A 144179-nucleotide genomic window follows, 5' to 3' on the forward strand; every position below is an offset into this window, starting at 1 on the left:
AGGCCTGACTGTCTTTTGGTGGCCCATCTCCAGGATTGCTTTTCCCCAAAACTTGCTCTCCCTGCCCTGTCTTGGCCTGGCCTGTATTCCTACTGGAAGTGGGCCTACCCACATTATCTCTTGGTGGATTCCTACCTATCAGATAAGTCCTCTCTCAGGAATCTTTTCCTCTGAACAGCCACAGCAGTTGGTTTCATGTTTGCTGAAAAGTTTGTTTGACAAACACATTTATGGAACTCTTATTTATTTAACCTTCATTATGGCTTATATCATGTGTCCATTCTACAGATGGAGAAACTGAGGTGTGGAGAGTTAGGTAATGGCCTTGATCACAGAGCTGTTAAGTAGCAGATTTGGGAATCCAGTTCAGGTGGTCTGGCAGGATGTGTGTTATTGGTCACATGTGTTCTAAGCCATGTTGCTTTTCAATTTCAAAATTTTAAAAATGAGGTTTTTTTAAACAGTCTTGTTCCTATTAATGTACTATTATAGTTCTCTACCAAGTCTTCCATCAAAAAAATCAAGAGACCATTTGTCTGGATTATTGAATCTTTCAGCCTTTACTTCCATGTTTGAAATCTTTCAAAGATTGAAACCAGTGGTTGTCTGACAGGATTCTAGATGAGATTAGCTATGTGACAGTGGATACTCTCTCTCTGTCTTTGTATGTACATATCAGATATTCCTCCACATATTTACATATTTCATTTAGGGACTGAGATAAAATATTTTCGTCCTGCTCTAGGTTCAGTTCAGTCGCTCAATCATGTCCAACTCTTTGCGATCGCATGGACTGCAGCACACCAGGCCTCCCTGTCCTTCACCAACTCCCAGAGTTTACTCAAACTCATGTACATTTAGTTGGTGATGCCATCCAACCATCTCATCCTCTTATCACCCCCTTCTCCTCCCACCTTCAATCTTTCCCAGCATCAGGGTCTTTTCAAATGAGTCAGTTCTTCGCATCAGGTGGCCAAAGTATTGGAGTTTCAGCTTCAGCATCAGCCCTTCCAGTGAATATTTAGGACTGATTTCCTTTAGGATGGACTGGTTGGATCTCCGTGAAGTTCAAGGGACCCTCAAGAGTCTTCTCACACCACAGTTCAAAAGCATCAATACTTCAGTGCTCAGCTTTCTTTATAGTCCAACTCTCATATCCATGCATGACTACTGGAAAAACCATAGCTTTGACTAGAAGGATGTTTATTGGCAAAGTAATGTCTCTGCTCTAGGTTTCATAACTTTTCTTCCAAGGAGCAAGCATCTTTTTATTTCATGGCTGCAGTCATCATCTGCAATGATTTTAGAGCCCCTCAAAATAAAGTCTGTCACTGTTATCATTGTTTCCCCATCTATTTGCCATGAAGTGATGAGACCAGATGCCATGATCTTAGTTTTCTGAATGTTGAGTTTAAGCCAACTTTTTCACTCTCCTCTTTCACTTTCATCAAGAGGATCTTTAGTTCTTCTTCACTTTCTGTCATAAGGGTGGTGTCATCTGCATATCTGAGGTTATTGATATTTCTCCCGGCAATCTTGACTCCAGCTTGTGCTTCTTCCAGCCCAGCGTTTCTCATGATGTACTCTGCATGTAAGTTAAATAAGCAGGGTGACAATATATAGCCTTGATGTACTCCTTTCTCTATTTGGAACCAGTCTGTTGTTCCATCTCCAGTTCTAACTGTTGCTTCCTGACCTGCATACAGATTTCTCAGAAGGCAGGTCAGGTGGTCTGGTATTCTCATCTCTCAGAATTTTCCACAGTTTGCTGTGACCCACAAAGTCAAAGGCTTTGGCATAGTCAATAAAGCAGAAGCAGATATTTTTCTGGAATCTTTTGCTTTTTCAATGATCCAACGAATGCTGGCAATTTATTCTCTGGTTCCTCTACCTTTTCTAAATCCAGCTTGAACATCTGGAAATTCACAGTTCACATACTGTTGAAGCCTGGCTTGGAGAATTTTGAGCATTACTTTTCTAGCATGTGAGATGAGTACAATTGTGTGGTAGTTTGAACATTCTTTGGCATTGCCTTTCTTTGGGATTGGAATGAAAACTGACCTTTTCCAGTCCTGTGGCCACTGCTGAGTTTTCCAAATTTGCTGACATATTGGGTGCAGCACTTTCACAGCATCAATTTAGGATTTGAAATAGCTCAACTGGAATTCTATCACCTCCACTAGCTTTGTTCATAGTGATGCTTCCTAAGGCCCACTTGACTTCACGTTCCAGGATGTCACCCTGCTCTATCTTCCTTTATGTCATTTTTACATATTCATATATGAAGAATCTTCATATGAAGATTCTCAACAAGATGGAATATCTTGCACTACGCAGGCCAAGAACAGTCCTCTGCCTCTAGGCATTCAGTAGTTTCTAGGTGGAAAACAAGCCTGTTTTACTCCCTGCTTTATTTCCAGTGCCTAGCATATCATCTGGAATATGGCTAGGAAACAAATGCTCAAAGAACCATTCTATTTTCTCATGTTGTTCTAAGTACTCTTAGTAATAAGTTATTTATATGTTAATTTATTCCTTCATGTTTGTTATGATCACTCTTGGTGTGGTTTCTAAAGTTGTAATTCAGAGTTCCACATCTAGTCACTTTCAAAGAACCAAAAAAATGAATCTTTATGTCCTACTTGAGGGTGGTTGGGTGTCATAGCAGATAGAACTCAGGGTGACTACAGAATACCTATAATACAGCCTCTGACCCTACTTCTTTTCACTCATTCAGGCCTTCATTTTTTAAAGCTGGGGTCCCTAGTCCAGGGAATATATCTTTCTTAAGGAAATCCACAGAAAGATTTTGGGGTCCCCACGAGATTGCTAAAATTGTATACATAATTGCATACAATTTTTTCAGGCAGAGGATCTATAGATTCTTTAAAAATAGTTATTATAGTCTTATTATATATATATAAGTCTTATTATATTATTCTTGTTTGCCTTTTAAGAGTAATATGTTTACATTGTAAAACATTCAAAGAGTACAGAGGAATATCAAGTAAAGAAGTCAACCAGCACAGAAGCATATCAAGTAAAAAGTTAGAATTCATTTTTCTCCACTTTTCACTCTATACTCTGTCTCATAAGCAGATCATATCATCATTCTATTTGATAACTGACTTTAATAACATAAAGTCATATTACCTTACCAGTATATAAAGACCTACCTTTCAAGAATATTTATTTTGAAATAATTATAGATTCATAGCAAGTTAAAAAATGCATTAGAAGAATCCTGTGTTTAAGGACCAGTGGTATCATATTTCATAACTGCAGTCAAGCCTCTTGATGAAGGTGAAAGAGGAGAGTGAAAGAGTTGGCTTAAAACTCAACATTTAAAAAACTAAGATCATGGCATCCAGTCCCATCACTTCATGGCAAATAGATGGGGAAAAAATGGAAACAGTGGCAGATTTTATTTTATTGGGCTTGAAAATCACTGCAGACGGTGACTGCAGCCATGAAATTAAAAGATGCTTGCTCCTTGGAAGAAAAGTTATGACAAACCTAGACAGCGTATTAAAAAGCAGAGACAGCACTTTGCCAACAAAGGTCTGCATAGTCAAAGCTATGGTTTTTCCAGTGGTCATGTCTGGATGTGAGAGCTGGACCATAAAGGAGGCTGAGCACTGAAGAATTGATGCTTCTGAACTTGGATAAGACTGTTGAGATTCCCCTGGACTGCAAGGATATCCAACCAGTCCATCCTAAAGGAAATCAGTCCTGAATATTCATTGGAAGGACTGATGCTGAAGCTTCAATATTTGGCCTCTTGATGCAAATGGCTGATTCATTGGAAAAGACCTTGATTCTGGGAAAGACGGAGGGCAAGAGGAGAAGGGGGCAACCGAGGATGAGGTAGTTGGATGGCATTACCTACTCAAGGGACATGAGTTTGTGCAAACTCCGGGAGATAGTGAAGGACAGGGAAGACTGGTGCTGCAGTCCATGGTGCTGCAAATAGTCAGACACAACGGTATCAGACCCAGCAAGCTGATGTTGATAACTGACCAGAGAGCTCAGTGCCACCTCATCAATTTCACATGTATCTGTGTGTTATGTGTGTGTGTAGTTCCATGCAGCTGTAACATGCGCAGATTCACCTGACTACTACCGTAAAATGCGGAACTGTCCATAATCACAAGGACCCCTCCTGTCACCCCTTTTGAAGCCACATCCACCTCTCTCCCTGTTATTTCCAGTCCCTGGCTACCACTAACCTGTTTCTCAGCTTTGTAATTTTGTCATTTCAAGAATAATATATAAATGGAATTAGACTACCTGTAGTCTTTCGAGGTCTCTCTTTTTTCCCCCCACTCAGCATAAAACCCTGGAGATTAATCCAAGATTTTGAATGTATCAATAATTCACTTCCTTTTGTTGCTAAGCAGTATGTGGAACTGTATTGTATCACAATTTTTTTTAAGCCATTTGCCTATTGAAAAACATCTAAAGTGTTTTCACTTTTTGGCTCTTATGGATATAGCTGCTATGAACACTGGTGTACAGATTTTAGCATGGGCAAAAGTTTTCACTTCTTTGGGATAAGTGTCCAACAGTACAATTGTTGGCTCATGTGTCAAGTGTGTGTAGTTTTATAAGATACTGCAAAACTCTTTTGAGGTCCACAGCTTTCCTACAGAGTATCAAAGAGAGCTATGACTCTAAGAAGATTGAACTAAATTGACATGACCCAGGTTTGGCCTGTGACCCAGTTACAAATTGCTCCAAATTGTCAAGTAGGGAAACTTCTCTTTTCTCATTCTTTCTTCTACTACTAATGGGCATTTCACACTTAAACTTCAGCAATGGTTCTTTGATGACGTTTCCTCATCATTCACAGTCCTGATCCTAGGACTACCCTAACTCCTTTCATCTACGGTCTTTTAAACATTTGTAAGAGAAATCAGCAATAACTCTTGTTCTCAAGGATTTTGGTTCCTCACACCATCCTTATTTATTTACATTGTTGACTTTCCATCTACTGATTGCTAGTGTCTGTTCTGTTAATTCTGTGTTTTATAGAAAGTTAAGGTCTTCCTGCTTGCTTTTACACTATATTCCCCATGTTCTCAAAGGATAGCTCACTGAAACCCTATGTTAGCCATCATCCTTTTTGCTGCAGGGAAAACTTGAAAAACAGTTCTTCTTAGGCTGGTGATGAGAGATGAGTTTTCTGGAACAGAGAGGATGATGACACACATTGATGAAAGTTAGGATGATGCAGGTTTATAATTTCTTTTAAGCTAAATCTTCACTGGCACTTCATTTACAGGCACTTGGCTTGAAGTAAAAAACAAGCACACTAAACAGTCAGTTATAAACATAAAAAAATTCCAGAGATAATGAAGCAGATACTTTGCGTCTAAAAGGGCAGCCAGTATTTAATGTTCCCAGTTACTTTCTTTTTTCCTGATTATTAGCCTCTTTGATCCAACATTTTTTCAGCTTCTAAGTCTACACTGTTTCATCTGACTCCAGGATCCAAGTATTCAATGATAACTTGTCAGCAGAGCCAGAAAACTTGTATTCTAGAAAGCACTTTCAATCTTTCCCAGCATCAGGGTCTTTTCCAGTGAGACAGTTCTTCACATCAGGGGGCCAAAGTATTGGAGTTTCAGCTTCAGTATCAGTCCTTCCAATGGATATTCAGGACTGATATCCCATGATATCCCATGGGATAGTGCAAAGCTAAGGTATACATGTCTTATATGTCAGGAAACTGCTTGATCCTGTGTCAAGATTGTTTTAAACTTTATATTGGTGCCAAAAATAATTTTTGAAATTTTATTTTATTTATTTATTTTTGGACTTGAATTGTTTGGGTATATTCCCATTGAATTTTTATTTTATTTATTTATTTTGGGCTGTGTCACACAGCATGCAGGATCTTAGTTCTTCCACCAAGGATCAAACCTGTACCAAAAACCATTTTTGATGGTGACTGTAACTAAATCTAAAACACTGTAACATTATAATTAAAATGCTCAAGGATGTTCAGTGAAAAAAAAGCAGGTTATAAATGCTTCATAATATAAATACAATTGGAGAGAGAATTATACATGTTTGTGAGTGTGTATATATATATGTATATGTGTATATATATGTATATGTGTATATATATGTGTGTGTGTGTGTGTGTATCTATATCTATATCTATATCTATATACATATACATATATATCTGGAGAAGGGAATGGCAACCCACTCCAGAATTCTTGCCTGTAGAATTCCAAGGACAGACCGTGGGGTTACAAAGTGTCAGACACAACTGAGTGACTAACACACACACACACACACACACACACACACACACATTATTTGTATGTTTTAGGTTATCATCACTATCAAATACATATATCTCCACATAAAACAGACCAAAATAATTTATACCAAGTGTTTTTATTTCTGTGTGGTGAGAGGAGAGATCTTCATTTTGCTTTTCTATATTTTTCAAAATTGACTTTACACACACATAATATTTTTGTGGTCATTTAAAATATTCTAAAAACCAATCATGGGCTTGATTTTTTCCTTTCCCTTCTACCCAAAAATATACTATTTGGCCTATTATTTCAGTCATCTTAATAATGGAGGCATGGAGTCATGAATCTTCTACAGTATCTTCCCTTTGTCTGGTCTTCTGGACAAATTGCTTTAAAGGACAGGCTTCCATTCTGACCTGCTTTTCTCTGATACCTGACGGTTCGTCTCAGATGTGTCTCTCCTGGGTCTGCCGATGCCTTATCAGTGCGGCGTTCGGAAGAATTGAATGCAGCTTGGGTTGATTTAACAGAGCTTCTGTCACCCTGGATCTCTATTATGCGTAAGATGATAAGAAGTCTCCTGTCTTGTGACCTGGAATGGCCCAGCCAGAATGAATAATTCACCATAGCGTCTTCTCCACCCAACGATTTATGCTTTACCTTTTTTTTTTAAATGAAAGTTTTCTAACATGAAAAAAATCGGTAAACAAGTTTTCATATTTTTTTTCTTTTACCCCTTTAGTAGATGCTTGAGCTATAGAAATGTGCATTTGAAAGCAGTCTCTTCCTATCCACGTGGCTTCCTCTGTGCAGTTCATTTAGTTATGTCTCTGTCTTTCCTTTTGATGCAACAATAGCTGATAGGAGGATGAAATGTAACGTTACTTGTCTGGAATGTGAGTGAAGTAATGCCTGAAGAATGCAGTGATCAGGGTGAGGGGATGTTTTTATGTGAAAAACGTGTTCTTTTTTAAAATCAGTATTGATAGAAAAATTGCCGACCAGTACACAGAGCTTTTAGTTAAAAACAGAAAAGTCCGAACTTAAAGTTTTCCACGGGAACACGGTAATACTTCATTAAACTCTAACAATTTAATCCAGGGGTCAGTGATGGTGGGAGGGCCTCAGTGTGAAGCACAGAAAAAAAATCTCTCTGAGGTTCGGTGCAATTTTCTTTTTAATGCAGCACTCAGGATGTTTCCAATCATCCGGGCTCCACAGTCAGTAGTTTTTCCTCGGTGTTTTCAGAGCTTGTAGAAGGAATGATGAAACAGCTGTTGTCAGGCTGGTGAGGATACACGTGGTGTATCCTCGAAGATACACAGCAGGAGAGTAAGGAGGACTTGAGACAAGGTCAGCCTGTCCAGGCTAGACTTACCCAAGGCTGTAATTGCTCAAACACACGTGTTGTTCCCAGAGAGGATTCTCTCTGACTTTGGCTTTTTCTGCCTGAGCCTTTCAAGAAGTGGACTTAATGATGTTCGTGGGTAATTCTGATGGGTATATGGTTAAATAGGGATGGCGGCAGGTGGCAGATTTGAGAGTCATAAAATGTTTCATGAACGTTTCCTTTGTTTTCTAAATTTGAGACACTTATGGAATAAGAATAACCCTGAGAGTTCTGTCTTTTACTTTTCTTGAACAATTCAAAGCTCGTTGCTAATCCACCCACCACTTAACAACTTGGAGGCAAACAGAAAATACATGAGGATGAATCAAATGCCTTATTCATTACAGAGTTTTCGTGAGCAAAGGACAGGGAGAGTTCACTCAAATGACCTCTCAGGATAGCGTCCAAAACTGCTGCTAACAATGAATGCATCCATAGAAGCCTGCTTCCACTTTTGGTTCCTGGACACAAAAGTGCCAGGCTTGATCCTTTCCAGTGGCAGACACTTACTTGTTCACTTTGGTAAGCAAGCAAATCACAAACTAGTGTCATAAAAGCTCTCAAGAAAAAAAATCTCAGAGAATGACAAAGCTTCACTTTTGTAAAGTGCTAGCACTTTTGTCTGTCTTTTAATTGCAAAAGTAAAATATGCTCATTAAAAAAAGAAAAAAATTGAAAAAATAAATGAGAAAGTATCTTTGAATTATAATATCATCATCCAAAGGTAACTTTTTGTCAGTGTTTTGATCTGTATTTTTCATAATTTCTTATGCATGTATAACCCCATCACCACCACACTTGCATTTTAGCTTTTTACATAATAATGGGACCATCACACTTATATCATTTAATAATCTACTACTTTCACTTGATAGAAAGCATCGCTACAAACAAAGCTAGTGGAGGTGATGGAATTCCCGTTGAGCTATTTCAAATCCTGAAAGATGATGCTGTGAAAGTGCTGCACTCAATATGCCAGCAAATTTGGAAAACTCAGCTGTGGCCACAAGACTGGAAAAGGTCAGTTTTCATTCCAATCCCAAAGAAGGGCAATGCCAAAGAATGCTCAAACTACCACACAATTGCACTCATCTCACACGCTAGTAAAGTAATGCTCAAAATTCTCCAGGTCAGGCTTCAGCAATACGTGAACCGTGAACTTCCAGATGTTCAAGCTGGTTTTAGAAAAGGCAGAGGAACCAGAGATCAAATTGCCAATATCTGCTGGATCATTGGAAAAGCAAGAGAGTTCAAGAAAAACATCTATTTCTGCTTTATTGACTGTGCCAAAGCCTTCGACTGTGTAAATCACAATAAACTGTGGAAAATTCTGAAAGAGATGGGAATACCAGACCACCTGACCTGCCTCTTGAGAATCTGTTTGCAGGTCAGGAAGCAACAGTTAGAACTGGACATGGAACAACAGATGATTCCAAATAGGAAAAGGAGTACGTCAAGGCTGTATATTGTCACCCTGCTTATTTAACTTATATGCAGAGTACATCATGAGAAACGCTGGGCTGGAAGGAGCACAAGCTGGAATCAAGATTGCTGGGAGAAATATCAATAACCTCAGATATGCAGATGACACCACCCTTATGGCAGAAAGTGAAGAGGAACTAAAAAGCCTCTTGATGAAAGTGAAAGAGGAGAGTGAAAAAGTTGGCTTAAAGCTTAACATTCAGAAAACTAAGATCACGGCATCTGGTCCCATCACCTCATGGGAAATAGATGGGGAGATAGAGGAAACAGTGTCAGACTTTATTTTTTTGGTCTCCAAAATCACTGCAGGTGGTGACTGCAGCTATGAGATTAAAAGACGCTTACTCCTTGGAAGGAAAGTTATGACCCACCTAGATAGCATATTAAAAAGGAGAGACATTACTTTGCCAACAAAGGTCCATCTGGTCAAGGCTATGGGTTTTCCAGTGGTCATGTGTGGATGTGAGAGTTGGGCTGTGAAGAAAACTGAGCACCGAAGAATTGATGCTTTTGAACTGTGGTGTTGGAGAAGACTCTTGAGAGTCCCTTGGACTGCAAGGAGATCCAGCCAGTCCATCCTGAAGGAGATCAGTCCTGGGTGTTCATTGGAAGGACTGATGCTGAAGCTGAAACTCCAATACTTTGGCCACCTCATGTGAAGGGTTGACTCATTGGAAAAGACCCTGATGCTGGGAGGGATTGGGGACAGGAGGAGAAGGGGGCGACAGAGGATGAGATGGCTGGATGGCATCACCGACTTGATGGGCATGAGTCTGAGTAAACTCTAGGAGTTGGTGATGGACAGGGAGGCCTGGCGTGCTGCGATTCATGGGGTTGCAAAGAGTCGGACATGACTGAGCGACTGAACTGGACTGAACTGAACTTTCACTTGATACTACCAAGGTCATTATTTTGTGTCTATGTCACAATTTTAAATAACCACATTGTAATCAACTGTATGGATTTAACATTAGTAATTAAGCTGATTCCCTACAGATAGACATTGAGCTTGTTTCCACTATTCTGTTATACACTCTATGCTGAATATCTTTGCAATCCTTTTTCCCCCCACATTTGACAAATTATGTTAGGAAATAGAATTTCTGGGAAAAATTGCCGATAGCTATAGGGCTTCCCAGGTGGTGCTAGTGGTAAAGAATCCACTTACCAATGCAGGATACGTAACAGACCCAGGTTTGGTCCCTGGGTTGGGAATATCCCCGGAGGAGAAAATGGCAACCCACTTCAGTATTCTTGCCTGGAGAATTCCACGGAGAGAGGAGCTTGGTGGGTTACAGTCTGTGGAGTAGCAAAGAGTTGGACACGACTGAGCATCTGAACACAGAGCCAAATTGTCACCTAAAGATGTTAAATCAACTTATGTTCCTGCCAATAGTGTATGGGCATGCCTATAGTCTCTCAAACTCTTGCCAACATTACATTTTGCATTTTTTAAAAAAATATATGTTATTCTGTTAAATTAAACATATTATCAGTTCATTGTCCTGCTTTACATTTATTTTATTACTAAATATGAAAGATAAGGTTTTATACACCAGAATGTCATTTGCATTCTTTTTTTATAATCTGCCCCTTCATAGATTTTGCTCATTTTTTCCTATTGAGTTGTTTATATTTTCCTTATTGATTTTTAAAATTCCTTATATTATAAACATGTTAATTATTTCATCATAAATTTCTCCCCTAACCTCGAATTTGTCAACTGAATTTTTAGGAACTTTGTTATGGTTCTTTGTGTCAAATGTAAACTTAAAAAATGATTATTATCAAATCTATCCATTCCTTTCCTTCATGATTTCTATCTTTGGTGTAATTCCTAGCCCAAGAATTTATTAATCTCATTTATATTTTCTTCTAGTACTTTTATTGGACTTCCCTGGTGTCTGAGTATCTGCCTGTAATGCAGGAGACCTGGGTTTGATCCCTGGATCAGGAAGATCCCCTGGAGAAGGAAATGACTGCCCACTCCAGTATTTGTGCCTGGAGAATCTTGTGGACAGAGGAGACTGACGGGCTACAGCCATGGAGTTGCAAAGAGTTGGACATGACTTAGTGACTAAACCACCATCACTGCTTTTATTATTTAATTGTTCCTATTTGCATCTTTAATCAAACTGGAATGTTTTATACATTTCAGTATACAGTATGAGTTAGACGCTTAACTTTTTTCCCTAAATGGTTAGCCAGAGTCTCCATCATTACTAAATATTCTGTTATTTATTATTGTTTTGAGGTGCTTTATCAGATTATAAATTCTGATACATGCTGGGTCTATTTCTGAATTTACTCTTCTGTTAATCCATCTATTCATATAGCTGCATTCAGTTCAATTCAGTCGCTCAGGTGTGTCCGACTCTTTGAGACCCCATGAACTGCAGCATGCCAGGCCTCCCTGTCCATCACCAACTCCCAGAGATTACTCAAACTCATGTCCATTTAGTTGGTGATGCCATCCAACCATCTCATCCTCTGTCGTCCCCTTCTCTTGCTGCCCTCAATCTTTCCCGGCATTAGGGTCTTTTCAAATGTGTCAGTTCTTCGCATCAGGTGGCCAAAGTATTGGAGTTTCAGCTTCAGCATCAGTCCTTCCAATGAACACCCAGGACTGATTTCATTTAGGATGGACTGGTTGGATTTCCTTGCAGTCCAAGGGACTCTCAAGAGTCTTCTCCAACACCACAGTTCAAAAGCATCAATTCTTTCCTACTCAGCTTTCTTTATAGTCCAACTCTCACATCCATATATGACTGCTAGAAAAAACATAGCTGTGACTAGAAGGATGTTTGTTGGCAAAGTAATGTCTCTTTTTTTTATTTTTATTTTATTTTTATTTATTTATTTTTTTTTTGACTTTAAAATTTGGCCTTTTTTTTTTTTTTTTGGAGGCTAATTACTTTACAACATTGCAGTGGTTTTTGTCATACATTGAAATGAATCAGCCATGGATTTACATGTATTCCCCATCCCGGTCCCCCCTCCCACCTCCCTCTCCACCCGATCCCTCTGGGTCTTCCCAGTGCACCAGGCCCAAGCACTTGTCTCATGCATCCAACCTGGGCTGGTGATCTGTTTCACCCTAGATAATATACATGTTTTGATGCTGTTCTCTTGAAACATCCCACCCTCGCCTTCTCCCACAGAGTCCACAAGTCTGTTCTATACATCTGAGTCTCTTTTTCTGTTTTGCATATAGGGTTATGATTATCATCTTTCTAAATTCCATATATATGTGTTAGTATACTGTAATGGTCTTTATCTTTCTGGCTTACTTTGCTCTGTATAATGGGCTCCAGTTTCATCCATCTCATTAGAACTGATTCAAATGAATTCTTTTTAATGGCTGAGTAATATTCCATGGTGTATATGTACCACAGCTTCCTCATCCATTCGTCTGCTGATGGGCATCTAGGTTGCTTCCATGTCCTGGCTATTATAAACAGTGCTGCGATGAACATTGGGGTGCACGTGTCTCTTTCAGATCTGGTTTCCTCGGTGTGTATGCCCAGAAGTGGGATTGCTGGGTCATATGGCAGTTCTATTTCCAGCTTTTTAAGAAATCTCCACACTGTATTCCATAGTGGCTGTACTAATTTGCTTTCCCACCAACAGTGTAAGAGGGTTCCCTTTTCTCCACACCCTCTCCAGCATTTATTGCTTGTAGACTTTTGGATAGCAGCCATCCTGACTGATGTGTAATGGTACCTCATTGTGGTTTTGATTTGCATTTCTCTGATTATGAGTGATGTTGAGCATCTTTTCATGTGTTTGTTAGCCATCTGTATGTCTTCCTTGGAGAAATGTCTGTTTAGTTCTTTGGCCCATTTTTTGATTGGGTCATTTATTTTTCTGGAGTTGAGCTGGAGGAGTTGCTTGTATATTTTTGAGATTAATCCTTAGTCTGTTGCTTCATTTGCTATTATTTTCTCCCAATCTGAGGGCTGTCTTTTCACCTTGCTTATAGTTTCCTTTGTTGTGCAAAAGCTTTTAAGTTTCATTAGGTCCCATTTGTTTATTTTTGCTTTTGTTTCTAAAATTCTGGGATGTGGGTCATAGAGGATCCGATTGCAGAAAAAGAAGTAAAAGGAATCCAGATAGGAAAAGAAGAAGTGAAACTCTCTCTGTTTGCAGATGACATGATCCTCTACATAGAAAACCCTAAAGACTCTACCAGAAAATTACTAGAGCTAATCAACGAATACAGTAAAGTTGCAGGATATAAAATTAACACACAGAAATCTATTGCATTTCTATACACTAACAATGAGAAAACAGAAAGAGAAATTAAGGAAATGATACCATTCACCATTGCAACAAAAAGAATAAAATACTTAGGAGTATATCTACCTAAAGAAACAAAAGACCTATACATAGAAAACTATAAAACACTGATGAAAGAAATCAAAGAGGACACAAACAGATGGAGAAATATACCGTGTTCATGGATTGGAAAAATCAATATTGTCAAAATGGCTATACTACCTAAAGCAATCTATAGATTCAATGCAATCCCTATCAAACTACCAACAGTATTTTTCACAGAGCTAGAACAAATAATTTCACAATTTGTATGGAAATACAAAAAACCTCGAATAGCCAAAGTAACCTTGAGAAAGAAGAATGGAACTGGAGGAATCAACCTGCCTGACTTCAGACTATACTACAAAGCCACAGTCATCAAGACAGTATGGTACTGGCACAAAGACAGAAATATAGATCAATGGAACAGAATAGAAAGCCCAGAGATAAATCCACGAACCTATGGTCACCTTATCTTCGACAAAGGAGGCAAGGATATACAATGGATAAAAGACAACCTCTTTAACAAGTGGTGCTGGGAAAACTGGTCAACCACCTGTAAAAGAATGAAACTAGAACACTTTCTAACACCATACACAAAAGTAAACTCAAAATGGATTAAAGATCTAAATGTAAGCCCAGAAACTATCAAACTCCTAGAGGAGAACATAGGCAAAACACTCTCCGACTGTCTCTGTTTTTTAAAACCGCTGTCTAGGTTGGTCATAGCTTTTCTTCCATGCAGCAAGCATCTCTTAAATATCATGGCTGCAGTCACCATCTGCAGTGATTTTGGAGCCCCCCAAAATAAAGCCTCTCACTGTTTCCACTGTTTCCCCACCTATTTGCCATGAAGTGATGGGACCAGATGTTATGATCTTAGTTTTCTGAATGTGAAATTTTAAGCTAGCATTTTCACTTTCACTTTCAATAAGAGGCTCTTTAGTTCTTTTTCACTTTCTGCCATAAGGGTGGTGTCATCTGCCCAGGTTTCCCAAATCATATGGGTGGTGTGCACTGCAAGTACCCAGATGCAGTTGTTACCCAGATGCCCTCTCCTTCATGGAGTCTGAGTTCCCTAAATTGTTTATGAATATGGATTTTCTGACTTTAAGGCCTGTCTTGAACACCTTATGCTGTGTGCTTAGTCACTCATGCATGCCTGTCAAGTCGCTTCAGTCATGTCTGACTCTTTGAGACCCCATCGACTATAGCCCATGAGGTTCCTCTGTCCGTGGGATTCTCCAGGCAAGAATACTGGAGTGGGTTGCCACGCCCTTCTCCAGGGCATCTTCCTGACCCAGGGATTAACCCATGTCTCTTGTAGCTCCTGCGTTGCAGGCAGATTCTTTACTGCTGGGCCACCAGGGGAAATCCTGGGCTCACTCAGTCTTGTCTGACTCTTTGCTGTCCTATGGGTTGTAACCCATGAGATTTTTCAGGCAAGAATACTGGAGTGGGTTGCCATTTTCTCCTCCAGGGGATCTTCCCCTTCCAGGGATTGAACCTGTGCATCCTGCATCAGCAGACATATTCTTTACCACTGAGTCACCTGAAAAGCCTTATGTGACAATAAAACAACTTGATGTGACTTATGTTAATTTCTTAGACTTCTTTTCTATCCCTTAACCACCTATTTCCTACACCAGCCTCTTATAGCTAGACTAATTAATCTGCACCCTAAAACAGAGCTCTTTCAGTAAGAATAGGTTTTCTTAATCCAATGTTTATCTCTTGTTCACTATTGGATAAACACTATGAATTCACATTCTTTGACTTTCTTTTTCTTTTTTAAGTTAATTTTATTGGAATATAGCTGATTTACAATGTTGTGTAAGTTTTTCTTCTGCACAGCAAAATAAATCAGGTATATATATACACATACATGTATATATGTGAGTGTGCATGCTAAGTCACTTCAGTCATGTCCAACTCTGCGATTCTATGGACTGTAGTCCACCAAGCTCCTCTGTTCATGGGATTCTCCAGGAAGGAATACTGGAGTGGGTTGCCATTTCCTCCTTTAGGGGATCTTCCTGATCCAGGGATTGAACTGGCATCCGTTACATCTCCTGCATTGGCAGGCAGGTTCTTTACCACTAGTGCCAGCTGGGAAGAATATATATATATATATATATATATATCTCCACTTTTTTAAGGTCTTTTTCATATAGGTCATTACAGAGCTTTGAGTAGAGTGCCCTGTGCTATAAGGCTATAAGGTAGGTTATTATTAGTTATCTAATAGTTACCTATTTTATGTATAGTAGTGTAGATGTATCAATCCCAATCTCCCAGTTTATCCCTCCTCCCTACTTAGCCCCTTAATAACTGTAAGTTTGTTTTCTGTGACTCTATTTCTGTTTTGTAAATAAGTTCATTTGTACTATACGTTTTAGATTTTACACTTAAGCTATACTGTATGAAATTCGCCTTTCTCTGACTTACTTCACTCAGTATGGCACTCTTTAGGCCCACCCATGTCCCTGCCAATGGCCTTATTTCATGCTTTTTTCTGGCTGAGTACTATTCCGTTGTATATCTGTACTGCATCTTCTTTACCCATTCCTCCATTGATGGACATTTAGGTTGCTTCCATGTCCTGGCTATTATAAATAAATACACTGCAATACACACTGGGGTGCATATATCTTTTCAAGTCATGTTTATTTGTGGCCTTCATTTTCCTTAACGACACACCTTCTGTTGATACTCCTCTTCTTTGTAGATGAGGTAAATAAGGTTGGTTTATATTCTGACTCCAAGTCCCTACATTCTATCCCTTAGCCGTTGGGCTTGGTGAATTCCTAAATCCATGCAGCAGCACATTTACAACATGGACTCTTAGGACCACTAATTATGTTGACCATTAATTATCTCTTATATATTGATTTTTACCATTCTCGGTTACAGTGCGTGGTTATTTTCCGACTGCCTCTGAATTTAAAGGGTGTGGATTCTTGAGAACAGCCTCCAGATGAGCAGTGAGTTCTTTGACGTTTCTTTTATGTTACTAAAAAGAAACCTGTGCCCTCATCTTCGTTCCTTTTTCCTTAGGTGAGACAAGATGAGGGAGTTTCAGTTTTCACGCCTCGTGTTATCTCTCTATACCACAATAGCTGGATTGTTCTAAACTGCTGTGGAAAGAGACAGCCACTACTAAACCATTACCTATATATATTTTTATCACCCACTCTTCATTATAATGCCTTTGTGGTCTGTCAGCGTTATCAGAGGCAACCAGTATTTATTAGGTATCCGCTGGATGTGTGATGCTGTGGTGGCTGCTGCCAAGGGCACTTATTTAGAGTGAAACATTGCATCGGAGGAGGGTGACAATTTTTCTCTATAGGCCACCACTCTACCTTTCACTGTGGCTTAGGCCGCCAGGTTGGTCAAATTACTCATTATATCCCATGGGCCCTGTTAGGATTTCCTAGAAACGTGAGTGTTTGTCATACGTTTTAAATGGGCTCACTGCAATATGATCTTTGGGTGAATTTGCAAATATAAAGAGCCTCTCCCATCATATTTACACTTTAACACATAGTAAAAAGCAAAAAAAAAAAAATAATACTAGTGTTATGCATCTGTGATTTGGAAAACAGCAAAATTTTCTGAGAGGAGAAATTGTGTGTGTGTGTGTGTGTGTGTGTATGTGCGTCTGTGAGTATAGATCTCAAGTGGCATGAAAAGTTTCTGCTTTCATTTTAATATATATGCTATGGACCTGGGTTAACCTGAGACTTGTAAATATTTCTAGGCCTATTTGCCTAAATAAACAGAGCTCACCTTAGTACATATCATGTCCTGGAGAGGCCTTCATGCTCTCTTCTGGGAACCATTTCTGATCCTTGCCTTCTGATCAGTATAGATTTTGAACTCCTAATATTCTTAGTCTTTGCATCCATCAACCATAGTAGGTCTCAGACAGTGGACATAGCTGTAATAGTCACCTTGCTGCTCTGGAGGGTCTCAGGTCACTTTCCATTTCGGCACATATGGTAGGCCCTTTAACCCTACACTGTCTTGGTCTCTGGGGTATCTATCATTATTACATCATGGACTCCTGCTAGATAGAAGTGACAAATCTACCAAGATCTTTTAGAACTTTTGGATGTCTTTTTTACTTTGAGAATTATGATGGCTTGGGTTACAGCTCATTTCTTGTTCTCTGCCCAGATTTTCATTTCAGAGCTAGAACTGTGCAGGTGTTGTGATCACTGGGCACACAGGTAGAGGGTTGTGTGGCATTTTCTTGTGCCTTGAGAAGGAGTTGTATTAAACATAGAAGCAGACTAACTCAGTGCACAACGCATTTCAGTGTGATGGTATCCATATCACAGACATGATAGTCATTATTTTTATCAATACAAATATTGATAAGAAACTGCAATGCATGCAATGCCATCATTTTACACAGAATCCAGATGTTTATTATTCATTTTCATGGTGTTATATGCTTTCCATGTGTATCTTTTTACTCAACATAGGCAAAAATAGACACCACTGCCTCTTTGGGGAAGCATCTTGGGGAACTGGAGAACCAGACAGCCCAGGGGTTTGATTTCACCTCAACTCCTCTAATCGACTCAGCAGTGAATGTGAACAACTTGCTCTCGTCTCTGAACTGAGGGTTGTATCACTTGGGTTCCAGTCACGAGACGGCAACTGTATCAGTTATATAAACAGAGAGAGTTTAATATAAGAGTTGTTAATCTGGGATTGGAGCAATGACAAGGTTAAAAATGAATATTTAGAAATCCTGGAGGTGATGATGCAGGAAACAGCTACCACCCCTGGGCTGGGGAAACCAAAGGAACAAGCTGGACTTCTTAAAACTCAGAAGACGGGAGGAGGGGCCCTGCGGAGCTTGGGTGTGGGTCTCCGGGGAGGCTGTGCTGGCCGGCTGGGCCGGGATCACTGGAGGGCAGCACCATGGGTTCTGTAAGTGTTAGAAAACTACATGGTTGACTCACCATTGCTACTGGAATGCAAACTTCCACCGCAAGCTGGAATGAGCTGCTGCCGCCAGGGCTAAGAAGTGTTGCTGAGCTGATGCTGACAAGCATAGGAAAGAAAACCAGAAGCTTCACATCTCCCCTTCCTCCTGCAGCCTTGCAGTCGCTTCTGGTGCCCACTAATGGGCAGGGCCTAATAGGGAGCAGCTGGTAAAGCAGAAAAGAGGTCTGCGGAAATGAGTCTCAGCCCCAGCATGAAGAGTGGAACAGAGATGGGTGATTTGAAACTGAGAAGCAATTATTTAATGACCAGTAGAAGGATGACATTATACCCCATTGCTTATTTATTTTAACATTATTATTACTATTGAAATTTATGTAAAGAATCTAGTATGATGACTGGCTCATAGTAAGAGCTCATCAGCTCTCTGCATTTTGCTAGATATACCAAGCCTTCTGCCAGCTTAGTTATTGAAGGTGACAATTACACTCGGATAGTCCATTTTGATTTTTCCCTTTTGGCCCCAGTCCCTCTCTGGTAGCATTCACATGTACAGATTAGTAGTGTTGCCTCTGGAATCTCTTGGGTTTTAGCTGTGAACTATGAACATGTTAATTACATTCTCTGAGCCTCAATTTTCATTACGTGAGATAACACATGTATAGTGCTGGACTCAAAGCCTGTCAAATACATGTCTACATACTAGTTCCATTGTTATCCTCACCATCACTATCATTATTTAATGAGTGAGGAGAAATTGTTGCAAAACAATATCAACCTAAAATGCAAAATTTAAGGCGCCAACTTTCACCGAAATCACAAACAAATACCTTGGTCCTCTGAAACTTAATCATTACTGTGCACAGTAAACATGATTCAATTTGCTTGTTAGCCATCTCTTTCATTTTTGGTTCCTCAAAAGATTTGCATTTTTCTGATCTTTTATCTGATATTCTGAAAGAAGCTGATGTTTCCAATTCTGTTTTGTATTAGAGGTTGTGGAGACGTGAAGTCCCCGTGACTTTCCATGAGTCATGCGTGTGTTTGTAAAACGGCCTGGGAGGGATGTGAAAATCCAACATGCCACTATCAGGGACTCTTGAATTCTGAAGCCTTCCTGGCTCCCACTAGCTCAGGGATATGGAGATTGTCACTAGAAATTCAGAGTGAGTATCGTGCATGGTAATACGGTACATCACGACTAGGTCCTGAGGCAAGCCGAGGACATCGTGGAGTTGATGCATTATGCATGAGAGGGTGTAAGAAATAAAGGATCAATCATCTTCTCCCTCAGATAACATTGATCATTTGCTACACATTATTTGGCTGGGTTCTGTGCAGATTTATTTTCTCCAATGAGAATGAGAAGCAGATTGCCTGTTTCCTTAATGAGCAATGACATCAATCCAGCCAAATCTATCCAAGGCATTGGATGACTTCCCCCCTCTCCCTCTCCCTGCCCCCCTCTGTCACAGTCAGAAGAAATAGGGACAGCTTCTCAAGAAGGTGCCAGCCCCTGGGAGAGTGGTGACAGAGTGGGAAATTGGGTCTAATTCAGGGTGATGAAAAATCTTTCTCTCTCTTTACATTTTTTTTTTGCTTTTTAATTTAAAGCAGTGTGTTTCCACTCTCCATTCTTCCAGATGGCATTCTGAGGGGCTGATCTGCAGAAAAGGCCAAGTGAAAAGTCATCCAATAACCAGGAAGGAAGAAGACAGCATGTAGCATGCACGAGGAGGGTGTGTTTCTGGGACGCTAGGCGGGCTGGAAGGGCACAATCACAGGGAGAAACAGCAAGCAGCATCAGAGAATACCATCGCAGGGCTCCCCAGTCAGCATCAGTGACTTTAATAACACTGGAGTCACGGGTGGTGTTCCACGAGAGAACAGAGCTGGAGCTCGTCTTCTGTTGATACAGCATTCCTCTCGTGGTAGTGAGGCGTCAGTGGGAGGAAGTTGGAGGTAACGTGTGGTCCAGGGCTTGGGAAGTAAGATGTCTTGCTGGGGCATGCTCCCTGCTTCAATCGGACACTTGTCCGCTGAGGCAGGCAGGGGCGGTGGGACTCGGATGAGATGAGGACAGGCACCTGGGGGATTGGTGGAGCAGGTGCCAATAGCAGGTCCGGGCTGGCATGAAATCCTGGCAGACAGGGTCCCCCTGCAGGCTCAGCTCACAGGGAAGCCTCCTGCCTCAGGGACAGCAGAGAGTGCAGGTGCCCCTCAAGTGGGATCCCAAGAAATGCACAGTGTCCAGACAGGTGTATGCAGCCGGGGGTGGGGCCGCATCCTGGGGGTCCTGCCAACAGAGGGCCAAGGCTCAAGCCCTGGAGGGCAGAGTGGCCGGGACCAGGCAGGATGCCCTCGGAGGCAGGGCCAAGGGGGTGGAATCAAGGCCTCCCATGTGAGAAACTTCCCATCACACGGCCGTGTGCCCACTCCCAGTGTCTCAAAGGCATAGAGAAGGAAGCCTTTGAAAAACTGTTGGAAGCTAATCATGCGCCATCCTAGCACACAGAGTCAGTAATGTAAACTGGGAACTGCGAGCCCTGGTCCTGCTTTTCCTGCAGAAATGTAAATATGGGAGCGTTTCCACCAACAGGAAAATGAAGAACAAAGCAGGCCCCGTGAGGGTTCTTTCATGGAGCGAGTGGCTCTGCTAACCAGGCTTGCTTCCCACTCTGAAGACCGCTGAGGCAGGCTCCCAGACCCAGGCCTCGGGAGCAGGGCTGGGGAGACCCAGGTACAGAAGCAGACTTCAGTAATGGGGGACGGAGAGGCTGGGAGGGTGTTGGAGGCGCCTTTGTAATAACAGCTCCCTCTGTGGTTGTGCTAAATCTATAGTTTCCCATATAATTAGGGGTTATTAGCAGCTTCTTTCCTGTTCTTTTTCTTTCTTCCCTCCCTTCCACCTTCCTTTCCTCTCTCCCTCCCTCCCTTCTTTTTCTTTTTTTGACAAATGAGGGAACTGTAGCAGAGAAATAAACTAACATTCTCGAGCCAGTGGCAGGCAGAGAGCTGATCTATGATCTGCTGCTTTGTGTCCAGAGCCTGCTCTCCTGACCACTGTGCCACATGACAGCCCAGTGACCTCATCTGGGCGTCACGTCAGGGTCAGCCCTGCTCAGAGGTCAGGTCATCACTTCGCTCATCCTAGACGGTCCTTTACCGGTTCCTCTTAGATCAGCTTGTTTGGGGAGTTCAACCTCAAGGCGGCCTTGATGGTGTTAACGCGTAGTCAGCTCCTAAACTTCCTTTTATCTTGTACCCAAATGAGATCATTATATTGCAGATCTTATTCAAAGCCGACTCTTTGTAGTCAGCCCATGGTTCTAGCCTGTCGAGAGATCTCTTTAAATCCTTCTGATAATAGCAGATTCTTCTCTTTTCTCTCTTTTCCCATCCAGTGCAACGTGAAACAAAAGCCAGAACTCTCCGAAAATCCCTCCTGTTTTCAAAAGCTTTGACACATTCAGCAAAGATCTGTTCCTTGGTGTCTGTGTGTGCTGTGTTTATTTTTCGCTTTGCTGATTCCTGGAGCATAACTGGGCCCAAGTGTGCCTTTAGAGGCAAACTCTTTGGGGCAAGGGCTCTGCTCTCTGCTTTGGCACACGCTGCCTGTTATGGAGCTCAGTGCACACCTGGGACCCCAGATAAATAATAACCCGGGAGTACTTCTTAGAGAGCTGCATGGGCCCCTGCCTGTTAGATTTCTTTAAGGAATATCTGGGTGACTGACTTCCCCTTGACGGTGGAGGTGCCGTCTCTCTGCACCTGTTCCACCTGCTGCCGACCTAGGATCTGCTTCCTTGTTGTTTGCTGTTTCTGCTCTGACCTTAGGAGTCGTTGCCGAGCAGTCGCCTTTGTGCTCGCAAAGGATGCTCACCTTTATGGATGTTCCAGATTCTGACCCCAGCCAGGCATCTTTCTTCCTCTCTTCCCTCCCCACCGCAAAACCCTCCTCTCCCCACCCTGTTGATGCCCAAGTGTGAATCCCCGGGGGAGAGAAGCCAGAACAGGAGGAGGCAAAAAGGGGACAGTTATTTGCTTTTTGGCAGGAAAAACAACTAACCAAAGCCTCTCTTTCACAGATTTTTGCGAAAGGGTCTTTGGTTTTCTCATGAGGGGGTGAAGTGGGCAGGTCTTGCAGCTTTCTTTTGGTAGCTTTGGAAAGAATAGCTTAAATATAGCTAACATGCATGTTATCATCTTCAAAATCTATAAGGAAAGACATCCTGGTTGGCTCCAATGGATCTGGAAGCAAAGTTGCCTGCTTTGGCTGCAGCCAGATTCGATTACTGTAATTCTCTCAAGTGGCTATTTTGCCAACAAGTAAAGTGGATCTTATGGAGGGGCTAGGACTCAGTTGAGAGGGAGAGGCCTTACACCCATAAATCATCTATATTTGTTCTCAGATTTAGAATAGCAAATCCACTTTTAATTCCTTCCACTTGAGTTGCTGTCGTGTGAGGAGGGTTGTTCTTTAGCAGACTGACACTTCAAACTCTTGAATCACCTGGCTCAATCCTGTGCCTTCTGGCCTTTCTTGGCAAACCAAACACCATCATTAAACAGTGCTTATATTCTCCATTAAATAATCCTTTTAAACATTCCTTTTTATCATGCTCATGTCTCGTTCACTCACTTCCGAAGCAGTCAGGCCAACATTTTTGTCTAGGCAATTACTACATTATCCTGTGCTGTGTGATATATATATATGTAATTGGTGTTGACTCCATGGTCAAACATTTTTATTTCAGAGAGTAACTTTATTTCCAAACTGATTTAATTCCTGCCTCTGAGTCTTGAGCTCGTTTTCAAATAAAACCTTGCCAATGCAGGAATTTCTTGATCAAGATCTACAAAACAGTCATGCTCCAGTTCATGGTTTAATTAGTGTTCAGTTGTATCAAGATTGTTTTCTCTGTGCAAAGTTTCTTCCTCTCCATTTCTCCTTATATAAGTTCCAAACACTCTGAGGGAAGGATAAGTCACTCTTGTGATGTTGAAGTCTGGGAAGTCATCATGCATTTTCTGTTCTGCTATTGTTCCAGGCTGGATGAAGCACAAGCTGGAATCAAGATCACCAGGAGAAACATCAATAACATCTTGTATGCAGATGACATTACTCTTATGGCAGAAAGTGAAGAAGAACTAAAGAGCCTCTTGATGAAGGTGAAAGAGGAGAGTGAAAAAGCTGGCTTAAAACGCAACATTCAAAAAACAAAAATCATGGCATCCAGTCCCACCACTTCATGGCAAATAGATAGGGAAACAATGGAAGCAGAATAGATAGGGAAACAATGGAAGCAGTGACAGACTTTATTTTCTTGGACTCAAAAATCATTGAAGATGGTGATTGTAGCCATGATATTAAAAGACTCTTGCTCCTTGGAAGAAAAGCAATGACAAACCTAGACAGCATATTAAAAAGCAGAGATATTACTCTGCTGACAAAGGTCTGTCTATTCAAAACTGTGGTTTTTCCAGTAGTCATGTATGGATGTGAGAGCTGGACCATATAGAAGGCTGAGCACCAAAGAACAGATGTTTTTGAACTGTGGTGTTGGAGAAGACTCTTGAGAGTCCCTTGGACTGCAAAGAGATCCAACCAGTCAACCACAATGGAAATCAACCCTGAATATTCCTTGGAAGGGCTGATGCTGAAGCTGATGCTCCAATACTTTGGCCACCTGATGCCAAGAGCTGACTCATTGGAAAACACCCTGATGCTGGGAAAGATTGAAGGCAGGAGAAGGGGACGACAGAGGATGAGATGGTTGGATGGCATCACCGACTCAATGGACATGAGTTTGAGTAAACTCTGGGCACTGGTGATGGACAGGGAAGCCTGGCGGGCTGCAGTTCATGGGGTCACAAAGAGTTGGACACGACTGAGTGTCTGAACGATAACAACAACAGTGTTCCTTTAGTCTGTTTTCCCACGCTGGCTGACACCTGGAGGAATCACACAAGAGCAACCGCTCCTCCTCCCCCCACAGGTGGCTGCATCCTCCTCTCCCCCCTGTTGAAGTGCCCGCCCAGCTGGGCTCTTAGAGTCGCTCACTGCTGAGGCTGGTGGGGCCCTGTCTCCTGCGTGTCTGTGTGCACAGGCCAACACATGCTTGTGTCCTTCAAGTCTCACACAAAGGCTGTCCCTCTCCAGCTGGACCTGGAAAATGTGTCAGCAGTTTCGTTTTTTCCCCAGACACTCTGAACATCACAGGAGAATGCCCTGGTACCGCTCAAGCCCCTAGTTTGGTCAGAGGTGGAATAGAGTAACAAATTCCCCACTGCTCATCCTTTCCACCTTTAGTCTTGGTTGGATTCCCCCATCTCTCCCCTTTGTTCACATGCTCAAGCCCTTTAGGAATGGCAGAGTGGAATAGGTGGTGGTGTTGGAGGTGGGGAGGGCAGGTGAAGACCGGCTCCTCTGCTTTGCAATGTGCACCCATATGGCCTCTCTTCACCAGAGGTCTTTTATCTCAAAGACAGGACTCGGGAATTTCTTTTTACTGCCTCCCACATGTATCAACTATATGTATTTTCAGATTTAGAATAAAACAATCAACTTTTCACGCCCTCCTCTGGATTGATGTTGGGTTGATGATGGGAACAATGACTTCCCTATGGCAAGCAGTGACACAGTGTCTCCTGGTCTGTATGCCGATTGGCTGGCGCAGGAATCCTACATTCTGTTTGATGCCACAAATACTTCATATTTTTCCCTGCTATATATATGTGTGTGTGTGTGTGTGTGAGTGTGTGTGTTTGCGTGTGTGTTTTGGCAAATTAGTTGTCAAAATACACATGAAACACACACACATACACATCCAAATTTTATTTATATAAATATAAGTTATTCACACAAATAAAATTCTCGAGTAAAAAAAATTTATGATATTAAAATGAAAAATATAGATATGTTTAGGACTATTAACTATGAGAACCATATATAAGAACGAACTAACATAACATCTTTGTTCCTGGAAGAAAATATTCATGGCTCAATCAAAGTAGAAATGAAACGATTAAAGGCAGAGAAATATGTGACTATATTTCTTTGTTTCAGAGGACGTGGAAGCGAGGTGATAACCCTTCTCTAATATGAGGCCAGATGGGGCTGGAGCTAGGGAGGGCATGCACAGGCATGCTGGGGTGGAGGCGTGGTCCTCAGGATCGGGTGGAGACAAGGCGGAAGCACCATTACTGGATGTGGCTTGTCTATATTGCAGATTTCCCACGGCAAGCATGGAACTCCAAGACTATTTTCTGGGCCTCTTGTCCATACTCTTATCGGACGGTGAAGGAATTACGCTTAATTCCTTCTCCAGTGGCGCTGCAGCCAGCCCCTCGCCATCTGTTCAGGTGGCAGACAAAGTGATCTTTTCAGAAAGCAAAACTGACCCAGTCATCCTTCCACTGGAAACTCTGCTATTTCTTCCCTCTGGTCTTAAAATTAGAAATATATTTCTTTTTTCTTTCCACGGCCAGCAAAGCCTCCTGTGATCTGGGCTTCACTGGCTCACTCGCACCCCCTCACCTTCGCGCCGTCTTCTCCCAGCCCGGCTGTTTCTTGCTCTGCTATTGGTGGGGTGAGACTCTCCCAGAGCCCTTTGCGCCTTGCGCTTACTATGCCGGAAGCACTGCTGTTTTTCAGACTTGCCGTGGTTTCAGTCTTACACCCGCTTGTGTGATTACCGTCTGATGTCTGCATTTCTCACTGTGCTGTGAAATGCGAGTGCCAGTTCTGCTGATGATTGTAACACCAGGGCCGGACTGGGGCTTAGTGAAGGAATGCATGAGTGAATGAATGCATCCCAGAAAAGGCGTCTTTTAACTTGGATCCGGATGGATGAGCAGAATTTCATCATGGGATTAGAGAGAAGGCTGTCCCAGAAAGAATGATCTGGAACAAGGGCCAGGGGAAACTGGTGCATCATTTAGGCTTGGATGAGCAACTGGGGAGGTGGAGAGGCTGCAGGCGTGACTGGACACCTGACCTGGGTCACGTGACCTGGGAAAGGCCTGCTGTGTCTTATTGGAGACACTGGGGCTTTAACCCAAGCCATGGAATCACTGAAGTTGTTGGAGAAAGGGACTGACAAGACGAAAGAGAAACTCAACGCATGTGACAATGTGGGAAAATGAATGGGCAGCTGGAAGCCCGCTCAGGAGGCTGTTGCTTAAGATGCTGGGACTTGGTCTCAGGAGGCTGTTGTGAGTGTGTAGAGAAGGCAACTACGGAGGTGCCAGGCTGGTAAAGACCTGGGCACCCAGGTGGGGAAGCCGGAGGAGAGGCAGGCAGGCGGCACGGACCCCAGGACCCCAGGGCGGCAGCGACCCTCCAGGACAACTTGGGCATGAGGTCTTGGATAACACACAGCCTTCCCTCTTGTCCTTAACACCAGAATGGGGACAAAGAGTCCGCTCTGAAATGGGCGGGAAAGGAGGGGTGGAGAGGGGCGTGTCAAGAAGGTTTGTGGAAAGGGACAGTTTAGCGTGGGGGGGTTCCTCTGACTCTTTGCTGAGGGCAAAAGACACTTGACTTGGTGTCCTCCGTGATGTCCTGAGATGTCTAGTAGTTTGATAATTTGAAATGGAGTCCTTTTACTCTGATGCATTTTTGGAGGGGCTCTTCTGGTGGTTTAATTGCTTATTTGGATGTCTAAGTTATGATTAAAATCCAGAGGAGAGAAATTGGAGAAGTATATGACGGCATGGTATCAAGTCAGCAGTTAATTTAATCCAGAGTGTTTGAACCAAGGGAGAGACTCAGTCAGGACTGGAACCAGCCTGTGGGGTATGCAGGCCCGAAACACATTGTAAGAAATGTGTGATGTCACCCCCAAGAGACAGGCCATAGATGATAACTGGGTCAGATAATGTCTCTGAAATTCACATAGATCTCAGCTATGATACTACCTCATTCATTTCCTAGGTCATTCCTTGTTACTTCTGATTCTAAACGTGTATTTTTACTGTAAACAGGGAAGAGTTAAACTTTACTCAAGGAATACAGTGGGAAACTCCAGTCAGCGAACCCATATTAAGAAAAAATAAAAACTTTTCTTAAGCCTTGACTATACAGCAAAAGATAAGATGATAAATTTATACTTGTTTAAGTTAAAATGGGCTTCCCTTGTGGCTCAGATGGTAGAGAATCTGCAATGCAGGAGACCCAGGTTCGATCCCTGGGTCAAAAGATCCCCTGGAGAAGGGAATGGCTACCCACTCCAGTATTCTTGCCTGGAGAATCCCATTGACAGATGAATCTGGCAGGCTACAGTCCATGGGATTGCAAAGAGTTGGACATGACTGAGAAACTAATGCTTTAAGTATGATTCAAGTTATGTATGTTTTATTTTGTTATGAGTCTTTGCTTTAATGGAGTAATGGATCAAGTAACTAAAGATGGGTCCTGAGGTCACATCATATGAAAATCTACATTTAACTGTTAAAATCAAGTGGTGTAGAAGAGAAGAGGGAACTGACTGACTGGGGTAATAGCAGATTCTTCTCTCCCAAATCATGTTTGTTTTAGAGCTTTGCACTCATTGAGTGGAATGGTTTGAATTATGGTGACATAATTTATTTTTTCTCTTGTGCTCAGGCTTATTCTCTCTCTTTTGCTGAGATCATAGAGTTAAATTCACATTAAGTGCACATTTACACTTTATTGTTATTTCCTTTTTACAGATGAAGAAATGACGCTTAGAGCAGTTGAGAAACTTGTCAGCTTCTAGAAGCTTTTACAACCAAGGAGAGCACTTTGAAAACAAGCCCTGAGGAATGTTTAGGCTTGCGTCTGGATATGAGAGAGCTGTCTCTCTCAGTATTTCTTTTCCATTATCACCCAACTATTTGCTCAAAGTCAAAACATAGTTGTCATTCTTGATTCTGTCCCCCCGGAAGCCAGCCTCACCCTCCAAGTGATAACTATTTAAAAGGTATCCATTTCCTTAACTTAGGCCACTATCATCTCTCACATGGAGAGTAGGAATATAGGTAATAGCAAGTAGATGTGTGTGTATGTGTACAAAACACTATATAGCGAGCTTTATCCCGAGCACCCTCTTGCATTAACTTACGTTTGCTGCTGCCGCTTAGGTGCTCAGGCATGTCTGACTCTGCGGCCCCATGGACTGTAGCCCGCCTAGTCCTCTGTCCACGGGATTCTCCAGGCAAGAATACTGGAGTGGGTTGCCATTTCCTTCTCCAGGGGATCTTCCTGACCCAGGGATTGAACCTTTGTCTTTTGCGTTTCCTGCATTGGCAAGTAAATTCTTTATCACTGGCACCACTTGGGAAGCCCAACTTATATTTATTAATAATCCTCACAATTTGTCTTTGAGGTGAGTGCTACTGTTCTTCGGAACTGAGATGCACACACAGAGATTAGAGGCAAAGATGACAAACAGCATCCCACTCGATTTTCCTGCCTTACTTTTCTTTCTCCAGTTCACTTTCCACAACATAACTAAATAGTTCTAAAATAAAAATCTTACTGTGTTTCTCAAGGAATCAAAATCTTTTCCTCTATTCTTGGCTTCTTGCTTTCATTTTGAGCCCATATTCTGAACCCCTCTCCCATAGGGCCTTACCTATGTAGGAATAGTGAGTGATGGAAAATTAATGGTGGAGGGTTTGTACCATGGTTGGCTTGGGGGAGAGCTGTCTTTGGACCAGCACCTTCTTGGTGCCTTCAAAGGACTGTATGTTCCAAAGGTGGCCACAACATTACCTCTCCCTCATGTGGTCTTCTTGCAGTGTGACACTGAGGTAGGACCTACATTGCCGTCTCTTGAATCTGGGTGCGCTCATGGCTTTGGTTGTTGTGACATTATGGGACTTCCAATGCCAAGTCATAAAAGGTGAAGCTCCTTGTGCGTAGATCACTGAAATCATCGCTCTGAACACTAAGCTTCTGGGTAAACACTCAAAATGACTTGAGGCCGTTTTGCCGTGAGGAAGGGCAAAGGAACTCCTGGGGAGAGACCACAGGGAGAAGCCTGGATACGACTGAGGATGGAGGTGCCTGGCTGGCCACCAGCCATCACGTGGCTGTAGCCCCCCGAGTGCTTTGGAGCCTGCATCAGCCAGAGAAGGCCTTCCTGAATGATGACCAGAGATAGTAAAATGATTTTTGCTGTTTTAGCCACTAAGCTTTGGGACAACTTTTCATGCTGCAGTTGGTAACTGGAACCATGTCCTTGAATTCACACTACTTGAGAGAGTGTGGCTGTGTGCATGAGGAGGGCCATCTCAGTGTTTTGATCCCTAGTTTGTGTGGGAAAGGGAATCCTGTACACTCCCAGTTTTTGCTGTTCAGTCGCTTAGTCACGTCAACTCTTTGCAACCCCGTGGCCTGCAGCGTGCCAGGCTTCCCTGCCTTTCACCATCTCCTAGAGTTTGCTCAAATTCATGTCCATTGAGTCAGTGATGCCACCAAACTATCTCATCCTCTGTCATCCCCTTCTCCTCCTGCCATCAATTTTCCCCAGCATCAGTATCTTTTCCAATTAGTTGGCTCTTTGCATCAGGTGGCCAAAGCACTGGAGCTTCGGCTTCACTCCCAGACTGCCATGTTCGAGGCTGAGTTGAGGCAGCTCCATCTTTGGCTGCAAAGAATATAATCAATCTGATTATGGTGTTGACCATCTGATGATGTCCATGTATAGTCTTCTCTTTTGTTGTTGGAAGACGGTGTTTGCTATGACCAGTGCATTCTCTTAGCAGAACTCTATTAGCCTTTGCCCTGCTTCATTCCGTACTCCAAGGCCAAATTTGCCTGTTACTCCAGGTGTTTCTTGACTTCCTACTTTTGCTTTCCAGTCCCCTATAATGAAAAGGACATCTTTTTTGGGTGTTAGTTCTAGAAGGTCTTGCAGGTCTTCAGGGAACTGTTCAACTTCAGCTTCTTCAGCATTGCTGGTCGGGGCATACACTTGGATTACCGTGATATTGAATGGTTTGCCTTGGAAATGAACAGAGATCATTCTGTCGTTTTTGAGATTGCCTCCAAGTACTGCATTTCGGACTCTTTTGTTGACTATGATGGCTACTCCATTTCTTCTAAGGATTTTCTACCCACAGTAGTAGATGTAATGGTCATTTGAGTTAAATTCACCCATTCCAGTCCATCTTAGTTCATTGATTCCTAGAATGTCAATGTTCACTCTTGTCATCTCCTGTTTGACCACTTCCAATTTGCCTTGATTCATGGACCTAACATTCCAGGTTCCTATGCAATATTGCTCTTTACAACACTGAACCTTGCTTCTATTACCAGTCTCATCCACAACTGGGTGTTGTTTTTGCTTTGGCTCCATCCCTTCATTCTTTCTGGAGTTATTTCTCCACTGATCTCCATTAGCATATTGGGCACCTACTGACCTGGGGAATTCATCTTTCAGTGTCCTATTTTTTTGCCTTTTCATACTGTTCATGGGGTTCTCAAGGTAAGAATACTGAAGTGGTTTGCCATTCCCTTCTCCAGTGGACCACATACTTTGGCTATCTGATGCAAAGAGCTGACTCATTGGAAAAGACCCTGATGCTGGGAGAGATTGAGGGCAAGAGGAGAAGGGCATATCAGAGGATGAGATGGTTGGATGGTATCACTGACTCAATGCACGTGGGTTTGGGTGGACTCCAGGAGTTGGTGATGGACAGGGAGGCCTGGAGTGCTGCGCCTCATGGGGTCACAAAGAAATGGACATGACTGAGTGACTGAACTGACCCGAGGCAACTCCAGAAAGTGAGTGGCTGAGACAAGTTTGGGCACTTGAGTTGTGTTTCTTTCTGAACTTTCAGCATCTTGGAGTGTCACAGGTGATGAGTCTGTTGATTACCTGGTGGCTGTCTCCTGCTTCCATTAGGTGGCTTCGCAGGGAGCTCACTCACCAGAAGGAGATGAGATCACCAGAGATATATTTGCCCTGACTCCCAGCTCTTGGTGGCTCAGGTAGTAAAGACTCTGCCAGCAATGCAGGAAATCCAGGTTCGATCCCTGGGTTGGGAAGATCCCTTGGTGAAGGAAATGGCAATCCACTCTAGTATTCTTGCCTGAAAAAATCCCATGAACAGAGGAGCCTGGTGGGCTACAGTCCATGGGGTCACAAAAAGTCAGACAGGACTGAGCAACTAACACTAGCCTAGAAGTTCCCTTGTTAGGTGGTCGGTGGTGTTCTCTGCTCTCCTCCCAGCTTCCAGGTAAATATTTCCAGCAGCACTGGAGTCCATACTTCTCTTTGGAGCATTTTCCCTAGTGCATCCACTGTTTGGGGCTGACTACACTCTCTGGGACTTCGAGGAATTATCAGCACTCCATCGCTGCTCTGCTTGTATAATTTTCTCAGCGAATCTCATTTTAGGCTTTGTTCTGTGTGTCGCTACTGGTGACTTATATGACCTGTGCACAGTACACAAAGAGTAAGATCAGTGGCCAGCCTGTTCTATGGATTCAACCAGCCCAAGCTGGATCAAGAGACAGAAAAGGAGGTCCCTTTCCTGATTAGCTAGGAGACTATTTCAGCAAAAGCATCTCACTGGATGCCTGTATCCATGCCTGATATTTCAACATTAGAGATTTATCCAAACAATCAAGATTTTTTTGAGCACCCTCTATATGCTGTGCTATTTATGGGAGATATAATGTTGACTAAACATGGTCTCTGTTTTCAGGATCCTAGAGTTTAGAGCAGGAGACAGACAAGGGGGCTGGTAACTGCAGTTCAGGATGATCAAAACCTGGGCAGGACTATGCCCAGAGCATCTTGAGAGGAAACAGATCTTGGGGGAGGCAGGGGGAGTGAGGGATGGACACGGTGTGAGTTATGTCAGGGCTGAAGATGGAGTTGGCTGATGAAGAGGAGGAAAGATGAGAGAAAAACTTGCCCTCTTTCAGCAACTGAGAAGCTATTTTTTGCTTCTGGAGATTGGGGAGCCGAAAGAATGGGGAGGAGAGCTTCAGGAGGGGCAGGAGAGGCTAGGAGAAGCTGGGAGGGACAAACAAGGTGTTAAAGCTATGCAGGGGAATTGAAGTCTATTTTAAGGGCAGTAAGGGGCTGCTCACTGCTCTCTGGTAGAGAAGTGGGTGTGTGCTCAGTCGCTTTGGCTGTGTCTCTTGACTCTTTGAAACCCTGTGGACTATATAGCCTGCCAGGCTCCCCTGTCCATTGGATTCTCCAGGCAAGAATATTGGAATGGATTGCCATGCCACCTTCCAGGGGATCCTCCTGACCCAGGGTTCAAACCCACGTCTGCTGCATCTCCTGCATTGCACGCAAATTCTTTACTGCTGGGGAAGCCCAGTTAGAGGAGAGACAGGGTATTTGTCTTTTAGGAATATCACCTTGGCTGTAGAGTGGAGGGGATTGGAAGGGGCCGTGGTGGTCATCCAGGTGAGAGATGCTCGTGGCCTCAATGGGGATAGTACCACTGAGGATGGAAAGAAGTGAACACATTTTAAGATGCTTTTCAATGTGATCTCAGAATTTTTGTCCATCCTTATCCTCTGTAATTCCCAGTCCTCTCCCTAAACACTATGTGGCATCCTACTTGTCTTTAAGCATATCAGTTCTAGCCTGTCTCATGTTGTGTGTGCTGATATCCATCTGCATATGTACACACAAACCCATCACTGAAGGTCAAAGATTATGTAAGATGTTAACATCCAGGAAAGTTGGATCAAGGGTGTGTGGGAACTCTCTGCACTCCTTGTAATTTTTTTGAAAATCTAAAATTGCACCATAATAAAGAGTTTTTAAAAAATATGTGTCAGCTCTTCAGCAGGGTTAGGCACCTAGACTTTTTTCCCTACCACAATTTTCCCTGTCTGTCACATACTTTGTCTTTTGACTTCTTCTCTATTAGGTAAACTCACACTCATCTTTCAAGATCTACCTCCTTTGTATCTCCCCTGACTTCTCTGGGAATGTGATTATTTCCTCCTTGATTCTGCCATAGATCTGTATCCCTTCCTCCATTATACATTCTGTATGTTTCTGTTTGCATCTTCTCATCCACTTTTTTTTTTTTTTATTCTCGTCATGCTGCTAGTTGCCTGAACAGCCAGCCTGGATGGATGCCATCTCTTGCTCTCTGGCTTCTGATCAGGTTTGACCATTGTCAGGAAGGAGAAGAGAGGGAAAAGGAGAAATACATTTGGGCTCTCTATTACCCCAGTTTTCTTTCTGTGGATTTGCCCTGGGCTGTTGCTTCTGACAACAAATGTTGACTTCTGATAAATGGTTAATGACCAGCATGGAGCCTGAGGAAGACTTGATTTGTAGAGTTTGCCCACTTCTGTGGTGTAAATAGTCCTACCATGGCTGATTTCAGGCAAACAATGTACATCATGCAGTGTGGAGTTGGGAAGAAATGCACACATTCATTGTACATGGAATGAAATGTACACCCCGCTTTGCATTGTTTCCTTCCAGGAAGCTGTGTACTCCTCCTCCAGCCTGTTGCGGGTTGCACCACACAGCTTTTAGCCCTGGGACACTGTACTATCTCCTGTGGTTTTCTCACCATAGCCGTACCTTTGCAAATAGTTCCTTTATTAGACGCTCCTCAAATTATCCAATTGGAGGCACCATCTGTTTTCTGATGAGAGTCTAACTGGTTCACCAAGTTGTACTGTGTGGAAATGAGTCATTTAGAAATCTTTTCTCCTCCTGTACTGTAAATATCTAGAGTACAAGGACAATGATTTATTAATTTTTGCATCTCTAATGTCAAGTCAGTGGAGAGCGTGGACAGGAAAAGAAGAAGGAACTAAGTTTTGTTGAGCATCTACTAGGCACCAGATACTCTATCAAATACTTTGGAAATATTCTCTTTTTAATCTTTTTTTTTTAAATTTTTAAAGTTTTAATTGGAGGCTAATTACTTTACAATATTGTGGTGGTTTTTGCCATACATTGACATAAATCAGCCATGGGTGTACACGTGTTCCCCATCCTGAACACCCCTCCCACCTCCCTCCCCATCCCATCCCTCTGGGTCATCCCAGTGCACCAGCCCTGAGTGCCCTGCCTCATTCATCGAACCTGGACTGGCAATCTATGTCACATATGATAATATACATGTTTCTATGCTGTTCTCTCAAATCATCCCACCCTCGCTTTCTCCCAAGTTAATTCTAGGCCCCGTTGTTCTAGGCATTTATAGACAAGGAAATTGAGGCTCAGAGTGGTTAAGTAACTGTTCAAGGGTACGCTGTTAGGAAGCAGTTGAATGGATTTGAAACTGAATGTCTGGCTCTAAAGTCTATTCTTTTTGCACTATTGCCTCAATTTATTTTTATGAAATAAATGGAAAAGATAAAGTGAATGCCCTCAGCAATGCCTAGTAAGAGGCATCTTCAAGTGGGAGAGAGATGGAAATTGGCTTCCTTCTGTTCCTGGGATAAAGTTTCTAGCAATGTAATTGTTTATAAAATGCAAACTATCCCATGCGTAAGCATTCCCTTTGAACAGGGTATTTTAGATAACATCAAGCAATTCATATATCAGTTGTAAATTGGGCAGATTTTCATTAGTAGCTTAACCATTTGATATCTTAAAATAGTACTTGGCTACTTATCATCTCCTTAAGGTTTAAAATTAGCTTAACACTCTGAGAAGAGGAAAACCATGTCTGTTTGGTTTTTCCTTAAATGATGTGGGGAAATGGTAAATACGATCAATTCAGGAGAAATTTTATAAAAGGAAATCATGTTAAATCATTATAGCATCTCAAATTTTGGGCTCTAATCTTTCCATCTAGAAGATATTGGTGATTTTAGTCAAGCCTTGGAAAGATCTGTGGGAGGTCTGCTTTAAAGATACATCTGTAATATATTTCTGCTCTCTTAGGAGGTTTGATACAACTAGTATTTTGTTTTAATAATGAAAACCATTTGCTGGAAAAATTGTTGCTTGTTTGGGGAATTTCAGCCTAAGATACCATGAAAAGGAACCCAGTAGGTATAATGGACCCATTAGACACCTGAGTGAGAAAATCACATATCTCATTCTGGCTTGATCACTTGCCTAGTTTTATAACTATAGCTATGTCACTTAAAAGTTCTGTGCCTCAGTCTCCTTATACATGAAACAAGTAGTTAAATTCAATGTAGACTAATATTTTCCTAGCTCAAACAAGGTTATAAAATGCTTAAGAATTTTTTCTTTTTAGTAAAGCTGTAATAATTTTTCTACATTTATTAGCCACCATCTTTACTCCAATTTTATTTTTTTGTTATAGTAATAATTTAGTTATTCAATCATTTCCCTACTCTTCTATCTACCACCTATCTATATATCTATAACCACCAAAGAGAAAGGGTATTCAGTGTCCAATATGAAGGTACAAAAAACAATCCCTACATTATAATTTTATGTAGCCTCTTATTCCCTAACATGTATTTTGTACCTGTGTGTGTTTGCACATCTATACACACATACACACACAAAGTTATGTTCTTGTAAACGTTTATCAAGCAGTTCTCCTGGGGGAAAAATAAGCTCTGATTTACAGGATTTGCCAGTTTCTGTGGTGTAACTTCACTTTAATAGCCAGTTTCAAGTTACCCGTAGTAAGTTGCTGAGTGTGGAGGTAAGAAAAGGCACAAAATTGGCTGTTGCAGGTTAGCACAAGCTGGCTCGAGCTCATCTCTGAGTACAGGCAGTCTGGAGTGCTAACTGTTCTCTACCTATTATGTACTTAGAGAACTGAATACTAAGCCTAAAACTAACCTACACGAAGCACGTGTTTTCTCTTTGTTTTCTGTTCATTATGCTCTTAACCTTAAATTATTCTTAATAGTTCTCTCCCTCACCCTCTTACCAAACATAGTATATGCACACACCCAAATTCTGTTAAGTTTTTTGAAGATGTCTATGCACTATAATGGACTTCCCAGGTGGTTCAGAAGGTAAAGCATCTGCCTACAATGTGGGAGACCCGGGTTCAATCCCTGTGCCAGGAAGATCCTCTGGAGAAGGAAATGGCAACCCACTCTAGTACTCTTGTCTGGAAAATCCCATGGACGGAGGAACCTGGTAGGCTACAGTCGATCGGGTCGCAAAGAGTCAGACACGACTGAGCGACTAAACTTTCTTTTTCATGCAATATAATAATGTATAAGTAGACAATACTAAAATATTTTATGCATTTTTCTTCCCAAGTCATCTATCCTTTCAAATTTAAAGTTAAAAGAGCTTCCTTAAAAAAATATGCATTTTAAAGGGTTCTAAGCTTTTAAGTCCTTCTTCAAGAGTGTGTCTGTATTTGTGCCCAAGATTTTCAATGATTAGTTATTTCTCAAAGGAGTTAGGGCTGGAAACACTCCCAACTATTAAATCATCAAGTCTGGGAATGATATAAATTTGATATACTCAGAAATCCAAAAAGCTCCACACAGTAATTTGGTATTTAGTGAATCACAGAAAGTCTACAATGCGTTTACTGTTAACTGAATGATGAGCATCAAACATAGAGTGTAATTAACACAGACAGAAGCTTACTGCCAACAACAGTTTGAAACAATTTTAGTTCTCTCTTTCCTGCCAACTTTGATATGTAAAGAACCCTTCATAGCATGATTGAGAAAATTTGTTTTTGCATGGGACATTCAGTTTGTACCCCCCAGGGCCTCCAGAATAGTGGCTTTTGCAGGGTGGGAACTTAATGAGTATTTGTTGGATTGAACAAGATCTATATTTTTTAAATTGGTCCTCAGATACCACAATTCTTGTTAGTAAATCCTCATTGAATTTCATGAGCCAGTGGTAACATATTCTCAGTGCTCTTATGTAGTGAGCCTTTGCTAAGCTGGTGAACATTTTCCAAAGTAGAAAAGTCAGTGATGGATACAGATCTTATTTAGTCCAAGGAAACCTTTTATAAAAATTGTTACTGGGAATAAGAAGTGTGTGCTGATCCCAGAACTGATCTGTGTTGATCAACTGTGCAAGAAGGAATATCAGCTCCAAGTTATCCATTAACAATTTATCTGTTAAAACAGGAACTGTGTTTGCCTTGATACCTTGCTGAGTCTTGGGCAATCAACTTGAATGTTGAACTGTGGCTAATTGAGACTGGGCTTGGAAAAAAGTATATGGCTGAGTGAGCTACAGTTATAGGTGTGTGTGTGTGTATGTGTGCTTGAGAGAGAGAGAGAGGTCAAACATTAAAAAATGTGAAGGGTTTACCCACATTGAAAGATAATTGTCAGAACGTAACCATTATCTGTGAAAAGTGAAAGTGATGTCACTTAGTCGTGTCCGACTCTCTGCGACCCCTTGGACTATAGCCTACCCGGCTCCTCTGTCCATGGGATTTTTCAGGCAAGAGTACTAGAGTGGGTTGCCATTTCCCCCTCCAGGAGCTCTTTGCAACCCAGGGATCGAACCGGGTCTCCCGCATTGCGAGCAGATGCTTTACCATCTGAGCCACCAGGGAAGCCCAGTCTGTAGTGTTTGATTATCTTCAGGCTAACGGTTCAAACTCAGGAAACTGCCTCACCTCTTGCCACTTCCTCTCTTTGCCCCACAGATCAGTCTTGCTGACGTACCTGCAGATCCCCAAGGCAATCAGGCTCCTCACACCTCTGTGCCACACAGACGCCCTATTAGCTTGCCTCTCCCCATCCTGACACTTCCCTCCACCTTTGACTCAGATTGTTTACTCCTCCAACTCCTTCTGAACCCTGTTCTGGCATCTTTTCCTCAGGATGTCACTTTAGTCTCCACTGAGTGCCCGTCTTTCTTGGCTGATTGTGTGCAGTCAAACATTTATCAGGGTCTACCACACTGCCTGTCTGTCTCTCCTGCAGACTGTGTGTTCTTGAGGAAGAGGCTGATTCTTCTTTTCAGGACCTAACACAGCTTCGGCAAACAGTAGGTGCTCAATAATGTTGGGGCTTCCCTCATAGCCTGTTGGTGAAAAATCCACCTGCAATGCAGGAGAGAGACCCCAGTTCAATTCCTGAGTCAGGAAAATCCACTGGAGAAGGGATAGTCTACCCACCCCCGTATTCTTGGGCGTCCCTGTGGCTCAGCTGGTACAGAATCCACCTGGGATGTAGAAAACCTGGGTTTGATCTCGGGGTTGGGAAGATCTCCTGAAAGGAAAGGCTACCCACTCCAGTATTCTGGCCTGGAGAATGCCCTGGACTGTATGATCCATGGGGTCGCAGAGAGTTGGACCTGACTAAGAGACTTTCACTTTCGTTAATGTTGAGTATTCCAGTATACAAACATCTGAAATGAATAAACAAATGATTTATCAGTTGAGCATTCATCTGTTCAGTCTTGGACTGCGTTTGGTAATCAGGGTTTTTGACACAAAATGACAGAACTGACACACGTGACAAGTCAAAGTCACTCAAGGAAAACCAGAGTTCACCAGTCCAAATAACCGAGACTCCCAAAAGTGGTGCTGTTGGCTTCAGGTCCCAGACGGCACCATTAGAAATGTCTCTCTTTCCATATCTATTTCTTTCTTTTTTTTTCTGGGGTGTTTATCCAGGAAGCTCTCTCCGTTGGAAAACATGGTCCTCATAGTTCTGGGCTCACATAGCTTAATACAGTTCGCAGTTTCAGAAGTACACTGAATATTTCCACTGACCCACCAAAACTGATTATGCTTGGCTCTTTGGGTTCCACACTCACCCTTGGACCAAATATGACCAAGTCTAAGTTCTTCCTCCTCACCACACGGCAGCAAGTCAAGAGATGAGGTGTAGGGGCAAGCAGAGGGAGAAGATTGTGGACTAGTGTCCCGAAGAAGAATTCAGGCTTCTTTTATACTAAAAGGGGAGAGCAGGTGGCTGGTCGTTGCCAGCTTCTTGGTGCCAGCCTGACCCTGGAGGGGATGTGATAATCCTTTGTTCTTGTGGTTGTCTCCATAGGTCTGATCATGATATTCCTGTAAATCTCCAACAAGGCAAATGTCACTCTCTGTTCTGCAACTTTTTATCTCTGTATGTGGGAAAAGTGTTATACTTTTAAAGGTCAAACCTGGGGAGTAGAGCCTTCAGAAAGGGCTGTTATGTATATTTCAGGCTCTAGGCAACATTTCTTTTACAAAGGTGCGGAGCCCGCATGACTAACCTCAGGGAATGGAGCACAAAGGTTAGAACTCAAGGAAGAGATCCAACAGGCCAGGTTTTTCTTCTCTGTTACACAGCCACTGTGCTTGGGCTGATGGGGCATTCTGACTGGTCCTACGCCTAGGTCATATACAAACACCTGTGGAAGGTAGGACTTCTTGAAAAAGGAAGTGATAGAGGAAGTCAAAAATATAACAGGTATCTATGCACTGTTGATTTTGCAATATGATCAATCAATATATATTTTCACAAGTCTCCATGGGTCCAGATGAATTTAACTACTTCATGCATCTTTTCTAGGCCTGCTGAGATGTCCTAAGACTAACATAATAGAAATGCCTGAAGGATGCTCAGTGTTCAAGTATTTAGGTGCTGGACTTAAGTGTATAATTCTATGCCTGTACCTTGCTTCTTACTACTTCCTTTTATTTATTGCTTTTGAAAAAAACCTTTTTATTTTGGGATAATTTTGATTTACAAACAAGTTGCACAGGTAGTATAGAATCTACTCTATGACCGAGTTTTCTTTACTGTTAATATCTTATGTTACTATGGTACATGTATCACACTTAAAGAACCAGATCAGCAAGTTAGTATTAATTAATTAGAGTTTCTTGGACCTTCACTAATTTTTCCTTAATATATTTTTTCTGTTCTAGGACATCATTCAAGGTACCACATTATATTTAGTCATCGTGTCGTGTTGGCCCCCTCCTTTGATAGTTTTTCAGGCTTTCCTTATGTTTGATGACCTTGACAGTTTTGAGGAGAACTGGTCAGGTATTTTGTAAAATGTGCCTCATTTTGGGGTTGTCTGATGTTTGTCTCATCGTTGGGCCATGGTAATACGTTTTTGGGAGGAAGACCTCAGAGTTAAGGTGCCACTCTCATTACATAATGTCAAAGGTACATGCTGTCAACCTGATTTATCACTGTGGATGTTAATCTTGATCACCTGGCTGAGGTCCTATTTCCCAGTTTCTCCACTGTAAAGTTCTTTTTCTCTCTCCTCTTAGACTCTGCTATTTGGAAGCATGTTACTAAGCACAGGTCACACAAGCTGGGTGTTAAACTTGACTTTTTTGAGGGGAGGAGTACCTACATAAATTACCTCGATTCTCCTGTGTGGGAGGTTTGTCTCTGCTGCATTGATCTATTTTAAAGTTAACATGAACCTTTGGGCATTTATTTTATTCTTTGGGTAATGAGCCAATTCTTGCTATTTTGTTCTTTAAACTGTTCCAACTTCAGCAATTGGGTCCTTTCAGCTGTTTCTCTGTCCCTTTACTATGCTCCATCCTTTTGTTTCTTAAGCACGTCCCTACTTTCTGGTTTTACAAGAGACTGCATTCCCAATTTGTATATTCTGCCCCGTTGTAGAATCATCCATTTCTCTAAGGAGCCCTGGTTTCTTTCATCGGAGAACGGTATTAGAAACCAGGATCTGGGAGCTGATCGTGCTCACTGATACTGGGTGTCAGTACCTTTAGGCCCTCTCAATGGGCATATGCATGTATGTTCATTTCACTGCTTCCTTTTAGTTTGTTATTGACTTTTCCTCTTTCATCGGTGCATGCCTTCACCTTGTCCTCCAGTTTGATTTATAATCTGTTTTCTCCTGGCTTTCAAATTTGGCTCTATTTCTTGGTTATCCTTTTTATTAAATTTCCTCCTATAATGTAAGAACTTTCTCCTATAATGTAGGACTTCCCTGTGGCTCAGATGGTAAAGCGTCTGTCTACAATGTGGGAGACCTGGGTTCGATCCCTGGGTTGGGAAGATTCCCTGGAGAAGGAAATGGCAACCCACTCCAGTACTCTTGCCTAGAAAATCCCGTGGACGGAGGAGCCTGGTGCAGGCTACTGTCCATGGGGTTGCAAAGAGTCGGACACGACTGAGCGACTTCACTTCACTTCATGATGTAAGAAATAATGTGTTCAGCTTTACCCATCTCTTGACATAGCTACTCTGTTCTTGCAGACTACATGTTCTGCCCAGGACTTACTGGTGATAACCCAAAGGTTATAGGACTGACAGACAAGGTTTTCTTTCAGGACTCTGCTTTGAAAAGCTTATAATGTAATTTTATGACTGAAAAAAATATATGTTCTGTCTGAATATTCATTTTCAACATGAAACAAAGTGATAAAGTAAATGCTTTGTTTCAGAAAGTTGGATCAGGTTATAAAAATTTCTAGAATTCTGCCACTGCAAGGATAAAGCATTCTCTGAAAATTATGGTGCTATTGGAAAGGAAGATAAGCTTTCTGAAGACATGTATAATGAGATCACCTCAGGGTTAGAAGCAGATATAAGAAATTTTCTGATGATGTTTTTTATTTCCTTTTTTTAGTTGAATGGATTTGACATATAACGCTATGTAAATTTAGGGTTTACCTCTTTTTTTTTTTCTTTATTTTACTCCCCTTTTCTTTTTGTTGTCTGCCATGAGTAGGGTGAAAGGATTTATGAAAGACTTGAGGGGAATATAAAACACTGAACCATAGTAAACAATGTGTGAGGAAGAAAGTGAAGTTTGTTCCCTGAGAAACTGGATAGAAGGGAAACCCTTGAAGAAGGAAGGAGGGAAATGCACACCCACATTCTTATAAGATGAAAGCAAGTGTTTTAAGACTGAACATAGGCTCAGGTCCCCAGAGTTAGGTGTCAGTAAAGCGTATGTCACAGAGGGCTCTGCTTGGAGAAAAGACTCAGGTTATATTTGCTACGTATATCTGGAATCTAAAGCTTGAACTAGGCCAAGTCATGCTCAGTGATGTGAAGTTTAGTTAACAAATTATTCCCTTAAATTTACCCACTTGAGGAATAACAACAATGTATTTCTTAAAATAAGTATAGAATTAGTAAACATTAGTATTTATTTGTATTGATATTTTTACATTCCTCCAACATTTTTTTTTTTTTTTAGAAAAAATAAAACTAGAACATATTATCTACTCTCATTTACGCTTCTTGGTAAAGGCTGGTTTATTTCAGACATTCATTAACTCACTCAGTCGTCAGTCACTTATCGAACATGAATGAGCCAGACATTATTCAAGGTTTTGAGGATATGGTTTGAAGCCACTTATGGTCCTTATTAACCACTCTTTAATTGAGATTTTGGGAATCTAAAGGAGACCACCATGGAAGGAATAAGGTGTTATCGGTGCTAGGATAGAGGTGACTGTGTGTGTAGTTTGGGGAAAGGAGAAAGATGGATCTTTTCTAATTTGGCAGCTCCCCCATTGTAGGCAGAGTGCTTGAGAAAGAAGCCAAAAGCTCCTCCAACAGATCATATAAACCCAAAGCCATAAAACCCAGGACAAGGATGCTGGAGTGCTCTCTCTCCCGTTTCCACTCACTCTCATCCTCCCCCTCCACGCTCATTCTGCTTCTTACCCTCAGATCAGGGGTCAGGGCCTTCAAGTTTCGAAATATTAACACCGTTGAGCACTTTATACATTCTCCTCAAGGGACTGTCCTTAGATTTCGTGATCGTGGAATAGAAAACCGATCAGGACTCTAAGATTTAAGATGAGCAGGGTGTGAGGGGTGGGGGTGGGGGTGGGGAGGAGGCATGCAGGAAGGAGAACAATGATAAAAGAATGAATCCCAAATGACCCAAATTATCAGGCCTGGTGAGTAGGAATGAATGAAATTGACAGAAACAAGAGTATGGCACTCATTCAACATAGGTGATAATAGCCAGCTGGCAAAGGTTCCTATCCCTGCACAAGCTGCTTAACTCCTCTGTTCCCCTCCTGTCCTCCGCCTGAGGGGAACTTTAGCTAAACAATAAGTTTAATTAGATAAGTGAGAAAGCACAGAAACAAAGGAAAACAGTCAAATAAGACCAAATAATTGTAGTTTAGTCTTTGATTAAGCAAAGTTGGGCTTCCCTAGTGGCTCAGAGGTTAAAGCGCCTGCCTGCAATGCGGGAGACCTGGGTTCGATCCCTGGGTCAGGAAGATTCCCTGGAGAAGGAAATGGCAACCCATTCCAGTATTCTTGCCTGGAGAATCCCATGGACGGAGGAGCCTGGTGGGCTACAGTCCGTGGGGTTGCAAAGAGTCAGACATGACTGAGCGACTTCACTTTCACTTTAAGCAAAGTCAAGGAGATCAGTAGTTAACTTCATCTGGTGGGGGGTTTCAATATCTCCAAGACACAGCTTAGAGAATATGGCTCAGAGTATTATCTATACCTGTAGGGCTTCCCAGGTGGAGCCAATGGTAAAGAACCTGCCTACCAATGCAGGAGACTTAAGGGTTTTGTTAGGTAGTTAGAATAGGGAAAAGGAGTCCAAAATGGCGGTGGCTAAAAGACAGGAAGGGAAAAGCCCACGAAAATAGAGCAGAGGAAGGTCAAAGAAAGGCTCGAGGACCGGAGTGAGGACTTCAGGTAGAACAGCGCTCCTGCCTAAGCCCAATTTGCATAGGACCGGCCCAGGGGGAAGAAAAAAACATATAAAAGAGGAGCCAAAGTGCTCTCTCTCACTCTCCCACGCGTGCGTACTCTCTCTCTCTCTCTCTCTCTCTCTCTCTCTCTCTCCTCCCACCCCCTCCCGTGCACTGGATGGATTCTCCTGCTATCATCTAAATAAAATACAGCTGTAACATTGAGCTGTAACATTGATTTATTTAAGAGCTATAACACAGTCTGTCCAAGACCCGAGAGCTGTGACCCGCCAAGGGGGCTTTAATGTCTGTCACTCCAAATCTTTGTTGTGACGAGACAAAGAACCGAGGAGCATACACTCGCTTGACATCTAGATCCCTGGGTCAGGAAAATTTCCTGGAGTAAGAAATGGCAACCCACTCCAGTAATCTTGCCTGGAAAATTCCATGGACAGAAGAGCCTAGCTGGCTACAGTTCATGGGGCCACAAAGAGTCTGACACAACTGAGCATGCAAACAAGCTATGACAAACCTAGACAACATATTAAAAAACAGAGACATCACTTTGCTGACAAAGATCTGTATAGTCAAAGCTATGGTTTTTTCCAGTAGTCATGTGCAGATGTGAGAGCTGGACCATAAAGAAAGCTGAACGCCAAAGAATTGATGCTTTTGAACTGTGGTGTTGGAGAAGACTCTTGAGAGTCCCTTGCACTGCAAGGAGATCAAACCAGTCCATCCTAAAGGAAATCAACCCTGAATACTCATTGAAAGGACTGATGCTGAAGCTGAAGCTCCAATATTCTGGCCACCTGCTACAAAGAACTGACTCACTGGAAAAGACCCTGATGCTGGGAAACATTGAAAGCAGGAGAAGGGGGTGACAGAAGATGAGATGGTTAGATAGCTTGGATAATGAATAACCTGGTTTACTTTGCTCAGAGGGGAATGAAATATTTATATGCCATTTTCTAACAACAATATCTTCAGATGCTCTGAGGGCCTTTAATTATGATTTTTGATTGTTAAAACTATGAAAAGCCCACAAAAAGACAGCTGTAAACAGTTGTCTATAAACTATAAACAGATCAGCCATAATGTAGCATTTAAAAAAATTGAGCTATTTTAATTGAACATACCACTTGAAAATAATGAAAAAATGCTGACAATTTAGTCAGAAAAGAGAGGTCACTCATCAGTTCTTTGAATTTATAAACTGGGGTTGAAAGTTCCCACTTGTAGGCCTGTAGGCCCATCAGTTACCTCTTTTTCTGTAGTGGTAAAGAATCAGAAAGCTAAAATTATCATTTTACTTTTCAGGAATACTATGAGGTTAAGATAGAGAATCCTTTTCAAACTCTCTGAGACCTCAAGTGTCAACAGGTTTCAAAATAAAACTAATATTTGAGTTAGTAACTAAAAATGTGCTCTGTAAACTATAATTTTTAGGACCTAGTGTGTGCATCCTCAGTTCTGTCCAATTCTGCGACCCCATGGACTGTAGCCCACCAGGCTCCTCTGTCCATGGGATTCTCCAGAGTATTGGAGTGGGTTGCCATTTCCTTCTCTAGGGGATCTTCCTGACCCAAGGATTGAACCTGTATCTCTTGCATTGGCAGATGGATTCTTTACCAACTGCACCACCTTGAAAGCCCATTCTTAGGACCTACATCTGCACAAAGAGAGAATCAAGAAAGTAGTTTTAACTTTAAGTAAAAATTGATATCATTTAAAAGTTCAACAATAGAAATTTTGACTGGTCATGATTCTAAGTTAGTAGCTAAAAAGATGTTTGAACACCTAAATGAACTATAAGGAATGGTTGCATTTTAAAAGATTTTCATGTTATCAAGAAGCTGAAAAAGGAAAACAACAACACAAAATCTCCTGGCCCTTCATTTATCTGGTTTAATTTTAAGGGACAATTTTTTAAAAGCTAGATATATGCTTTAGGACATTTCACTGACTTTTACTATCTCTGAACATTCCTTGCATCTTAAAAAGACTTTCAGCGGCGCTCGTTTCTAAATTAATTCAGGCATTTGAGGGCAGTTGGGCCCTCTGCGCTTGAATAATTAAGTGAGTACTATTAGAGGAAAAGCTACACATTAGTAACTTGGAGGAACCAGAGTGGATGAAGCACTTTTCAGAACCTGCATGACAATTTTGAAAATTAAACCCAGTTAATAGAAAAAAATGCTAAATCAATGGCCATAAAATTTAATGGGTTTATAGCAGCCTTAACACAGTAGGACTGAATTATCATGTTAATTTAATTTCCATTTCTAAATGAACCAGAAGGCACAATAAAGGTCAATTAACCAGCTACCTTCCCTGCCTTCTTTTTCTTTTACTGCCGGTTTTAAATCACATTCAGCCCCAAAGCACTCACACTGCTTCTGGAAACTCATTAGTTTTTCCTGAAATTAAAACAAAAAAGAAAAAAAAAAAGAAGAAACAAAAACTAACAACTAACCATGTGCTGAGAACAACCACTGAGATGTGCTACAGTTATGGGGATATATGTATTCAATGAAAAATCTTTTACTCTTGTTACATCGAGGCTACAGACTTAGTCACACTAAGCCTAGGGAAACACACAAGTGAAAGGTCTCCTTGACAGTGTTTACCAAGTGTTCATCTACAGTGAAAGAGCTGTGTGGGCTGCTCTTAACATTTATGAGGCGAATAAGGAAAGGAACTCCATCTGTGTAATGTGGGTCTGTTGTTAGTACAGTGAGAACCTCACACTTTGCACAGCCTGCATTTTTCACATTGAAAGGTGTCACTTTGTATTAATAGGCTTTTATTACTTCAAAAGCATAATAGAAAGAGAAAAAAGTCAGTTTCTTCCCACTCTCCAGCAAGAAAATTCAGCCCTTGTTTTTGGTGCAATGGGTTGCTTGTAATTTGATATGTTTATCAAAATCTTCAAATATTCTGGTGTTTTCTAGTGATACAAAAGACGTAAAGGGTACTATGTTGGTGAACAAAATATACATTTTTGGGGGGCAAAATTTATAATAAAAGTTAAAATGGGTTTCTAATTTGAATATTTGCTATAGTTTGAAAAGTGATATTGAGATATTGGAAATGATAATAATTTTGATTTCAGTAGAAACCTCTTTAAAATAAAGTAAATAATGGTTGTGAAGTATCCAACACTAGGTATCAGATGGCTGTCCATAAAGGTTAACCTTCTTTTCCTTTCTCCTCTTCAGTATAAAGTAGAAAAATAAAATATTCATTATCTAAAGTTTATTTGGAATTATTTCTTAGGATTATAGAACTTTAGGGGAACAATAGTCTCAATACCTTTGTTTATGAAGTTCTTACAACAAATATCCATGGAAATAATCAATAAACAATACCTTTGTTTATGAAGTTCCTACAACAAATATCCATGGAAATAATCAACAGACAATTTATAATAGGAGTAGAAAAGAATTTCATTCCAGTCAAACTGAGACCTCCAGCCTGGGAGACAAATTCAAGAAGCACTTGAACTGTGTCCCAGCAGTCTACAAAATATGGGGAGGCTTGTCTCCAAAGTTGGGGGGGGCGCTTTCCTGGCGGCTCAGACAATAAAGAATCTGCCTGCAATGCAGGAGACCTGGGTTTGATCCCTGGGTTGGGAAGATCCCCTGGAGAAGGCCACCAACTGTAGTGTTCTTGCCTGGGGAATTCCGTGGACAGAGGAGCCTGGTGGGCTACAGTCTACGGGGTTGCACAGTCGGACATAACTGAGTAACTAGCAACATTTGTATAGGCTAAATAGCACAAAATTATATAAGCTGTTGGTCAAGAGTTAGGATGTACGCTGGCAAGAAGTGAGGGTGTTTGTTAACTAAGCGTTGATTTGGGTCCAAATTGGCTGCATTTTGCATACGTTTCCAGAGGCGTCTGCTGGCTGATACTGTTTTGAAAATGGCTGGTAGTGACTTTGAGTTTGATACGGTTCAAAAAATTCAAGTTCTTGGTGATGAAGGAATGAGTCTGAAACTTTATCCACAAAGGCTACTCAGCTCCATCTCAGATGCCTGAACCACCTGTCAGAACAAAGAACAAACGTCAAATTCCTCCAAGGGTTCCAAAGAGGCAGAGAGCATGTACACAGCGTCAGCATGACCCCGTGGCTGGGAAGGAAATCCCATTTTCAAGGAGTAACGGCCCTGGTGCCATGGGGCGTTTGTCACTATCTTCAAAGTGGGCATTCTATACAGTGTGGTAAAAGCATTCTTTTTAATGATTAAAGCAGATGTATAATGTATGTTAGACAAGCCGTGAGACAGCCTGTTCAAGTTAGCACTATGTTCAAGCCAGATCATATATAAGCCAGAATGACATCTTTATACCTCAGTATGCGAAAATTTCATCGATCACAAAGATAGTTACACGTAATTTAGATCAGAAGTCTAAGCATTTTACTATCTGGCTAATTATCTATATATTTTTTCAAATGAAAACATGTAGTTCGCTTTTCATTTAATAAAAACTTGCTCCTTGTCTCTCCTTCACACCTAAGATTATGTATCTACCATCTCTATCATTTCTGGAAGCTATAAGTGGGATTTAGTGACCTTATGATAATTGCTGTGAAAAATACATTGTGTGGAAATATTGATGTAGGAGTATATGTTCACAACACACATATTTAACAAATAAATATATAGTCTAGATGTGATTGGTCTTCAGAGACATCATTTTTCTCTGAAAACTTCTGTAGGCTAGTGACAGAATCTAACCTTTTTTGGAACGGCGACCTATTTAATCCACTTTAAAAAGTCGGGTAATAGAAAAAAAATCTGAAATTTTATGACTGAAATTCTTTAACCATCAAATACATTTAAATGATTTTGCTAATTTCATGTGTGTATTAAGCGACGCTTTTGTGAGACGGAGGAATTTGTGCTGTTTTACCCCTGGTTTTTCTTCAGTGTCGTCGGGGTTGCTGGCGTGGCGCACCCACTTCGTCACCTGTGCGGAGGAGCTCGTTAGCGAGCGCCCTCCCCCTCCTCCCCCCTCCCCTCCCCTCCTCCCCTCCCCTCCTCCCCTCCTCACCCCTCCCCTCCTCCCCCTCCTCCCCCTCCCCCTCCTCCCCCCCTCCCCCCTCCCCCCTCCCCCCTCCCCCCCTCCCCCTCACCCTCCTCCCCCCCCTCCCCTTCCCCCTCCCCCTCCTCCCCTCCTTACCCCTTCCCCCTCCTCCCGGCCGCTTCTCTGCCCTCTGAGCGCTCCGGACAGCGAACCTGACCTCGGAGCCAGGGTGAGCCCAGGGCCTGCTGCGGCCTTTCGCTCTGCTGTTCTCTGCGATCGATGAGGACGTCCTCCGACAGCGGATTCTCAAGAATTATTGCTGATTAACTGAACGATATCACATCATATGACGTAATGACCCTGCCCTCCGCAGCCCTGTTTTGAGACCGAAGGGGTCTTTTGAACATTAGGCCATCGTGCTCCCAATTATATCACTGAACTGTTGCTACGATTTAGTTCCTGGAGTCACGGAAGGCCCTGGACTGTGACTGACCCGGTGCAGGCAGGAGGCCTGGAGGAGCCGTTCAGGTGCCTGGTAGGAGAGGAGAAGAGAGGAAAATGGTAGCAGAGGGACAGGGCGAGGAGGGGAGGCCGGGAGGGAGCCAGGGCGAGACTCGCCCTTCAGGGCCTCATTCCTGGGGCAGAGTTCCCCATTCCCAGCTGTGCCCACACGCGCGCACACACACACATGAACACACACACAGACACACACAGACAGGAACACACACACATACACATGAACACACACACACACGAACACACACACACACGAACACACACATATACACACAAACACACAGACACGAACACACACAGACACACACAGAAACACAGACACAAACACACACATACACACACACACAGACAAACATACAGACATGAACACACACACAGACACACAGACACGAACACACACACAGACAGGAACACACACACATGCATGAACACATGAACACACAGACACGAACAGACACACACATGAACACACAGACATGAACACACACGCATACACACACATGAACACACACAGACACACACAGGAACACACACATACACATGAACACACACATGAACACACACAGACATGAACGCACACAAACATACACACAGACACGAACACACAGACATGAACACATACACACACACACATGAACACACAGAGACATGAACGCACACAAACACACACACATACATGAACACACACACAGGAACACACACATACACATGAACACACACAGACATGAACGCACACAAACATACACACAGACACGAACACACACACACACACACACACACACACACACACACACTCGGCTCATTGACCCCTGCCAGCATTACAGCTGGTATGTCCTTGCTATGTCGTGATCAGGTCTGAGGACTACTGAGTTTGGAAATTTCCATCTTGAAGGTTTTAAGGAGGGAACTTCTTCTAGGTGAGAGGCTGACTGGTGTCTCCCCCATATCTCATAACTCAGGTGTCTGAGGAGTTGTCTTATTAGAATCTGTGTAGGTTTTTTCAGCTCTTCTGCTATCTGGCTGTGTGCTCTGGAGAAGTCACTTGACTTTTCTGGGCCCCGGTTTCCTCAGTAGTGAGAAGAGCTTGCCCTTTGATCTTGAAGGAACTTCTGGTCCCAACACTCCATGCTTCTTTGAGGTCCCATTTCAAGCATGAAGTAAGAATTTCAGACAGGATCACAATATCCCAGCTTGCCCCCTTTCCTTCAATTTACCTGTCTTGAGCAGGTTAATTAATGAAATGAATGGATTTTTCTTAAGAACTTTATGTGTGTGTATGCATGTGTATCGGGCTTCCCTGGTGGCTTAGCTGGTAAAGAATCTGCCTGCAATGCAGGAGACCTGGGTTTGATCCCTGGGTTGGGAAGATCCCCTGGAGAAGGGAAAGGCTACCCACTCCAGTATTCTGCCCTGGAGAATTCCGTGGACTGTATAGTCCATGGGGTCGCAAAGAGTTGGACACGATTGAGTGACTTTCACTTGACTTGACTTGATACATATGTATATGTAAACATATACATACATATGCATATACATGTGACAATAAAAAGAGAAAAAAATCTGGTTTTTGACTTCTAAATTTTTTAGACTGTCAGTAGTGTTTGTCATTCAGTTATGTCTGACTCTTCGTGATCCCATGGACTGTAGCCCACCAGGCTCTTCTGTCCATGAAATTCTCCAGGAAAGAATACTGGAGTGGGTTTTCATTTTCTTCTCTAAATTTTCTGGACTGTCAGTTGCATTCTTAATATTGAGATGGGTCTAGTTTATGTAAAAATGTGTGTTTGTTTTTAGCTTCAGCCTGTTAGGAAAACTGGAGAAAAATGGTACTCATTACTCACTAGGAAACATCTGTCCATTTCTGAAGTATAGTATATATATTTTTAGTGGCAATATTTTACATTATTAATACACTTAGACTTCACCGTGAGTCCTCCAAACACTGGGAGATGGAGTCTCTGATGCCTCGTATGAAATGGGCCGGGGGCTGGCTGGTGAAGGAAAACACCAATTCGGTACATAGCAGGATTTGCATTATCTTATTAGAATGTGTTTGCTAAGAATGTCGATTGGAAGGGGAATTCTTAGAATTGTTACTTTTTTCTTCTAACCCTTGGGAGGAATGAATGAATATGTTGTGTTAATATGGCTTGAGTGTCCTTCTCACTCATGGCTGGGCCATCGTCAGGAGGGGACAAAGTGAATGAGAAAAGTGGGACAGGCTGGCCGATAGAAGAAGGGCCCTCCTCACTGGGAGCAGAGCCATCCGGCTCCCTCCGAGCCTCCCCCTGCCCACGGGCAGCTGGAGAGGGGAGGACACAGGTGACAACTCTGGGCCTGATGGCCCTCTGACTATCTTTATTTTTCATCTGGGGGCCGAATGTTCTCATTTAATGATCACTTGTGGAAATCAGTCCTGAATGTTCATCGGAAGGATTGATGCTGAAGCTGAAACTCCAATACTTTGGCCACCTGATGCTAAGAGCCAACTCATTGGAAAAGACCCTGATGTTGGGAAAGAGTGAAGGCGGGAGGAGAAGGGGACGACAGAGGATGAGATGGTTGGATGGCATCACCGACTCAATAGACATGAGTGTGAGTAAACTCCGGGAGTTGGTGATGGACAGGGAGGCCTGGCGTGCTGCAGTCCATGTGGTTGCAAAGAGTGGGACACAACTGAGCTGAACTGTCCTTTTGTTAATCTATTTATTCATGGCTGCGCTAGGTCTTTGTTGTGGTGCAGGCACTTTTCATTGCAGGGACTTCTCTTGTTGTGGAGCACCGTCTCTAGGGCGTGCGGGCTCCAGCAGGTGTGGCCCACGGGCTCAGCTGCTCCATGGCGCGTGGAATCTTCCTGGACCAGGGCTCGAACCCATGGCCCCTGCACTGGCAGGCAGATTCTTATCCACGGTATTGCCAGGGAAGTCCCCTCTTGTTCTTTTCAGCTCTGAGAAAAGAGGTGGTTTCTCCCTCCCCCAATTATATTGTCTGCATTTCCTGTTTTCTGTTCCAGAAAGAAAAGACAATGCAAATCACTAAGATTATTTCTCGAAGGAGTTTCTTACATTTAGAGAACCGTGCACGGAAGGAGTTGAGTGCAGACCGCCCCACTCCTGCCCAGAGTTTGGAGAGGCTGCCAAGGATGCTTGCAACCTGGGCACCAGGGAGGTATGGTGACGGCTTAGGGAGGCCGAGAAAGACGAGTCTGATGTGCCCAAGAAATAAGGAGCTAAGCCTGAAACCCCCAGACGTTACCCTGGATTTCCGTTGCATCAGTGAAAGAGCGGCCGGTGCTCCCAGTCACCCACCCACTCACTCCTCTGTCCAGGGGTCCACCGGAGCAACAGGCCCTGCTGAGCGCTTCTCTGTGTCAGGCACAGACGCCCTGCAAGTAAAGTGGAGTAAGTCCACAAGGGGAGATGCAGTAACACCAGCTTTGATTCTGAGGTTTATAATTTGCCAAACATTGTGCAAAGTACTTTCTAGGCATCATTAAAAAAATTTAATTTATTTATTTTAATTGGAGGCTAATTACTTTACAATATTGTGGTGGCTATTGCCATACATTGACACGAATCAGCCATGGGGGTACACGTGTCCCCCATCCTGAACCCCCCTCCCACCTCCCTCCCCATCCCATCCCTCAGAGTCATCCCAGTGCACCGGCTTTGCGTGATAATAGATGGTAATGATAGAGTCATCATTACCATCTTTCTAAATTCCATATATATGTGTTAATATACTGTATTGGTGTTTTTCTTTCTGACTTACTTCACTCTGTATAATAGGTTCCAGTTTCATCCACCTCATGAGAACTGATTCAAATGCATTCTTTTTAATAGCTGAGCATTTCATCTTCTTTGTGACCCATTTTTCAGATTAGAAAACTGAGACTCTAAGGACCTTGCTTGAAATCACAAGCTTGTCAGTGACAGCGCTAGTCAGTAACAGGGCCAGATCTGAATTTGGGATCGTCTTATTCTGAATCTTCCCATGAAGAAGTTGCTGCAGCTGAAAATGATAAATGCAATGATGAGGCATGCCTGGGGACTGAGGGAATCAGGCAGCAGGGATTTGATCCAGCTTTGGGGGGTCAAGAAAGGCATTTTGGACATGGTGGTTCTAGAGTGTCACATTAAACTGCGGATGTGAGAAAGCAGATTGAGAGACTGTTGGAGATTCTAGGCAGAAGGAATAACCTGTGAAAATGTGTGTGTGAGGAATTATAAGTGCTTTGGTGTTTCTGAAACATCAAGGCAAGGAGCAGTGGGAGATGAGCCTGGAGAAGTGGGGTAGGGCCAGACCGCAGCAGATCTTTCAGTGACTACAGTGTAGACAGTACCACTTGATGAGCTTGGCTCTTTGCAGGAATTCAGGAGAATGGACATGGCAGGTGCAGTAGGATGGGAAGGAGGGAAGAGAGGGAAGACCTGGTGGCTAATTTGTGGACAGAGTGGATGAGAAAAATGGATGCTTCTTAGACTTCTAGCTTGGTGTTTGGGTGGATGGGAATGCCAATGGTTGATACAGAGGATTTAGGAGAACAAGGTTCAGAAGAAGGATGCTGAGCAGTTTTATTTTTCACCAGTCTATATAGCTATAATAACATTTTATTATTAAGTTTTGATAGCAGGTTAAAATGGTAATGCATAGATTTCATACTTACTATGACTTAGAGCTAATTATTAACTGCTATAATTTCATAAATAAGAAACATCTTTCTTACCTGAATAAAATTAAATAATTTGCTATAATATCAAAAAAATAAAACATAGCTAAGTCAGCCATGACTTTATGGATACTAATCATAATAACAATCACCACACATAGTCCAGGTATTTTTCTGTGGACTTTACTTAATCATTCATCTTGCCTCCAGGGATTTTAGTTTTAAACCCAAGAGGCACTACCCTGGAGTTCATTCATGTCCTGTTGTGGATAGAAGCCTAATGGTTTGGGTCTGCCAGGGGTGGGCATGGCACAATCCCCAAGGCCCAGAGACTGAAACACAGGAGGATAGCTTTGTGAAAATAAAACAGAGAAAGCTGTTTCACTCCAAGCAGTGTAAAGATGGACTATGAACTGTCTAGGTTTGTATTCCAATAATGCAGCTAGAGGCTACATGACTTGTGAATGTTCATAGCAGCATTATTCATAATAGCCCAAACTGGGAACAGCCTAAAGGTCTATTGACTGATGAAGGGGGAGACAAGATTGGTAGATGTTCCACTGAATACAGCTCAACAATAAAATGGAAAAAGCTACTAACACATGCTTGCTACTTCATGGCTAAACAGCAAACACATCGTGTTAAGTGAAGGAAGCCAAACACAGCCACATGTTGCATCATTCCATTTATATGAATACCCAGAAAATGTAAATTTTTGTAGAAAGAAAGTAGGTTAGTGGTTGCTTGAGGTTAGGGATGGGATGGATTAACTGTAAATGGGCACAAGGGATCTAATTGAGATAAATGTGTTCTTAAACTAATTTATGGTAATTGTTGCAACCATTCAGTAAACTTACCAAAAATCATTTAATGGTACACAGGAAATAATGAATTTTATAAAGTGTAAGATGTTTTCCAGTAAAGCTGTGTGAACTTTGGCCAAGTCATTGAATCCCTTTTTGTTTCATTTCCCTTACCTGTGAAATGGGGTGATGATTGTTGTTCAGTTGCTCAGTCGTGTCCGACTCTTTGCGACCCAGTGGGCTGCAGCACACCAGGCCTTCCTTCACTGTCTCCCAGAGTTTGCCCAAACTCGTGTCCATTCCTATTTAATCTCCAGCAGCACTTAACTCAGCTTATTGTTGACTCGCTGCCCCCACCTCCTGGCCCCCATTCCTTTTTGGAGCTACTTTCTGCACTTGGCTGTCTTGGGTTCTCAGGGCGTGTGGGGTGGCTCATTTGTTTCACCTGAGTCGGGCATGCCTATGGCATGCCTCCTCACTCAGCCTCGCTTCTGGTTTGGGATTATTTGGCATTCTGCCTGAGATTTGGCAGTCTGTCTTCGCACCTACTTACTCTTCAGAGTCCCTTAGATTGCAGGGAGATCCAAACAGTCCATCCTAAAGGAGATCAGTCCTGAATATTCATTGGAAGGACTGATGCTGAAGCTGAAACTCCAATACTTTGGCCACCTGATTTGAAGAACTGACTCATTTGAAAAGACCCTAATGGTGGGAAAGATTGAGGGCAGGAAGAGATGGGGACGACAGAGGATGAGATGGTTGGATGGCATCACCGACTCAATGGATATGAGTTTGAGTAAACTCCAGGAGTTGGTGATGGACAGGGAGGCCTGGCATGCTGCAGTCCATGGGGTCGCAAAGAGTCGGACGCTACTGAGTGACTGAATTGGACTGAACTGCCTGAGATATTTTGGGACTTGTTTGGGATATTTCTCTGAAGCTTGAATATCACTTCAGTTCCTTTGTTCTCTTGGGTAATTCTATCCATCCTTTTCCACCAATTTATTCCAGAAAGTCTTCCTTGTTCAGTTTTGCTAGAGACACCTCTCCTGATATTCAAGATTCACTTGAATTCATTACAAATTCACTTTAATTTTTACATTTTTCCTGTTATTTCAATAGTATTTTGTGAGCAAGGATGTCGAGGATGCTGGGTGTGCTGTTAAGATCCTGTTTAAGACTGAAGGGCTTATTCCTCCAGCTGCCCCAGGCTGGCCCGCTTCCTGGGAGAGCCTTCCAACAATGACTCACCAACTGGAGGCTCAGCCTTTTCACCCAGCTTGCTACAATTCAGAAGACCACCCGGCCTCAGAGCTTCCTGTAGGGTCAGCAGAGGCTTACATGGAGAGTCCATCCAGCCCAGCTTCTCCTTCTGCCTATTTTTTTTTTCCCTTCCCTTCCATTCCACAGATGTTGACCCAAAGAGTATTCCCTAATAGACTTTGTTCATGCTAACCTCCAAATCTGAGTCAGCTTCCCAGAGAACCCAAATGGTGACGACAGAGGAGATTCACATGCATGTGTTTAGCCAGTCAACTGGAAGACCTTTTACAGTGCTTATTTTGAGATCAGGGGCCTTTTAAGATAAGAAAATTAAGTGTATGAATTCTTTCTATCCAGAAGGTGAGGTTCACACCTCTCTCCAATATGAGCTCTCTCCTCTTGGCCTTTGATCAGACATCGAGCTCCTCTGGGCTCCTGGCATCTCCTTCTCCCCATAGCTGGTGCTACGAGACCCTTACCTGTGGGCCCAGCCTGCTCCTTCTCAGGGCCAGACTGGGACTACAGGGAAAACGCTTCGCAGCTTGTCTTAAGTTGGATTTTCTTGAGGCAGACTGTAAGATGAAGATCTGTGAGTGAGGGCCTCATTAAGGAGGTGTCTCTAGAAGGGGGAAGGGCGGGGCGGGGCAGGGCAGAGGGGGAAGCCAAGCAAGGCTGGGGTCTCAGCTGGAGTCCTTTGGAGGTCGTGTGATGGTTAATTTGAGGTCGTGACTTGACTGGCCACAGTGGGCCCGGATTAAGCCTCATTTCTGGTTGTGTTGATACTTGTGGGTTGTTTGTGGATGAGGTTAGCATCTGGACTCAGTAAAGGACTTGCCCTCCCCAAGTTCATGTGGCTTGAGTATCGCCCAGTCCCCTGAGGGCCTGAATGGAGCCAAAGGCAGCAGGAGAAGGGAGCCGTTCCTTTCTCCCTGCGTCACTGCCTGACCGGGGGCATCTCATCTCATCTGCTCTGCCCCAGGTGGCATTTGCATCACCATTTCCCCTGGTCCTCAGGTCTTCAGCGGCAGATTGGATTATCCCACTGGATTTCCTAGGTCTCCAAGGGTAGAGGGTAGACTGGGGCACTTCTCAGCCTTCATAATCAAATGATCCAAATTCTTATTACCTGGCTAGCTATCATCTCTCATCTGTGTACCCTAGTTCTGTTTCTCTGGAGAATTCTGACTAACATGGGTAGCATCGCCTGAGCCACAAGAAGACTCTGGGCTGTAATTTATACATCAGAATTTTCCTACCCGAGGCAGAAGAGTTGGGCTTTTGTATCCTTGCACCCATTATTCAGATTGACTGACAGTGACTCCCTGCGGTGGGGCTGTGAGATACAGTGTAAACATCCAGACCCTATGGCTCTCTGCCCACGCAGGGCAAAGCCGTTCTAGTGCCATGAGGGTTTCCTCCCAAGAGCACACATGAGTGCTGGTCGCTGGGAGCCAAAGCGCGTAGAACCTAACACAGGGACATTCAGAAGTGGTAGGAGGGGTCTGAGCTGGTCTAGGTGGATCAATGACATCGTCTTCGGCATAGTTCTGTCACCAGCATCCTCCTTAGTTTGGCCTTGGTGCCAGGCTCCAGTTTTGAAGGTATTCCGTTTCTGGCATAGTATAACTTATAGAATATTTGATTTTGTGTAGGACTGTATTCCAATGACTCTGTTCGGATGAGTTAATTGCAAAGTTCTCCATTAAATAATGAAATGAGTTAATCTTTTTATAGAGTTGCTCTGTATTTAGAATCAAAATGCTGAAGTGTGTTTATGAAAAGCAGCAATCCTAGCGTTGCTCTAATTGATATTGATCTGTTCCTCATGGTAGTAATTGCCCCAAAAGCTTAGTGGCTCTTTGAGACCATTCTTAGAATGAAAACAGGACTATGTCATCAGCATAACGGAAGAGGCTATGAGAGGAGATCGTTTATTTGGGTTGTCAAAAAAAAAAAATCTATCAAATGGTTTGGGTGAAAACGAAAGAGTGGGCAGGTTAGGACACTTGCCATTTGGGGCTGAGTCTGTTCTGTCAAGAGCCCATTTCCCGTCAATTTTTGATCCATCCTTTTTGATATTACAGTAAAGGCTTTAAAGGACCATTAAAAACCATGATCAATATGAAGATCATGTAACCTGACCCCAAGATAGTTTCTGTCTATAAAATCTAAGGCTGACAGTAGAGAAATAAGTGCCACATGTCTCAAATTATTTTTAACCATTTTCTCTAACAGAAGAATTAGAGTGTAGTAAGAGTGAGTGATAGAAAAACTCTCTCTAAACATTTGTGCCCCTTCCTATTGAGTATTATATTGAGACATTCAGATGTGCAGTGTGGAAGAGCATGATGGTGCTGGGTTTTTTTTTGCAAGGATATTCTAAAAATTGGTGATAAGAAAAGATACAAGGCTGTCTTTTTTCCCTTTTATAGCAGACTATTCTTAGTCTGTTTTATATAAATTATACTTAAGGGATTAAGTCAATAGTTTTCCATAGATTGGCACCTACCGTGTAGAATAGAATTTGTGGTAGGTAAACTTTCTGCTGCATAGTTTGACATTAAGGCATTGTTTGAATAAATGAGTAGGGACATGGGATTTGAGATATAGTTCTAGGGCTCTTAAATCATGAGGAAAATGTAAGAGCTTTTAAAAATAAAAACAGAGCATCAGTTACTGAATTCCTTTAATGACAGGAGTACGGCCAAGCAGGTAGCTGTATGCTGTGGGCTACAGAAGAGTAACTTGACCAGAGAAAGGACCAGAGAGACAGAAGATTCTTAGAGAATGCTCAGGGTAAAAGGGTTAAATCAGGGAAACTAAAAGGCAAGAGCCAAGAACCACATAGCTAAGAAATTTAGTATTATTATATCAGCAGCTTAAAAAGAGACCATGTTAGCAGATGCTGAGCATATATTCGCACTCCTTCCTAATAACTCTCCTTAATTATGCTATAGAGGACACTTCCTTAATAGGATAAAGAATCTGCAAAACCAATAGCCAAGATTATGTTTGTAGAGGAGACACTTGAGGTTTTCCCATCAAATTAGAAAAGTTGTAGTCAACAATGTCAAGAAAAAGAAAGGAAACATAAATGTTGGGACTTGGATGATGTGTGAGCACAGAGATCACGGAGGTCTGCTTGGATCACCTTCCAGAGAGAATTTGCTGTGCAGCTGCGAGGGGGGCGGTTCACTGACAGTCCTCCAGCTCTTAGCGACGTCAGAGTCCCCTCAGCTTCACAGAGAGCTCTCGGCCCGTGGCCGACCGTATCTGCTCCGTGCGGGATGTTCCTTGCCCCAGGAGCTCCTCACTGGGTAGGCTGTCTTTGTCAGGTCTGCATCGTAGTCAGCCCTTTTGGCCCACTTTTTCTTCCTTCCCTGTTTATCCCACATGCTTCTTTCCTCCTTACCTCATCTGAGCATCTGCTTCAAGACCTGCCTGACACTGTTGGACGCAGGAGTGGTACAGGAAAGCAGGAGGTGAGAAGTATTTTGGGGGCTGGACCCACCAAGACTTGGGGCACAGACACTCTGATACAAAGTGGCAGTCTAGTTGCTAAAACTGGTGGAATTACCTGGTTGTTACTAAGTTGCACTGATGACCTATGGAGGCATAATGACAAGTTGAGGGTGGTTAAGAAACAAAAGAATGTTGCCAGAAAGTCTGCGGTTTGCAAAGTCCCTTATTTCCTACAATGTGGGAGCAGATCCAGCTGAAGACTAAACTCAAAGGCTTTAATGAGTCGCCAAGCTACTAAGGTGGTTGAATATAAACAAAAGATCTGTTATGCCAAAACCAAGGTTCCAGTTGGGCAAACTTGAAACCCTAACACATCAAATGAAGACATCAGGATTGAAGCTGCCAAAGATTTGGGCTCTCCATATTCCATTGAGCCCTCAGAATCGCAGAAGTGGCCCACTCCTTCCATTTGAGATAGCACTGCCCCCTGGTGGGAAGACTCTGGGATGTCTTTTTTCAAGGTGATACATCTGCCCCTCAGGATCTGCCCTTACCTCTTTTCCTGACTGCTGGGTTGATAACTTGGGTTAAGTTGCAGCAAAACCCAATTAGGGACATGCTGATAAGAGAGGAAATGGACCTGTAATAATTGGCCAGCATTGACTGAGAGTGAAGCATTAAGCTTGGGAGTTCCCACGGGGCTGGATTTGGGGTTGCTTAATCAAAAGGTTTGGAAGACAAGACTGGATAAGAGTGAGTTTGTGAACTTGGGGACAATTTTTTCAAAATACAGGATTTAATACCCTGGCAAAGACCCCCAAAACACACTGACAACAAAGGCCCATGGTTGAAAAGCTTGAATTACCGTGGCAGACAATGAAAGAAGGGAGGTGGGTATTCTAGACTAGATAAATTATGCAAGGTCAGAATACACATCCTTAGGAACTTCTCAAAATATGTTTCACAGAAACGCCAGGAGTTACACCAAGCCCAGGACAGAGAGACACCAACATTGCCAGGAAATTGAGGGGTGGCTGAGGGACTGGATATAAAAATAGTCACATCCACAACCTCTCCTGCGGTTAGCCCAGAGTCAGGACTTAGCCAATAATGGGCAGTTTCATTGTTTTTTCTTATTTCCAATTCAGGGCCAACCACCAAAAGCCAAACATGCTCCTTATACCAATTTCATACGATGCCCTCCTGGCTCGCCTACTTCCAGCTTCCTTGTGCAAACTACCTTCAGTCAGAACATACCTAAAGTCTGCCTTTATTTTTCACTATATTTTTCTACTCCCTTGCCTGCCTTTGAGTCTCTGCCAAACATGAGTGATGGTGGATGACTTCCTTCCTGTAGCAAGCTCTGAATAAGCAGTCTCTGTTTTTTATCATTCAGGTGGTCTTCATCTGTTTCCACATGGCTTACTTCTGTAGGTAAGAGCTGATGGTAGGAGAGGCTGTCACCAAGCTTGGCTCATTGATTTTAATGAGGATTGTGGAGCTTCCATGTTGTAGAGGCCAGGTGGCTACACTTAACTGCCAGAAGCCAGGGGGGTTGCAATTTTTGGGACAACTGCCAGAATTGAGTGGCAGCCAAGGAGGCTTAACCTACAGAGAATTGCAGGAGAGATAGTTAACATAGCATAAATAACATTGCTAGGGTTAAAATAGAAGAGTCAATGATGGTATTCTCAATACACATATTTAATCAAAGAAAGCAAACATGAAAGAGCAGGATACTGAGAATGGGCACCCTAATGGAAAGTCACAATTCCTTTCTCAGCGTTCAGACCCAAGTCAGTTTTCAGACCCAGAATCCAGTGCCTGAAGAGGTGGCTGAGTTCCAGTGGAAAGGATTCTGTATCACCGTGGCAAGTATGTGTGGTAATGGTTCCTCCAGCCCCTCTGCAATGGGACCTGTGGGTATTTACTTGAGTGATTGCACAATAGGGAAAGGGAAATATTAGGACATTTCAGGGATTGTTAGACATAGGATCTGACACCGATACTTGGGGACCTGCAGCACCATTATGGTCCCACTGCTAGATCTGGGATATAGGAAGACTACGAAATAAATGGAATCTTGGCTGAAGTCCAGCTTGCCATGGATCCACTGGGTCCGTGGACTCACCAGGTGGTCTTTCCCTCAGTTCCTGAATATATAACTGGAACTGAAAATTTTGGAAGCTTATCCTTAGCCTGCAGAGTAAGAGCTATGATAGTGTGGAGGGCCAAGAGGAAATCTTTGAAACTGCCTACCCACATCCGCAGCTGAGATATTAAATAAAAAGTAATATTATAAGAGAGAGAGTGAAGATTAATGCCATTCCTGATGTTCGTAAGGATATAGTGGTGGAGACCCTCATTGTATCACCATTTAAATTAGCAGTCTGGCTCCTGCAGAAACTGGATGGATCTTGGAGAATGACCGGGGACCACTGTAGACTCAATCAAGTAGTAGCCTCCATGGCAGAGACTGGCAGAGTGGATTTAGTTTGTAGAGCAGATTAACATGGCCTTGTTACACAATCTGCAGCTGCTGATTTGGTAATAGGGCTCTTTTCTTTTCCTATTGGGGAAGAGGCTAGAAAAGGTTTGCATTCACAAGGAGGGGAAAATATACATTTATTGTTTTGCCCCACAACTATGTTAAGTCTTAGATCTCTGCTGTAATATATTCTGAAAATATCTAGACTGTTGGGACATCCTGCAGAATATCAGGTGATTCATCTCATTGTTGCTATCATGCTGATCAGACAGGATTTGCAAGAGGAGTTAACATGCTGAAGATTTTGGTCCTCGGTCTACAGGGTGGAAGATAAATTCTACCAAGACTTTGCCACCTTCTACTTTGGCCAAGTTTTCAGGGGTCCAGTGGTCCTAGGAGCATGTTGAGACATCTCCAAAACATAAGACAACTTGCCTCAACCTTCATCCATTATCACAAAGAGGTCAGCAAGTGTCTACCAGGCCTGTTCAGGTACTAGAGGAACACATGCTACATGTAGGAACACTGCTCCAGCTCCCATATCATGTGACCCCAAAGACTGTCCGTTTTGAGAGGGGCCTGGAACAGAAAAAGGCTCTGCAGCAGGTGTAGACTCTGGTGGAACACAGTCTGCAGCTCTGTCACTTGGGTCATCTGCTCCAAGAGACCTAAGTGACCATACATCAAGAACTGCTTATGATGAGTTGGGTTCTGCTGGACACATCAAGCCATAAAGTTGAGCGGACCCACTAGCAATCCATCATAAGATAGAAATGGCGTACCCAAGATGGAGCACCAGGGCCATGAATACACTCCTCCCCACCCTCCTTGGAGAAGGAAATGGCAACCCACTCCAGTATTCTTGCCTGGAGAATCCCAGGGACAGAGGGGCCTGGTGGGCTGCTGTCTATGGGGTCACACAGAGTCGGACATGAATGAAGGGACTTAGCAGCAGCAGCAGCAGCAGCCTACCCTCATATCACCCACAAGGGCCAAATCTATCAGGAGGTTGAGCTGGGAAGAGAGGTGCATACACCTAGTTGAAAGGAGAGGATAAACCTGATGTTGATTTATGGATGTGTTGACTTAGTATATATGGGTGCAAGCTAAAAATGGATGGCAGATGCAATATAGCCATAAGCAGGGTGACCTTGAAAGATAACACTGAAGAAAAAAAAACTTCCCATAGTAGAGCTTTGAGCAGTATACCTGATCACCCACTTTACCAGTAAGAAGAAACGGTCCCATTTATCTGGGCCATAATGAATGGCATGGCCAGTTTGGTCAAGGGCCTGGAAGTTCAGAGATAGAGTCTAGGGTAGAGATAGGTGGATGGACATATGGAAGTTGACATATGGAAGTGTGACTTTTGTATCACTTATCAATTTGTGCTTACTAGAAAGTCTTTACCATTCTATGCACTAAAATGACCTAGGAGACAATTTTAGTCAGGCAGTTGATGTTGCCAGTCTTTTTGTCTTTCCCACTGCAGAACTACATAGTAAGCATATGAATGAAGGGGACACAGAGGCAGAGGTTAAAGTTGCTCGTGGGTTTAACAGCATAGATCCCTACTTACAAAGGCAGATAATTGCTGTTGCCAACTCTGAGTGTCTAACTTACCCGCAACGAATCTCAAAGCTGAGCTCTTGACAGGACATTATTCCCACAAGTACCTGAGATCAACCAGCTACTTGGTGACAAGCTGACTACATCAGGCTCTTTTTATCCTGGAAGTGCCAATGCTTTGCACTAATAAGAACTAATACATATTCTAAATTTAGTTTACATTCCCTTCCCACAGAAGTTCAGTCAGCACCTCTATCTGGTCATATCTGATCCATATCATTTGTACAATTAAAGAAATGAGGGAGTGGCCTTAGTATCATGGGATTCACTGGCAGTGTCTCACTGTGCACCTTTCAGAAGCTATCAGTGTGACTGAGTGTTGAATTGACTTGTTGAAGGTGCAGCCAAGTGCCTCCTTGGGGGCAAAACTCTGCAAATATGGAGTCTCTTGATGAGAAATGTTAAGGGAAGATTCTCAGGTTGATATTTTGCAGTGGACTAAATTGTTGACGTTCTCAAGGGGTATAACCTCATTATTACTCCTCTGGAAAGTTCCCTTGTGAAATGTAATCACATAGAACTCAAAATTAAATGGTCTCTTCATATCCGGTGATAAGAACAACAGAGCCAAGCTCACCGCCCCCGTGTTCCATCAGAGCTCTTCTCTCTTCCAAGTCCCCACACCCTTCTCTCCTGTTTCTGCCTTAGGAAGGACCGTCTTACAACACATGCAGATCAAATTAACATATGGACAACATTACAAATGATGACATGTTTTGGAATTTTAGCATCACTTTGAAGTGCTCACAACCATAAATGTTATATTTGCCAAAGTGAAGGTTCTGCTGAAATTATTTGTAATTGTAAATTATTTTGATTAAATGCTGGCCTTTTCAATTGTATAACTTTCCCTAGAATCATAGTGGTCTTCTAGCCAGTCATCTACAGAAGCCCATAGTAGTCTTCCATACAGTCCATGTGGAAGAACCATTTCCCACTCTTGTATTCAGGTCTCTTGTAATGTTATATCCTTTAGAGGATAAAGCAAATATGCTCAATGCAAATAATATCAAGTGGGACAATATATTTCATACATATGAATGAATTTATGGTATAATATACATATGTATCTAAGGCAAGCTTGGTTTGTCTGATTAGGAAGCAGACCCATTTACTGTGTGATAAGAAGTCCCATCTCCAGTATTCATTTGGATGCTAAAATCCTTAGAAATACATCCTTCCAAAATGATTGCCTTATTTTGGACCCAGCTGCATGTGAGTTATTATTAATCCTGTATCCGAAGGAAACACTTCTCTTTAAATATGAGGTTATTTGATTTGAAATGGATAGAGTCAGTATCAGATGGTTTTTAAAGAGAATGATTATATTCTTAAAGGAACCTGAAAGAGTGTGATATTGCAAAGAGATATAAAGACCTGTGTAAGGAAAATGATATATTAACTAGTTAAGTTAGTATTTATAAAAAAAGTAAAGAGACTAAACTTACCTCTTACCTTTAAAAAATATATTTATTTCTCTATAGGTTTTATTGAATAGTCAGAGAGAATTTTATTTGCTATTCAGTGTTAAGTATTTCTCTTTCTGTCTTTTTTCTTTTGCCACACCATGCAGCATGTAGAATTCCCTTTCTCAGGGATGGAACCTGCGCCCCCTGCAGTGGAAGCACAGAGTCTTAACCACAGGACTGCCAGGGAAGTCCCGATGTTTTGTATTTTCATTTGAGTTCTTAAAGCGATTTAACCTTTCAAAATTGTGCTGTTATCCTGAAAAAGAAGATAGTGAAACAAAACATTTCATAAATGTATTTCCACACACAGGAAGTATGTACGGGAGAGTGAGAACACAGTATTGGGTTCAGTTTAGGGATATTCCAGAATATTTTCTTACATATTAGTTTAGACTATTAGTAGCAATATGTAAGCTGCTGTGAAGTCTGAGACCAAGACTTACACCAGCAAAGTAGACTTTCCCAGCTCCACCAAATGCCTTCTTGCTCATTGGACACTGCTCTGTGAAGATCTAGGTTCCACTCTTTTGCTGAGGACTCATCATTCACAGGTTTACACTGACGACAGTAAGGATGAAGGATGAAGAACATGCTAAATTAGAATTTTAGTTTGGTTTATGATGCTTTAAAACAGCGATTTTCAAATTTTTGTCTGAAATTTACAGTAAGAAATAGTTTTCAATTGAACTAGCATTTGTGTGCACACACTCTAGTCAAAGGTTTTATGAAACAGTATTTACCTTATGGGTGGTAGACTCTGATACTTTCTATTTCTTTTCTATTCTACCATTCCCTGCTACTCCATCCTATTAAAACACTGATCGTAATCCACTAAATCAATTTAATAACCCACTAAGTAGTCATGGCCCATATTTTGAAAGAAATGTTCCTTCAAGACATTTAAAATGCAGGGCACTATATCAATTTTAACTTTCTACAGTGCCTAGAATAGTACTAAAATAAGGCTGGGTAATCTCATGTGGTAGGTTGCTGATTTGCTCCAATTCGTTACTCCCTGCACTATCATATCCATGTACATTCTGTGTAACTTTCTAGTGTATGCCTATTTTGATACACATGGCCTAGGCCATGTGACTTGTCTTAGATGATAGGAGTTGAGTAAACGTGATACATTCAGAAGCTTGAGAAGTGTGTGTACACTGGAGCTTGTCTGTTCTTACTCCGATGTCTTGTTTAGAATATGCCCAACTCTCTACTGGAGACACAAGGACTGGATCAGAGATGTGGTCAAAGCTGAATTGCTCCGGATGTCCCAGCTGAGGCTATCCTATATGAGCTCACAGCCAGCCCACACTGGCACATGAGTGAGCCCAGCCAAGACAAGCAAAGGCATCTAGCCATCTAGCTAACCACTCCAGCCAAGTGAGCAATAAACATTTATTGTTAAATGCCACCGAGGTCTTTTGGTTTGTTACATTTTATTACCATGGCAACAGATAACATGGACCTGGCTGTGCCCAATCACGGCCTGTCCATGTTTGAGTACATGAAATATATTCATGTGACTTGAAGCCTAGCAGAGTCAAAACCTCTCCCATCCTGCCTCACTTCCACTACGGGTCAAAATACTACTCTCTCCCTTTAATCACCTCATCATAGGGATTGTCCGGTTTCCTTAGGAGGTTGTCCACAAACATTCACAATATGTTTTAGCTTTCAGATATGGGGCCACTGATACTGTTAATATTTAAGAAGATTATAGAGGCATGATAATCCCAAAGAAGGCAATAGCAAAGAATATTCAAACTGCTATATAACTGTGCTCATTTCACATGCTAGCAAGGTAATTCTTCAAATCCTTCAAGCTAGGCTTCAATAGTATGTGAACTTAAAACTTCTGGATATACAAGCTGGATTTAGAAAAGGCAGAGGAATCAGAGATCAAATTGCCAACATCCATTGGAATATAGAAAAAGCAAGAGAATTCCAGAAAATATCTACTTCTTCTTCATTGACTACACTAAGGCCTTTGACTGTGTGGGTGACAACAAACTTAGGAATATCCTTAAAGAGATGAGAATACCAGACCACCTTACCTGCCTCCTGAGAAACCTGTATGCAGGTCAAGAAGCACCAGTTAGAACCAGGCATGGAACAACTGACTGGTTCCAAATTGGGAAAGGAGTACAATAAGACTGCTTATTTAACTTACATGCAGAGTACATCATGTGTAATGCCCAGCTGGATGAATCACAAGCAGGAATCAAAATTTCCCAGAGAAAAAGCAACAGCATCAGATATGCAGATTGTTGTTGTTCAGTCACTAAGTCATGTCAGACTCTTTGTGACATCAGGGACTGCGGCATACCAGTCATCTGTCCTTCACTGTCTCCCAGAGATCGCTCAGATTCGTGTCCATTGGGTCGGTGATGCTATCTAACCATCTCATCCTCTGCTGCCCCCTTCTCCTTTTGCCTTCAGTCTTTCCCAGCATCAGGGTCTTCTCCAATGAGTCAGCTCTTCAGGTAGCCAAAGGATTGGAGCTTCAGCTTCAGCATCAATTCTTCCAATGAATATTCAGTGTTGGTTTATTTAGGATTGACTAGTTTGATCTCCTTGCTGTCCAAGGGACTCTCAAGAGTCTTCTCCCAGCATCATAGTTTGAAAGTATCAATTCTTCAGTGATCAGCCTTCTTTATGGTACACCTCTTAGATTCGTATATGATCACTGGAAAAGCTAGTTCTGACTACATGAACCTTTTTTTGGCAAAGTGTTTCTGCTTTTTAATATGCTGTTAGGTTTCTCACAGTTTTCCTTCCATATATATGTGCAGATGATACCACTCTAATGGCAGAAAGTGAAGAGGAACTAAAGAGCCTCTTGATGAGGGTAAAAGAGGAAAATGAAAAAGCTGGCTTGAAACTCAACATTAAAAAAATTAAGGTCATGGCATCCAGTCCCATCAGTTCATGGCAAATAGTTGGGAAAAAAGAGGAAGCAGTGACAGATTTTATTTTCTTGGGCTCCCAAATCACTGTGGATGGTAACTGCAGCCATGAAATTAAAAGATGACTGCTCCTTGGAAGGAAAGCAATGATGAACCTTGCCAGCATATTAAAAAGTACATCACTTTGCTGATAAATGTCCAAGCTATGGTTTTTTCCAGTAGTCAAGCATGGATTTGAGAGTTGGACCATAAAGAAGGCTGAGCACTGAAGAACTGATGCTTTTGAACTGTGGTGTTGGAGAAGACTCTTGAGCGTCCCTTGGACTGCAAGGAGATCCAGCCTGTCCATTCTAGAGGAAATCAGTCCTGAATATTGATTGGAAGGAATGACGCTGAAGCTTAAACTCCAATATTTTGGCCACCTGATGTGAAGAGCCAAATCATTGAAAAAGACCCTGATGCTGAGAAAGATTGAAGGCAAAAGGAGAAGAGGGCGGCAGAGAATGAGACAGTTGGATAGCATCACTGACTCAGTGGACATGAATTTGAGCAATTTCTGAAAGATAGTGAAGGACAGGGGAGTTTGGTGTGCTGCAGTCCATGGGGTCGCAAAGAGTTAGACATGACTTAGCGACTGAACAGCAACAACAACAATGTTAATATAGAATGGCATACTTTATATAGAGCACAGAAATTTCTTATATCAAGTCCCCAATTCTGTGTTTTCAGTAAGATGGGATTACTAAACTTTCATACTGCCTTCATTTGCGGTTGAAAGACTTAGATTACACACATTTTGCCAATAAGAAAACTGTCCTCTCAAGCTCTCTTTCTCTTTTTTATTTTTCCTGTTTTTGAAAAAATCTCATTTCTCTCTATTCCATGCCCCCCTCTACCACCCCATGGCTGTTAGTAAAAGAATAAAGTAGTTTTACTTAAAATGCAAAGTATGTGACTTATAATCAAACCACCAGTATCCCAGCAGAAAGTTCTTTCTGTCCTAGTATGAAACTCTAAAGTTTTTTAAACCTAGTGTATGGTATGAAGTCAATATATAATTGTTCAGTGAGACTAAAATGTGATTTTTTTTTCTCCACTCATAGAAAGTTTGTTATTCTAACTGTATCTCTTTCTTTCTGAAATTCTAAGTTTATAAATTGCCAGGACTAAACAGGCTCTTTCCTTCTTTCCAGTCTGTCTAGTTCCAAGTACTTACTGCCATTATGTTAAATCTTCTGTGAATTCTTAAACGCAAAGGATGAACACAATATTAGTTTGGCAGGGAATTGTTTATATCTGTCTGGGTAGGGGGTTTTACTTGTGGTTATATATCTCTTTAACATGAAAGAAGCTTGGTTTAGTTTGCTTCTATTTTATTCTCTTAGGATCCAGGAAAAATGCTCAAGAGGAAAAAGGATATTATTTCACTCTAAGAGCTCATAGTGATGGAAACTTGGAAATGAAAGCAAGTATGTGTAGGTACATAGATCACAAATTTTAAAAGTCTGAATTACCTCTGGTTTATTCATCTAAAATGAAAATATTCCTCAATCATCAAAATCATGTTTATGGCTTATTTGGGAAAATTTATCTTAAAACCAGATACAGATTTTGGAAGGAAACCAGAAACTTGGACAGTACAATTCACTTGGGGTCAAAGGCAAAATTGCTGGGAGGTTGAAGTTTTCCTTGTTAAGCCTGCAATATTGATTTGGGGAATATAAAAGAAATAACTGAAAATATCTTGCTAGAAGTAACTGTATATCATCAGCTTTAGATGAAAAAACTAGGAACTGGCTTCATTTGAAAGAATAATTACTCAGCTCTCTAGAGTTTGCTTAACTGACTTCAAGGACCAAATTTATAGCTTATACCATGTGCTATTAAATCCTTTTTTTTTTTTTTTTTTGGAGAATCTGTTCAAGATGGAATACTTATTAGATTTCTGCTTGTTTATTCACTTGGTATGTGCTTACTGAGTGATTACTATATGCTAGGTTCTGCTAGGTCCTCAAAATACAGTGATGGACATGATGGCCCCTGTCTTCATGAAATTTACAGCTTAGCAGGGAAGAAAGATTGTCATTGAACAAATAAATGACATATAGTGATTTAATAACAGATGTGTTAACAGACAAAATGTACAGTGTGCAATTGAAGTAGTTAATATGGGAACTGCCTTGTCTCAGGTGTTAGAGGTGATTTTCCTTAGGAAATGATGTTTTAGGTGGCACTCATAGAATTAGTAGGCTTTGGGTCACATGTGCTGTAACAGTACGTTTTAATCAAGTCATTGAAATCAGATATTTACTTGTAGAAGAACCAATTCTATGTGATCAAATGTCTAGAAGATTTATATACGAAATTTAATTTAGGAAATCAGTGTCTCTGTGTATTCATAGAAGCCAAAGGTTAACAGGCAAAGTGGCAGGAATGACTCAGAAGGTCATATCCATTCAGTCAACGAATACTTGCACAGGGGAAACAGACAAAGACCCTTGCCTTCTGGAACTCGTGCTGAAGTAGAAGAGACAGTCACGGAATGAGGTAAACCAGAAACACAGATAGCACGTTAAGCTGTCGATAACTGCAGTGGGGGAAACAGAACAGTAAAGGTTTAGGGAGCGTGGGGGGAGGTAAGGTTACTGATGCCTACTGTATACGTAATGTCCCGAGAGAAAACAGTCTCTGGTTTAATGCGTGGACCACCTGCCTGGATCACAGTGGGCTGGAACTGGTACCATATTTGAAAGTTTGCTGCCATTCTTTAGAGCTGTCATCCCTAAGTTGTGTAATTTTTTACAAAGTGAATATAATTATCATTCCCATTTTACAAATGTCATTTTTCTCACCATTGTGACTGGCAGACTTCAGAGAGGGAAAGGGGCTGGTGTGGATGTTTTTGACTGTGTTAAAGTCAGAGCCTCATCTGTTGTCTGAGGGCCTTTGTGTGTGCAGAAGAATCAAGATGTTGATTCTGGCTCTACCATTCATTCACCTGGAAAATGAATCAACCTCTTTGATCCACAGTTTCCATAGTGTAAAATATATTCTTGCCTCCGTATCCATGGAAGATTGTTCCCCAGATTCCCTACAGATACCCTAAATCATAGTCGGTTGATCCTCCCTACCTGCAGGTTCAGTATCCTCAGATTCAACCAATTGAGGACCGATTTTCTCAGATTTTCTGAAGTGTTCCCAGAATTCTTGATCGGTTGACACCTCGGATGCTGAATCTATGGAGAGGAAGGGTTGACTGTGAATGGCTTGGACACGATTCTGTAAAACTCCTTTAAACCTTGAGACTTTCTTCTCTGAAAGGCTCTTTAGTTTTTCTATGGGGATTTTTACTTTCAGAAACATGTACCCCAGCCTTTGAAAGCACTAATACAGGACTCTGCCTGTGTTGGCTTGTGGGCCTTCTGTCAGGCAAGTGTAGAAGACACTGCACATGCACTGGCATCATTTTAATTGTAATAACAAATATTTGCACATTCCTATTGTGGAAAATTCTGAAAGAGATGGGAGTACCAGACCACCTGACTCACCTCTTGAGAAACCTCTATGCAGGTCAGGAAGCAACAGTTAGAATTGGACTTGGAACAACAGATTGGTTCCAAATAGGAAAAGGAGTACGTCAAGGCTGTATATTGTGACCTGCTTATTTAACTTATATGCAGAGTACATCATGAGAAACGCTGGGCTGGAAGAAGCACAAGCTGGAATCAAGATTGCCGGGAGAAATATCAATAACCTCAGATATGCAGATGACACCACCCTTATGGCAGAAAGTGAAGAGGAACTAAAAAGCCTCTTGATGAAAGTGAAAGAGGAGAGTGAAAAAGTTGACTTAAAGCTCAACATTCAGAAAACTAAGATCATGGTATCTGGTCCGATCACTTCATGGGAAATAGATGGGGAGACAGAGGAAACAGTGTCCGACTTTAATTTTTTGGTCTCCAAAATCACTGCAGATGGTGATTGCAGCCATGAAGTTAAAAGACACTTACTCCTTGCAAGGAAAGTTATGACCAACCTAAATAGCACATTAAAAATCAGAGACTTTATCTCGCCAACAAAGGTTTGTCTAGTCAAGGCTATGGTTTTTCCATATCATGTATGGATATGAGAGCTGGACTGTGAAGAAAGCTGAGCGCCGAAAAATTGATGCTTTTCAACTGTGGTGTTGGAGAAGACTCTTGAGAGTCCCTTGGACTGCAAGGAGATCCAGCCAGTCCATCCTAAAGGAGATCAGTCCTGGGTGTTCATTGGAAGGACTGATGCTGAAGCTGAAACTCCAATACTTTGGCCACCTGATGTGAAGAGTTGCCTCATTGGAAAAGACCGTGATGCTGGGAGGGATTGGGGGCAGGAGGAGAAGGGGACGACAGAGGATGCGATGGCTGGATGGCATCACTGACTCGATGGACAAGAGTTTGAGTAAACTCCGGGAGTTGGTGATGGACAGGGAGGCCTGGCGTGCTGTGATTCATGGGGTCGCAAAGAGTCGGACATGACTGAGCGACTGAACTGAACTGAGCCATGTGTCAGGCGCATTTCTCAGCTTTATACCTACAGTCCTCATGGAAGTTTTACAAGATGAATACTGTTATCATTCTCATTTTATAAGTGGCAAATTCAGTAAGATCAAGTAATTTTTCCAAGGTCACAGAAGTTGTAAGAGGCAGAATTAGGAATCAAATTCATGTGATCTGTGTTAATGGTCTCCAAACATTACCTGAACACACCATACATTAACAAAACAATTTTGAGGATTCACCCCAGTATATGTTTGTTTATTGATTTAAAATCACATATGTAGGAATCATAAAAAAATCCATAAAATAGAAAATAAAAATACAAAAGAAATATTTAAAATTATTTAAAAAGTTTTATTAACAGTAGAAAAATTTTTTTGTTTTCATAAAATGTGTTTGAATATACTTCATAATTTTGGGTTTGAATCAAGGCCTGCACTTTGTGATTAAGCTACTCAAAGATCTGTTTCTAAATTCTTAGCTGAAAAAGATGCCTCACAAATGCACTTGGGTCCTTATGGAAGAGGTAGATCATTCAGTCAGTTCAGTTGCTCGGTCCTGCCTGACTCTTTGCCACCCCATGGACTGCAGCATGCCAGGCCTCCCTGTCCATCACCAACTCCCAGAGTTTACTCAAACCCATGTCCATTGAGTCAGTGATGTCATCCAACCATCTCATCATCTGTCTCTCCCTTCTCCTCCTGCCTTCAATCTTTCCTAGCATCAGGGTCTTTTCAAATGAGTCAGCTCTTTGCATCAGGTGGCCAAAGTATTGGAGTTTCAGCTTTAGCATCAGTCCTTCCAATGAATATTCAGGACTGATTTCCTTCAGGATGGACTGGCTGGATCTCGTTGCAGTCCAAGGGACCCTGAAGAGTCTTCTCCAACACTACAGTTCGAAAGCATCAATACTTCAGTGCTCAGCTTTCTTTTTAGTCCAACTCTCACATCTATACATGACTACAGGAAAAACCGTAGCTTTGACTAGATGAACCTTTTTGGAAAAGTAATGTCTCTGGTTTTTAATATGCTGTCTAGGTTGGTCATAGCTTTTCTTCCAAGGAGTAAGCGTCTTTTAATTTCATGGCTGCAGTAACCATCTGCAGTGATTTTTGAGTCCAAAAAAATAAAGTCTGTCACTGTTTCCTTTGTCTCCCCATCTATTTGCCATGAAGTGATGGGACTGGATGCCATGATGTTAGTTTTCTGAATGTTGAGTTTAAGCCAACTTTTTCACTTTCCTCTTTCACTTTCATCAAGAGGCTCTTAAGTTCTTCTTTGTTTTCTGCCATAAGGGTGGTGTCATCTGCATATCTGAAGTTATTGATATTTCTCCTGATATCTTGATTCCAGCTTGTGCTTCATCCAGCCTGGCATTTCGCATGATGTACTCTGCATATAGGTTAAATAAGCAGGGTGGCAATACACAGCCTTGATGTACCCCTTTCCCAATTTGGAACCAGTTTGTTGTTCTATGTCCAGTTCTAACTGTTGCTCCTTGACCTGCATACAGACTTTTCAGGAGGCAGGTCAGGTGGTCTGGTATCCCTATCTCTTGAAGAATTTTCCACATTAGCTGCTCCTTTGAAGCTAGTCCTATTTTAAAATAAATTTGAAAGCCCTACTTTCAAATAACTAGTTTCAAAAAGGTAGATTATTAGTTGCCCTTAATTATGATATGCATTTATCAATCCTCTGCACTTTATACAAAGGCTCTTTATTGCTATTGCTTAAATTCTGCAAAAAATGTCCTATAATTTCTGCATACTCCTTGGAAGTGGGCACATTTTTGCATTTTAGTGAATGTGGTTAAAACCAGTATATTATTTTGAGGATATTGAAAGTGGTTATAATGTTTTATTTCTACTTTTTTTGGTACAGATAAGGGAGACTTTAGAGGGGACATCCTGCCTTAGCCTGGGTTTGCCAGGAAGCAGAACCTGAGTTTTATTTAGAACTGTCCACTCCCAGGTTGCAGGAGGGAGGGACACGGAGAGGGAGAGTCCGGAGAGGAGGGTAAGGATGTATTATTGAATTAGTCGTTGTCTTGTATGGAGCATGACTGATTTTCAGTTTTGAGAGTTGATCTTCACAGAGGCTGTACCAATGATTGCTTCTCAGGATAGTCCCTCTGGGAAAAAGAATGGGGAAAATGTCTCAGTTCCGTTCTCCGTAAATTCACTTTGCGTTGCACTTGTGTGGGTTCAGAAATTGGCTTTGGGTTGTGTTTTTATGGGTGCTCAGCTGGAAGCCTTTCACCCCTCCAAGTCAATAGGAACAACCTGGGGTGGGAGGCAAGAAGGAAGCACCTCAGACAAGTACAAGCCAGGATGCTGTCAACTTGGGTCTGACTGAAGGACCCCGGAGTCTGTGTCCCACCCAGGGACTGGACAGGAAAGAGGTGGACATGACCAGAGAGGTGACTGGTAGACACACAAGTTACATCTTTGGCAACAGAAACGGATAACTACGCAAACATTTTCAAACAACTAGTTTCAAAATGCTCTCCTAAGCAAAATTTTAAAAAAGCATTTACTTTCTATTCATTGTTAAAATATCACCTGTATCTACCTAGGGACAGTAAGCTGCAACATACTGCAATATATTGGTATAAAAGAAAAAGGGATGGTTCCATTGAGAACTGCTAATTGAACATCCTCCACTTAAGAGCTGGGGCTAATACTTTCTCTATTGATAGCTCCCTCCAGGCAATAGCAGCTCTCAGAGCAATGGTGGCATCCCCATCTTTCTGCTTGCGCCAGTAGGCTCTGACTTTTATCTGATACTGAAGGACGGAGAGATGGCACTTTAACCACCTTTCCATCCATACCAGAACTCCAGCCAGCAGTTCTCACAGGAAACTTAAAATTGTTTGGATCTCATCACCTTTCCCAGAAAGACCCTTTATAGTTAGTGCATGCCCCCTGATGCCACACAGACTCTCTATTTTCTGTTACAACTTTTGCAGTCTTTATCTGCATGTTTTACATGCCCTTGCTACCAGTCTGTAAATTCCTGTTCACCTGAATGCCACCGAGGCATGCGCTGCACTGGATTGCAGTCTGGATAAAGCAAACTGGTTGTATATAAACTGTACCTTCATGCATTTGTTACATGTTCAGGAAATTCTGTAGCCTTATACCTCAAAAAAATGTCTTCAAGCGTATTTCTTTTATTTAACGACTGTCTTTCATATCATGCATCTGTGAAAATGTGCAAAAATATATCTAGGCCTGTATTGAATATTCTTGACTTCCTGGACTGCTGTTCCAAGAAACACAACAAGGTGTATTGATTTTTATTTCTTCTGGGCTTTAGCCACACACATTTCCATGTAGTTTCAGACATTAATGACTGAGGCAGGCACCGGCAAAATAGTTTGGGGAATTTTGATGACAGCTTTGCTCCACATAGCTCATTCATTTTAGGACGCATGTGTCCATCTGCCAGGCCCAGGTGCTTTTTCCAAGAAGCATTCAAATACACTGAGAGTGTGTTTGGGTGTGGGGAGCTTGTGTGTGAGAGTAATACTCCAAGTTGATGCCTCAGTAACAAAGAGGACTGAGCAGAGCTCTAAGGCAGATTTAGCAGAAGTAATATACTCTCAGGAGATGAGCAGTGACACTTTTGATGAAGGAAAGCAAACTTCATACATTCCTAGCAGCTTCTCCCTTGAGAAACCACAGCTTAGCAAGAGCCAAGGAAAGGACTGAAGGTTGAGAGCCATGTTTGCTGATGTCTGTGGGAATGAAAAGGGTATACTCCAGTGAGTAATCTTCTCGAATGTTCCATAGCATTTGAGCATTTGCTTTCTCTTTTCTGGCATGGAGCCAGTTGTTTGGCCTGATCTGAAAGCCATTGAATGAATTTCTCTGAGGATCTACATTTGGCTACATGTGCACTGGAGGACTATACGATGTAATTGCTTCCTCTTTTCTTCATTTTCTCTCTTAATTAACAATTTCCCATTTCCTTCTTCTGATGAAGAGAACGCCACAAGAAACAAAGCTACCTTTCCCCCTTCAGCCTTAATTTGTGTTTAGTAGAAGAAGAATCTAACAAATATAACCAATCATACATGAATGAAACCATTTGTTTAGTGATTGGGGTCATATTTGATGCCACCTAGAGGTAAGAGCTGGAAAGTTTACCCAGCTTTCAAAAAGGTACAATATTAAACTCTGAGGGAAAGCTTCTTTATTAAAGTTCTCGTAGGAAATAGACAGGTGAATGATCTACTTTAGATTTTGCTCAACTGTTTAGTGTTGTGGTTGACTGCAGCGTTGTTTGTAGCTCCACCTTAGACTATTTGCCTGCCAATATTTTCAGAGAATCAGAGCAGGGAGGTCAGCCTGGGAAACTCATCTTACCACATGATGGATGCAACACACACACATCTTACTCGGACTATTGCTTTGAGCCTCCAATGTGTTTGCAGAAATTTATAAACTTAAGTCCCCATGCAGGACACGAAAACTATCTTGGAAAGTGATTTAGACAAACCATTAGCAAGACTCATTAAGAAACAAAGGGAGAAGAACCAAATTAACAAAATTAGAAACGAAAATGGAGAGATCACAACAGACAACACTGAAATACAAAGGATCATAAGAGACTACTACCAGCAGCTCTATGCCAATAAAATGGACAACTTGGAAGAAATGGACAAGTTCTTAGAGAAGTATAACTTTCCAAAACTGAACCAGGAAGAAATAGAAGATCTTAACAAACCCATCACAAGCAAGGAAATCGAAACTGTAATCAGAAATCTTCCAGCAAACAAAAGCCCAGGACCAGATGGCTTCACAGCTGAATTCTACCAAAAATTTAGAGAAGAGCTAACACCTATCTTACTCAAACTATTCCAGAAAATTGCAGAAGAAGGTAAACTTCCAAACTCATTCTATGAGGCCACCATCACCCTAATTCCAAAACCAGACAAAGATGCCACAAAAAAAGAAAACTACAGGCCAATATCACTGGTGAACATAGATGCAAAAATCCTTAACAAAATTCTAGCAAACAGAATCCAACAACATATTAAAAAAATCATACACCATGACCAAGTGGGCTTTATCCCAGGAATGCAAGGATTCTTTAATATCTGCAAATCAATCAATGTAATACACCACATTAACAAATTGAAAGATAAAAACCATATGATGATCTCAATAGATGCAGAAAAAGCCTTTGACAAAATTCAACATCCATTTATGATTAAAACTCTCCAGAAAGCAGGAATAGAAGGAACATACCTCAACATAATAAAAGCTATATATGACAAACCCACAGCAAGCATCACCCTCAATGGTGAAAAATTGAAAGCATTTCCCCTGAAATCAGGAACAAGACAAGGGTGCCCACTCTCACCACTCCTATTCAACATAGTTTTGGAAGTGTTGGCCACAGCAATCAGGGCAGAAAAAGAAGTTAAAGGAATCCAGATAGGAAAAGAAGAAGTGAAACTCTCTCTGTTTGCAGATGACATGATCCTCTACATAGAAAACCCTAAAGACTCTACCAGAAAATTACTAGAGCTAATCAACGAATACAGTAAAGTTGCAGGATATAAAATTAACACACAGAAATCTCTTGCATTCCTATACACTAACAATGAGAAAACAGAAAGAGAAATGAAGGAAACAATACCATTCACCATTGCAACAAAAAGAATAAAATACTTAGGAGTATATCTACCTAAAGAAACAAAAGACCTATACATAGAAAACTATAAAACACTGATGAAAGAAATCAAAGAGGACACAAACAGATGGAGAAATATACCGTGTTCATGGATTGGAAGAATCAATATTGTCAAAATGGCTATACTACCCAAAGCAATCTATAGATTCAGTGCAATCCCTATCAAACTACCAACCGTATTTTTCACAGAACTAGAACAAATAATTTCACAATTTGTATGGAAATACAAAAAAACCTCGAATAGCCAAAGTAACCTTGAGAAAGAAGAATGGAACTGGAGGGATCAACCTGCCTGACTTCAGACTCTACTACAAAGCCACAGTCATCAAGACAGTATGGTACTGGCACAAAGACAGAAATATAGATCAATGGAGCAGAATAGAAAGCCCAGAGATAAATCCACGAACCTATGGTCACCTTATCTTTGACAAAGGAAGCAAGGATAAACAATGGAAAAAAGACAACCTCTTTAACAAGTGGTGCTGGGAAAACTGGTCAACCACCTGTAAAAGAATGAAACTAGAACACTTTCTAACACCATACACAAAAATAAACTCAAAATGGATTAAAGATCTAAATGTAAGCCCAGAAACTATAAAACTCCTAGAGGAGAACATAGGCAAAACACTCTCCGACATAAATCACAGCAGGATCCTCTATGACCCACATCCCAGAATTTTAGAAATAAAAGCAAAAATAAACAAATGGGACCTAATGAAACTTAAAAGCTTTTGCACAACAAAGGAAACTATAAGCAAGGTGAAAAGACAGCCCTCAGATTGGGAGAAAATAATAGCAAACGAAGCAACAGACAAAGGATTAATCTCAAAAATATACAAGCAACTCCTCCAGCTCAACTCCAGAAAAATAAATGACCCAATCCAAAAATGGGCCAAAGAACTAAACAGACATTTCTCCAAGGAAGACATACAGATGGCAAAAAAAAACACATGAAAAGATGCTCAACATCACTCATTATCAGAGAAATGCAAATCAAAACCACAATGAGGTACCATTACACGCCAGTCAGGATGGCTGCTATCCAAAAGTCTACAAGCAATAAATGCTGGAGAGGGTGTGGAGAAAAGGGAACCCTGTTACACTGTTGGTGGGAAAGCAAATTAGTACAGCCGCTATGGAAAACAGTGTGGAGATTTCTTAAAAAGCTGGAAATAGAACTGCCATGTGACCCAGCAATCCCACTTCTGGGCATACACACCGAGGAAACCAGATCTGAAAGAGACACGTGCACCCCAATGTTCATCGCAGCACTGTTTATAATAGCCAGGACATGGAAGCAACCTAGATGCCCATCAGCAGACGAATGGATGAGGAAGCTGTGGTACATATACACCATGGAATATTACTCAGCCATTAAAAAGAATTCATTTGAATCAGTTCTAATGAGATGGATGAAACTGGAGCCCATTATACAGAGCAAAGTAAGCCAGAAAGATAAAGACCATTACAGTATACTAACACATATATATGGACTTTAGAAAGATGATAACGATAACCCTATATGCAAAACAGAAAAAGAGACTCAGATGTGTAGAACAGACTTGTGGACTCTGTGGGAGAAGGCGAGGGTGGGATGTTTCAAGAGAACAGCATCGAAACATGTATATTATCTAGGGTGAAACAGATCACCAGCCCAGGTTGGGTGCATGAGACAAGTGCTCGGGCCTGGTGCACTGGGAAGACCCAGAGGGATCGGGTGGAGAGGGAGGTGGGAAGGGGGACCAGGATGGGGAAAACATGTAAATCCATGGCTAATTCATTTCAATGTATGACAAAAACCACTGCAATGTTGTAAAGTAATTAGCCTCCAACTAATAAAAATAAATGGAAAAAAAATGCTAAAAAAAAAAAAGAAAGTGATTTACATTCTTCAGCTTGCAACTGGACTACAACCTAATATAACATAGCTTTTTTTTTTCTTTCTCATCTTGACTTTTGTATTGTGATAAAATGCACACAATATAAAATTTAACTCTTCATCATATGTACAGTTCAGTGACATTAAATGCATTAACACAGTGCAGCCATCACCACCATCTACCTCCATTACTGTTTTCATCTTGTAACTAAAACTCTAAAACACTAATTCTGGAGTAAGAAATGGCAAACCACTCCAGTATTCTTGCCTGGAGAATCCCATGGACAGAGGAGGCTGGTGGGCTATAGTCCACAGTGTCACAAAGAGTCAGCCATGACTGAAGCAACTTAGCAGCAGTGTTCTTTATGTATATTACTACACACAAATATATGTATATATATATGCATATATATATATCTTCTTTATCCATTAATGTGCTGATGGGCTGATGGACACTTGGGTTGCTTCAATGTCTTGGCTGCTGTGAACCTTGGAGTGCATTTATCTTTTGGAATTAGAGTTTTCATTTTTTCTGGTATATGCCCAGGAGTGGAATCACTGGATCATATGGTAACTCTACTTTTAGTTTTTTAAGGAACCTCCATACTGTTTTCCATACTGGCTCCATTAATTTACATTCCTACCAACAGTGGAGGAAGGTTTCCTTTTCTTTGTAGATTTTTTGATGATGATCATTATGACCAGTGTGAGGTGGTACCTAACTGTAGTTTTGATTTGCATTTTTCTAAGATGCTGAACTTGGCAAATAGATGGGGAAACAGTGGAAACAGTGGCTGACTTTATTTTTTTTGGGCTCTAAAATTACTGCAAATAGTGATTGCAGCCATGAATTAAAAGATGCTTACTCCTTGGAAGGAAAAGTTTTGACCAACCTAGACAACGTATTAAAAAGCGGAGACATTACTTTGTCAGCAAAGGTCTGTCTGGTCAAGGCTATGGTTTTTCTAGTAGTCATGTATGGATGTGAGAGTTCGACTATAAAGAAAGCTGAGCACAGAAGAACTGATGCTTCTGAACTTGGAGAAGACTCTTGAGAGTCCCTTGGATGGCAAGGAGATCCAACCTGTCCATCCTAAAGGAGATCATTCCTGGGTGTTCATTGGAAGGACTGATGTTGAAGCTGAAACTCCAATACTTTGGCCACCTGATGTGAAGTGCTGACTCATTTGAAAAGACCCTGATGCTGGGAAAGATTGAAGGCAGGAGCAGAGGGGATGACAGAGGATGAGATGGCTGGATGACATCACCGACTGTCATGGGTTTGGGTGGACTCCAGGAGTTGGTGATGGACAGGGAGGCATGGTGTGCTGTGGTTCATTGGGTCAAAAAGAGTCGGACATGGTTGAGTGACTGAACTGAACTGAGCTGAAGATGCTGCACATCTTTTCATGTGCCTATTGGCCATCTGTATGTCTTCTCTGGAGTAATGTCTATTTAGGTCTTCTGCCTATTTTTTTAGTGAGTTGTTTTCTGACATTGAGCTGTATGAGCTGTTTGTATACTTTGAAAATTAAACCCTTGTTAGACTCATCATTTGCAAATATTTGACTGGGAGACAGATTCTTAATGCTTTGTACTCCACCATCTTCCCAGAATCCTTGACATAATGAAGGTGACAAAAATGAAGTTTCTGGTGTCAAGATGTTTATGTTACTGGCTTTCAAAAATACTAGAATCTATAGCTTCTTTATGAACCATGAGGAATTTATCTCATGAATGATTTTCAAAACTCAACAATCTTCATTGTTTTATCACCATGGCCGCATTAGAGTGGACTTTTTCCTAAAGGTAATTTTCAGATGCAAATTTTACCATTTGTGTACTGCCAGTACTTCCCCCATGGGTCACAACCCGGTGATGCAGGTTTGTTGAAGCTTCACTATTTGGTAGGAGTGCTCTGTACAGTCAGCAAAAACAAGACCGGGAGCCGACTGTGGCTCAGATCATGAACTCCTTATTGCCAAATTCAGACTTTAACTGAAGAGAGTAGGGATAACCACTAGACCATTCAGGTATAACCTAAATCAAATCCCTTATGAATATACAGTGGAAGTGAGAAATAGATTTAAGGACTAGATCTGATAGACAGAGAGCCTGATGAACTATGGACGGAGGTTCATGACGTTGTACAGGAGACAGGGATCAAGACCATCCCCATGGAAAAAAAATGCAAAAAGGCAAAATGGTTGTCTGAGGAGGCCTTACAAATAGCTGTGAAAAGAAGAGAAGCAAAAAGCAAAGGAGAAAAGGAAAGACATTCCCGTTTGAATGTAGAGTTCTAAAGAATAGCCAGGAGAGATAAGAAAGCCTTCCTCAGCGATCAATGCAAAGAAATAGAGGAAAACAACAGAATGGGAAAGACTAGAGATCTCTTCAAGAAAATTAGAGATACCAAGGGAACATTCCATGCAAAAATGGGCTCAATAAAGGATGGAAATGGTATGGACCTAACAGAAGCAGAAGATATTAAGAAGAGGTGGCAAGAATACACAGAAGAACTGTACAAAAAAGATCTTCATGACCCAGATAATCACAATGGTGTGATCACTCACCTAGAGCCAGACATCCTGGAATGTGAAGTCAAGTGGGCCTTAGGAAGCATCACTATGAACAAAGCTAGTGGAGGTGATGGAATTCCAGTTGAGCTATTTCAAATCCTGAAAGATGATGCTGTGAAAGTGCCGCACTCAATATGCCAGCAAATTTGGAAAACTCAGCTGTGGCCACAAGACTGGAAAAGGTCTGTTTTCATTCCAATCCCTAAGAAAGGCAATCCCAAAGAATGCTCAAACTACCAAACAATTGCACTCATCTCACATGCTAGTAAAGTAATGCTCAAAATTCTTCAATCCAGGCTTCAGCAATACGTGAACCAAGAACTTCCAGATGTTCAAGCTGGTTTTAGAAAAGGCAGAGGAACCAGAGATCAAATTGCCAATATCCGCTGGATCATCAAAAAAGCAAGAGAGTTCCATAAAAACATCTATTTCTGCTTTATTGACTATGACAAAGCCTTTGATTGTGTAGATCACAATAAACTGTGGAAAATTCTGAAAGAGATGGGAATACCAGACCACCTGACCTGCTTCTTGAGAAACCTGTATGCAGGTCAGGAAGCAACAGAACTGGACATGGAACAACAGACTGATTCCAAATAGGAAAAGGAGTACATCAAGGCTGTATATTGTCACCCTGTTTATTTAACTTATATGCAGAGTTCATCATGAGAAACGCTGGGCTGGAAGAAGCACAAGCTGGAATGAAGATTGCTGGGAGAAATATCAATAACCTCAGATATGCAGATGACACCACCCTTATGGCAGAAAGTGAAGAGGAACTAGAAAGCCTGTTGATGAAAGTGAAAGAGGAGAGTGAAAAAGTTGGCTTAAAGCTCAACATTCAGAAAACTAAAATCATGGCATCTAGTCCCATCACTTCATGAGAAATAGATGGGGAGACAGAGGAAACATTGTCAGACTTTATTTATTTATTTATTTTTTTCCAGACTTTATTTTTTTTGGCTCCAAAATCCCTGCAGGTGGTGACTGCAGCCATGAAGCTAAAAGACGCTTACTCCTTGGAAGGAAAGTTATGACCCACCTAGATAGCATATTAAAAAGCAGAGACATTACTTTGCCAACAAAGGTCAAGGCTATGGTTTTTCCAGTGGTCATGTATGGATGTGAGAGTTGGACTGTGAAGAAAGCTGAGCGCCGAAAAATTGATGCTTTTGAACTGTGGTGTTGGAGAAGACTCTTGAGAGTCCCTTGGACTGCAAGGAGATCCAACCAGTCCATCCTGAAGGAGATCAGTCCTGGGTGTTCATTGGAAGGACTGATGCTGAAGCTGAAACTCCAATACTTTGGCCACCTCATGCAAAGAGTTGACTTATTGGAAAAGATCCTGATGCTGGGAGGGATTTGGGGGCAGGAGGAGAAGGGGGGCGACAGAGGATGAGATGGCTGGATGGCATCACTGACTCAATGGGCATGAGTTTGAGTAAACTCCGGGAGTTGGTGATGGACAGGGAGGCCTGGCATGCTGCGATTCATGGGGTTGCAAAGAGTCGGACACGACTGAGTGACTGAACTAAACTGAACTGATGCTTAAATGTGACAGGGTTGGAGTGGCCACAGAGACCAAGTTCTAACACTTGCGTTGGACTTCCCTTTAGGCACTTCTTATAACCTGGTGAGGAGAATATTGAAACTCTTTGTTAAAAGGAATTTTGGAGATTATCCACAGATTGGCTTATCTGTGGCAATTATAGAAAGGGAGAAGTTAAAAGACATTAAAAAGGATCCAGAAATTGATGACGAGGGCTCCCATGGTAGAGAAGAGGGGTAAAGGATTCTGTTGGCATTTACTCAACCTCTCCTTTTCTCCTTTTCCCCTCTCTCCCTCTTTCATCTATGGTTTCCTTTTATTCTCCTTCTCTCCACTTCTCACACTTTTCTAAATGGAAAGATATATCTGAGTGTATACCATGGTCTATTGGCCATTTTCTCTGTCGTTTGTTCCGTCTCCTATATATCTTGGGGAGATAAATTGCCTCTAGTAATACTAAAGTGTACAAAACAACTTGAAGTCTTGATTTAAAGCACACGTGGGAAAATTTAAAACTGTGGGGGTGATGTACAGGCTGTGTGTATTATTACACAACAATCATTATTATTTAATGGATGCCTTCTACATGTCAGAAGCTTTATTAAGCACTGAGGCTACACAGTGGAAAAGATTCAGTCCCTAACTCCTCAAGTAACTCATTGTCCAATGGAGGAAAAATACACACACAGGAATTTAAATGCCATGGTTATTATAATAGAAATAGAACTGTATAAGGCACTGTTGGGAGTGCCAAGAATGAGCTTTCAAGTGTTCTTGGGAGGAATGAACTCAAGAGACAAGCTCTTAGTTAAAATCTTTAGTAAAAGTTTGTCAAGTGGAGATGGGCCAGGGGCATTCTAAGTGAAGGGAGCACCATGTGCAGACAGGAATGGCAGACATTTACTGTGGGTGGAATATGAGCTGTAAGGCTAGCAAAGAGCAAGGGATGAACAGGTAGGAAGGAGAAAGACCGCAATGAGTGTCGTACATCAGAGTTCTTCCTTTGGGTAATGGGGAGCTACGAAAGGATTTTAAGCAAAGAAGAAATAGAATCTGAGTCTAGTTTTATTTAGAATGTTCTGTGTATAAGATTGAGTGGGAAAGGGCTATTCTGGAAACAGAATATTTAGGAGCTGTGACAATGCCCTCAGCAAAGCATCACTGAACTTAAACCAAGGCAGTGTTTTGATAATGAAGACGATATAGCTTTAGGACATATTTAGGAGACTAAAATGTATAGGACTTATAAACTAATTGGATATACTCAGGATTTTGTTTTGAGTGATGCACAGAAAATAGTTTTATTTATTTATTCCATAAATACTCATTATATATCTACCAGGCCCCAAGAGAAGTGCTGAGTGCTGAGGACACCTAGATGAGAAGCCACAGGTTGCCTTTAAGCAGCTTGAACTTTAGTAAAAGAGACAGACACCACCATCGACAGGTGAAATAGGGCACTTGCATTGTGGAGTTGTGACTGTTATCTCCAATAAGGACCTCAAAAAGGGTTGTAGGTGATGTCTTCACTTATGGACATGCTGAGCTTAGGGAACCTGCAAGACATCCAGTAGAGATGCAGTAATCCTTCTTCAAGGGAAGAGATGCCAGCAAATAAGACTGAGAAGAAGCTGTCATAAAGGTAAGGAACAATTGCATCTTATCTCCTATCTTTCTTAAAGTTCTTCTTTGGTGGTATTATTAATAATACATAAGGGAGAAGCACCTCTAGTATTTCTAATGTCTATTTTGGTACCTGGTATAAAACAGGTACTAAAAAGTGATTTAATTAAGTATAATATAGGGATTAAGAAATTGATTCTATCTTAACTGTGTGATTGGGCTTCCCAGGTGGCTCAAGGGTAAAGAATCTGCCTGCTGATGTTGGAGATGCAGGAGACGCAGGTTCAGTCCCTGGGTTGGGAAGATCCCCTGGAGGGGGAAATGGCAACCCACTCCAGTATTCTTGCCTGAAAAATACCGTGGACAGAGGAGCCTGGTGGGTTACAGTCCATGGGGTCGGAAGAGTTGACACGACTTAGCAACTCAGCACGCATATATGCAATAATGTGATTAATGAAATAGAGAAACAGTGTAATAGACAAAATTTGAAAAGAATGCTAGACTTTATCACTAACTACTGGGCAGATTACTTGTCCTTATATATTGGACTTGTGCTATGTACTTCATTGTCTTACTTGGTAAAATCAGAGGATTGGGTATGGAGACAAAATCCATTTTGGTTCTAAAACTCTGAGTGCAGAGACATTATTAGCAGATCAAGCTGAGGAGATGATGTATTATCAAATGGAGGTGTGCTGTCAGTTTTCACTGATCTTACAGGGACATTAAATATTTGATGGTGGAACTCTGTATATTGATTTTTTTACCCCAGTTGCAAATGGCCTTTGCTTCTGAAGAATAGTAGGTAGGCACTGCAGAGTTGTTTATACCAGTAGATTGCATCCCTGTAAAACGAATGTCAAACAGTGCATCTGGGTATTGTCTTGATAAATTACATGACTCAGTGATCACTGACCCACATTTTGTAATATGATTTTATAAAGCCCATGTGACAATGTTAATGGAGATGGATGCACTATGGGTCTTACACAGGAGAGGCCAACAGTGCTCTTGAAAAAAAAAATGAAAACAGGAAATGTAATCACAGATTTGTTATTATAAGATTTCATCTTCTACACAGGGAAGTTGTTAGAATTTCAAGCAAATTTACTGCAGGCCAACAGATAATACTGCTTTGTCAAAATAACTGTTTATTTCTTTGCTTCTAGAATCCACACTGGCATAGCACCAGGTGTGGAATAACAGGGTTGCACTCTGTACATATGCTGAGGTGCTTGATACTTTGGCGTACGCAGTCCTGGTCTGGGATTTCCTTTTTATGACTTCATTTTCCAGTGGCAGCCTACATCTGAGGATTCACAGCAGAAAAAAAGACGCTGACCTTATCCGAGAAGACTTTAGCCTCACTCATGAAAGGAAGGAGAGTACCTCAGAAAACAAATTCACCTGTGTTTATAGAAAGAGCATTAGGGGAGTTTTAAAGATTTTTTTCTTTTGAAACACAGCAGCTTATATTGTTTTGTCATGTAAACTGCCAAGATAGGAGGAATTTAGTGAGCTTCAGCCTACACGACTTATTCACAAAATCCCTTTCTAAGCTGAACATCTGAATTCCTACAGTTTTGTGTGTCTGTTCCAGTTTGGAGTGTGAGTTTTTGCTTGTTGAAAAAGATCAATTATGGACCGGCAACTGCAGCTGATTATAGCTCCTCTTCTAATTTCGTGTCTTTTAATAACGGTAGGAATCTGAAGAAACACTAGCTTGGTTTTTGCATACTTTTTAAGAACAGAGTTTCTAGTCTCTATCTGCTGAATATTCTTAACATTCTATTATTTTGTATCTTGGCTATTCATTGTCAGAATGAAAGTGGTGGCAGAGACGTAAAGCCAATACAATATAGGTTTTTAAAAGGATTTTCCCTCTTTTTTTTTTTTTTTTGATGGGTTGGGGCAAGAAAAATGATGAGGTTAGTTCTGGTCAGTTTGAGTCATAAGCCTATTGCATATGTAAGCAGAAGCGTGAGCCTAGAGGTCAGATGTCACCATCTGCAAGCGTTAGCTGAAGTTTGTGTGTGGATGAGATTACCCAAGGGAAAGCATGAGCCATGAGATAAGTCAAGTGCTGGGAGTAAAATCTTGGTAAAGATCAATTTTTAAGTGGCTGTTACAGAGAGACAAGAAAACTTAAAAAAGAAGGGACAGTCAGTCATGAGGAAAATATTGAAGGTTAAGGCAGAAGAGAATTTTAAAAAGAAAATGATCAACAAGGAGAAACATTGGAAGGAGATAAAGAAATAATTGCACAGGAACTCATCCATCCTATTCATCAACCAGCAGGATGGGAGCCAGTTTAGCTGAACAGCTGGGGCAGAAATCCAGACTGCAATAGATTGAGGAGTAAATAGGGAAAGAACAAATAGAGCAGATACTACTTTCCTTTTAGAGAAATTAGTTTTTCTTCAATAAAGTTATAGTATTGTGTGTGTTGGGGGGGGTTGGATAGGGGTTGTATATCAATATTTCAAGGAGAAAAAAGGGTTTAAGAGGGTTGTAATGATGGAAAGGAAAGTCAACTGTGATCTCTGCCAGTACCAGGGCTGGCATTTTACCAAGACAATACAATTTGACCGAATATGGTGTTGTGTAGATTTTTTCTATACAAATTTTTTATTTATATATTTTTGGTGGCTCTGGGTTTTCATTGCTGCTCGTAGGCTTTCTCAAGGGTGGTACTCAGGCTCCCCATCGCCATGGCTTCTCTTGTTGCAGAGTGTGAAGCAACTACTGAAGCCTTGTGCAGGAGTACCAGCAAGGGAACAAGGAGGAAGTCAAGGGGTTGGAGGTTGGACTGAGTTTATGGAGTGAAGTTCTTTAAACACAATGGTTTTGTATTACAGTCTGTATTATAATGGAATTCCAAGGTCATGGGTATGGAAAGATTATCCTCAGTGCCCAAAGTAAAATTCATCAGTAGCCTTGAGCACTGCAAAATTTTCAAAGAAAGAGGACCCTGGAGGTAAAAAGCTATAGAAGTGGCACAGGAATAGTTTGAAATGGGGGGTGGGGGGTGGGGATGTTTGAAATGAGTGATCTTGACAAATACCAGTGGCTGGGCTAGAATTTCTGCTCCAATGGGGAGGTCAGAGGTGACTAGAGAGCCACTTTTAAACTTGTTTCTCAAAAACCGTGTAACAGTGGCATGAGTCTTGTAAAGAGAAGGCGACTCATGGCTCATGACTAAGGTGGACAGAAAGGAAATCCTGGGTTGTGTCAAAATTCCTTAGAAGAAAACTCAAGCCCAAAGCTTTGATATCCTTGCTTATTTATATTGCAACATCTGTGACAACCCATGTGTCTGAACTTTTAAAAGGACATAATGACTGACAAAGAGATGTTTGCGACCTTTTAAAATGAATGTCCAATAGGAGGAGGAATCAATTCCTGAGATTGTGGGTTAACTACTAGATTAAAGAAGGCAAAGATTGAATGTAAATTGACAAAAGTCAGTATTCTCCATAGTCCTTTAGTGACATAGAGGTAGGTGTGGTTATGATAAATTAATAGAGTTTCAGAGTGGGAAGAGTGAAACATTTCTTCCAGTTTAAAAATTCCCTTTCAAATATCCCCAACAAACCAGGTGGACATCTCCAATATCTTGAGTAAACATCTTTAGCAAACCTCTTTGAGAGATGGTGTAAACTTCTCCAGTGACAGGAAGATCACAAGCAAGGCAGCCCATTCCATTTATAAATTCTAAATTTCTAGTCACCCAATGCCCTACAAATCCCTCAATCCCCTAAATTATCTTTTCTAAAACTGTTTACCTTATATAGGGATTTCCCTTAGTGGCCCTATTTTATTTTTTTTTTATTTATTTTTTTTTTTTTTAATTTTTTTTTTTTATTTTTTTTTTTTTAAATTTTTATTAGTTGGAGGCTAATTACTTTACATCATTACAGTAGTTTTTGTTATACATTGATATGAATTAGCCATGAGTTAATCTTTAAAAATTTAAGGGCCTCTATTTTTTTTTTTTAGCATATCTTTATACCTTTTTTTTTTTTAAAACATCATGTGCCTTCCAGGTAGTCAAATACCTTGATGTTGAATATCAGGATCTAGAAGTGGACCTAGTTCTCCAAACGTGAGCTGGTGGAGCCATTGCCCACCTTGATTCAAATACAACAGTATCACTGACAGCATTTTATTTTATTTTATTTTTTTTAATTCTGAAAGAGGGTCTAATATGATAGCTTTTTTTTTGACCTTAGAATTTATATTTTCACATGAACTATTATATAGTGGGGCTTGCAAATTTTATTCTTCTACAATAGATTATTTTTTAAACATAATTCAGTTTAAAATTTTATCTTGCTGGGTGAGGCCCTTCATCCTATCCTGCTGAAAGCTTCCCAGATCTTGATAATGTTGAACAACACACTAATCTTCTTCTTAGCTTTATATCACCTGTGAAAAGATTTTGCTTCAATTCTTGACTCGTTTGCTGAAGGAAGTAGAATTAAGGAAAGGGTGTAGAAAAATGCTAACAAAGTTCTTCCTATTTGCTAACAACTTTATGCATTGACATTTTATAGGACAGTTTTTCAAATGGTTACAAGTCTCCCTACTTTATTGTTGCCCAGTTCATAGTTCTCCACAGTATCCACCATAATATGATATTGTTATATTTCAGTCACTAAGTTGTGTCTAAGTTGTGTCTCTGTGACCCCATGGACTGTAACACACCAGGCTCTTCTGTCTTCCACTGTCTCCTGAGTTTGCTCAAATTCATGTCCATTCATGGCCATCTCATCCTCTGCTGCTCCCTTCTCCTTTGACCTTCAAATTTCCCAACATCAGGGTCTTTTCCCATGAGTTGACTCTTTGCATCAGGTGGCCAAAGTATTGGAGGTTCAGCTTCAGCAAATATTCTCCCAATGAATATTCAGGGTTGATTTCCTTTAGCATCGATTGTTTTGATCTCCTTGCAGCCCACGAGAGACTGTTAAATGTCTTGGTGAAATCAGTGTGCATTTTCTGGCTTAATATCTTTCCAAGGTTCTCCAATACTCAGAATAAAATCCACACTCTTTAACATGACTTTTAGGTCTGACTTTTGCCTGTTTCTTCTGCCTTTCTCTCTTCATGCCACACTACACTTTGAATTCTATGTCCTGTCTTTCTGAACTTTCTGCAGCTCCTTAAGCCATCATTCCCACTGTCATGAAGCTTTTCACCTGTTTTCTTCATCTGGTGAAGAAAACCAGATGTTCCTGGTCCCCTGTGCCCAGTCCTCAACTCTTTGACCTGAGAAATATGTCCTCTTATTTCTCTTTGTCCTGGTCCTCATTGAGATGCTAATCTCTTCAATTATTTTCCTTCATCTAAGACTTTACTTTCACCTTTCTGTCTTATACCCATGTTTTACCCCATGAAGAAATGACCTTGTTTTCTTTCTCTCCCTCTAGACTGAAATCCCCTTGAAGGCAACAACTGCATTTTGCTGGGCATTTCATCATTAAGACTTTTGCCGATGAACTCAAAGGACTCAATACATTGCCTTTGAATCAATCATGACTGGTTTTTGAATGAATTTTGCCTGTGATAGTCTTTCAATCTACTCTCCTTCTAATATAGTAATCATACAAAAATCATTTGCACTGAATTATTTTTGGCAACCTCATTCTCTCTAATGATCAGCTCTTTCCCTACTAAGTGCATACAAATTATCTGGTGAAGAATATACCTTAGAATGTTGCTGAGTATGAAAGTCAAACTCATCTAGTTATGGATAACGAAATTCCCTTTTTTGAAATCCGAGGCATTCACTTAGCTCTGATCTTTTGGCAATTTTCCCATTCCCTCTGATTTTTTTTTCCCAGGACACTAGCAGCTGCGATAACAGCTGCAAATTGTTTTAATTGTCTTAGATGTAATGCATCTGGACTTGAACACATTTTAAAGCTGCTAGACACTCTCTATCTCTCCTACTAAGATTTGTGCTTCATCCATTGCAGTCTGAATATCATTCTCTTTTGTAGAGGAAAAATAAAAGCAAACAAGAGACAATCGTTCTGTTTTTTTATTTATCATCTTCGTCAAGCAGCTAACTTATCCATTCCTTTGTCTTATTATTAAAAAACATAGCTTTAAATGAACAACGAAAACTTTCTTATTTTGCTCTCATCTAAGTTGAGATCTGGAAGGTTCTACCAGCCAGGTTGGTGAGGTGGGAGGAATATAAGTGGATAAACTAGAAACACCAATCATCTATATGTATGTATGTACTTGGTGCCAGATACTGTGATAGATGGAGATCTTGCCACAAATATGACCTATTCTTAAGGAGGTCATGGTCAAGATCAGGGCCTTGATGACCATAGCATTCCATTTCAGCTGTGCATCAACCTTGGTTAAAAAAAAAGGTGTTGATAATTATTTCATATGATTTAGTTTTATATCCATCCATTCACCCATTCATTCATCTAATTTTTAAGTAATGTTTCTCAACCATAGACAGTGAAAGAGTTAGTCGCTCAGTCAGGTCCGACTCTTTGTGACCCCATGGACTGAAGCCCGCCAGGCTCCTCTGTCCATGGGGATTCTCCAGGCAAGAATACTGGAGTGGGTTGCCATGTCCTCCTCCAGGGGATCTTCTCAACCCAGGGATTGAATCCAGGTCTCCCACATTGCAGGCAGATTATTAACTGACTGAGCCACCAGGGAAGCCCAGGAATACTGGAGTATTCTATCTCCTCCTATGCCTTCTCCAGAGGATCTTCCTGACCCAGGAATTGAACTGGGGTCTCCTGCATTGCAGGCGGATTCTTTACCAGCTGAGCTACCACAGTTGTATGTTAAAATCACCCAGGGATTCTAGATTGGGTAGCAATAAAGTAGGTGGATTTGTAACCATTTGGAAACATTTATAGATACAACAAACTAACTCAATCAGGATTTCTGAGAGTTGAGACCCAGGAGGCAGTATCTGTTAAAGATTTCCTTAAAGAGTTGATATTCAGAGAGCTGAGAATACTGTCTGAAGCACTTACCATGTGTTAGGGCTGTGCTAGGACATGGGGAAGGTGTGTACTATCTTATGTAACATCTATCATTGGTCTTCAAGAGGTAATACTTTATGAGTAGAGAAGACATTCTTATGGAAAGGAACAAAGTGAAAATGCAAGATTTTATTGTATGATTTTTATTGTATTTTATCATTGTATGATTAAGAATCAAAGTAAGAGGTAGAAGCAAAAAAAAAAAAAAAAAAAATAACATGGACCTTATAGATAAAAGGAGAAAAATCCTTTTGGACTAGAGTTGTGAGAGAGAACTAAAGCACAAGGGTTGAAGTTGGACTTTGAAGAAGGCATAGGATTAGCTGGGTAGTAGGACAGGGCCATGCAATTCTGACAAGGAATCCATAAATGAGCAAGGGTTTGATGTCGGGAACGAGCATGGAGTATCCTGTTTATGGACCAGATCTGCCAAAACTGAGTAGAAGCTTTATTTTGATGAGCAGTCAGACTAAGGTTATAGAAATAAAGCCAAATGTGGAGAACTCTATGCTATTTTGAGGCATTTGACTTAAAGGTGTGGGCAATATTTTTCTTAAAAAAAAAAAAAGGAATATAACCTATAATCCTTAAACATTCTCAAACTTCTTTTGAATGAATTAATATTATATGTCATTGATCAGCCTTAGCTTTGGTATTGAATGAGTTGAGAATAAGCAACACAAAGTTGGAAAAGGAGAGAAGAAGCTGGGCCTCATGGCCAGATGGAAGTATTCTCTGGTGCTCAGACTCACCTGTGCCAGTGGTGCACTGGTAAAGGTGTAATAATCAGTCCTCTGAGGGGAAAGAGCCCTGATGTATATAGTGTGATGCTTCTGAACTGTGGTGTTGGAGAAGACTCTTGAGAGTCCCTTGGACTGCAAGGAGATCCAACCAGTCCATCCTAAAGGAGATCAGTCCTGGGTGTTCATTGGAAGGACTGATGTTGAAGCTGAAACTCCAATACTTTGGCCATCTGATGTGAAGAGCTGACTCATTTGAAAAGACCCTGATGCTGGGAAAGATTGAAGGCAGGAGGAGAAGGGGACGACAGAGGATGAGATGGTTGGATGGCATCACCACCTCAATAGAGATGAGTTTGAGTAGACTCTGGGAGTTAGTGATGGACAGGGAGGCCTGGTGTGCTGTGGTCCATGGGGTCGCAAAGAGTCAGACACAACTGAGCGACTAAACTGAACTGAACTTCCATGATGTAAATATCACCACTATGACCAATATCAAGTTACCAATGGTTTAAAAATCAGTTTGCAAAATTCCTGAAGATTTGACATGGACTCTCATGAGCTGGTATGAGCTGGCTTCAGCACACAACAGCTCATCTGACTTCATGAATTCTCTCCCAATAGTGGTTTGTCTCTGGAAGAATTTTGCCTCTGAAAGACAACATTCAGTTTAACCTGAATTTGTGTAGCTCATTAAAAAATGGGGGTGGTGGACAGAATTCCTAACACGTCCAATGTAGGAAAACTGAAAGAATATTTGAAGACCCATGACTCAGAAAATGTAATTCCAGAAGCAACAACCTCAACTGAGCACCCCCCACCACTCCCACGCCCCCGCCCCAGCAGACTCAGTGTCTGGGAGAGGGGGTGGTTCTTCTCACCTTACTTTGATGGTGTTTCCTGCAGAACAGTTGAGGGTTTAGAAAGCCTGGGGGAAAATATGCATGTGTTGGCTAAACCAGATTTCCAGGCTGTTGTGTACGCCCTTGGAGGAAGACTCACGGGCAGGCGAGCTCCCACGTCGCTCACTCCTGCTTCACTGGATCCTTTCCAGCTTTGGCTCCTAAATACCCTGTTCCCCTTCGTTCCCAGATAACAGCCCCTGCGTTGCCTCTGTAAACTCTTTGCAAGACTTCAGGCACCGTCAGACCTGGTCTGGGTGGACAGCTGCCTCTCCTCAGCCGCCATCGACCGCGGTGCCCGTCAGCTACGGTCCTTCCGGCTGCGCGAAGGGGCGAGCGCGGGGTCCTTTCCGGCGCCCAGACGCCACCTGGGGCCCGCGCCCCGCCGACTGGAGCCCCCACAAGGCCCTTCCGTCCACCCACACTTCCCTATTCTCCCCCCACCTCCAATTCAAAAACAACTGATGTATGGGTAGGAAAGCCATTTAGTCAAAAATAAAGACTAAAATGTGTTTTCTTTTTTTCCCTTTCCCTTCTGATAATGTTCCTGGTTCCATCCCTCGGTATTATGCTCCATAATGCGCCGCGTGCAGCCATTTTGTCATTGCTTTGGGTCATCCTTGCTCACAATTGGTTATTTACTCAGGGGCTTTTGAAATTATTGACTTGACACATCTGTCAGACGGCAAAAGCAGAAATGCTAAAAGGTCACTTGGAGAGAAACCAGCTGCTCCAGACAAACCTTTCTGCCTCCAAATAGCAGAATCATTACAGCCTGGCAGATGGGGCCTCTGCTTTCATTTCAGGCGCCCCTTGCCTTCAGGTATTTAGCGACACTACCTCATTGCCAGGTCAGCCAGGCCTCCCTGTAATTACCCACACAATAGGCATCTCTCTGCTTAAGAATAACGGCTCCATTTTCTCTAAATAGGAAACCGGTTTCCTCGCAGATATGAGCGACTCAAGGCTTGCCACAAACTTTCCTATTAGCAGATTAGTTTTGACAGTGGCAAGGATGTTTCTATTACTTCTGCAGCCTTCATTACACCCCGGAAACATGAGGCCTGGTCTGATTTAACAGTCTGGAGGGCTTTTGAGGGTCTCAAAGTAGAGGGCGTCCAGAGAGAAGGTCTGGGATTCCCCTTTCCCTCCACCTAATCCTTCCTCATCCTCACCCCAGCTCACTGCGATGGGAGGAACAGAGCAGAAGGTGATGCCTGTTTGTGCTGCTCCAAGGGGAGGTTTCATTTAGAGGACTTTTCAGTCAGCCTGGCTTGCCTGAGGCTACAGAATCTGAAAGTGGTGTGTGTGTGTGTGTGTGTTTGTGTCTGTGTGTCTGTGTGTGCGTGCGTGCACACGTGCGTCTGTTTGCACTTGTGTGCCTTTGTTTATGGCAGTTAGAGATTATATAAAATAAAAACGAAAAATAAAAGCAAGCTGATGTTGAAGCTCAATCATTCAGGGAAGGAGGTTCATTCTTTCTTAAAGAAGGTTCTTACAAACTCCACTTTGGGGGACAATTATGTCAGCAGCTATAAGAACAGCATCTTAACCTTTTCGAGTAAAACAAGTAAGCTGATAAATGTGAGACTGTGTCTCTCAAACTTAGTGGCTATGGGGGTGGTTTTTAGAAATCCCAGTTTAAACATGTTTTTAAAAAAATTTCTTTTTGTTCCCCTGAAGAAGTAATGAGGAAAGCTGAGCAACAAACAATCGATGCTTTTGAACTGTGGTGTTGGAGAAGACTCTTGAAAGTTCCTTGGACGGCAAGGAGATCCAACCAGTCCATCCTAAAGGAGATCAGTTCTGAATATCATTGGAAGGACTGATCTGAAGCTGAAACTCTAATACTTTGGCCACCTGATGTGAAGAGATGACTCACTGGAAAAGATCCTTATGCTGGGAAAGATTGAAGGCAGGAGAAGGGGACAACAGAAGATGAGATGGTCAGATGGAATCACCAACTCAGTGGACATGAGTTTGAGCAAGCTTGGGAGTTGGTGATGGACAGGGAAGCCTGGCATGCTGCAGTCCATGGGATTGCAAAGAGTTAGACACGACTGAGCGACCAAACTGAACTGAAGTAGTAATATTACCAGCAGCAAGGTAAAAGTTTACTTTTTGTCATCAGGGATACTTCAGTGGATGTATTATAAAAGGATCACATTGGGGTGCATGTACAAGGCTGGGGGTGGAAAGGGGTATGGGAGGTGCCTCTAAGTACAGAATTCTAAAATCATCACATATTGGGTAGATCACTCGACCTTAATCTCCCCTTTCAGCCTGCTGGGGCTTCCCACATAAATAAACGTGAACTTGAGGACATCACTTGGGAAATGCTACCAGAGAGCTTCAAACAGAAAAACAATAACAAAGCCTTCAATAACACAATATTATGGCAACTCATGATTGATGTCCTAAAAATCAATGATTTCTCTTTAGTTTTCCCAGCTGCTACTTTGCCTGTTAGTCTTCAGAAATTTCCACCTTTGCATTCATTTCGTTCTTTTATTCTGAGGGGTTAAAAAGTGACTCTGCAGTGAGTTGGTGCTAGGGTTGTTGAGCTCCAAGAGTAACTGCTATTCGGAGCGGAAGTGGGGCTCTCTGCTCTGTATCTCTGTAGTCTTGTGAGAACTCAAAAAGTTGTGTCATACAGCATAGCAGAGTCTAGCAATGAATTAGGAGCTGGTGAGACCTTGGGAAGTGAGATCACCTATGTCAGCATGACCTCATGGTTCTAGGAAATTCTTCCTCAATAGATAACACTGTAAACAGTAAATAACTTTATTGCTTGCTTCAGGAAATTCTTGAAGATCTGGGCAAAGAGTTTGGTCACATGGATAAGCAGTTCTATCAGGATGAAAAGTTGCTTATTTAGGCAACAGTTCACTTATCAGATAATATTTTATTTATCACTACTTGCTTCAAGATGTGTGTTGCTATATTCATCAATCAGAAATTACTATGTCTTAAAATTTGTCTAATCACAATCATTCTCTACCATAAAAGATTCTTCCTTAAACCACATCCCTGAATTCTATAAATATCCTCTTCTGACTTCCATCTTGGAGCTATTACTAAGATACTGTCATGGTGTTATTCTTTACCATAGTGGTAAGTCTAATAAACTTAGTTTTGCTCAATCAACAGGTTTTCCTGGTGGTCTGTTGGTGGGAACCTGATAGTCAACAAGGGCTTCCCAGGTGGCTCAGCGGTAAAGAATCTGCCTGCAATGCAGGAGACCTGGGTTCAATTCCTGGGTCAGGAAGATCCCTTGGAGAAGGGTATGGCCACTCACTCCAGTATACCTGCCTGGAGAATCCCATGGACAGAGGAGCCTGGCGGGCTACAGTCCATAGGATCACAGAGTCAGACACAATTGAAGTGACTTCACATGCACACATGCACGAATAGTCAACAAAGTGGATTGGTGTCAGTATTGAAACAAATTACCACAGGAAGAGAAAACAGTCTGAGGAGATCCCAGGAGAGTTCTGATATAACAGTCATTCAGAACATGGGTCATAAGATAGATTTGGATCATGTAGGGATTCTATGGTAGTTCCCAGAAATTATATATGGGGGTAAACTGGTAGAAAAACAGACTCCCTGTGATTCACAGGACAGGATTTGGAGTCATTATAATTTTAATATTAAAAATAATTTTACCTCAGTATCTCCAGCTGTTGAAACCTGAGGGATTCTTTGGCAGAAAAGACATATTCTGGGGCTCCAGAAGAGGGGAAACACCTAAAGCAGGAGGGATGGGATCAGGAAAGACTGTATGCAGGAGGCAGCTAGCATTTGGAGTGGGTCTTGAAGGATGGTAGAACTTCCATGAGCTTGTGACATGTGTGTGTGTGTGTGTGTGTGTGTGTACGGTTATGTGGTGGTGGGTAGTAAGGACATTTGGAAGAAAGCAAGGTGAAGGAGGTAATATAATGCAGTGGTTAAGTGAATGGCCATATAATTCAGATGTCTGTATTTGAAGCCTTCCACCACTAAAAATTGTGTAGGTGATTATGGGCAAGGTGCTTGACTTCTCCAAGCCTCATCTGTAAAGTAAGGATATGATGCCTACTTTATTAGGATTGTTATGAGGATAGAAATGAGATAAAAGTATGTAAAGTTGTTAGAAAATTATGCATATCTAGTAAAGACTAAATAGATGGTAGCTATTATTATTATTATCACATTATTATTATAGGTTAACACGAGAAGGAAGAGACTGGAAAGAAAGTTCAGGGCATATTCTGGGAAAGACTGAAGCTTGGGCTATGCATATATGAATAGCAGAAAACAATCTGGAAAAGTTAGGGCCAATTGTAAAAAGTCTTGTGTATATGCTAAATCACTTGAGTCGTGTCCAGCTCTCTGTGACCCTATGGACTGTAGCCCACCAGGCTTCTCTGTCCATGGGATTTGCCAGGCAAGAATACTGGAGTGGGGTGCCATGCCCTCCTCCAGGGGATCTACCCAACCCAGGGATCGAATCTGCATCTCCTGTGGCTCCAGCATTGTAGTTACCGATGAGTCACTGGGGAAGCCTTGCATTTATTATAAAAATAGATTCAGTCAGCAGAGGGGAGCACATGAAGAATTTTGGAGCAGGGGACAGATATGATCAGAACTATGCTGATATGCTGATAGGTTGGGTGAGAGGAGAGAAAAGACCAAAGTTGCAGAGACCGATGAACAAGTAGGTTAAACAACGTTGAAAGGGTGAGAGAGCATGGTAGAGTTTTGGGTTAAAATTTCCTTTTGTGCACTCAACTCAAGCTACACAAGTCTATATAGAGCTCTAAATCCTCAATCTGAGACACACCAAAGAAATTTTAGTCTTATGTTTAAAACTAGCTCATCAAGCTGGTGTTACAGGTTATGCTCTGACCCTCACTGCTATCTGAAACTGATCCCAAGAACACACAGCATGTGAGATGAATGTATACCAAAAGCAAAGAGCTAATGCATCTGAACTCTGTCCAGTTTATATCATACTTACATTGTCTAAGAAATGACTGTGGGACTAGGGCCTTTTAAGTAGTAGAGTGGGTTGCTTAATTTTACTTCAGTTCTATAAATGCTAACCTACTCTAACTCTTTATCATCCAGGTAGCTAAATTTGATGCCCTCCCCTTCCTTTTCAGTTCATATCAATTGAGGAAGGAAGCATTTAATTGAATATAGTACTTTTTGAATCAATTCTTGCCCTGCTTTATCCATTGGCATTCAAATTTATTTAAACAGTAGGCTCTAATTTTCACTTAACCAAAAAGCCAGGATTCAGAGCAAGCATCAGGTGACACTAATGTCAGCTTAATTAGTCGATCTGTGTTAATTATCAGGTAACTTGGCTAAATAATAAAGCCATTCATGTCAGGGACAAAGTGATTTTAGAAGTCTCTCTTTAACAAGGCCTCACTTCTGTCTAGCCGCTGTTAGAGCCACAACTGTTATTTACAGTGGCTCTTTTTTAGAGATTCTATTTTCAGACAGAGGAAGAGACTTAAGAATTGGGATTTAAGGTCAGGAGATACAAATTAGAGTTAGTGGAAGCCTCACACAGGAGGGGGATTGATTTAAGGGTTTGGGTGATATTTAGAAAGGAAGCAGCATCATATGTTTCATTCTTAAATAATTAATTAAAACTTTGAAAAGTATGAAAACAATCTAGATAAAATTCAAACCACCTTCAAAATTAATCAACAAAAGGTTGAGATCCTATTGTATATATGGGTGTGGTTTTCTGATCTTTCTACTTAACACACTGTGAGCACTTTTTTCCCCCATAGTGCTAATTATTCCTCAAAAACATGTGTCTAGCTTTACAATTAAACAGGATACACCCTCAGTGACATTTTAACCTTCTTAGATGAGAAGGAAGATTTGAGTAAGATCAGGCTGGAGAAGGTTCTGCAGGGTCCAATGGTTAATTGGGAGAGCCTCAAGTAGAAAGGAGGGTAGGTGGCCCTTATATCCTTCAGTTGTGCTGGGAAGTTAACATAAAGGGATGCTGGAAGGGAAAGGTATGAGGCCATACTAACCCTAATTTTCTCTTCCTCGAATCTCTTAATCCAAAGAAGATCTTACTCAGTCACCCTTTCTAAGTTTAGGTGTTAGGACTGTTAACACAAGAAAATATAGCCTGTGGGTCAGATCTGTTCCCCTGCATGTTTGTTGATAGTCCATGGGCTAAGAATGTTTTTGTATTTTTAAATGACTGTAAAATGTCAAAAAAACCCCAATATTTTCTGACACAGGAAAATTTATGAAATTCAAATTTCTGCATCCTTGGAGTTGTGTTGGAACACAGCCACATCCACTTATTTACGTGTCATCTCTTTCTGTTGTCCTGGGTTGCTTTCCTACGGCAGAGCAGAGTTGAGTAATCGAGACAGAGACTGTATGGCTTGGAATGTCTCAAATATTTACTGACTGTCCTTCACAGCAAAATTTGTCTCTCCTTGCTCTAGAAGGTGAGTTTTTATACTCATTCTTCCTAGAACTTTAAAAGGAATTCTAGGCCCTTAATAACAGCTTCCTGACATGACAACCTTGTGTCTACTCATTACTCAGTATGTTTGCTTCAAACCATTATTCCTCACTAATAGAACATTGCAGCCTGGACTAACTTTCCATGAAGTGCTAACACCAGTCTGGTTCTTTTGCCTCACTTCTAACTTGTCAGAGCCACATGTTATCACACAATTAGAATCACTCATTAAAGGGAAAAATAACATTCATTAGTTATTTCATTAACTTGAAAAAGAAATTTTAAATATTACATTAACATAAAAATAATAGAATTTTAATATCTTTGCAAAGCCTCTTGAGAGATCTTGGAGATAATGAGAGCTGAATGTGTAGTGGGTAATACTACATGCCAGCTGGCTATTTGTTCAAACATATATTCACACACTGGAAGGTAAAATTACCTGGCGATTGTATGATACTTTCTCTCTCTCTCTCATACACACTCAACAGCTAAGTCTAAACTGGCTACTGTATAAACAGTAGTGATTGTTACCTATACAATGTAGTAAGTATTTTCATAATGAGTTAGTTGCACTGTGGCTTATATACATCAGATCTTCCCTTTGTTCACTATTTGTATTATTTATTAAATATGGGGAGAGCAACAATTTCACTTTTAGTATGTAATAATCATTTAATAAAAGTTAGCTATAATTATTATTAGCTATGTGAGTAACTAGAGTATGTCTCCTATAGTATTTTGGAGGCCAACTAATAAAATGCTATATCTGACAGAGGCAAAACAGGAATATTTCAGAGATTAGAATCTGGATTGTGATGATGTGTCTCCAAGAATGTTTTGCTATATGGAAGACCAAAAGTGAGGTGTTTTCATGGTCCATTTAGAGCAACAGAGACAGAAAAACAGAATGTGGAGTCTTGATAGAGGTTACAGGTAACAAACTTGCAGGTAACAAACTTAAACTCCCTATTTGAATGTGGCTGGTGATAGCTTTTTTCCAGTAGTCATGTATGGATGAGAGTTGGACTATAAAGAAAGCTGAGTGCTGAAGAATTGATGCTTTTGAACTGTGGTGTTGGAGAAGACTGTTGAGAATTCCTTGGACTGCAAGGAGATCCAACCAGTCCATCCTAAAGGAAATCAGTCCTGAATGTTCATTGGAAGGACTGATGTTGAAGCTGAAACCCCAATACTTTGGCCACCTGATGCGACGAGCTGACTCATTTGAAAAGACCCTGGTGCTGGGAAAGATTGAAGGTGGGAGGAGAAGGGGATGACAGAGGATGAGATGGTTGGATGGCATCACTGGCTCAATGGACTTGAGTGGACTCAAGTCGACCCAATGGCTCCGGGAGTTGGTGATACACAGGGAGGCCTGGCGTGCTGCGGTTCATGGGGGTCACAAAGAGTTGGACACGACTGAGCAACTGAACGGAACTGAGTGATAGCTTTAATTACCAAAAATAGTATTGATGAAAAATAAATCTGAGTATTTTTAGGCAAAGCATGTACTCTCAGGTTTGTCATGGTCTTTACTATTTCCTGTCGGTTAACATTAATATTGCCTTATCTCTAGATGCATCTGAATTTATAACATTGGATTAGAAATATTATTGAGAAATACATTAGAAAAAGGTGTTTTAAAGGTGTGTGTTTAGGTGTGTGTTTAGGTGTGTGAGTGCATATATCAGTAAATAATTAGTTTTGCTGCTAGATTCCTAATTTCAAAATAATATGTTTAAATAAAGCTTCTCAACTGAAAAGAACTCAGAGCAAATTCGGTGGTACATTTCTTGTGTTTGGTAGTGAAAATAAATTTCATCCTCTCCTTTTTCTGTAACCTGTCTTCTTACTCTGTACTGTGCTCAAAAGTAAAAGTGAGAGGGCATCAGCTCACAGAAAGATGGCATTCCTCTGGAAACATGTGTCTTTGGGTTACACAAATTTGCTCTGCTGATCTGATAGTACTACAATGATTCTTAGGGAAAGTGCAGAACATTTTTCTGTCTAGAACAGTTTGAACAGGAGCCAGAATAAATGGATGTCCTCTGGCAGAATGAAGAGGCCCAGACATTATGTAGACACCTGTCCTTTAACTACTTGTTAGACACAGTCCTTTGATTCACCAGTGACTCTAGGTAAATCTGCCTTCTTTTTCAATCACCTGTTGTGGGATATTCTGAGAAGATGACTTGGTTATCCTGGAGTTCCTGATGGTAAGGGAGGGAATTTTTGGATAAAGCTGGGCCCTGTAGTAAAGTTAGAAAGAGACCTTTGAAGAGTTGACATAATGGTTTTTTACAGCCAGAGACCATAGAAGAAAAGAATGCTCGGGAGGGAAAAGAAGCTCTAAAAAATGAAACATGGACTCTGACCATGGTAGGGCAGCTCAGGAACACATCTGCCCTTTGTGGGGGCGTGGCCTCTCTATGACAAGGCTGTTGCTCCCCAGAAGTTAATTAGTGCCACTTGCCTCTGTGTATGGACTTTTGATTTTAACCTTGGTTCATCACCTGCCCACTTGCCTTCTGGTCTCTGATATTAGTCAAAGCTTGTTGAACACTCATCTGCCTGTTTTTTCATCTGTAGACCTTGCCTTTGCCTGATCTGGCCTCTTTTCTCTCTGCCCTGTGTTGCAGAGAACCAACTTTTAGATCACATACTGTGCAAAGTTTTAAGATAAATAAAAGGATAACAGCTCTTACTTTTTCAGAGTTTACAGTAAAAGAGAAAGAGCCACATGTAGGTACTAAATTAGAGATAGAATGCAAAGAGCTACGGGAAAATGAAGGAGGACTTTATTCCAGATATTTGCATAGCAAACTATATTCTTAGGGGCTTCCCTGGTAGCTCAGATGGTAAAAAATCTGCCTCCAACGCAGGAGACCTGGGTTCAATCCCTGGGTTGGGAAGATCCCCTGCAAGAGGGCATGGCAACTCACTCCAGTATTCTTGCTTGGAGAATTCCATGGACAGACCTTGGGGTGGCAAAGAGTCAGACACGATTGAATGACTTTCACTAGCTTCACTCACTGTATTCTCAAGTAGCATCTTGCTTAATCTCTTCATTTTCTTGTGATGTGGGCAGTATTTTCTCTCATTGGAAGGCTAGGAGATGAAGGATTAGGAGTGAAATAAGAAACAATGTATGGAAGGTTAAAAAGCCCTAAGTGAATCTAAGATAGAAAAATAAGTTTTCTAAAACCAAAAAAGAGAGAACAGATAGTCTCATTACCAGAGGATTTAATGTTAAGATGACAGCGGGAAAAAGAAATTACTATAGCTCTGTTTGACTTCCATATTCTCTAAAAAGGAAAAAAAATCCATCAGCTGGTAACATTTCCTGAAAAGACGCTAAGGAGACTCCTTTGATAAAACAAAGCAGTAAGGAAGACAAATGCTGTAGAGGAAAGAGGGCAAAAATAGGGGTATTTATGAGGTTTTTAGGAGTCATTTTTTCAACAGCATGGCCTGATTGGGACTGGGCAAAATTCATGATGTCATTGTTCAGGATGGATGGCCAGGTGGATTTTTTTTTTCATTTATTTTTATTAGTTGGAGGTTAATTACTTTACAATATTGTAGTGGTTTTTGTCATACATTGGGCCAGGTGGATTTTAAAGGGTAAACAGTTGTGCAGTGAGTCTGCTTGGGAGGCCAATTGTCTGGGGAAGGAGTGACTAACTGATGAATGTAGTACACTTGTTCATTGTTTGGAGAAATGGATTTTCAGCATGTTCTTGAGACAAAAAGCAATGCAACTTCGTTTTCTTAGAAAACATCCTGACAGAATTTTCGCGGAATAATAAAGTCATGTTAATGCAGGCCAGTAAGGCCACTGCCTTGCAGATAGCTTCCATTTTTGGTACAAACAGGAAAGGTCAAAGATACTATTAAGAATACACAGAAGTTAAGCTAAACAAAGAAAATAAAATGAAAAAATCTGCATTTAAAAGAAATTCAATTTCTTGATAATGCAGAAGAATTATGTAGATTTTTTTTTTGTAGACATGTAAACTTACAGGTATGCAGATATTTTCCCAGACTTGTTGCCAGTAGTACAAGAGAAATTAAAATGTGAGACAGATGGCAGAATGCCAGATATGAACAAAAGTTTCCTGGATTTTCAGAAAGACAGCACAGCATGGCCTGGTAAGGCTGATCTTGAGCCCATATAAGATTCCAGATTGCACAAAGAAATGCATGACTTGGATGGATCACGAGGCATCGGGAATTCCTTGGTGAGCAAGGAAGACATAATCTTTTCCCATAAATCCTGTTGATTCCTTCTTGAAAATAAATTCAGAAACTGACACTATTTTTAAAAACTCATGTCCTTTCTGTTAGTCTGGCTCGAGCCAATGCTTCTTGTCTAGATCACAGCACCAGTCCCCTCCCTAACTAGCATTCTTGCTTTTGCCCTTGTCCCCCGTTCTCATCACAGATTTCAGAGTGATCCTTTTAAATACTTTTGTCACTCAGTCATGTATGGCTCTTTGTGACCCCATGATCTGTAGCCTGCCAGGCTCCTCTGTCTGTTCCAATCCTCTGGGATTTCCCAGGCAAGAATACTGGGGTGGGTAGCCATTCTCTTCTCCAGGGAATCTTCCTGATTCAGGGATCAAACCTGTATTGCAGGCAGATTCTTTACCATCTGAGCTACCAGGGAAGCCCTTAAATACTTTCTGAGAAATCTCAAATTATATTCTATCACTCAACTGTTCAAAATCTTCCAAAGGTGTCATCACAGAGCAAAATCTGAAATCCTTACATTGACCTACAAGGTTCTCCAACAGAGTCTACACGATCAGCTTCCCTGATACCCCACTGACCTCATTTTCTGATACTTTCTCTCCTGCTGGCTCCCTCCAACTATACTGATGTCTTGGTGCTTCTCTGAATGTCAAGCAATATGTTACCTCAGGACCTTTGTACTTGATGTCTTTGTGCCTAGGACACTTTTCCCTTACTTCCTTCAGTTCAGTTCAGTTCAGTTGCTCAGTTGTGTCTGACTCTTTGCAACCCTATGGACTTCAGATCACTTCCTTCAGATCTCTGTTAAAATATCACTGTATAAATGAATCTTTCCCTTCTTAGGAAATAGGATGGTATTTTCTATTCTTCCTGCTGTTAGTGTCAAATTGTAAGGGGCTTGTTAATATCTTACTTTGACTTTTATTCCAATTGAAATGAGGAGCCCTTGTAGGATTGGGAAAAGAGGGATGACATATTAACTTATGCTTTAGTTGGAACCCCTAAGGCTTCTGTGTTAAACATAACTTGTAAGGGGTAGGACTCATCGTAGAAACAGAGTGCATTTAAGAGACTACTGTGATAATCCAAGCTATAGATGATGGTGGCTCAAATCAGGATAATAGTAGTTGGAAATGATTGGAATTTGGATATATTTTAAGGTAAACCCAACAAGATTTTGTGATGGGTCTGATGTAGTATATGAGAGGGAGAGGGGAATTAAAAATAACTCTGACCTTAGAAACTTTTAAGTATAAAGGTGCTTTGCATTGAGATATGGAGGACTGTGAGGGGAAAAGAACAGGAATTTTGAGATGTCTATTAGATATCCAAATGGTGATGTTGTCTAGAAGATAATTATACAAATCTGGAGTCTTTGAGAGAAGTATGGCTTTTAGATATACATATATTAATATTTGAATGTCACTGGCACATGTATGGTGTCTTAGCCTCAGTTTCCCAGAGAACAGAGCCTGAAGATAGTTAAATTGGAGGGAAGGGGGAAGAGCACTACCTCTGACAGAATGACATAGCCTGAGGACAATGACATAAACTAATTAGAACCAAATGGGTCCATGATGGCAGAGAAGTCAACTTCTGCTGGACCTTGAGCCTCAGTACATACAGATTATAACACACCAGCCAGCTAAATGACCTGAATGACACACCCATAGGCACCATGACAGTTCCAAAACCGACCAGAAAGTTCAAAAAGTGGGTTGTGGCTCAGTTTCTGGAAATCCATATGTCTTCCACCAAATAGCTGGAATACTCTTCCCACTCATTCGTCTATGAAATTACCAACTCCTATAAAAACTGGCAAGCCCATGCCCTGGGGCCACTGTTGTCTTCTGAGGTGGCCCTTGTTCTTTTCTGTGGAGTGTGTTTCTCTCTAAATAAGTCCATTTCTTACCTATAACTTTGTCTCTCACTGATTTCTTTCTGCAACGAGACATCAAGAACCCGAGCTTCAATAAGTCCTGAGACCAGGTGTGTAATCTCAGTTTAAAGACCATGAGTTCAAGTCCCAGTTTGAGATACACAGTTTCACTAGTAGGAGGTGTTATTACAGAGAATGAAAACGAGGGCCAAGGGGAGGGAGGTGGGGAAGAGTAAGAGCTAAAATGAAGTATGTTATCAAGCTAGTTGCCTCTAGATGAGGCTGACTGCTTGATCTCCTGACTGTCTTGCAAGAAGTTGTATAAAGTACATTTTAGGGCAATTTGCTTGGGGGCTGTTTTAGTTGCCTTGGACTGCCGTAACAAAATGCCATAGACTGGGTGGTATAAACAACAGAAATTTATTTTCTCATAGTGCATCAGGCTGCCAACGTGGATGGGATTCAGGTGAAAGTTCTGTGGCTGTCATCCTGTGCCCTCACATGGAAGAGGGAAGACTTTAGCACCTCTTCCTCTTCTTATAAGGGTGCTAGTCCTATAGGACTAAGGGCCTTCTGACCTTATTGAACCTTAATTACCTTCTTACAGAAGAACTGAAAGAACTTGAAGAGCCTCTTGATGAAAGTGAAAGAGGAGAGTGAAGAAATTGGCTTAAAACTCAACATTCAGAATACTAAGATCACGTCATCTGGTCCCATCATTTCATGGCAAATAGATGGGGAAACAATGGAAACAGTGAGAGACTTTATTTTTCTGGGCTCAAAAATCACTGCAGATGGTGACTGCAGCCATGAAATTAAAAGACACTTGCTCCTTGGAAGAAAAGCATGACCAACAATATTAAAAAACAGAGACATTTCTTTACCAACAAAGGTCCATCTAGTCAAAGCTATGTTTTTTCCAGTAGTCACACATGGATGTGAGAGTTAGACTATAAAGAAAGCTGAGAACCGAAGAATTGATGCTTTTGAACTGTGGTGTTGGAGAAGACTTTTGAGAATCCCTTGGACTGCAAGGAGATCAAACCAGTCCATCCTAAAGGAAATCAGTCCTGAATATTCATTGAAAGGACTGATGCTGACGCTGAAGCTCCAATACTTTGGCCATCTGATACGAAGAACTGACTCATTTGAAAAGATCCTGATGCTGGGAAAGATTAAAGATGGGAGGAGAAAGGGATGGCAGAGGATGAGATGGTTGGATGGCATCACCTACTCGATGGACATGAGTTTGCGTAGGCTCCGGGAGCTTGTGATGGACAGGGAAACCTGGTGTGCTGCAGTCTATGAAGTCGCAGAGTTGGACACGACTGAGTGACTGATCTAAACTGAATTGAATCTTCTTACAGATTCTATCTCCAAATACGGTCACATTGAGTGAGAGTGTTCACATTTATGAGTTTTCGGGGTACACAGTTCAGTCCATAGCATTCTGCCCTGTCTCCCACCCCATCATGCCCTTCTTGTATGCAAAATACATTAATTTTATCTCAACAGCCCCAAAGTCTTAATTCATTCCCACATCAACTCTAAAGTCCAAAGTCTCATCTATATACCCAAATCAGATCTTCATGTCTTACTCAAAATTCCGCAGCAGAGACAGAAGGTAGGATTTATCCACAGGCTCCAATCTCTCTTTGTCCAAATTTTAACCCCTGGGCTATATACTGTTCTCAATATCCTGATTTTGCATTCCTGTATGTCTAGTAAAGAACAATATTGTATAGGAACCTGGAATGACAGGTTCATTAATCAAGGTAAATTGCAAGTGGCCAAATAGGAGATGGCAGGAATCAACATTGACATTTTAGAGATCAGTGGACAAAAATGGATGGGAATGAGTGAATTTAATTCAGATGACCATTGTATCTACTACTGTGGGCAACAATCCCTTAGAAGATATGGAGTAGTCCTCATAGTCAACAAAAGAGTCCAAAATGCATTACTTGGGTGCAATATCAAAAGTGACAGAATGATCTTTGTTTCCAAGGCAAACCATTCAATATCACAGTAATCCAAGTCTATGCCCTGACCACTAATGCTGAAGAAGTTGAAGTTGAAGGGTCTATGAAGACCTACAAAGCCTTCTAGAACTAACACGAAAAAAAAAAAAAAAAGATTTCTTTTTCATCATAGTTGACTGGAATGCAAAAATAGGAAGTCAAGAGGTACCTGGAGTCACAGGCAAGTTTGGCCTTGGAGTACAAAATGAAGCAGGGCAAAGGCTAACAGAGTTTTGCCAAGAGAATACACTGGTCATAGCAAACACCCTCTCCCAACAACACAAAAGAAGATTATACATATGAGCATCACCAGATGGTTAGTACAGAAATCAGATTAATTATATTCTTTGTAGCTGAAGATGGAGAAACTCTACACAGTCAGCAAAAACAAGACTGGGAGCTGACTGTGCCTCAGATCATGAACTCCTTACTGCAAAATTCAGACTAAAATCAAGAAAGTAGGGAAAACCATTAGGTCATTCAAGTATGACCTAAATTGGATCTCTTACGATTATACAGTGGAAGTGACAAATAGAGCCAAGGGATTAGATCTGGTAGATGGAGTGCCTGAATAACTATATTCAGAGGTTCCTAACATTGTATGGTAGGCAGAGACCAAAATCATCCTCAAGAAAAAGAAACGTAAAAAGGCAAAATGGTTATCTGAGGAGGCCCTACAAATAGCTGAGAAAGGAAGAGAAGCGAAAGGTAAATGAGAAAAGGAAAAATATACCCATTTGAATGCAGAGTTCCAAAGAAGAACAAGGAGAGATAACAAAGCCTTTTTAAGTGAACAATGCAAAGAAACAGAGTAAAACAACAGAATGGGAAAGGTTAGAGGTCTCTTCAATAAAATGAGACACACCAAGGGAACATTTCATGCAAAGACGGGCAAAATAAAGGACAGAAAAGTTATGAACCTAACAGAAGCAGGAAAGATTAAGAAGAGGTGGCAAGAATACACAGAAGAACTATACAAGAAAAAGATCTTAATGACCAGTATAACCACGATAATGTGATCACTCACCTAGAGCCAGACATCCTGGAGTATGAAGTCAAGTGGACCTTAGGAAGTATCACTATGAACAAAGCTAGTAGAGGTGATGGAATTCCAGCTGAGCTATTTCAAATCCTAAAAGATGATGTTGTTAAAGTGTTGCACTCAATACACCAGCAAGTTAGGAAAACTCAGCAGTGGGCCACAGGACTATAAAAGGTCAGTTTTCATTCCAATCCCAAAGAAAGGCAAAGCCAAAGAACGTTCAAGCTTCTGCACAGTTGCATACATTTCACATGCTATCAAGTTAATGCTCAAAATCCTGCAAGCTAGGTTTCAAGAGCACGTGAACTGAGAATTTCTAGATGTTCAAGCTGGATTTAGAAAAGGAAGAGGAACCAGAGATCAAATTGCCAACATCCATTGTTTCATAGAGAAAGCAAGGAATTTCCAGGAAAACCTCTAGTTCTGCATCATTAACACTGCTAAAGCCTTTGACTGTGTGGATCACAACAAACTGTGGAAAATTCTTAAAGAGATGGGAATACCAGACCACCTGGCCTGCCTCCTGAGAAGTAAAGAAGTAGCAGTTAGAACTGGACATGGAAAAATGAACTGGTTTCAAATTGGGAAAGGAGTACATCAAGATTGCATATTGTCACCCTTATTTAATGTACATGCAGAGTACATCATGTAAAATGCTGGACTGGATGAAGCACAAACTGGAATCAAGATTACTGGACAAATATCAATAATCTCATATATGCAGACGACACCACCTTTACAATCAAAGAGAAACTAAATAACCTCTTGATGAAGATGAAAGAAAAGAGTGAAAAAGCTGGCTTAAAATTCAACATTCAAAAAACTAAGATCATGGCATCTGGTCCCATCACTTCATGGCAAATAGATGGGGAAACAATGGAAGCAGTGGCAGACTATTTTCTTGGGCTCCAAATCACTGCAGCCATGAAATAAAAAGACATTTGCTTCTTGGAAGAAAAGTTATGACCAACCTAGACAGCATATTAAAAAGCAGAGATGTTAGTTTTGCCAACAAAGGTCCATATAGTTAAAGCTATGGTTTTTATAGTAGTCATGAGTGGATGTGAGATTTGGACCATAAAGAAGGCTGAACCTTGAAGAATTGATGTTGGAGAAGACCCTTGAGAGTCCCTTGGACTGAGGAGATCAAACCAATTAACCCTAAAGAAAATTAATCCTGAGTATTCATTAGAAGGACTCATGCTGAAACTGAAGCTCCAATACTTTGGCCACCTGATGTGAAGAACTGACTCATTTGAAAAGACCCGGATGCTGGGAAAGATTGAAGCAGAAGGAGAAGGGGACAGAGGATGAGATGGTTGGATGGCATCACTGACTCAATGGACATGAGTTTGAGCAGGCTCTGGGAGTTGGTGAAGGACAGGGAAGCCTGGCACGCTGCAGTCCATGGGGTTGCAAAGAGTTGGATGTGACCGAGCAGCCGAACAAAAACAACAAATATGCCTAGTCGGGCCTGCCAGCATCTAGAGGGAAGCCCTGGAGGTGAAGTGAGAGGCCCAAGTGTGGCATGAGACAAAGCTCTGTCAGGCTGGACCAGCAGGAAGCTGTCTGGAGCCCATGTGGGCCTGGTTTGTGCACTGGTGGTTGAAACAGAGGACTGTAAGCCAAAGGGATCAGAAGTGATGTGTAATAGGGCAGATTAGTTAGAAGAGGCACTGTTCTTTGTCTCTACCATCTCTTAGCCAACTTAAAAGTCCTGTGTTTAAAAATATTTCTGAAAATTTGTTTATGATGCTGAAATTTAATGTGGAAAAAGCACTTTATTCCAAAATTAGATATGAAAGTTTGAATTGTAAATTGATATGTTAGGAAATGCACTGACCACAAATCATCCCACTGAAGAGTTGTTGTTCAGTCTCTCAGTCATGTCTGACTCTTTGTGACCCCATGGACTGCAGCATGCCAGGCTTCCCTGTCTTTCATCATTTCCCGGAGTTTGCTCAAACTCATGTCCACTGAGTCGGTGATGCCATCCAACCATCTCATCCTCTGTCGTCCCCTTCTCCTCCTGCCTTCAATCTTTCCCAGCATCAGGGTCTTTTCCAGTGAGTCGACCCTTCACATCAGGTGGCCAAAGTATTGGAGCTTCAGCTTCAGCATCAGTCTTTCCAGGGAATATTCAGGGTTGATTTTCTTTAGGATTAGTTGGTTTGATCTCTTTGCAGTCCAAGGGACTCTGAAGAATCTTCTCCAGCACAATTCGAAAGCATCAATTCTTCAGCAATCAGCCTTCTTTATGGTCCAAATTTCATATCCTCACATGACTACTGGAAAAGTCATAACTTTGAATATGTGGACCTTTGTTGGCAAAGTAATGTCTCTGCTTTCTAATATGCTGTCTAGGTTTGTCATCTTTTTTTCTTCCAAGGAGCAAGTGTCTTTTAAATTCATGACTGCAGTCACCATCAGCAGTGATTTTGGAGCCCAAGAAAATAAAATCTGTCACTGTTCCTGCTTTTCCCCTTCTATTTGCTGTGAAGTAATGGGACCAGATGCCATGATCTTAGTTTTTTGAATGTTGAGTTTCAAACCAACTTCTGCAGTCTCCTCTTTCATCCTTATCAAGAGGTTCTTTAGTTCTTCTTCACTTTCTGCCATTAGAGTGGTATCATCTCTCTCTCTGAGGTTTCTGATATTTTTCCCAGCAATCTTGATTCCAGCTTGTGCTTCATCCAGCCCAGCATTTTACATGATGTACTCTGCATATAGGATAAATAAGCAGGATGACAATATGCAACCTTGATATACTCCTTTCCCAATTTGGAACCAGTTCATTGTTCCTTGTCTGGTTCTAACTGTTGCTTATTGACCTGCATACAGGTTTCTCAGGAGGCAGGTCAGGTGGTCTGATATTCCCATCTCTTTAAGAATTTCCCACAGTTTGTTGTGATCCACACAGTCAAAGGCTTATCACAGTCAGTGACGCAGAAGTAGAGGTTTTTCTGGAATTCCTTTGCTTTCACTGATCCAGTGGATGTTGGCAATTTGACCTCTGGTTCCTCTGCCTTTTCTAAATCCAGCTTATACATCTGGAAGTTTTCGGTTCACGTACTGCTGAAGACTAGCTTGAAGGATTTGGAACACTACCTTGCTAGCATGTGAAATGAGCATAATTGAATAGCAGTTTGAATATTCTTTGGCATTGCCCTTCTTTGGGATTAGAATAAAAACTGACATTTTCCAGTCCTGTGTCCACTGCCGAGTTTTCCAAATTTGCTGACATATTACATGCAGCACTTTCACAGCATCATCTTTAAGGATTTGAAATAGCTCAGCTGGAATTCCATCACTTCCACTACCTTTGGTCATAGTAATGCTTCTTAAGGTCCTCTTGACTTCCCACCCCAGGATGTCAGCAATAGGTGAGTGACTCCTCTGGGTCCCCTCCTCTGACTGCCCTTGTTTATAAATCACTGCCCTCTCTCTTTCCTCCTTGGGAACTTCTCCTCTTCCATTGCTACTTTGTCTTTATCTTTTAGAAATGCTCAAGTCTTGGCCATCTTATAAAAACTCCCGCTACATCTAAAAATCCCCCTACATCTGATGACAAACTGTTGCTGTCATCAATGTCTTTCATCTCATCCATAGCCAGACTGAGGCTTATCTCTCCTTGTGGTTTATGTTTTTCTATCACTTTTATCCCCCCTCCAGTCTTGATTCCACACCACCTCTCCACAAAACCTCTTTCTCTCAATTCACAGTGATTTCCTCTTTACCAAAACTGACTCATACGTCTCAGTTGTCATATTCTGCAACTTCTCTGAAGTTCCTTTGAAAAGCTCTCCTTCCTAGCCTCCACAATGGCATTTGTTCCAGTTTTCCTTCCTCCCTCGGTTTCCTTTGTCTTTTTCTGGTTCCTAAATGTCTTTATTCTGTAGGACTGAGCTTCTCTATCAGCGTGAATAGTGATCCCCACAGTCCTTGCAGTGGCGAGAGCCTGCAAGCTTGTTGCCTACAGGCTTGAGCTGCCTTGTCTGTCTAACCTCAGTGAGCTGCACAAATATGTACGTGTCCTCACCTGAAAAAAGAGGGAAAGCATTGCCTTAGGATTGCATCTTCAGCCCTCCTCATCTTGTATTCTAGGTAATTTTAGCAATCTCATTCACTCATTCAACTATTCCTTATATGGAAATGAATTCCGAACACATATTTCCGGCTATCATTCCTCTGTTGAATTCTATGTCAATACAATCTAACCAAACACCTCTTCCTGAATGATCTGCAAGCTTAATATGCTAAATATTAACCCTTTTAGTTCCAATTCTGGTCTTCTCAGTGAATGATATCACCCACAATCTACAATTGTGGAAATGATTCATATTTCACTTCATTGCTCTCACATGTAGTGAATACCAAATATTCTTGATCTTGGCTTTAGTCTATCCTATGTAGTCTTTTCTTGTCATCATTCTGGTACCACTTCAAGTGTTTATAATTCTTTACCTGAAATACTGTTGTAGATTGTTCTTTCTTGTGGGAGAACTGTGTATCCCTACTTTGATGAATTCAGATAACGTGGTCTATGATTTGCTATGGCTGAAGAAGTGTGAATGGAAGTTACTCAGAGTTAACCCCATCCTGTAAGGTTTGAGGGCACAACCTACCAGGCTGAGAATTCTACTTAAAACTTCTTATGCCAGCTATAAATTTAGAGGGAAGTGTTCACACAAGACCACCCTCACTTCTAACACTAAGTGCAAGTTCAGGGTTTCCCCAAATCACTCTCAGTTTTCATATTTGCTAAAAAGACCCACAGAACTCCCCGAAAGCTACTGTATTCTTGGTTATAGTTTATTATTGGAAAAATATATAGATGAGAAATCAGTGAAAAGAAGCCATGTGTAGAACAGAGTTTCTGAGAATTCCTTCCTGCTGGGGATGTGTCACCCTCCCAGCAACGGTGGGAGACATATGTATACAGTATTGCCCACCAGGAAAGTTCACCTGAGCTTTGACTTCAGAGTTTTTATTGAGGCTCCTTTATTTAGCCATGATTTATTAATTGCCCGGGTGATTGATCTGAAGCACCCATCCTAAGTCACATGGTTAGTTTTTCGGGCATGGCCACCCCCACCTGAAGACTATCAGGTGCTGCTGACCACTCTCTAAGGTTCATGTAGCCAGCCCTTGTCCTAAATGAAGATGCTCCTGTGAGGTGGGACACAGATGGTCTCCCAGAAGCTGAGGGCAAAGGTAAAATGGCTCTTTGGGCAAAGTCAGATTCTTCGCTACATAGAAGTGAAGTGGGTCCCCTCTAAACAGCAGATTGAAATACCAGGATGGGATTCGCTAAATCTCATTCCCCTCTGCCATCTGGCTGGCAATATCTCAGATGAATTAACTTGGTCCTGGAGTTGGGAGGGGGTGCAGAGCTGAGTTGTAGCTGACCCAGCATGACTCTGTAACATGAGGAAGAAATAATCTTCAGTGTTTGTAAGCCCCTGAGATTTTGAGATTGTTCATTTCTACAGTGTAACTTCTAGGACGGGATCAGCTCATGGATGGAGTATTTGGCATCTGCCTTTACTGGTTAGATTTGCTAGACCTGTCAGAGCTCAGTCTTTGTGGAAACCTGTGTCTTCACTCTCCAGTGGTGAACAGACCAAGCAACACACATCCCCGGCAGATCTGACCAGATCTCTGCTCACATGGTTCCGGCTTCTCCTCTGGCCGAAGGCTGCTTGAGCCAGTCGCAGTTAGGATCCACTCTTCAGGAGGGATTTCCAACCCAGCTCTCAAAACAGTAAATCACGAGGAGCGTGGATGCATATGCACTAACTTTTGCAAACGGATAGCCAACGGGAATTTGCTGTGTGGTTCCAGGAACTCAAACTAGGGCTCTGTAACAACCTAGAGGGATGGGAATGGCGGGGGTTGGAGGGGGATTCCAGAGGAGGCGACATACGTAACATACCCATGGTTGCTCATGTTGATGTTTGACAGAAATCAAACCAACATCGTAAACCAATCATCAGTCAATTAAAAATAAAAAAATCAAGGATTCTGATTCCTCTCTGGTTGCTCATGTCTGCTCTCACATGGTTCAGAACCCAGAAAGGGAAAGATGATTGCTTACCAACCCCAAACCCCAACACTGGTCCCAGGGAAGACCAAATCTGCTGACTTTAGTACTTGCTGGTGAGCAGGACTGGGGCAGGTAGGAACTGAGAGTTCACGTAGATATCATTGTCAATCCATTTTGAATACAGAAGACTATTCCAAGAACGGAAAAGGGACAAAAATCTGCTTGCTATTAGGACCAACAGGAAGGAGCTTGTGGGGGTGTTCCAGGAAAGAATAAACACTTTGGCTTCATCATTTTGGTCATCTTCTAGGATGGACTCAGTTAATGGATGAGGCAGTTGGCATTTTCAATGAGGCCGAGGCTGTCGTGAGCACAGACAGGGAAGCCAGAAAGCGGCTGATGGGCTGGCCATAGCACAGCTTGTCAAGAGGGCAAGAGAGCCTCTGAGAGGGCGCTGGAGTGCTGGGTGGCCCTGGAGAGGAAGCCAAGAGTCTATATTTGATCTAGGGGGTAAAAGGACAAAGTGGTTGAAACGATTCACAGAAGAATTAATTTCCAGGGAAACAGGATACTTAGCAAATTGTCTCTTTTCCTGAATTGACAGATATGATAGGAGCTATAGTAATACATCTCAAAGGATGAGCAGTTTATTCCCAGGGGTACTTTATTTACTGAAAAATAAATCTCACTGAGAACTCAGCTGGAAATATCTTTTCATTTACTATGCTCTCTGCCTGCCTTGCCTTTAATAGAAAACAAGCCAAGAATGTTCTCAAATAAAACCGAAGACCATACGGCCACTAGTGAGTTCCAGAGGAACATTTGTAACAATAACTGTAGACAGAAGATCATTCTTTCGGGGATCTTGGTTCCCAGACCTCCTTGATGAAGGGGAATAGAAAAACACTGGGCAACGCTGGGCTTGATGTTTCCTGTAAAGTTCAAAGGTAGTCCCTGGGGACTTAAGGGGAGAGGAAATGTGGACAGCAGGACAATATCCAAGAGAAGGATCTCTTTTAAAGGGTAGGAGGACCTTACAGGAAGTATGTTGAGCAATTTAATTAAGTCTTGAATAGCTATAATTTTTTTCTCTCTGTTTTCTTTTTTTCTTCCTTCTTTGGCACCAAACTCTTTCCTGCTTCTGTCTCCACAACCCTAGAAGCCCCAGTAACTATCCCAGGGCAGAAACAAAAAACAGTACTACCTCTAGGAACACATGCGACTTCTTTGCAAAACCAGCAGAGGAATGAGAGTGATGAAGGCAGGAGAGTCATAAGGAAATAACCACATATGTAGAGGAACTGTCTTCCTTTTACATGGTTAGCTTCATGTACTTGGCATGGCGCAGAATGTAGACTTGCCTTCCTTTTCTATGGACAGACAGAGACAGTAGCTCTTGAGATGGTTGTGGTGGGTTTGAAGCCACTGAATGGCTCATATATTTCAAGATATCCCCTTTCCAGGCCTCAGAATCTGAAAGATGCTCTTCTTGCTACTAAAATTATTTTTTGAGTGTCTGCTGAAGACATGCAACTTTAACTAAGCCAAGCTGTTGGGGCTATGGCATTATCTGGAGGGATTGAATGCAAGTGTAGAGTATGATGTGGTCAGAGAACTTCCTTCTCCCCTTTGGCATCGTTTCTGTGAGTACAGCAACCCTGGGGAAGTGGAGCATAGGGTGAGTAGGTATTTATGGCAAACCAAGGTCTGGGATATGGATGAACTCCTGTTAGAAGGATGGTGCAAAGCTCTGGTCAAGCATGGGGCAGCAGGAGGATGATGTGTGTGCAGGTTGGCAGTACAGAAGGGGGATGGAGAGTGAGACATGAAAAGGACCAGTTTGTGAGACAAATGTTTTTAATTTTTAGCAATGCCACTTACTTCTTGATCATATCATCTTAATTTATGAGTTTTTCTCTCATGGTTCCTCTAGGAGGAACACACACACACACACAAACACACACAATTGTTCAGTTGCTCAGTTATGTCTGACTCTTTGAGACCCCATGGATTGCAGTATGCCAGGCTTCCCTGTCCTTCACCAATGGTCAGAGCTGGCTCAAACTCATGTCCATTGAGTCAGTGATGCCATCCAACCATCTCATCCTCTGCCGTGCCCTTCTCCTCCTGCCCTCAATCCCTCCCAGCATCAGGGTCTTTTCAAATGAGTCAGTTCTTGCCATATGACCCAGCAGTCCCACTTCTGGGCATACACACCAAGGAAACCAGATCTGAAAGAGCCACATGCACCCCAATGTTCATCGCAGCACTGTTTATAATAGCCAGGACATGGAAGCAACCCAGATGCCCATCAGCAGACGAATGGATGAGGAAGCTGTGGTACATATACACCATGGAATACTACTCAGCCATTAAAAAGAATTCATTTGAATCAGTTCTAATGAGATGGATGAAACTGGAGCCCATTATACAGAGCGAAGTAAGCCAGAAAGATAAAGACCATTACAGTATACTAACACATATATATGGACTTTAGAAAGATGGTAACGATAACCCTATATGCAAAACAGAAAAAGAGACTCAGATGTATGGAACAGACTTGTGGACTCTGGGAGAAGGAGAGGGTGGGATGTTTCAGGAGAACAGCATTGAAACATGTATATTATCTAGGGTGAAACGGATAACCAGCTCAGGTTGGGTACATGAGACAAGTGCTCGGGCCTGGTGCACTGGGAAGACCCAGAGGGATCAAGTGGAGAGGGAGGTGGGAGGGGGGACTGGGATGGGGAATACATGTAAATCCATGGCTAATTCATATCAATGTATAACAAAAACTACTGTAATGATGTAAAGTAATTAGCTTCCAACTAATAAAAATTAAAAAACAAAAAACAAAAAAAAAAAACAAAAAAAAACACAAATGAGTCAGTTCTTCACATCAGGTGGCCAAAGTGTTCAGCTTCAGCATCAGTCCGAATGAATATTCAGGACTGATTTCCTGTAGGATTGACTGGTTTGATCTCCTTGCAGTCCAAGGGACTCTCAAGAGTCTTCTCCAACACCACAGTTCAAAAGCACCAATTATTCGATGAGAGTTCTGACAAAACGTGGTCCACTGGAGAAGGGAATGGCAAACCACTCCAGCATTCTTGCCTTGAGAACCCCATGAACAGTGTGAAAAGATATGATATATATATATGTACATATATATAAGTATATGGACATGAATCTGAGCAAACTCTAGGAGATGGTGAAAGACTGGGAAGCCTGGTGTCCTTTAGTCCATGGGCCTACAAAGAGTCAGACCTGACTTAGCCACTGAGCAGCAACAACAGTAAATATATAATATGTATTACCTATATAGAATTTATACTAACTAGTAGACTTTATTTTTAGAGAAATTTTAAATTTTTAAGAAAACTTGAGTATGTAGTACAGAGATTCACACCCACCCCACAGAGTTCCCCCATTATTATCTTGTATTTGTGACGTTTGTATGCTAGAATTAGTAAACCTGATATAAATCCATTATTGACTAAAGTCCATAATTTATATTGCTTCACTCTTTGTTTTGTAAGTTCAGTGGGTTTTGTCATGTATCCACCATGTATCATACAGAACAGTTTCACTGCCTCAAAAATACCCATGCTTCACCTAGTCTTCCCTCTCTCAAGATTCATTTTTTAATTGAATATTGTAAGAGTCAATTAATGTATGTGTGTGTGACACATGAATATGCAAGTATATGTGTGTGTATATATACACAAACATGCAAACTTGTGTTTAAGAGACACAATTTCCTTCTGGCTGATTTGAAATGATCTCTAATAAAATAAGAAGCTGCATATATACATATATGCTCTACCTTGAGTCTAAGGTGTTTTCTTTGATGGGACAGTGTTATCGTCTATCATTAAATCCATTGGAAGGTCACACTTATCACCTAGACACCATCACTGTGATCCTCAAGATGTTCTTATAAAGGCTGGGTGTCATGGCAACCAGTATTATATATTAGGATTCAGTGCTGCTGAACTCCTCTTAATAAATCAGGCATAACTGGCATATATGCATTATAATTAATTAAAAGTTGTTCAAGTGGAATAATTTTATATCATGCAATATCATGTCATTAAATTTGCAGGTCCTGATCTTCCTTCAATGTTGGTTTTTTGTTTTGCTTAAGAAAAACTTCATATTTTACTACAAGTGCTTTAAAAATAAATAGTTATAATAGCATATTGTGAAATAACTCAAAACATTGTTTATGTATTTATATATATGTATATAAATACATGGACTTTTATATATATGGGTTTCCCTAGTGGCTCAATGGTGAAGAATGCTCTCGCCACTATAGAAGACCTGGATTTGGCCCCTGGGTTGGGAAGACCCCCTGGAGAAGGAAATGGCAACCCCCTCCAGTATTCTTGCCTGGGAAATTCCATGGACAGAGGTGACTGGCAGGCTACAGTTCATGGGGTCGCAAATGAGTCAGACATGACTTAGTGATTAAACAACAAACAACAGCAACAACAACATCTATATCTATATCTATATATGTTATATATATATATATAATTTTTTTTTTTTTCTTTTGAGAGTTAGGTTTAAATCCTGGTAGGTTTAGCTCAGAGCTGAATGAGTTGCAAGCTGTCATTTTTTCTTTAGTGACTCTGGGTGGTCAGCCATGGTGCTAGTTATCCCCGTGGGTAAACAGCTCATGGACTGAGTGCATGTGCCAGAAGTGATTCGCCCACCACTATGGTCTCATCTTAGAGAAGATAAGGAGTGGTTGGCTACAAACCTGGAGAGGTGCCCAGAAGAACTGTTGTTCAAGGCCTAAAGGCATGCAGAATTTAGGGAGCATGGATGGCTAGGGGCCCTGCCACCCCAAGAAGAGTCAGAGGGTGAGCACATCCAGCTTCTGGGGGCCTGTGAGGAATGAGGGATCCCAGGCCCCTTCCCAGATCAACTCCGTCAGGACCTGCTTGTAGTCACGACCGCCAGGCAATCTGTGCGCACAGTCGTGTCTGAGAGGCACCGGCTTCGGGGTTAAGAGCACGCCTTCCAGAGTAGGAAGACTGTGGACCTGAGTCACATCTCCACGGCTCTTTAGTGGTAGAAATTGGACAGATTTCTCCGTTTTTGTTTCTTCGTCCATCAGGAATCCATGGGATTCCCTGGGAATCACAGTGTACTTACCTGTTAGGGGCAAAATGCTATCATGGGTGTAGTGTCCAGCAGACTGCCTGGTCCAGAGTGGCACTCATGTCAACTGTGGCTACAGCTGGTGGAAGGGTCCATGTAACCAGGGAATCCCAACACACGTGACAGAGAATGAGCCCCAGCTGGAAAGTGTGAAAATCAGTTAAAAAAAATGATGAACAACCTCAGAATTTAGGGGATGCCGAGGGAGAGGAAACACTCCAACCAAGTTCTCTGGTGACTGACAGGGCCAGGGGCCACCTGACTAGTACATTTCAGCTTCTTTAGTATGTGTGAAAAGTCTCAAGTATTCAGGAATTCAGTATCACTGAAGGTTCCCAGGCTCTCAGAAAATAGGAAGAAGGTGAATGGGCAGATGAGAAAGGATACGTTCCCTTCGAATCACAGGAGGCCGCATCTGGAAGGACCTGAAAGGTTGTCTGGGCCAGACGTCCGTTTCATGTTTCAGTTCCAGGGAGGCGTTGCCCAGTCTGTGATTCGTGTGCTGCCTGTGACCGAAATGCCACCACTTCTGTGGAATTCACCGAGACATGGCTGCCGTCTGTGGGCAGAAAGGTGTTTTAGAAGTTGGCTGACTCAGGCATGTAATATCTAACACACAGACAAGAAAAGCAGAGAATTTCAAACACTTTATCCATGTTTGCCCTCACATTTGTTGAAACATCTACTTGTTTCAGGCATCAGGTTAGGAGCTGGGGACAAAAATCTGAAGACGACGAAGAGATCATATGTCTGTTCGTTCATAGCCTAGCTGACGGATAGACACCTAAGTAATAATTACAATGCACGAGGGCTCAGGCATGTCCGACTGTTTGGCATCCCGTGGACTGTAGGCCTTCAGGCTCCTCTGTCCATGGGATGCTCCCAGCAAGGATGGTACCAATGCTGGAGTGGGTTGCCAGACCCAGGAGTTGAAAACTGCGGCTCCTGCATTAGCAGGTGGACTCTTAGCACAGACGTATCTGGGAAGCCCAGATTAAAATGCAATAAAAGCAATCACAGAAGAGTGGATAAGTGGGCAGGGTAATTGAGAAAAGGGTCATTCGTTTTGTTGAGTCCTGTTAGGGATTTGTTGATAAGATGATTTTTAACTGGGTCTTGATTATAGACCGCTAGTGTTTGCTGAATGAATAGATGGGCATTTGAATTGTGTGGATGTGTGCATGCATGTACGTGTGTGTGTTTGAAACTGTATATGTGCTGGGATTCCCCGTGCTCAGTGGTAAAGAATCCACCTGCAATTCAGGAGACGAAGGAGATGCAGTTTTGATTCTTGGGTTGGGAAGATTCCCTGTAGGAGGAAATGGCAATCCACTCCAGTATTCTTGCCTGGAAAATCTCATGGACAGAGGAATTTGGTGAGCTACAGTTCCTAGGGTTGCAAAGAGTCAGACACATCTGAGGGGCCTGAGCACATGAGCACCAAAAGGGAACGTAGAAGTCTAGTATCTCGTAGTCTAGTATCTAGGATCTTGTAGACTGGCTCTTACTCCACCCTTCCTTTACCAGGTGATTTGGAAACATTATTTCTCATCTATGAATGTCAAGTGTAAACAAGAACATTTCTTAGTGTTTTCTAATAAATAATACTGCTTTCACACACTCAGTGTGTGATAATAGAGATTCATGAGACCTAAGTTAGAATGTGATTAGACACAGAAAATCATTCTCCACTTTATAGAAAGATTTATTTCCAGACTGCTATGATTTCTCTTTGGTACATTTCAAATGTAATTTAACTTTTACTCTCCAATATTTTTCACTTAACTTGTTTTCATTTTTATTACTCTCCAATGTTTGGAATCTCTGTACATTATCTTGTGATATGCTAGCTATTTTCCTTGCAAATATTTTATAATTCATCTGATACGTTTCACTATGTTTACCTAAGAAACACTTGTAAATATCTGAACCCTTATAAAGCTGTCTTTGACTTTTTGGACATCAACTTAATACAAAACAGCACTTTATTATAAGAAGTGTAAATGACTTAGAAACATGGATTACATTTCTGTGAATAAATACAATTAAAGGTTTAAAAGCTTGGATAAAAATAAATTCTAAGAACCAATGGCTGAATAGATAGGTTGAGAGGTGTGACCAACCTCAAACAGTTTTGGATTTCCTTTCAAGTTCATCTCAAAGTGTGCTTTGGTCACTCATGTCTGTTTATCCACACACGGTCAAGGTTGGGTAGTGTTTGTACCTAACTTGGAGCTCCTGGCCCACAGAGGAAAGAAACTGTACTTTCAACCGCTTCCTCGCAGCTCAGACCTCCTAGGTACAGCAGTCAGGGATCACTTGTCATTTCTAGCTCTTGCTTCTGCTGTCAATGCATCCTTGTGTCCAGCAATTGATTCCTTTGTGTCTCTGGAGTGGGTGTGATTGAATCAGGTCCAGAGTTTGCTCAATTAGATGGGACCAGTAAGCTGAATTCCTGAGCAGACCTGATGTTTGTTATCCAGAAGAGGGCAGTAGGACACAGATTAAATCCCAGTCAACAACCACTACAAGGAACAATAGCTGCTAGCAACTACCCAGCATTAGACCCAACACTTACCTTCCCTTTGGCACACAACGGGCAACATGACGTTACTAAGAGAAGACACTAACACTTTCTGCAAGCCTACTATGTGTCAAGCACTTAGGCATTTTTCATACGTGTTAAATCCAAACCATCTTGAAACCTAGGATATATAAATGAGAAAATAATATAAATGAGAAAATGAGAAAATCAATGCTCAGAGAACTCAAGCAACTTGCCTGAGGTCACACAGCAAGCAGTAGAACCAAAATTAAAATCCAGACCTAACTCCATAAACTCTGTTCGGCTATATGAGAATTTGATTAATAACTCCATTACTCATAAACCTACTGACCTTGGGCAAGTAATTTGACCATTTGGTCCAGTTTCTTAATCTTTAAGATAATACTAACAATATACTCTTATTCTTTAAGAATGATTGTCTGGATCAATTTTTCCATGATAATCCTGAAATTCAATTTTTCCATATTTATCCAACAGAATAGGTTTTGTTCATTGATAATATTTTAAATTAGAATAAAAATTATACAAAATTAAATCTAGAGAGGACATAGGAGAGCAATCCAACACTTTCATCTTAGAGATGATGAAAATAAGCCTGGACTGTTTAGGTAACCTGCATGTAATCAGAAAGCTTGAGAGTGACGGACACTGGAACTACGGACGGGCAATCCTCAGCCAGCTTTCTTCTCTCATCTTTCCATGTCCTTTGTTAGGGATATAGAACATATGGAGATGATGATAGTGATGTTGTTGATGGGGGGGGGGGTGGTGGTGAAGATAACAATAAATGTGCCTGAGGAAATTATAGTAGAGTTATTTCATTTTAGAGGGAACTTATTTTGTTGTAAGGCCTGCTTTCCTTGCTCTGTTCCTGAGGAAGGCTAATATTTGCCCAAGACTACTGATTGACAGGGGGCTTCCCGGGGCAGCTCAGCTGGTAAAGAATTGCCTGCAATCCAGGAGTCCCAGGTTCAATTCCTTCCTGGGTGGGGAAGTTCTCCTGGAGAAGGGATAGGCTACCCACCCCAGCATTCTTGGGCTTCCCGCGTAGCCCAGATGGTAAAGAATCCGCCTGCAATGGGGGAGACCTGGCTTCGATCCCTGGGTCGGGAAGATACCCGGAGGAGGGCATGGCAACCCACTCCAGTAATCTTGCCTGGAGAATCCCATGGGCAGAGGAGCTTGGCGGTCTAGAGTCCACAGTGTCGCAAAGAGTCAGACAACTGAGCGACTAAGCACAGTACAGCACTGGTTGACAGGAGGGTGGAAAAGAGCAGGATATGTGCATTTATGATACTTTCTAAATAAGAAATGATAAAATGCAGACTCTAGTCAATGCTTATTTTGAACTTACATGATTCTCTACCAGTCAATCTTGCAAGCTTTCCCAAGAAACCATGATGGAGAAGTTGTCTATTTGGAAACAGTGTGGGAGATTGATCTAATGTAGCAGTGACTCCTTCAGGAGATTTTTAGTTAATCCACCATATGTTATTCCATTTCTTATAGTCTCTTCCTTTTTGAAATTGGTATAATCTTTCTAGTCTTTCAAGACTTCCACTCATAAAAAAATTGGAAAGGAGGAAGACAGAAAGAAGAAAGAACTGAAAGAAGAATGGGAGGGAGAAAGAAATGTTATAGTTTTATCATCAAGAGACTGAGAGGCCAAAGCAACCTTGTATCAGTGAATAATTTCCCAAGTTCCACTGGCTTCTGGATTTACAGACTGGAGGTGAGTAAAGATGATAGCCAGTTAAGCAAATGCAGAGAGCTTTCTACTTAAAGCACCTGCAATCAGAATGACTGGTTTCCTTAACTCACCCAAAGATGGCTTTGTGTTAAAATTGTTTAAAAATAGAGATTTATAATAGTTGAAGTGATGTATCCCATTGCTCATCCTGGGAATAGTTTCCCGGGACTCATTCACTTCTTTCATTCCATCAGGTCCTTAGGACTTTTCTTTCCCCTTGCAGTGCCAGGAAAAGAACTTCTCAGGTGTCTGGAGAAAGGCAACTTGGGTGGTGAACATGATGTTTCTGGAGCTTTTGCAAGGCTCTTCTGGAGGTCAAGGGGAAGGACAAGTGGAGACCAGTGATGTTATCAATTCCAAATTCAGCACATGAACATCTGCATTGCTCATTGTCTGTTAGTCATAAAATTCCTCCTCCAGTTTTCTGTTATCATTGGCCAAATGTTGTATATGCATACCTCAGAGATATTGCAACTTTGGTTCCAGACAACTGCAATAAATAGAATAGTGCAATAAAGTGAGTCACACAAATTTTTTGGCTTCCCAGTGCATAAAAAAGTTATACAATACTGTGTCTATTAATTGTGCAACAGCATTCTGTCTAAAAATGTACGTACCTTAATTAAAAAATCATCTATTTAAAAAAAATCATCTATTACATGTGCAATAACATTATGTCTAAAAAATATATATACCTTAATTAAAAAATCCTGTATTGCTAAAGACTGTTAACCATCATCTGAGCCTTCAGAAAGTCATAATCTTTTTGCTGGTAGAGAGTCTGGCCTCGATGTTGATGGCTGCTGACTGATGAGGGTAGTTAGATGTGGCAATTTCTTAAAATAAGACAACAATGAAGTTTGCTGCATCGATTGACTTTTCATGAATGATTTCTCTGTAGCTTGCCATACTATTTAATATTTTATCCACAGAACTTCTTTCAAATTTGGAGTCAATTCTTTTGACCTCTGCTGCTTGTTTATCCACTAAGTTTATGAACTATTATAAATTCTTTGTGTGTCTGACTATTTGTGACCCCATGGACTATAGCCCACCATGCTCCTCTGTCCCTGAGATTTTTCAGGCAAGATTACTACTGTGGGGTTGCCATTTCTTGTTATTTCAATAGTGTTCACTGCGTTTTCATCAGGAGTACATTCCATCTTTGCTCATCCATAAGAAGCAACTCCTCATTCATTAAAGTTTTATTATGAGATTGCAGCAATTTTGTTGCATTTTCAGGCTTCACTGCTAATTCTACTTCCTTGCCATTTCTACCACATCTGTAGTTATTTCCTCCTTTGGTGTCCTGAACCCCTCAAAGTCATCCACAAAGTTTGGAATCAGATTCTTCCAAACTCTTGTTAATGTTGATATTTTGATCTCTTCTCATGAATCAAAGATGTTCCTAATGACATCTAGAATGGTGAATCCTTTCTAGGAGGTTTTCAGTTTATTTTGCCCAAATCCACCACAGAAATCACAGTGGTGGCTATAGCCTTATGAAGTGTTATTTCTTAAATAATACCTGAAAGTCAACATGATTCCTTAATGCATGGACTACAGAATGGGTGTTGGGTTATCAGGCATGAAAGCAACATTAATCACATTTTACATCTCCATCAGAGCTTTTGGATGGCCAGGTGAATGTCAATGAGCAGTAATATTTTGAAAGATACATTATTTTATAAGCTGTAGTTCTTGACAATGGGCTGAAAATATTCAGTAAACCATGTTGTAAAGAGGTGTGAACTTATCTAGGCTTTGGGGATGCATTTATAGAGCTCAGGTGGAGTGGATTTAGCATAATTCTTAAGAGACCTAGGATTTTCCCAATGGTAAATGAGCATTGGCTTCAAATTCAACTCACCAGCTGAATTAATCCCTAACAAGAAAGTCAGCCTGTCCTTTGAAACTCTGAAGCCAGGCATTGACTTCTCCTCTCTAGCCATGAGATTTACAGATGGAGTCTCCTTTGAATATCAGGTGGTTTCATCTCCAATGAAAACTCACTGTGTAGTGTAGCCACTTTCCTTTATCATTTTAGCTAGACCTTCTGGATAACTTGCTGCAGCTTCTAGTTAGCATTTGCCGCTTCACCGTGCACTTTCATCCTATGGGAATGGCTTCTTTCCTTAAACCACACGAACCAACCTCTGCTAGCTTCAGACTTCTCTTCTGCAGCTTCTTCCCTTCTCTCAGCCTTCGCAGAGTTGGAGAGAGTTAGGGCCTTCCTCTGGATTATGCATTCCTTTGGTTTAAAGGAATGCTGTGGCTACTGGATCTTCTATCCAGACTATTAAATGTTCTCCACATCAGCAATAAGACTGCTTTGCTTTCTTATTATTTGTTTGTTTACTGAAGTAGCACTTATAACTTCCTTTAAGAACTTTGCCTTTGCACTCACAACTTAGCTGTTTGTTGCAAGAGGCCTAGCTTTCAGCCTGTCATGGCTTTCTACATGCCTTGCTCCCTAAGCTTAACCATTTATAGCTTTTGATTTAAAGTGAGAGACAACAAACCATTAGCAAGACTCATTAAGAAACAAAGGGAGAAGAACCAAATTAACAAAATTAGAAACGAAAATGGAGAGATCACAACAGACAACACTGAAATACAAAGGATCATAAGAGACTACTACCAGCAGCTCTATGCCAATAAAATGGACAACTTGGAAGAAATGGACAAGTTCTTAGAGAAGTATAACTTTCCAAAACTGAACCAGGAAGAAATAGAAGATCTTAACAAACCCATCACAAGCAAGGAAATCGAAACTGTAATCAGAAATCTTCCAGCAAACAAAAGCCCAGGACCAGATGGCTTCACAGCTGAATTCTACCAAAAATTTAGAGAAGAGCTAACACCTATCTTACTCAAACTTTTCCAGAAAACTGCAGAGGAAGGTAAACTTCCAAACTCATTCTATGAGGCCACCATCACCCTAATTCCAAAACCAGACAAAGATGCCACAAAAAATGAAAACTACAGGCCAATATCACAGACGAACATAGATGTAAAAATCCTTAACAAAATTCTAGCAAACAGAATCCAACAACATATTAAAAAAATCATTCATCATGACCAAGTGGGCTTTATCCCAGGAGTGCAAGGATTCTTTAATATCTGCAAATCAATCAATGTAATACACCACCTTAACAAATTGAAAGATAAAAACCATATGATGATCTCAATAGATGCAGAAAAAGCCTTTGACAAAATTCAACATCCATTTATGATTAAAACTCTCCAGAAAGCAGGAATAGAAGGAACATACCTCAACATAATAAAAGCTATATATGACAAACCCACAGCAAGCATCACCCTCAATGGTGAAAAATTGAAAGCATTTCCCCTGAAATCAGGAACAAGACAAGGGTGCCCACTCTCACCACTCCTATTCAACATAGTTTTGGAAGTGTTGGCCACAGCAATCAGGGCAGAAAAAGAAGTAAAAGGAATCCAGATAGGAAAAGAAGAAGTGAAACTCTCTCTGTTTGCAGATGACATGATCCTCTACATAGAAAACCCTAAAGACTCTACCAGAAAATTACTAGAGCTAATCAACGAATACAGTAAAGTTGCAGGATATAAAATTAACACACAGAAATCTCTTGCATTCCTATACACTAACAATGAGAAAACAGAAAGAGAAATGAAGGAAACAATACCATTCACCATTGCAACAAAAAGAATAAAATACTTAGGAGTATATCTACCTAAAGAAACAAAAGACCTATACATAGAAAACTATAAAACACTGATGAAAGAAATCAAAGAGGACACAAACAGATGGAGAAATATACCGTGTTCATGGATTGGAAGAATCAATATTGTCAAAATGGCTATACTACCCAAAGCAATCTATAGATTCAATGCAATCCCTATCAAACTACCAACGGTATTTTTCACAGAGCTAGAAGAAATAATTTCACAATTTGTATGGAAATACAAAAAAACCTCGAATAGCCAAAGTAACCTTGAGAAAGAAGAATGGAACTGGAGGGATCAACCTGCCTGACTTCAGACTATACTACAAAGCCACAGTCATCAAGACAGTATGGTACTGGCACAAAGACAGAAATATAGATCAATGGAGCAGAATAGAAAGCCCAGAGATAAATCCACGAACCTATGGTCACCTTATCTTTGACAAAGGAAGCAAGGATATACAATGGAAAAAAGACAACCTCTTTAACAAGTGGTGCTGGGAAAACTGGCCAACCACCTGTAAAAGAATGAAACTAGAACACCTTCTAACACCATACACAAAACTAAACTCAAAATGGATTAAAGATCTAAATGTAAGACCAGAAACTATAAAACTCCTAGAGGAGAACATAGGCAAAACACTCTCTGACATAAATCACAGCAGGATCCTCTATGACCCACATCCCAGAATTTTGGAAACAAAAGCAAAAATAAACAAATGGGACCTAATGAAACTTAAAAGCTTTTGCACAACAAAGGAAACTATAAGCAAGGTGAAAAGACAGCCCTCAGATTGGGAGAAAATAATAGCAAATGAAGCAACAGACAAAGGATTAATCTCAAAAATATATAAGCAACTCCTCCAGCTCAACTCCAGAAAAATAAATGACCCAATCAAAAAATGGGCCAAAGAACTCAACAGACATTTCTCCAAGGAAGACATACAGATGGCTAACAAACACATGAAAAGATGCTCAACATCACTCATTATCAGAGAAATGCAAATCAAAACCACAATGAGGTACCATTACACATCAGTCAGGATGGCTGCTATCCAAAAGTCTACAAGCAATAAATGCTGGAGAGGGTGTGGAGAAAAGGGAACCCTCTTACACTGTTGGTGGGAATGCAAATTAGTACAGCCGCTATGGAAAACAGTGTGGAGATTTCTTAAAAAGCTGGAAATAGAACTGCCACATGACCCAGCAATCCCACTTCTGTGCATACACACCGAGGAAACCAGATCTGAAAGAGACACGTGCACCCCAATGTTCATCGCAGCACTGTTTATAATAGCCAGGACATGGAAGCAACCTAGATGCCCATCAGCAGACGAATGGATGAGGAAGCTGTGGTACATATACACCATGGAATATTACTCAGCCATTAAAAAGAATTCATTTGAATCAGTTCTAATGAGATGGATGAAACTGGAGCCCATTATACAGAGTGAAGTAAGCCAGAAAGATAAAGACCATTACAGTATACTAACACATATATAAGGAATTTAGAAAGATGGAAACGATAACCCTATATGCAAAACAGAAAAAGAGACTCAGATGTGTAGAACAGACTTGTGGACTCTGGGAGAAGGCTAGGGTGGGAATGTTTCAAGAGAACAGCATCAAAACATGTATATTATCTAGGGTGAAACAGATTACCAGCCCAGGTTGGATGCATGAGACAAGTGCTCGGGCCTGGTGCACTGGGAAGACCCAGAGGGATTGGGTGGAGAGGGAGGTGGGAGGGGGGACCGGGATGGGGAATACATGTAAATCCATGGCTAATTCATTTCAATGTATGACAAAAACCACTGCAATGATGTAAAGTAATTAGCCTCCAACTAATAAAAATAAATGGAAAAAAAAATAAACTGTATCATTTTTGTCAAAAAAAAAAATAAAGTGAGAGACAGGTGACTCTTCCTTTTACTTGAACACTTAGAAGCCACTGTAGGGTTATTAACTAGCTTAATTTCAATATTGCTGTGTCTCAGGGAATAAGAAAGCCCAGGGAGAGGGAGGGAGATGGGACGATAGCCTACTGGTGGATCAGTCAGAACTTACACTGTGTTTTTTACGTTCACTGTCTTATATGGGCACAATTTGGGGTGCCCTGAAAGAATTACAATAGTAACATTAAAGCTCAGCATCATAGATCACCATAACATGCATAATAACAATGAAAAAGTTTGAAATATTATGAGAATTACCAAAAGGTGGGGCAGAGATGGGAAGTGTGCAAACGCTTTGGGAGAAAAGGTGCCAATAGACTTGCTCAATTTACAGTTGCCACAAGGCTTTAATTTGGGGAAAAAAAAGCAATATCTATGAGTAATAATAAAGTGAAACACAATAAATAAGATCTGGTTGTACTTCATTTGTGTTTTATGGTTCAATATTTTGTCTCCATCATAGCAGTGCCCAACCTCAACTCATGCCCAGCACCTAGAATGGCACCCTAGACACAGGTTCGCTGTTCAGTCATGTGTGTCTGACTGTTTGCGACCCCATGGACTGTAGCGCACCAGGCTCTGTGGATTCTCCAGGCAAAAATACTGGAGTGGTCTGCCACTTCCTTCTCCAGGAGATCTTCCCGACCCCAGGAGCAAACCCACATTTTCTGCACGGGCAGGCATATTCTTTACCACTGAGCCACCAGGGAAGCCCAAACACGGGTTATGATAATGCTTAGTAATAGTTTCGAATGACCTTCTGATTAGGACAAAATTTCTGCTTCTGTCCCATCTGTATGGACTGACAGGGAAAAGGGGCTGAGGGTATGAAATATAAAGAAATAGGAAAAAAACCCAGTGGATTGATAGTTCATTTCAGTCACTCCGTCGTGTCTGACTCTTTGCGACCCCATGGACTGTAGCATGCCAGGCTTCCCTGTCTGTCACCAGCTCCCAGAGCTTACTCAAACTCGTGTCCATCGCGTTGGTGATGCCATCCAATCATCAAGGTAACTCATATCTTTGAATGCAGAATTTAGTGTATTAACAAATGACAGTATTGCCTCTGAATTGCTGAAATAATTCCTCATGTGTTGCCTGCTGAATGGTAGCACATTGTCGGACAGCGCTGCTGTTTGGGGTGAGAGAAGATAGGTGCTGGAGCATGGAAACCGCCCACTCCTCACTGCTTTGAGGGCCTGGTGCCACAGGACACTATCATTTTAGCATGATGGATTTGCTGAAAGTTATAACAATTTTATCTTCCGTAGCATTCCTGTAAGGAAGTTGATAAAATACATACATACACTTACAGATGTGTGTGCATAATTTTTCACTAGAAAATCTGGTTACCCACAGAGGTGCTGAAATTTTAAATATTAGATTGACCATAGAAACCAAGAGATAATAGAATATGAGAGTGAAATGATCACAATAAATATCAAGTATTTGTATTGTCTATGATAGTAAAGAAAGTGCTGTTTCTCCTTGAAACATGGTCACTCATATAAAAGGTTAACATAGCCAGTGGTATTTAATAAGGTCAGTGGTGTGGTGAGTTATGAGAAGAACAAAGGTCTGACTTTGCCATTTGTACAGTAGGCCCAATGATGGATATTCAGAATATCTTGTATCTCATCATTCTGTAACACCACTATCATTTTTATCATAAAAGAATTATGTTACTCTATATATGAAAAATGCATTCTTGAACCACCGTGAATTAGTTTTTAATGTACTGTGACCTTGGATTGCCCTGGGATATTAATGCTAAGTGATTACTTCTGAATGCTTTTTGAATAGCTGCATAGTGCAATTAAATGTGCAATACATCATGGATGACATTGCTAAACGCCTCTTCTGGTCAAGGAACCCAAAGAGGTCTTGGGAATGATGGTAATTCTGCCCTGCTGAGGATGGGAGAGAAAATAATCTCTTGTTAGTACTGAAATAAGTACAGACAGAAGTAGATGATAACCTTTTCCTGGGGTTAGTCAATGAGAAATAAATTTTTGATTAAGAACTATAAAGGAAAATGATTTTTGATCACTGCCAAAGTAGTGTCCCATTATATCTGCCAAGTGCCCAAGGTGAATAATTGTCATTAGTTTTCCTGAGTGACGAGTCGCCAAACAGCATGTATGGATAGGTATATGGGCATGCCTCTGTGTGTGTGTGTGTATGTGTGTGTGTGTGTGTGTAAAGGTGTAGATAAAGGAATAAAGAATTTGGTTCATATTCGAGCCCTTTTTTGAGAATGGCTTCTATTGAATTACAATTTGTCTCGGTGAAGAACCTCATAAATCTTAGACTTAATCAAATCTCTTTTCATCCAATTATTGGGCCTGGGGCACCAGTGACTGATGAAAGGGTGTTGTGGAAGAGGCAAGTTGTGGTAGAGGGCCTTTAACTTATTGGTCAGTGGTTTAAATCCAACCTTGTTGGCCAGCGGCTGAGAGTGATTTACAGTCCTGCTGGTCGTGAGCTGGTGGCCAGAGTCTAGTTGTTAGCTGACTAATAGTCTTCGGAAATTCCTCGAACCCAGCCAGAACTAGACTTACTTGTCTAGCAGATGACCTTTATCTTTAGGTGAAGGAGCTACTCTGTGAAAAGGTTGCTTCAAAATGGCCCATCACTAATGCTGCTGGGTGAGTGATTTGTGGATTTCAGTCTCTGAGGTAGCAGCAAGGTGGAACCTACAACTAATGAAGAACTCAGTGTCTCTTTCACTATTTTAAAAAGAGCTATTTTAAAAAGAAAGCACCAAAAAGGGTTTTGGTTGTTTCATGAAAATAAGCTGCAACTGTGCAAGTTAGTTCAACTTCAGAACTCAGCCCTAACTGCATCAACCCTACTGGGCCCAGTCTCGCCGTGGCCTCAAGCAAGACCTCCTGGAGGCGCTGAATCAATGCTGAAATGTTCCAGTGATTGCCTCCGAGTGATTCCCTGGGTGTTACAACTTCTGGGACCCAGAGACGGAAACCACATTTCCAACCCCAACTCCCTGGCCCTACAATTGTAGGCCTTGCTCACTGTTAGGAAAATACAACCTTGTATTTTAAATGCTAGTGTTTTGGGGTAATTGCACCAGCTTAGAGGTACCAATTTTTCTTTTTTATAATGAAACTCCCCAGACATCCTTCTCTCCTGCTCCATTACTCTGTGGTAGCCCACAGTACGCAGACAAGTCTCTTGTGATTGAGGGATGCTGGTCTCGGCTTTCACCAGTGGTTCAGTACCTGCAGGAACTCTTTTCTTCTATCTCTGATTCCCTGGTGCTCACAGAACTTACACAGAGTAGATGCTTAATGAGTGTGTGTTGAGGGAATCAATGTCCTATTCACTCCCTGGCGGCACTTCAGTTGGCAGCTGTTGACAGACACTGAAGTGTGTAGGGATCGAGGGTCAAGTGTAATGGAGAGAATGAGGGAAGGACAGCTGATCGGCTGAGGTCAATTGATTAGTTAGTTGTCAAGTCTTTGTTTTACTCAGTATCAAATCTAAAGCAAAACCAAGCAAAACAAAACAAAAAAGCCACTAGAAGAAAAGTGTGTGTAAGTTGCTCAGTTATGTCTGACTCTTTGCGACCCCATGGACTACACAGTCCACAGAATTCTCCAGGCCAGATACTGGAGTGGGTGGCCTTTCCCTTCTCAGGGGGATCTTCCCAACCCAGGGATTGAAGCCAGGTCTCCTGCATTGCAGGCGGATTCTTTACGAGCTGAGCCACAAGAAAAGGTGAACGTTTTTTGGCTGGGCTGCTGCTGATGTGACCTTGAATGATTTAAATGATCTCCACTTACTTTGAAATCCCATATTTCTCTTACAGGCCAGACTTTATATTGTGGTTACATATGCTCTCAGTTTGTTGTAGCAGTCAGCTTACATTAAATTATACTGTGTAACAAACAACTTCAACATCTTCTCGGCTTACAACAATGTCTGACATCTTGCTTGTATTGCATTTCCATCATGAGTTGTCATGACTCTGCTCCTTGTCAGAACCCAGGCTAATGGAGGATAAGCCTGAGTTCTCTCTGGGATATTGTTGGGCTCATGGTAAAGGAAAAACAGAAATCAAGGCAGAGTTCACATCTAGTTTTTAAAAAATTGAAATATAATTGACATCAGTTTCAGGCAAATGACATAATGATTTGATATATACATAATATTATGAAATGATCACTACAATTAGTCTAATTAATAACCATCCTCATATATTACAAAATACAAATTTACATATTTTTTTTCTTTTGATGAGAACTTTTAGGATTTTTCTCTTAGCAGCTTTCAAATATACCATATGGTCTTATTATCTATAGTCATGAAACTATACATTATATCTTCAGGGCTTATAAATTTTATAACTGAAATTTTGTACCTTTTAGCCACCCTCCCTACCTCCTACTTCTGGAACCCACCAATTTGTTCACTGTATCAGTTTGTTTGTTTTTAGATTCCACATACAAGTGAGATCACATCTGGCTTAAATTCTTCTGCCTTGAAACACTGCCCTTGTCTGCATTTTCTTAGCCAAAGCAAGCTGTAAGTGGAGATGTATTATACTACCATGGGAAAGAGGGGCATCAAATACTGAGAACAGGAATGCAGTTTTTCATACTCTCCCACTGAACTGTGAACCCTTGGAGGGCAGGAGCTTTTGTGTTCTCTGACTTACAAACTTGGACACTTGCCAAAGCATATTACTTTTTTTTTTTTAAATAAAGAGCAGAGGTGGTATGCTTCAGAAATAATGAAGATTTATTTGGACTACCTCTCTCTTTAGTCATTAATTATATTTCAGCTAGGGCTTCCCTGGTGGCTCAGAGGGTAAAGCGTCTGCCTACAATGTGGGAGGCCTGGGTTCAATCCCTGGGTTGGGAAGATCCCCTGGAGAAGGAAATGGCAACCCATTCCAGTACTCCTGTCTGGAAAATCCCATGAAGAGAGAAGCCTGGTAGGCTACAGTCCATGGGATTGCAAAGAATAAGACATGACTGAGCGACTTCACTCACTTTCACTTTGTGTGATACCAATTATTAATTTTTTAATGAAATATTTAATGATTGACATGACTGAATATGCTAATCAGTTGCTTGCAATAGAATTCTATATCATTGCCATAGGTATGTCCCATTTCCCCAACTAGTCTTAACCAGTTGCTTGACACTAGTTCTCCATTACTTCCTCCATAAGAAATCCCATAGCTTGTACTGAAGGCCCTGTGATCTGGAACTAAGAGACATTTCTAACTTTACTGCTGGCTATGCATCTGTCCCCTGTGGCTCAGGTAGTAAAGAATCTGCCTTCCAATGCAGGAGATGCAGGAGACGTGGGTTCTATCCCTGGGTCGGGAAGATCCCCTGGAGAAGGAAATGGCAACCAGCTCCAGTATTCTTGCCTAGAAAATTCCATGAAGAGAGGATCCTGGCAGGCTATAGTCTTGGGGTTGCAAAGAGTTGGGCATGACTGAGCACGCACACACACACACACACACACCACGTCTGAGTACAAAGAGTCGCCCCCTTTCCCTATGTGTGCTCCATGCTTTCTCACCTTAGTGTCTTTGCTCTGGTTGTTCATTCTGCCTGGAATGACTTTGTCCATCAGCATATGCTCAATTCCTTCTCAATTTTCACAGCAAAGGTTAAGTACTACTCTCGCAAAGTCTTCCCTGATCACTTAGGTGATGTACTCAACACCCATATGCATACTCTTTCTATTCTTCTTTTTGGCAATTAATCTGCTTTATCTTGTCAAGGAGGTTAGGACATAGACTTTGCACAATTCACACCTAGGGTCTGCCACTGAACCGCTCCTCAAAACTTGGTGAATTTCTTATCCCATGAGTCTTAACTACTTCACTGTAAATAGAGAGTAGGAATAATAACATAGTATATTGGATATGTTGTGTGAAGTGATTTATCATCATCCCTGACATACAGGAAGTACTTAATAAACAGAAGTCTTTACCTAATATAGTTGCATACTTACAGGATTTCTTGGCTTCACCTTTTATATCCCTCAGCGACATCACACAGAGTAGGTGCAATGTAGATAATTGCTGAGAATTATGAATGAATGAATGAGTGAAATGATGGTAGGAAAATGACCATGAGGCTTGTCTTTCTGTGAAATCAGTGATGCTAGACTGAGTCTTGGGTCTTTTCTCTGTGGCTGAGTTTGCCTAGATTTTTAATAACTTAGGTCCAGTGGTGGCTGTCCCATAGGGAGAGAGGTGGGGCAAGAGTTGAAAAGTTACAAAAACACTCAGAAGATTCCCCTGGTGGGGGATCAAAGAAAGTGGAATGAAATATTCTCCCAGCATGTTTGCAATAAGAAATTACTGTCCAGTGAACCCAGATAATGCTTTTTGTGTCATCCAATAGTTTATTAAAAGTGGCTTGTTTTTTTCTATCATTATGGCAGACTGAATAAATAGTTATATCAAAGACTGGGCCAAAAATTTACATTGTAAATCCTTCATGTACTGCAGACATTTATTGAATGGTAAGTGGCAAGTCCAGAGCAATCATTAACCAGGTCAAGAGAATGTTGTTTGGAAAATCATAAGCTATATATTTTGGAAATTTTGTAATACATTGAAAGTGAAAGTGAAATTTCCTCAGTGGTGTCCAATTCTTTGGGGCTCAATGGACTATCCATGGAATTCTCTAGGCCAGAATACTGGAGTAGGTAGCCTTTCCCTTCTCTAGGGGATCTTCCCAGCCCAGGGATTGAAGCCAGGTCTCTCACATTGCAGGCAGATTCTTTATCAGCTGAGCCACAAGGGAAGCCCAAGAATACTGGAGTGGGTAGCCTGTCCCTTCTCCAGGGGATCTTCCTGACCCAGGAATCAAACCAGGGTCTCCTGCATTGCAGGCAGATTCTTTACCAACTGAGCTACCAGGGAAGCCCTGTAATACATTAATGTTTTCAAATAAATGCAATTTCTATTATATAAGCCATAAAAATATCATAGTTCATTTTATAATGCTACATTCAACTCTCCTAAAGATGACTCTTTTAAATCAAGATAAATTTCACTCCTTTCTTAAACTGACAACATTGTCAAAGTTTTGGATTACTGTCTCCCAACAAGGACAACTATAGAAACTACCTAAGTGCCAGCGGAGGAGTCTAGGTCCTAATTAAGCTGGAAGCCTCAACTCAAAGCCAAAATGGTGCTCAGCCCCTGAGTTGGATCTCAACACAGAGCTAACTTGGTCTTCAGACACACTTTTCAGTAAACCAGGTTCTTTCCCTGTTTTAATTTTCTGTTGTCAGCGTAAGAAATCGCCATAAACATAGTGGCTTGAAACAACACACAATTTTATTCTCCTATCGTTGTGGAGATCAGAAGTCTGAAATGAGTCTTATCAGGCTAAAATCAAGATGGCAGCAGGGCTTGGTCCTTCTCAAGGCTCAAGTGGAGAATCTTCTTTACTTCTTCCACTTTGAAAAGCTGCTAGGGTTCATCTCTTCAAGAAAATTAGAGATAGCAAGGGAACATTTCACGCAAAGATGGGTTTGATAAAGGACTGAAATGGTATGGACCTAACAGAAGCAGAAGACATTAAGAAGAGGTGGCAAGAATACACAGAAGAACTGCCCAAAAAAGATCTTCACGACCCAGATAATCACAATGGTGTGATCACTCACCTAGAGCCAGACATCCTGGAATGTGAAGTCAAGTGGGCCTTAGAAAGCATCATTACGAACAAAGCCAGTGGATGTGATGGAATTCCAGTTGAGCTATTTCAAATCCTGAAAGATGATGCTGTGAAAGTGCTGCACTCAATATGCCAGCAAATTTGGAAAACTCAGCAGTGGCCAAAGGACTGGAAAAGGTCCGTTTTCATTCCAATCCCTAAGAAAGGCAATCCAAAAGAATGCTCAAACTACCGCACAATTGCACTCATCTCACACTCTACTAAAGTAATGCTCAAAATTCTCCAAGCCAGCCTTCAGCAATACGTGACCCGAGAACTTCCAGATGTTCAAGCTGGTTTTAGAAAAGGCAGAGGAACCAGAGATCAAATTGCCAATATCTGCTGGATCATCGAAAAAGCAAGAGAGTTCCAGAAAAACATCTATTTCTGCTTTATTGACTATGCCAAAGCCTTCGACTTTGTAGATCACAATAAACTGTGGAAAATTCTGAAAGAGATGGGAATACCAGACCACCTGACACCTGCCTCTTGAGAAACCTGTATGCAGGTCAGGAAGCAACAGTTAGAACTGGACATGGAACAACAGACTGGTTCCAAATAGGAAAAGGAGTACATCAAGGCTGTATATTGTCACCCTGCTTATTTAACTTATATGCAGAGTACATCATGAGAAACGCTAGGCTGGAAGAAGCACAAGCTGGAATGAAGATTGCCGGGAGAAATATTAATAACCTCAGATATGCAGATGACACCACCCTTATGGCAGAAAGTGAAGAGGAACTAGAAAGCCTGTTGATGAAAGTGAAAGAAGAGAGTGAAAAAGTTGGCTTAAAGCTTAAGATTCAGAAAACTAAGATCATGGCGTCTGGTCCCATCACCTCATGGGAAATAGATGGGAGACAGTGGAAACAGTGTCAGACTTTATTTTTGGGGGCTCCAAAATCACTGCAGATGGTGACTGCAGCCATGAAATCAAAAGACGCTTACTCCTTGGAAGGAAAGTGATGACCCACCTAGATAGCATATTAAAAATCAGAGACATTACTTTGCCAACAAAGGTCTGTCTGGTTAAGGCTATGGTTTTTCCAGTGGTCATGTATGGATGTGAGAGTTGGACTGTGAAGAAAGCTGAGCACTGAAAAATTGATGCTTTTCAACTGTGGTGTTGGAGAAGACTCTTGAGAGTCCCTTGGACTGCAAGGAGATCCAACCAGTCTATCCTGAAGGAGATCAGTCCTGGGTGTTCATTGGAAGGACTGATGCTGAAGCTGAAACTCCAGTACTTTGGCCACCTCATGCGAAGAGTTGACTCATTGGAAAAGACCCTGATGGTGGGAGGGATTGGGGACAGGAGGAGAAGGGGGTGACAGAGGATGAGATGGCTGGATGGCATCACTGACTCAATGGGCATGAGTTTGAGTAAACCCAGGGAGGCCTGGCATGCTGCGATTCATGGGGTCGTAAAGAGTTGGACACGCCTGAGCGACTGAACTGAACTGAACTGAGCGTTCCTTGGCTCCTCACGGCTCTCCAGTCTCTGGTCCTGGGGTCACGTCGCCTTCTCTTCCCCTGTAATTGAAACTTCCTCTATGCTCCTCTTATAAAGACATTGCGATTGCATTTAGGGCCCTCTCCAATAATCCGGGATATTTCCCTCTGGCAAAACCCTTATAGTTAATCACATCTGCCAAGCCCTCCCCTCTTTGCCATGTAAAATAGCATTCACAGGTTCCAGGACATCTTTGAGGCACCGTTATTCAGCCTACCACATGTTGCCTTTCAAAAGCTTTTCTGTGTCCAGATGATCATATTGACTTTTGAAAACAAAGGAAAAGTACTGGCTTTCCCAGAAGGGAAAAAAGGCATTTCAAAAGGTTATCGGTTAGGAGATGGGGGGCAGGTTGGGAATATTCTGATTTTACCTCTAGAAAAGTGTGACTCATGCAGGTTGGCTACCACAGCACAGTTCGTTCCTGTCATTGTGTGAATTTGGATTTGTTTCAATGCTCACATCCAAGGGGCACAGATCCACTGATGTGATGTTGAGGTATGAGAAGCATCCCAGGACTCATCTGGCACAGAATAGACCTGCCAGCACTTCCTGGTCTAATCAGGTATTTATACAGCTCCTCCCCCACAGCAGCTGTGGTCACCCACAATCCCAGGGCACTAGGATCATGCTGCAAACCTAGTAAATAACTGTTCAAAGTGGAGTTGATTCTTCATCTGCTTGCAATGAAAAATTCATCTCCAACTTCTTCAATTATCGTATCTTTCCTTCTAACCCTGGGTAGAGAAGAGCTTAAACCTTAATTCTGATGGTTCTGAATTTTATGAGTTTCATTAAAACCCCGGAGAATCATTTAATTTGACGGGGTTCAATGCTAATATTCAAATGCATTTCTTCTGCAATAGATTTTTACCTTGTATTATAGAGATTGAGCTCCCATTTTTAACACATATGTTCTTAGCGCTTATGCTAATTTCACTGCTTATCTTTAAAATTGGCATATCATTGTTATTGTTATTATTATTATTGTTATTATTATTATTGTGTATTGACCAAGTTGAATGCCTCATTCTCAAGGGATTGCTGTCAGAGTTATATAATATGCGAACAATGGGTGAATGTTGTTCATTTTAAATGTGAAATTATAAATCAATTACAGTGGTGGCTAAAACCCCTTCATGACATGCCACAATTTACTTCCAATGACATTTAAACCTATCTCACATGCTGAACAATCTGTAATAAATTATGATTTTTTTTTTTTGCTTCTGAAATGAAGCTATAATTATGACAGTTGAATTCTTGTTCTGGGAAATAAGGTGGCATTTAATTCCTTGAGAACAAATGACACTCACAAAAGAACAGTTAATTATTCTCAGCTGCAAAGGAAGGGAGGAGGGGAGAGAAAAATTATGAAAAAGAACATGGTAGCACTTTATGTGAAGTATCTATTAACTAATCCTTAACTAAGGCTGAACTACAGTTGAACTTCTGGGCTACCCCTGAGACCAGGTAACACTTTTTGTTATTTCATTTCTCAGTAAAACCCAAACAAGAAGAATTAGCAATATGAAACTTTCTCTGTTCCTTGCACATGATAATAGAAATATCCACACAATCAGTCTTGGTTCCACGAATGCAGGTCTACATTCTAACTCAGTTAAATCAGACCCAGGGGGTGGCATGGGGTTAGTTTTCAATTATAGCCATCCTAATTCAGGTCTTTAACTGTGGTAGTCATTCGATCCATATTGCAAATAAAAGGAAAGGGAAGCATTGCACCCCCAGAATTTGTTGTATTGTTGTTTGTTTCTAGTTTAAACAGCAACTGTGCTTCATTGGCTTTTCTCCGCTGGCCCTTTCCTGTTCATTCTGGCAAGAAGCCCTCGTGGCAATTGAATATGCCAGCAAACAGGAGGCCGCTCTTTGGTGCTATCCTGACACCATCAGCTGCGATGTTAGCAGCCTGCTATTAGAGATGCCTCTTTCTTTGACTTCCCTTTCTTCCTGGGGAGGAACAGATACTCTAGAGAAGGGCTCTGCTGAGTGGAATTCCCCATTTTGACTGCAATTAGGGATTGTGACTTGATTGATTTGGGGGCTCTCTGAAATGTAGCAGGATCAACACAGTTGCACACAAAACAAGGCATAATCCACTGGGTTAAATTAACGTTAAATCAGAGATGATTGGATTAATTGCTATTACATTTTATCTTCTCTGCACATGTGCTGTTGGCAGGCTTTCAGAGCCTTTTTAAAATTAGCTTAGAACTGGATGAAAATGGTACAGGTGCAGATGATTTGTGCACTGGGTCTTTCAAGTACACAGTGGGCTCATAAGAAGGTGCATTTTTTTCCAAATCTTATTTTGGATGTGATTTACGAAAAACTGCACTGAGAATAAACTTGGCATCGCTATACAAAAGCTATAGATGTGTTAAATGGCAAAAGGACCCTGTTGGCTAGAATATAACTTGGAAAATGGATCTCCTGCCTGTTGTGGCCTTGGCCCTCTTCCTCCGTTCAGTCTGCTTCCCTTACAGGCTTTTCTGTGCTCGTGGGAGTCTGTAGGGTCCTGGGGACCAATGCGGCAGAGCCCTTAGTATGGCATCTGATCCTCTGGGATGTATCCTTCACAACCTACATCCCTTCAACAAATATTAAAGGTGGAAGTGGACATGATGGTTGTTAACAGGGTGAATCTGCTTAATAGAAACAGTGTGGAATGATCAGGTCAAGGGTAACAAGGCAAAGATAATCAAAGCCTGGTATCTTTTATGAACTCGTTTGCCCACCAGCCAGTAGCTCAGGCTCACTGCCAGGCTGATGGTCTGAAAACCTGCTGAGCCACTGGGAGGAAAGTTTATTTTGTATACTTTAGGAAATGGGGTGAGCCAACAGTTTCTTTTCAAGACCGCTGTGTGCATAACCTTACACACAGGTACTGTGGAGACAAAGACTTCGTTGGGTGGGTGGGGGGGGGGGTCACATTTTGGATCAATACAAGTAAAAAGGTGAGAGAATGGTTTTTTCTTTTCCTGGGCTCATTTCACTCTGCTAGTAATACCTGGTTCATGAGAGTGAGCAGTGGACTCCACAGGCATTTTCCCGCCCAGGAACGTCTCCTTTCTGCAGGCCCTTTGCGTCTTATGTGTTTGCTGTTGTCTAATTTCCCTGGCCTGAGCATCCTGGCTTCTTCTCTGGCCTTGCCTGGCTCATTCCTGCTGCAGGCCTTGTTTAGACAGGTTAACTTCTCCACATGTCCTGGCTTCTCAGACCTGTCTCTGCTTGGCCCCTGTCTCTCAGCCTCCCTTGTTACGCTTCATAGACACTCGTTCCCAGTCTCTGCTCCAGGCTGTGGAGGAATTTCCCCAAGAAAGGGCATTTTGATCCATCCAAATG

The sequence above is a fragment of the Odocoileus virginianus genome, chromosome 15 (genome assembly GCF_023699985.2).
Source record: "Odocoileus virginianus isolate 20LAN1187 ecotype Illinois chromosome 15, Ovbor_1.2, whole genome shotgun sequence".
In the NCBI taxonomy this organism is placed as follows: domain Eukaryota; kingdom Metazoa; phylum Chordata; class Mammalia; order Artiodactyla; family Cervidae; genus Odocoileus; species Odocoileus virginianus.